The sequence below is a fragment of the Alosa pseudoharengus genome, unplaced genomic scaffold (assembly GCF_046254945.1).
Source record: "Alosa pseudoharengus isolate Yale_2024_CS ecotype anadromous, Long Island Sound unplaced genomic scaffold, YU_APseudo_1.1 YU_APseudo_1.1_scf_12, whole genome shotgun sequence".
In the NCBI taxonomy this organism is placed as follows: Eukaryota; Metazoa; Chordata; class Actinopteri; order Clupeiformes; family Clupeidae; genus Alosa; species Alosa pseudoharengus.
The window spans coordinates 38,318,118-38,462,296 of NW_027468587.1; the positions used below are offsets into that span (position 1 = coordinate 38,318,118).

The 144,179-nt window shown below is 41.3% G+C and overlaps 1 protein-coding gene and 1 long non-coding RNA gene across 3 annotated transcripts; one reads left to right on the forward strand and one right to left on the reverse strand.

The window, feature by feature from the left end:
* The first annotated feature begins 25,616 nt into the window (after nt 1-25,616).
* On the forward strand, nt 25,617-119,452 carry igflr1 (IGF-like family receptor 1). Of its 2 annotated transcripts, XM_076281217.1 has the most exons (7): nt 25,617-25,771; nt 39,759-39,936; nt 45,322-45,361; nt 73,626-73,656; nt 76,955-77,029; nt 85,911-86,000; nt 118,543-119,452. In XM_076281217.1, the coding sequence occupies exons 1-7, from the start codon at nt 25,672-25,674 to the stop codon at nt 118,863-118,865; spliced, it is 837 nt and encodes a 278-aa protein (XP_076137332.1). In that variant the 5' UTR covers nt 25,617-25,671; the 3' UTR covers nt 118,866-119,452. The 2 variants fall into 2 exon arrangements, with proteins under 2 accessions (XP_076137332.1, XP_076137333.1); XM_076281218.1 differs by lacking the exon at nt 85,911-86,000.
* A 5,917-nt stretch (nt 119,453-125,369) lies between these two features.
* LOC143119599 (uncharacterized) lies at nt 125,370-125,854 on the reverse strand. The gene is made up of 2 exons (XR_012986306.1): nt 125,794-125,854; nt 125,370-125,510 (listed from the first exon to the last, which is right to left on the reverse strand). It is a non-coding gene; the product is annotated as an uncharacterized LOC143119599 (long non-coding RNA).
* Nucleotides 125,855-144,179: the final 18,325 nt, after the last annotated feature.

Below are 144,179 nucleotides of genomic sequence, written 5' to 3' on the forward strand. Positions count from 1 at the left end.
TGCATGGAGCATTTGGAACCAGCTCCATGCACGAAAATCTGTGTTGGGCACGAGCTCTCATGCGCGTACATGTTGGTGGGCGGGTACCTATCCGGCGGCTACAGCCAAACGTTATTCAGTGCGTATTTCTTGAGGATCCTATGAGAAGACGTGCATATTATGGTTGTTTATCAATCATATGACAAATAAACAAATAAAGAAAATTGTATTGATCTTGTTTCGTTGTTGTTGTTTGTCCCGAACAAACGTAGCCTAAACATGATTAAAGACAATAAATTACACAACAGTGGCATAAAGACCTTGTCTCGTTACACCATGGGTCTCCAACACGTTGCTCTCAACCTATAGCCGCCCCCTTTGGAGCTTGCCAGAGGCTGAAGCACTAGGCTACTACATTTAAACACAATTATTGCCACGAGGCATTCCAGCCTACGAATTTAATAAAAAGTAAACCATGCATAATTAAAAATAACTCAATTTAGGCTACTTTGCTATGCAATAAGGTTTCCATTAGAGCACAGCGCACGTTCAATGAATGAAAAAGGCCTTGTCTCGCAATAAACAGCTGGAAATTCCAACACTTTTTCAACTACACGAAACTTTACAGTGATCATCAAATACCCTCTAGATTTAAATGCCCATCAGCCTCAACATTTAACTATATAATAAAAGTCAAAAAGTAAATTAAATCCCATACCAAAACCGAAAATCGTCTGCGTTTGATAGCCTGGTATGCCGCTCCAAACAAAACGCATGTCTCACAATAACGTACAATGTAAGAAATAAAGGTCTGCCTCGAATAAGCCTACCTCAAATAAATACCTGTGCTTTGCCTAAGTAAATAGCAGACCCTGGACATAATTTAGGATTTACGGAAATGCAATCATACAATGTTGGACGCCTGGCGATGCTCTGGCCGTCTACTGTGCCTCTGACACCTCTGCCTCATTTGGATGGTAACTCCAGGTGAGCGCGAAGATTGGATGTCGTGGATGCGTAAGTAAACTGTTTTTTGCTGAGTCCGCAGACAACATTCTCTTTAACCGTTACTTTACCATCTGCGGTGTACAACTCAAAGTAAAGACACCACATTTTAGATGAGTTGGGGACGTAATTGTCCGCTCAGGCTAACCGTTCTGTGCGTTATCTTCAATACTATCTTCAATAATATTGAATATCTTCAATATTATTTTCAAAACAGGGTGGCTATTGAGGGCTCTGGCTCCAGTCATTATTGTGGCTACTGGCTATTATTGGCTTGATTTGGTCATGGGCCAACGCTAGAATACGTTTAGAGCACCCGCTATGAGATGGCAAACAATAACATAAAAAACAAACTAATCATAGACTGTAAAAATGCGCTACACTTGGCACTAAAAACCGAATAGTTTATTTATAGTTCGACTACGGATATTTCACGTCATGTTCGAATGCATATTTGCAGCAGGACAGCAGGCAGACCGCTCAGTTAGAGCCGCTGTGTTATCCAATGAAATTAAGTTGCGCTTCAGGGCGACTCCACTCGGACTCCATGCGCGTTCCCGAGCAACTTTTTCTTCTTCTTGTTATGAGGCAAGGACTTTATGTGCATTATCGCCACCCTCTTACTGGAGGACGACTCTCTTTTTACAGAATATCCAATAAAAATCGACGTTGGTCCATGCGTCATTTCCAGCTTTGTAACTTGGCGCATGGTCAGAGTCGACTGGCGCTGGATCCGAACCCCAGTGTTCAAGATGGCGTTGACTATGAATTGGCCGGATTTACTAGCCTAGCCTCCACCATTCATTTGTATGGAGGGCGGGACTTAGTCACTCTCTCCAGTTATATATAATACCTCAATGGTTGACTGCATAGATATATATACTGACTCGATGTCGCCTTGACTACTGCTGTTCATTGGAACGAATGCGTCAATCGAGACGCCATCTTGCCGCGGTGATCCACTCCTCTATAATGCATTAGCGTCAATCTAGGCAAAGATCTAACGAAAATAAAATCACTATAAATCGTCAAAATATCAAGCAACTATCTAGTTTTTTGGGTTGTTCCAACTGACAGGCATGTGTTTATGGTCGAGTCTAGAGAAAACTAAGCTTTTGACGATAATAAAGATACATTTTACCCGTCTAGCCCCATAGACTCCCATTCATTCTGCACTAGCTAGCGGCGGCCCCTAGAGGAACAATGAGTGAACTGCAACCAGGTTCGATACAATGAAAGTATACAGGATCTCCGTAGACAGGCTCTGGTTGAGGCCACATACCTCTCGTCTCGTTGACTCATGTAAGTTGTAATCTCACCAGAAGTTGCTGTAGATCTGTAGAACATTTACTTCCGTGCTTTAACATGGTCTGCTACTACATAGGCCCGTCGTTACTTTTAAAATCATGGGTCAATGCTTTGGGCGAACGAGATGTAGCTTAATTCACAAATGAAAAAGCCATGAGAAAGGTGATTTTCTGACGTTTCAACAATGAAACCGAGTTTGCCATCATTGTGAGAAGTTCCCAAATTTGTCGCTAATCGCTAAAAAGGTTTTCTATCGCTGGGGATGGCCAGGCGTCGCTAAATAGGTAACACTGACAATACGGGAGAACTAGTTTAGAGCTTCAGATCCCCGCTCCAAGATGGCGGCAATGTTGACGCATGCTGAGAAGCAGAAGGCGACATCTAGTCAGTATATATATCTATGGGTTGACTGTATAAAGCTCTCCCCACTTTGTTTTAATTTTGTAACTATAAAATGTTGTTTAAGTTGAAAACTTTGATATACCACCTGTATTATGTTACTTTACATGTATTGTTAAGATTTGGGTGCAATTCTAGCAACTTAGAGAACGTTTATTAATGTTTTCATTATGACCACGAGTTCATACACAGTCTAACGTGACTAGCTGTAAATTCCGCTAGCAACTTTCCATGCATTTAGTGTAGTTTAGCTTAGTGTGCATGGAAAGTGCAATTCAGTCTAGCAGGAAATGAATGTACATTATGTTTATGCATTACCTCCGTATGGTCTACGTCTGTGAGTGTTTAGTGAGTCAGAATATTAATAAACTGTCGTTCTGTGCACCTGAACATTCCATGTCGCATGTCTCCCTTGCTAGTAGGGCTGACAGTGATGGTATAGGAATGATGCATGTAATATAGCCCATTCAACTACTTGTTGTTTTGTTTTAACTTTTCCTAAAGGAATAAATGTGATAAGCCAGTTTTGGTCTCAGTCCCTTCACCGTCTGACTATTTATATATTACTAATATATTAATAAAGCTTAACTAACTTTATTATAAGGGTCCCCCATACTGATTGTTATATTTGACTAATATATGAATTAAGCTTAACCAACTTTATTATAAGGGGCCCCACGCTTATAGCTATATACTATTAATATATTAATTAAGCTAAACCAACTTTATTGCAAGCGGTTCCGGCGCCGACAACAGTGGCAGCATGTCAAGGTAGCTCCGTGTTTTTTTCTTGAATTTCCCTTTGGGGATCAATAAAGTATCTATCTATCTATCTATTGGAAGGGTCCTATGGAGAGCGGTTCATATTGGGATAGGCAGAAGCACAGTTTAATAACAATTAGTTAAATAATAAGTCATTAACTTTAACATATAGTTTGCAAATAAACATTTAACATTTAAATGATGCAAGAAATAACTGTTAATTAGTGCCAAAAAGACATTTAGTTAACTATTAACACATATTAATACAATATTAGTTAATAGATTTGCTTAAACATTAACAAAGATTTTATGCAAACAACTAGTATTTAATTAATGATTAAAAACGATTAACTTTTGCCAAATAGATATGTTAGTAACAATTAACAAATATTAACAAAGGGTTAGGTAATTACTAGTTTGCTATTTATTATGGCACCTTATTATGGAGTGTTACCGTATGGTGAAATTAAATTGGCAAGATTTTGGCAAGGATATGGCAAGATTTTCTTGATTTCCAGTTATGATTGACAATTTTTCTTAGATAGTGATAGTTTTTGTGTTTTGTGGAAAGGGTAGGCCTACTTTTAAAATATCACCAGGGAGGCAGTGGTGGAGACAGTGGGACTCTGCAGCCCAAGATGGTGGAGAGTGTCTCAGTTACTGTAATTCAAAGGCAATGGACTGTATATGTATACTAAACTGTATATTTATTCCAAACACAATCCCAGCTCCAGGATCCTGCTCTACCACATGCTGCTCTACCTGGGTCTACAAATCCCACTCAGCAGGCTAAGATGACCAGGGAGCACTTAACAGAGTGTTTAAACTCTAATAACAGAGATGTTGTGTAATGGAATTGTTTGTGAATGCATTGATAGGCCGTATAATATATAAATAAATTCTTAAATTTACATTCAAGTTTGACTTTGCTGCCTTTTCCTCATATGGATCTCAAGAAATTTCATCCGCTGCAACATCCAGGACTGGCGGGGTGTGATAAAGCCATCACTGCCCGATGGCTTTGCCTTCAGGTAGCGGCTGTACCGAGTCCTCATACTCTCCATCTTTGCTTTCACTGTAGCTTCTGTAAAAAGCAGTAGATTCAGCCTACATTAGTAACAGCTACTAGCCTACGTTCAGATTTTAAGACCACCAACTAGGGTAGGCTAGGCTACTTAAATTAAATTTAAACATAGTCAAGTCAAGTCAAGTTTATTTATATAGCGCATTTCATACACAGAGGTCATTCAATGTGCTTTACATAAACAAAACCAAACAATAATAACAAATAAAAGCATAGAAGGGCAATATAGTCAAATAATAGTTAAAAGGTAAAGATCATAATAAAAAGAAAACATAAAACACAAGGTAAAATCATTTAAAAATAAAGAATAATTAGTAAGCAAAAACAAAGGCAAAAGTAGTAAAAAAAAAGTGATAAAAGACAAGGTAGAATAATTATCAAGGCAGATTCAGAATTTGTAACTCGGCACAGTTAGCAGAAAGCATCTGAGAACAGTTTGGTCTTAAGTCTAGATTTAAAACTGGCTACAGTTGGGGCCTTTTTGATGTCATCCAAAAGTTGGTTCCACAGCTGAGCCGCATAGCAGCTAAAAGCTGCTTCACCATGTTTAGTTCTAACTGTAGGTTTTACTAGCAGGTTTTTCACCTGGGACCTGAGAGGACGAAAAGGTGTGTACTGCTGAAGCATGTCTGACAAGTATTTAGGTCCTGCTCCATTTACTGATTTATAAACAAGCAATAGTGCTTTAAAGTCAATTCTGTGACTTTCTGGAAGGACTTGGAATTGGAGTAATGTGGTCAGTTTTTTTAGTTTTTGTTAGAATCCTAGCTGCTGCATTTTGTATCACCTGAAGCTGTTTAATAGTCTTTTTAGGAAGGCCTGTGAACAGTCCATTGCCGTAATCAACCCTGCTGGAGATAAATGCATGAATGAGTTTTTCTAAGTCATGTTTTGACATCAGCCCTCTGAGTTTGGCAATATTTTTGAGGTGGTAAAAAGCTGATTTAGTTATCGCTTTCATGTGGCTGTTGAAATTTAGATCACTGTCAATTAATACACCAAGATTTTTAACCTTTTTTTCCTTTTTTTGCCTTCAAAAATTTTGAGACATCCAGGTGTTGATTTGTTCTATACACTGACACATAGATTCAAGAGGACCATCGTTTGGTGATAGAGCTAAGTAAATTTGTGTGTCATCTGCATAGCTATGATATGAAATCAAATTATTTTGAATGATTTGTCCAAGTGGGAGCATATAGAGGTTGAATAATAGTGGCCCCAAGATCGACCCCTGGGGAACACCACAGGTCAAGGACGTTGGTGTTGAGGTACAGTTTCCGATGGCAACAAAGAAGCTCCTTTCTTGTAGATATGATTTTAGCCAGCTGATAATTATGCCTGTAAATCCAACCCAGTGTTCTAGTCTGTGTAGTAAAATATTGTGATCAACAGTGTCAAATGCTGCACTAAGGTCCAGTAGCACTAGGACTGATGTTTTACCTGAATCTGTGTTGAGGCGTATGTCATTGGAAACTTTAATGAGAGCTGTTTCAGTGCTGTGATTTGCCCAAAAACCAGTCTGAAAGTAATCAAAATACCCATTTGATGTTAGGAAGGTGGTTAATTGATTAAAGACTACTTTTTCAATAATTTTGCCAATAAAAGGTAGATTGGATATGGGCCTGTAATTGTTTAGCATGGAGGCATCCAGGTTATTCTTCTTGAGAAGTGGCTTTACAACAGCTGTTTTCAGTGACTTAGGAAACGTGCCAGACAGCAGTGATACATTTACAATTTGAAGGACATCCATTCATATGAGGTGAAAAACAGTTTTAAAGAAATTGGTAGGCAGAGTGTCTAAGACACATGTGGAAGAGCTGAGATTCTGTGTTTCGTAGTCTATCAAGCTGAACTCTGACATCAAGTTTAGTTTCCCTCTGTTTGTAGCTGGAAGTTCAGGTTGTTGAATTTGTAATTGAGCAGTTATGTTGAGTCTGATTTTGTCAATTTTACCTTTTAAAAAAGATGAAAACTCATTGCATTTATTAGTTGAGAGAAGTTCAGGCGCTAATTGTGAGGGGGGATTTGTTAACTTATCAACAGTTGAAAATAGAATACGAGTGTTATTTGAACTTCTATTGATAATATTAGAAAAGAAAGACTGTCTTGCTTTGCATATTTCAGAGTTATATGTGCGGAGCATCTCTTTATGGATTTCATAGTGGATCTGAAGTTTGTATTTACGCCATTTTCTTTCAGTCTTCCTACACTCTCTTTTTAGAAGTTTAACTGCTGGATTTTGCCTCCATGGTGCTTTCTTTTTGTCCTTAACTTTCTTGAATTGTAATGGAGCAATGTCATCCATAATGTTTGCCATTTTTGCATTAAAGTGATCAAATAAGTCTTCAGAGTCTGACAGTTGACTTGACTTTAGTGAAAGTGCTTGCTCAAAGAGAGCACTTGTCTGATCATTTATGATTCTCCTTTTTACCATCATAGCTGTGTTTTGAGTGTGTGGGGACATAGACACATCAAAGAACACGCAGAAATGATCAGATAAGGCCATGCAGGTCTTTAACAGCTGTAGAGACATCGAGACCCTTTGTGATAACAAGGTCGAGGGTATGGCCGAGAGAGTGTTGGCCCCTGTACATGCTGTGTTAGGGAGAAAGTATCGATTAGTGCAATGAATTCCTTGGCATAATTGTTTTCAGGATTATCCACATGCAAGTTTAGATCCCCTGATATAATAAGACAGTCAAACTCTATGCAAACAACTGATAGCAGTTCACCTAGCTCTTCAAGAAAAACTTTAGCTGAATGTTTTGGAGGCCTGTAAATTGTCAGTAATAAAGTCTGAGGAGAAGACTTAATGCATGCACACAGATATTCAAATTAAGTAAAGTCACCGAATGACGACTGATTGCACTGAAAAGACGTCTTGAAAATTGTGGCTATCCCCCCACCTCTTTTATTTGCTCTGGTAGCACTCAAAAAACTGAAATTTGGGGGAGCTGATTCGATGAGAGTAGCAGCACTGTTTGCTTGATCTAACCATGTCTCAGTTAAAAGTAAAAAATCAAGGTTGTGTGTGCAAATTAGATCATAAATTAAGAATGATTTGTTTGAAAGAGATCTGATATTTAGGAGTGGTAGTTTTGCTGTAAGTGTTGGGGAAATATGAGCCATGGGGGAAATCTGAGGTTGATGTGGTACGGGTAGGAGATTGGACTGGTTTACCCTATAAGCTCGATGCATTTGTGTTCTATTTCTTGTCAATACAGGAATAGAGAATGTCATGGGCTTACTGGGTCCCGGCATGTTCTCAAAACTACTGTCAGTACCATTTATATTGCAGGGACCCTGAGAATATCATGCAATACAGTCATCATATAATTGTCCCCTGCTGCTGCCATCTGTATTTTCCACTGCACATTCCATGCTATATGCCGGCTGAGAAAATGAACTAAGAGGTTGCTGCTACTTAAGAGATCCTTCTAAACGGGGAGGGGGAGGGCGAGGGGGTGGAGGTGCCCTTCGCTTCTTTGGTGCTAATGATCTTGGGCTAGTAAAACTCTGCATGGCTACTGGTAGCAGTCTCTCCATTCTTGCAGGGAACATTATGTGCTTGGGTGGGGATGGTGATGGGTATTCAGGGGATCCTGTGGAGTTTGAGTGGGTGGTGGGATGATGGGTTGGGGATGGTGATGGGAGATTAGGGGGGTTCGTGTGGCCTGGGGAGTTTAATTGGGTGGGGACGTGATTGGGTGTGGGTGGTGATGGGAAATCAAGGAGGTTGGGGTTGAAAATTGATCCAGTCTCCATCTGCCTGCTGAGGTTCTGGGAAGTTTGTTGCAGAAGCTCCGCTTTCAGCATGTATTCCAGTAGTGTATTCCATGTTGTTGTGTCTTTGTGGTGACAAGGAGTCGACGGAGGTGGGGAGGGGTATTGGTACTGGTGTTACAACATGACCCTTCCTTTCTGATAGCCTCTCAGCAGCTTTGATAGGTGCTATCTCCTCATGCTCATCACATCCATTTGTTTGCTGAGATTCCAGGGAGTTTGACGCCAGTGATTGACTTTGAGTCATTTTAGCAGCACCCATCTTATCTTGTCCAGTGGACATGGCTGGGCATTGTTGAGCTGGTTGTTTATGTTTCTCCAAGGTCTGCATTTCAGTGGAGGCTAGCGGGTGGTTACCAGAGGGCCCCACAGCAGGGGGGGTTGGGCATATCTCTGTTTCAGCCTGTGCAGAGTGTTTTGGTTTAGCTGAGTTGTTGATGTCATCCGCTTGTTCCGTCTGTATGGCCACTGAGTGCTTATCAGAGGCTCGGCTCAAGGTTGGCAGAAAAAATGTTGGGTGCAGGAGAGAGAGGTGATAGTATTCGGTTAAGATATTGGCCCCATTCCAACTCAGCTCTGTGCTATTTGGTCTGAAGTATTCCCTGCGATTCCAAAAAAGGTTAAAATTGTCAATAAAATTCATCCCAACGGAAAAGCATGTTTTTGCGGGCCAGGTGTTTAAACTGAATAGTCTGGAAAATACAAAGCTTCCCTCTGCTGGGAGTGGGCCACTGATGAAAATTTGTATTCCAAGCTCATATAAGGCCGAGAAAAGTTCCTTGAAATCTTCTTTGACATACAGCTGTTCTCTGTAGATGTCATTTGCTCCAACATGCACAATGATGCGCTTGATAGTTGCATGTTTTGACACCAGTTCTGCAAGCTTGTTTTTTGCGTCAGACACTGAAGCATTTGGGAAACAACATACAATCATCCTTTCCCCATTTATATGTCTCACAGCAGAGTCGCCTAGAACGAGGGTTGTGGGATGAATAGGTGTCGAGTGCTGCTTGTTGTCTGTGCCCATCTTTCTATTGTTGTGGTTTGATTGCTGCCTGCTTTGGGTCTGTTTCCTGGGAAATTCCTCTCTCACGTCCCGGAGGCATTCAAATCTGTTCCATAGTGTTAGGGGCTGTGGGCTTCCCTTAGGACCACAAGCCCTGTAGTAGTTTGCTGATCTGTCTGTATTTCTGATACGAGGCCTGAAGTTAACATCTGAATTTACTGGTGTTGAGGTAATTACAGTTCTTGTATTACGTTTTTTGTTTTTTGGTCTGGCACCTTGCCTGTGCCAAGGCTCTGTACTCACATTTCCCTTTGTGAGGTCGATGCATTCATCTGCTCTATTAGCAGTGATATTAGACTGCTGGGTTACATTCTCTGCATTTCCAGTAGTTGCTGTACTCACTTCATGAGATGCCTCTCGTAGTTCATCTGTCGTTGATGGAAGGGCATGCATCTTTGATTCCAAAGTAGAAATCCTCTGTTCTAGCTCAGTACATTTTTGGCATGATCTCCTGGGTCTCTGGCCGGAGGAGCGCATTTTGTTTTAATCCAACTTCAAGGTGAATTGCCGTTCAGTTTTTGTTCATTGACTTGGCTCATTTAAAGTAAAAAAAAACTAACTAAAGTTTCAGATTTAAATGTACTGGTTTCACTGTCTTTGCTAAACTAGCTTGTAAATGAAATAAAAGAATGAAAAAGAGTGGAAATTGCTAAAAGGATAGGTGAAGCAGGAGCAGATTACATCCAGATTACAGTAATATCCAGATTACAGTAAGAGCGTATTGTATCCAAGCCCTTCTGCTCACACTAGCCTACTTCAAGTTAAAATAATTACAGAATCAATTGTGAAGAGGTTATGTGTATTACTATTCATACAGCCAGGGTGCGATTTGTAGGGGGGGATGGTGAGGATTTCCCCCCCTCTGGTTTTCCTATCCCTACCTCTGCTAAATTATTTTTATCCCCGGTGGGGACAACATTTATCCCCCTCTGCCCCTCATATTGATTAATGCTACTTCATATAAGTAAAGCGCTGCAATGTGAGAACAGTCTAGTAGGCTAGCCTACATAATAATCTGACATCAGAAACGCACCGTCACCGTCAGCACTCATGCTGCTGACACAGTGGCTGCGTGATAACTTAATTTGGCCTTGATCGTGCAGGACATTTCAGAATGTCGAGTGTGTAATCCATCATAAATGGCTAGTTTCAATGGAAAAGTTAGCTGGACAAATGAAAGAAAACGAGAAGGATTCAGTGAAGCATAATAATGTTTTAGAACCTTCAAAATTAGATAATAGTCCATGAGCCACAGGCCCAAAAAGGGGCGTGTCACTACCACTTGGGGGGGCAAATTCTCACTATATTTTTCTGAACGCTACATATCTCTGGAGTATAAAATGGTATGATAGCAAGTTGAATCTTGTAGCTTTGTGGCTGTACAGGCCTTCAAAGTTGACCTCTGATTTGAAAAAAGAAAATTCCGCCTATTGGCATTTTTTTGTTAAACCACTCATAAGAGCCCAGAAAATAATCCAAACCTCATTATTACTGATGCATATGTGGTGTTTGATGTTGGCATACATATTTTGAATCATTATGTGATTTTGCCCTTCATTTTGGTTGATAGAATTCAATATTTATGTGTAATAATGAGCAAATCTACATTTTCAGAGACACAACGTGTTGCAGCACTAATTGAAATGCCCACTACCTCATTAATCAATGTATTTATACCTTCCTACCTCCCAGCAGAGACTTGAAATACAAATGATTAGATAGGTCTGCATTGCTATGCAATTTACTATTTGTAAATGTACTATTCGGAAACACCCCAAAATTCAGTAAATTAGTATTTTATTGAAACTACCCATAAGAGATATTCCAAGAGATCAAAACATCATGATTACCAATCACATATTACCTTTACATTGAAGGAATACCATATGAAAATTGTTCACATCACCACATGTACCCAGCTTAACATACATATTACAATTTTATAATGTCCAGGGCACATGAAATACTGTACATACAGTAATTTCCTGTGTATTAGCCTTATTGTGTATTGAAAGTAATTGTGGTGAATAATTACTTAATATTAACTTAGATTGGCAAACTTCAGGAACACTCAGGAATCAGGTTTATTCTGTTACAAGCAGAGAGGGTAAAAATGGTCTATGGTCTGTAGGCCATGGCACCGAGGCCATGGCCTCATGTTGGATCAACCTCTCTCTCTCTTCTTCAGTTCTCCATCGTTCTAATTCTCCTTAGTCTGACAAACATTTCAGTTTAGTTACTTTTGTATGGGTAACAAAGGAAGAATTTGGCACCAAAACAAGCCAACATGGTTGGTTCTCCACTTGGCATCAGACACACCTACTCACACCTACTTCACACCTATCTGAAGAACATGAGGAGAGATATCATATATATCAGAAATATCACTTATAGAATGTTCCATACATTCTCACAATCAAATCATTACAATCCTTGTACTGAGACTATTACAATGATACCAAACATGAATATATTTACATTTCATGACACATGGATTCAGTATAGCCAGGTAACATCCTTTGTCTTTTGGATCTGATAGCCCTTGGAACCAGTACATTAGCATTTCATTGGGGGAGGGGAGGGTGTCTTTGTTTTAATGCCAAGAGGGGCCACATGGCTAAAACTAGTCTTGAAACACAACTAAATGTATTGCTATCAGTATAAGCCACAGGACCGTGTTTTATGCAAGTTAAAAGAAACAAAACCATATACCATATAAACTGCCCCCATGTATTAACCTCATAGCTGAAGAAATTTTGCAAAATCAATGTATAAGCTGCAGCTAATAGTTGGGAAATTATGGTAATTGCATCACAGGTGCTAAAATGATCTACAATATACATTTCAGTTGTACTTTTGACTAGTAAGAATGTGGGAATGAGATGTAGATGAACTGGTTGGTGAAAATATTCATACTTTACACATTATCATTATGTACAATTATTATTATTATTATTATTATTATTATCATACTTAAAATTGTCTTTCATCTGATGTTAAAAAGTGAAAAAGACTTGCACACTGCCTTTGAAAAAAGGACACAACGTTTCGATCTTACGATCTTCTTCAGGCATCTTGAAGATCGTAAGATCGAAACGTTGTGTCCTTTTTTCTATTAAAAGCTGAGTCGTTCAAAGGCAGTGTGCAAGTCTTTTTCACTTTTTCACTTGTATGCCCTTTTGGATTTGGCACCTGCTGAAACATTTTTGGATGTGCGCACTTCACAGTATGTTTCATCTGATGTTAAAATAATTTCCATTGAAAAGAAATAATAACTATTTTCCAAGACTTGATCTACAAGTACATACATTTACAACAGTTTTAAAAATTCTACACAGTTCTGATGAGATGAGACAGAAACTGAAATTGGATCAATCCATTTTCAGAGGAACATGAGTTCATTTGCATATCTACAGCAGGCAAAGCAACACAAGAGGTTAGGGATGATCTGATTCAGGCTCATACTACAGGCAAAGAGCATGACATAGAGGCTGGAGTCAGATACACCTAAGCATAAATTCCATGATACATTGACAAAGCAAAAATTAAAGACATTTACGAGCATGAGTCAAAAAAGAAAACACAGGCACATGGCAAGACCATCATGTTAAAGACTGGACATGAGAGAAGTCTTTTGTCACCCTCTTGGACCTTGGCGACACCTGAGGGGATCCCAAGGAAAACCTCTAAAGCAGCACTTGCAAAGCATTTACAGAAACTTGCATAACTATCAGATAATCTTCCAGATGAACATAATACAGCAACAATCATTGATGGAATGTCTCTGGTCCAGAAGGTCAATAACAATGTCTCAACTTATGCAGACATTGCTGCTGCTATTCATAGCATGATCCATAAAGAGATAATTTTTTTGATTAAATTAGATTAGATTTAGCTTTATTGTCATTGTGCAGAGAACAAGTACAGAGACAACGAAATGCAGTTTGCATCTAACCAGAAGTGCAGAAAAGTGCAATGTGATATACTGTACACAGTATAGGCAGGTGGTGCATAGACAGGACAAGAAATATAGTGCAGTGTAGACAGTAGTATACAGTTGTTTTGCAGAAGGTGGTTTAGAGTAGCATAAATTAAATATAAATATGTGCAGTGTATCAGCAGTTACCTTATAAGAGCAGAATAAATATGGCTATGTACTGTAATATGAACAATGTATGAACAACATGTACAGGTATGTGCAATGTAGTGGCGGTACCATTATAGTAGTAGTAAGAACAATATAGATATATGCAGTGTATTAACAAAATATATTACAGAAAAACTGAATAAATATGGATATTTAGTATGAACCATATAGACAGATATGTACAGTATGTACAACTATGTGCAGTGTGGTAACAGTACCATTGTAGTGCAGAAACAGTAACATTACAATAGTATTAATAATAAGTGTGTGTGCAGGATGAAAAGCAGTGGAATATGGCTATGTACAGTATAAGTGTAATTACAGTATACATTTGTAAATAAATAGATGGATGGGATAGATGGGTGGGATAGGGTAGTGCAGTTGTGGGGGGGGGGCTAGGGGATGTCCGCCTCCTTGTTGTCCCTGTCAAGGTTGCCATGGTCGTGGACACCTCAACAGGCACAGGCAAGGAGGCATCAGGCGGGGGCGGGGCAGGGGGTGATTGGGGCTTAGTTGGTTGGATGTCACGGGGATGCAGAGCTAGAGTTCAGTAGGGTGACAGCCGCAGGAAAGAAGCTTCCTCTGAACCTGCTGGTTCGGATGTGGAGAGACCTGTAACGCCTCCCGGAGGGGAGTGGAGTGAACAGTCTGTGGTTGGGGTGAGAACAGTCTTTGATGATGCGCGCCTTACGCAAGCATCGCTTGCCCTGGATGGCCTCGATGGAGGGGAGTGAGGAACCGGTGTGTGTTGGGCAGTTTTCACCACCCTCTGCAGTGCTTTCCGGTCGTGGGCAGAGCAGTTGCCATACCAAACTGTGACACAGTTGGTGAGGATGCTCTCGATGTTGCAGCGGTAGACGTTCACCAGGGGCCTCATTTATAAAAAGGGTTGCGTAGAAACCATCCTTCATTTGATCTTAGATCATTTCTGAAATGATCGTACGTGTGATTCAGAGAAAACGAACGTACGCACTAAAAAACGTGCGTACGCCACCCTTCCAGATGTGCCCATTATAAATCACAAATGAACGTCAACTTGTGCGCAGCCGGATGGTTTTAGGTCTCCGCCTTGTAAACACCCCCTCATCAATATTAGCATATGTTTTAATGAAATCAATGGCCTAAAATCTGTAGCTTATGTAAAATTATATATTGAAAACATTGTAGGCTATATAGGCCTAGCCTATGCCATCTGATGTTAACTAGCCTATATGCGTCAGTTCGAATAGCTTACCTAATTATGTTTTTTCCAGCAAAGCTTTCTGGAAAGAGATCGTATGCATCCATGTCCATTGTCCTCTGCTCGCTTTCATTCCTTTTGCTTGCAGTAATGTGAATAATCAACATTTCGTATGTTTAGGCCTACTTTGTAGAAGAAAAAAAATGGGTAGGCCTAGCTTATTAAGGAAAGACCTCTAGGCCTATATAATCCTGTACGTTATGGTACAGTAGGCTACTGTACGTTTCCAATATGACCCAGGGTAAAATGCTGATTTAGCCTACAAAACAGAGGACTAGAGATGCGCGGTTCGCGGTTACAGCCGCGGACTCCGCGGTTAAACCGCGGATCTGGCGGATGACGTGAAGAAATATAATATTTTAATGAAATTCGGGCGGGTGGCGGTTGAACCAATCAAATGAAAAAAATATAGCCTATACATTGTTCAATTGTGTTACCTACACACTTTGAAATAGTCAAATTTTCATCAGGCAGTTTGGCCTAGTTGCTTCTGTATCAGAGACGGTGTTGCGGAATTGGTGTATTCCGATGTTTCACTGAGCAACCCCTCACGCACGCACACACACACACACACACACTAAAGGTAACAAAGTTTAAATTAAGTAGGCTGTCGTAGGCTACCGGCATGTTTTCCTCTCCAGTGTGCAATAAGAAAGTAGAATAGGTACAGTGCAAGTTGACCGATGATTCATCTCCCATGTCGCGTCTCGTTGCAGAGCATTGGTAGGCCACTAAGCAAATCTGCAACCTATGAGCCCAGCTGCCAGTATTGGAAGAGGCCTAAACATCTCGTAGATGAGACTGCCTGGGTTATTTTGTTTCGATATTATATATAAAACACATAGTCATTGTAGCCTACCATTCAGGGAATAGGCATTTAAAAGGGAGACAGATTATGGAGTGATATGACTCAGAACTGACATCGGGCAATGGCAGTGCCAGATGTTCAGAACGTAAGAGCTAAAACTTCTACAAGCTCAGTAACATCCACAGCGGAAAAAAGAAGGTAAGAAAAATAGTCGGAAAACTTAGATGTGTAAGGCAAGCAAGCAAGTTGTTACTAAAAATGTGAACATGCACGTTGCACTGCTGTGCGGTGGGTTACAGTGCGTAAAGTAGGCTAGCCTATAATGTGAATGACTTGTTATTTTATTAAGGATTTCTTTCTTTTTGCAAAAAATAAAGTACAATAGGCATTCATTAGTAGGCTAAATAGCAGCATGTTGAAATGATGTGCCAAATTGCGTTTTTTATTACAATGATAAAATTGTAGGCTACAGGCCGATGTGCGTTTTATTTGGAGACTTTTGCGAGACAGAGACTGAGTTTGCTGCTGATATTCATAGCCAATGTAGGACTTTAGCCTTTTAATATATTTGCTGCATTGGATCAGTCTTTCTAGAACAGGCAAGAGCTTTCTAGCCTCACGTCAGCAGTACCTCATCACCCATACATTAAAACAACCAGCGGATGGCGGGCGGGTTCGGTTTTGAAAATTGGTCAAAAAACGTTGGTGCGGATGGATGGCGGATGGATGATAAGTTTTGCTATGCGGTTACGGTTGAAATAATAGCCCATCCGCGCATCTCTACAGAGGACTAAGGGACCGTTCGTTATTTATAAACGGGGTCACCGGAGGGATTTTAAGTGCTTCGATCAAAAGTTGCATGACCCTCCCCTGCCTGCTATATAATTTTCAACGACCCTCGAGCAGCATTTTCAAAAATGACATGACCCTCCCTGGCCAATTGTCGATGTCTTCCGCGCTATGAAAACACATCAACATATGCTACCGCCCTAAATTCAACCTCTGCTTTCTGATCTTACACATCACACTTCACCAAGATGGTGGCCAATTCAGTATTTACTCACTAACATTGTTGTGGAAACACAATGGAAACTAAATGCACACTTCCTGCAACTGCATTAGCCTACTTGAAAAGTTACTCCTCTAGTAATTATTCACATGAAATAAAACAATAAAGCACTGAGACCATTCAACAAAGCACACTGGGTAATAACAAATTCAACACATGAACTTGTTGCTATGGACTCGTCTCTAGGCTTCCTCAGTCATTGTAAAGCTGCCGAAGCTGAACATTACCAAAACTCAATTTCTCAGACGAGCGTCAATTTGGGAGCTTGCTACACTTCTTCCTTCTCAAATGACTTGAAAAGCCGTTTGCACAATTTCACAAATAATCACAGGGACCGAAAAATACCTAACATGCCAACTTTTTCCGGGTTTATCATTTTAACGTTTCCCCGCTGTCTTGCCGTTTTAATATATTTTTCCGCAGAATATCCCATATTAGTGTAATACTCTCATAACATTAGTCCTGCATTCTGGCCTGTCTCTGTGTTGTCCTGTTGTTACCCCTTGCCCTTCCAGAGAAACAGATGTATTCAAATCATCGTTTTGCTTGCTTCAATGCGAACTCAGAGTGATGTTAACCTAGGCCTATTTAAGTTAACGACGTGGTTGTCGTGAGAGCACGAATTATTAGCGCTTGCAGTGTTCGGCCGTAGGCTACGTGCGCACCTGCCAGGCTACTCAGCTAGACAAAGAATTCCCCCTGTATATTCACTCCAAGTTGGCCTACCATAACTTAACAACTACACTGTAGACCATAAACTGGCTATTTATATGACCAAATGTATTTGTTCAACTTTATGAAGCAGAATTACGCACTGCTACTTGGAACGTTTTTGTTGGCAGGAGAGAGAATGACAGCGAATAACAAATTGCACTTGTTGCTGGTTACCAATAAATACTATATATTTTTTTGCAAACAACAAAAACAGAAAGGATGGAGACAGCAAAGCTAGAGATGGGCAGGAACGGTCAATTGGTAGAAATGCTTGTCAAAACGTTAGGAGCTGGATGTGTGGATGAATGAAGCACAAGTATGCTTTAGGCTATTTTAAGCATGCAGACTGTTTAAAGTTAGGCTACACGGTAAACTACAAGTAAACCAAAGTTAAATGTAGCTTTTTTAGGGCTGGATAAAATTGACCAAATGGATATAGGCTGTTAGGCGTGAATAAAGTAGGCTACTTTGTTGCTCCAACCCTTTCAACGTTAATGGGGACGAATGTTGACATTTTCCGTATTTTGCGTGAGAAACCCGGGAAATCTCCCTTATTTTCATTGTTCAATGTTGACAGAGCTATGGAACGGTGACCCCTTTTATAAATAACGAACGGTCCCTAAATTATAAGCGTGATATGTCATGTAGGCTTAACGTTTGTTTTAGGGTAGGCTATGTTTTTGCTGAAAAAGTAGCCTAGTTCGCCGGTCATTTTTCATTCATTCTGCATATCTTTGCTATCATTTTCTTTCAATAATGTCCAATGGCTTAAACATTGTCCTTTATTGTTTGCTTTAGGCTTACCTTTATATTTTATCCTACATTATTCAACTCACGTATTGTCATCTGATCTTGGGCACTGCCAGTCAAAAAAAGCAAACAGGTGCGCGCTCTGCACCTCTTTACGCAACTCCGACGCAACACTAAATATGAAGATGCCCTGCTTTCAGAGGATAACTTCCGTCCCTTGGTTGTGTAGGCTATATATGATATAAAATATCTATAGCCTACATTGTATAGCTTACAGTCAAATATTACCTTTCTGTTACGAAGCTGGGAATAGGCCTATGAGCGCAAATTAGGATGTAGTGGAGGCTAAACGCGAGTAAACGCAGTTTATCCACCTCTGAAATGTCAGAAATAGAGTTTAGGCCTACCCACCTCTTATTAGAGTTTATCCACCTCTCAAAAAAGTTTATTGCCTTTTAACATTTTAACAAACTGTATGATCAAATACTATCCTATATTCCCAATACTGCACAATAACCTCCAACATTATCAAACTGTTCGAATGCCTTTTTGAATGCCTTCCTCTCCTAAACGAGGGCATTTGATGGTCAATATTAGATTGGTGAGAACACTAAATATACTAGATCACCTGTAAGAATGTTTCAATTATTCAGGCACTTTGGATATCTTACGTGATTGTAGCCGTGTCTAAACAACAGAAAAGCTCATCAAAATGCGTCTAAGATGCAAAGGCATATAGGGCAGGACTTGGACCACAAGAAAATGTGCGATGTTTCGATAAATTACAGTTTATTGGCAGCGCAGATCCATATGAGTTGGGTGAGGGAGAGGAAGTACCAAATTCAACCACAAGCGCCCCCCTTCCTCTGATAACTTCTGGCATTATTCTCCTTTCTCCCTGGTTTTTTAATAACTTTTGGAAGTCGATATCTACACCAGATGGTTTTCTCAGTCTGACCTATTGGTACAACCTAAAACACGGCAATAACTAACCATTTTCCTTGACGATGTTAGGGATTTACTTCAGTGCCTAATGCTTTCTAATGAGGGGAGTATCTCCAATATGGCAACGTCCAAATCTGATGACACGCCGTGCAAACCCCTGTAGGTCTTGGTGGTTTTTTTTAGATATTGTAAAATAAGTAAGCTATACGTCTTTTCACTTTTTTAAGTGGGCTATAGTTCTCATTAGCAGTTTTATGCCAAACCATGAAACATTAAGCTGCGTCCAAAAACGTCTTTAAAAATCTTCTGATATTGATCATGCATATGTCAAAGAAAGACATGAGATCGTTGGTCTTGGAATTTTGAAAATGCATCGCACTTGGACCTCAGATTACTTGCAGTACCCAGGCATTACCACAAGGAAATGGTCGTACGTCAAGTTTGAACCTGACGTGGAGATAAGCACTTTTCCACGTCAAAGACGGTTTTTATAAATCTGAGCGTTGGCATGGATTTGAGCGTACGCACGGTCTAAGATCAAATCTATGCGTAAGAATGCTTTATAAATGAGGCCCCAGGATCTGAGGAGACAGATGGACCTCAGAAAGAAGAGACGCTGGTGAGCCTTTTTGATCAGGGTAGAGGTGTTGAGGGTCCAAGAGAGGTCCTCAGAGATGTGGACACCCAGAAACTTGAAGCTGGTGACATGCTCCACCTCAGTCCTGTTGATGAGAATGGGTGTGTGTGTGCTAGCTTTAGACTACCTGAAGTCCACAATGAGCTCTTTGTTCTTCTTGGTGTTGAGAGCCAAGTTGTTATCAGTGCACCACGATGTTAGGTGCTGGACCTCCTCCCTGTAGGCAGTCTCATCGTTATTGCTGATGAGCCCAATCACCATAGTGTCATCTTTAAACTTGACAATGGTGTTAGAGCCATGTACAGGTGTGCAGTAGGTGAAGAGGGAGTAGAGGAGAGGGCTCAGCACACATCCCTGTGGTACACTGGTGTTCGATGGTTGAGGAGGTGCGATTATCTAACCTAACAGACTGAGGTCTGTTGGTTAGGAAGTCCAGAATCCATAAGTTTGGTTTTTCTTTTATCACAGACACATATATTGGTAGATGTTTTTTCTTTACCTTGACATGTTTCGACGTATACCGTCTTCATCAGAAGGTCACACGGTGGAGTAGTGTGACACATTTTTATCAGCTGATGTTGTTACGGAGGTGTGATCCACCTGTCAGTTTTTTGACAGGTGGACCACACCTCCTGCATGCCAGAGTCATTAAGCAGGAGAACAACAGATACCACCGCTGGATAAAGGAGGCGATTGAAATAAGAAAGCGGAGCCCAAAGACAATGAACAGAGATGAGGGAGCATATATGCTCTCCCATACCTGGAGTGCCGTCCTGGGGGGCGGCTGACTGACAGGAGGTGGTCCACCTGTCAAAAAACTGACAGGTGGATCACACCTCCGTAACAACATCAGCTGATAAAAACGCGTCACACTACTCCACCGTGTGACCTTCTGATGAAGATGGAAGTATACGTCGAAACATGTCAAGGTAAAGAAAAAACATCTACCAATATATGTGTATGTGATAAAAGAAAAAAAGTGTAGACACAATGAATGCAATACAAGTAGTCCAGAATCCAGTTACAGAGGGAGGTATTGATGCCCAGTTCACTGAGTTTGGTGATCAGTTTGGAGGGGATGATGGTGTTGAACGCTGAGCTGAAGTCAATGAACAGCATTCTTACATAGGTGTTGCTATTGTCAAGGTGGGACAGGGCAGAGTGAAGTGGCATAGAGATGGCATCCTCTGTGCTCCTGTTCTGACGATGAATTCAATTAATAGATTAAAGATCCTATGTACTCGTTTCAGCTACAATTTAAAAAACATTTGTACTGCAGACCTATGTATGTCATCATTTAGGTCTGCATTCAGGTACTGCCATAACATGTTGCTCTGAAAACTCAAATTAGTTTTTAATTTGCCCCCCCAAGTGGTAGTGACGACCCCCTGTGGCTCATGGACTATAACTGATGCAACTGAGATGGAGGACAACTGCACGTAGAGTAGAACGTAGGCCTATTGTCCGAAGTAACTTACATTAAATAAGGAGATATTTGCTGAATGTCACAAAAAGTGTTACAGAAATTGCTTGGCATCGCTTATTCAATGGCTCTCTACCGAAAACACCTGTAGTTTGCGGAGGACGAACGAGAATAATCGTTTGATAAATCAACCAGTAGGCTAGGCCTAGTAGACAAATAACTTTTAGAAATAATCTGTACTGCAAAAACGAATGTTGGTGGGTATTTAAACTATCTAGCGGGTGTTTTAACAGCTGCAAGAAATAGAAGCTTCATGGCCTTTATGTTCTGGTTCGTAAATTATTTTCATAAAACTTCAAGTTGCCCTATAACTTTACTCTCCAAACTCTTCACTGCTCTGTAGGCAATTAACTGACAGTATGATAGGCTATTTATTTTCTGTAGGCTAGGCTACAATAAACCCATTTATTTTTTCAACTTTTGCAATATTACACACTTGGCTACACACTGTTAGCCAATTCACTAACTTAAGACTTCAGTGCCATCATATACAACGTTTTTTTACACAACAAATACAGAAAGGATGGAGGCAGCAAAAGTAGAGGAGTCATTTCAGATTTCAGGGCAAGAACAAGGTGAATTTGTATGCTTGTCAAAACGTAGTCCTACCCTGCATTAGAGGAGCTGATCATACCAAGCACACTCGCTGTTTAAAGTCATACACCACGGTAAACTAAAACTAAAATGTTACAAAGGTGGCAAAAATAATATAGGGTATTATTAGCCATGACATTACTAGGCCGCTAGCCACTCCCCCTCCAACACACCACTGTACTGTAAGCTACCAGTGAGGACAGAAGCAGGGCTTTGGCAGAGCTGGATCAGTGTAGGTTACACGGGTAAAAACTTAACATGTCTGACCTCAAAAATAGAGTGAACTCCGCGGATTTTGCAACAACACGCCAAGACACACAGGTATGCAGTGGCTCTTCAAAATGATGTAAAAAATGATGTGCAATAATCGCCCAGGCTACTTTGGACTGTCTTTAGACTTTGAATAAGCAAACGACAATTCCAACTGCAAGGTCCTAAATTGAAACGAGCGATAATGGTCCCGAATTAAAGAACGTCTCAGAATGCCACACATGCAAAGCATAACCAGCGACAAGCAAAGAGTGGCAGGCAGAGTGTAATGCTATATGAATAGCCCAGGCTACTTTGGACTGTCTTTAGACTTTGAATAAGCAAACGACAATTCCAACTGCAAGGTGCTAAATTGAAACGAGCGATGATGGTCCCGAATTAAAGAACGTCTCAGAATGCCACACATGCAAAGCATAACCAGCGACAAGCAACGAGTGGCAGACAGAGTGTGATGTCACTTATAGGCCACCAGAGACTGTTTTTGAGTCACACCGTTGCAAATTTCATATGATGCATCATTCCACAAAATGGTTTGTTTTCTCTATCAAGTTATTCAATAGGCTAAGCATATAGCCTTGACTCAAAACAGCTGTTAGATAGTCATAGTCAAGTTTATTTATATAGCACAATTTAAAACAACAAATATAACAATAATATTATTATATTATCTGTAGGCCTATTCATTATTGAATGCTTACCTGGAATTATGTTTTTCCCTATTTTATTTTCAAAGCAGGCCTACCTGCAGACATGTAATTGGGCTCCATGAAATAGCATGTTTGAACAGGCACTGCACTAATATTCCATAGCCCATAAACCTGTGCAGTGTGCAATATACTGTACATATATATTACATATATATTGTATATATATATATATATATAGAATATATAAGAAAAAGAATAAAGAATGTCTATTTATAATTTATACTCGACATATATACTCTATTTATCTCTGTAGACATGTCATCTGGAAAACCTGTATTTATCCAACTATACACTGTATTATTCATCTCTATTGTCTACACAACCATACTTTACCTGCACTTTTAATGCTTCTTTGCACTTCTGGTTGGATGTCAACTGCTTCATTGGCTCTGTACCTGCACTCTGCTAAATGACAATAAAGTTGAATCTAATCTAATCTGAATCTACTATTTCCAAACCGGTAATCAGATTAAAGTCACTTATCCATGTCACTGTGTGTTACTATTTTTGTGTTATTTTCCTTAGTAAAAAGATATATTTTTTGCTTTCTTCTTGTCTCGGGGATTAACATCCATCATGTATAGAGCAGAGCGCATAGCACTCTAGAATCTTTGATGTAGCCTATGCTCACGTTTTTCAGCATGACAACAACTCATGTGTAATACCACGCAGCGACACAAATGTAAATAACAATGGAGGTGAGGAGAGAGATACATGTTTTCTAACTATACAGTCATTATTTTGATTTTGTGTCAGCTAAACATGACAACATTAAGGTACATTGTACACTCTGTGCTGGCGACAAAGTGCTGTCTAGCTAGACATCACAAGTCTAAGTCTAAATGTTAACTATGTTAACCATGCTAACTAGCTACAGTGGGTAGGAGTCATAGTTGATGACAAGTGACAGTTACAATGGCTGAACAGTTAAAAGGTTAAGTAGTTTAAAGGGTTAAATTGTTTAACAGTGAAATATTGTAGTGAGGACTTTTATTTTGAAACAGTTTTTGGCAGAGGAAGCAGAAACAGGATGTGTAGTCTTAATAGAGCCAGTTTGTATGCTTAAAGCCTGAGACTGGCAGTTGCTCCAGGTGGCCTGACCACCTGGCATAGGATTCTAATTGCTTAACGGCTCTATTGTGATGTCATCAGCCCAATGTTAAGTCTATGGGGAAAAATCGTTTTTAATTAATAGTTTAAAAAGTATAAAAGTTCCAAAGATGAAAAATACAAAGCCCACATGTCTTAAGTAAGACCTACGCAACGCAGTTTGAATGAAGTTTCTACGTTAAACGGTTAAAGCTGCATTAACTGCGTTAGAAGAAGAAGAAGCCTAGGAAGAACAGTACAGTGCATTTTTCATACACTGTAATTACAACCCTAAAACAGAAAAAGTTGAGACGTTGTGTAAAATGTGAATAAAAACAGAATGTAATAATCTGCAAATCTCTTAAACTCATATTTACTTGCAAAAAGACACAGACAGCATATCAAATGTTGAAAATGACAAATTTGATTATTTCATGGAAAATATATGTTAATTTTGAATGTTTCACAACTAATTAGGGTAACTGGCAACATGATTGGGTATTAAAAAGAGCATCCCAGAGAGGCAGGGTCTCTTAGAAGTAAAGATGTAGGGGTATTCATCACTCTGTGTAAACCTGTGTACACAAATGATGAAACAATGTCATTTTAATGCTTCTTAAGATGAAATTGTGAAGTATTTGGGGGGTTCATCATCTACAGGACATAATATTATTAAAACATTCAGAGAATCCAGAGAAATCTTTGCGAACAAGGGAAGGAGCTGAAAAACACATTGGATGGTCGTGGTCTTCTGGACCTCAGATGGCACTGCATCAACACCAGACCTGTTTCCACACCTGTCATTGTATGGACTCAGGACAACCTCTGATAACCATTGTCTATGTGCACAGTTTGATACTCAATTCAAAAACTGCAGCCAAAATTTTAACAACCAAAATTGTATTGAGACACGATACAGAAAATACCACCGTCCTATCTGGAGCTTGTTTAAAATGGAGGTAACATGGAAAAAGGTCCTGTGGGTAGACCAGTCAAAATTTGCCATTATTTTTGGAAATCATGGACTTATCTGGGCTAAAGAGGAGAGGGCCTATCAGTGTATCCAACCTATCCAACTTGTTTTTTGTGCTCAGTTCGAAACCCAACATCTATGACTGTGTGAAAGAGCATTAATGCCTACAGCATGGGCATATTGCACATTTGGCAAAGCACAATCAATTCTGAAAGATGTATACAGGTTTTGAGCAACATATATATAACAACTCTAGCAAATAGTCTCCTCAGTTCCTAAACATTTACAGAATTTTGTTAAATGAAGAGGTGAAGCAGTACAGTGGTAAACATGCTCCCGTCCCAACTTTTTTTGAAACATGTTGCTGGCATCAAATTCAAAATGAACATATATTTTCCATGAAATAGTTCAAATTTTCATTTTCAACATTAGATATGTTGTCTGTATCCTTTTTGCTGCTAAATATGGGTTTACGACATCTGTTACTGACATCTGAGGATATCCTAATATGTACATCGTACAAACACATGAATCATGGGACTGTCCCTAATCAGTGTGCCAAAGTTCACAACTTTTTACCAGACGTTTCAATAGACTGCCTGCCATAGATTCCCATGGCAGAATAAAGCATAATAATAATAATAAAAAAGATAGGAACACTTAGGGTGCCATCAAAGCCTCCAATTTACATGAATGGCACAGCTATACACTCTATACAGATGTAGCACAATACAGCCCCTCAGAGTGAAAAAATTCCACTTCACGTCATTCTCATACTGAAACAGGAAGTTAGACAGGTTTCTGTTTAAGTATGACAGAGAATATATGACCATATGAACATCATAGCAACATAGCAACAATGGCTTACTCTGAGAATTGCAAGAACCTGACAACGTACTGGGATACTAACAAGAATAATTGTGTATCTTGCATAAACAGATTTCCTTGGCCAGAAGCAGGTAGGTTTCAGTCAACAAAGTCTGTACATTTTACATGTATAATACTTGTTTTTGTTAGTGAGAATTAAAGTCTAGACAAGAGTCTTTGTCATGTGGTAACATATAAATGTAGGCAAAAGTTATGAGCAGTAGTTATTTACATCTGTAGTGCGCATTAGGACAATTTCGAGCATCGTTGTCTAACCTTCTATGCTGCTCTTGTTTGCATATGGCAGCCTGCTGATCGCAGAGGCTGGCTATCATGGAATAAGCTACTGGCTCATGGCTTATGCAATGTGATCTGCTTAGAAAATGCTGGTCATCTAGAGGAAAGAAACATTTGAAAAATTGAGCTAATTTACTATCAGCTAAGTTTTCAAAACTTTCTTACTTCTCATTCTATATTGCTCCTTATTTCTCCCAAAGGGAGTTTAGGGGAAACAGGTCAGATCTCAGTAAGGGCTGGAAGGAAAGAGAAAATCCAAGGCACTCTTCTTTTACAAAAATATATATTTTAAAAAGCCTTTATTTTAATGGCTATATCATGATTGAATCTTTAAAAACGTGGTATACATGTGAAAGTGAGCTGAGTGACAACCCACACGGAACAGCACAAACAACCTTTTTCAGGATGTAGTCTTCAGCACAATTTCTCCTTTTGTGTAGGGTGGCCTAATGTCAAGTCAAGTCAAGTCACTTTATCTATATAGCACAATTAACAACAACAAGAGTTTACCCAAAGTGCTTCACAAGTAACGTACATGACTGTATATTAGGGGTGTAACGGTACACAGAAGTCACGGTTCGGTTCATACCTCGGTTCGGACATCACGGTTCGGTACGAGTTCGGTACAATGGAGGGAAAAGCAAAACAAAAATGCAGAAAGCATTTTTTTTGTACATGTCTCAGTCTGTACCACCTAGTGTCATACAGTCTCTTCCCTGAGCTATCTGCAACAGCCTGAAGTGTGTAAGATGTAGGCTAAACAGTACAATAAGTGCCCAGACTCAATCTGTAACTTGTAAACAAAATAAGACAATCAGCTATAAAACTGAAAATAGGCCTACAGCATCTCTTATTTCTGAAAGTGCAAATTACATAGAAAATGATTTTTAAAAATCCACTTAAGCAAGACCTTCAACATCTGTGTTTAGTTGTATATGGAAGGGTCTACAATTTGCCTCAATGTTTTTCATTGTGTGTAAAGTAATAATCTAGCCTACTAACTGTGAAAATATCACACTATTTTGCATTTTTTTAAAAAACGAAATTGCTCCTTTCATTTCATAAACAGACTACAACTAGAAGTCACGTGACTTTGCCCTTTGACGTTAACTCACCGTAGCATGGTTTGTTTATTAGCCTGGTTAGCGTTGTCACTTTATTTTACTGTCTGCACTTACACTACCAGCTCCTCATGTGAGAAGTTACAAGTTACCCCAACATAAAGGTAATTACCACGCGATTTACATAGCTTTCTGTCATTACGAAATCATTTAATTTAAGCCATAGGTTTTGGCCCTATTTGTATGTGTATCCAAAGGCTGCTGAAGCGCACGGGAAGTTTCTTTCCCCTCGTTTCAGTGATTGGTAGCCTACATCATCTGGGTGATGGCTTCGAATATGTGTAGCATTTTTTCCACTCACATACCCAATGCTGAACAACGCCGACACACAATTTCATCTTATCCACCACTCTTCCGCCTGTAGCCTACTAACGTTACTGTAACTGAAGTTCTCAAACTTGCGATCTTAAAGACACCAGCGGATCCTCTAACTCTTGTAGGTCTAATCTTAGTGCTGCTAATGACTAGAGTTGGATGTCTCGAGACCGGTCTCGAGACCACTTTTACGTGGTCTCGGTCTTGTCACAGTCTCGACCGTCTTTGGTCTTGGTCTTGTCTTGGTCTCGGATCCCTCGGTCTTGTCTTGGTCTCATTGTCTTGGTCTTGCGGTCTCGGGTCGACATAGTGGTCGGGAGATTTGCAACAAATATGTCCATGATACAAAACATAACATTCGATAATGCAACATTAAATTATTTCGCCTTTCACGCCCTTCAAATGCAACCTTTCAAATGCAACCAATCAATGACATACATGTATTTTGTTGTGATTAAGAAACTGGCGCTCATCCAATCAAAAGACGCAAGTGTAGCCAGCGCGAAACGTTAGGTTTACGTCATAGCTGTCAGCAGGGGCGCCTGCAGGAATTAATGCTATGGTACGCACCAACCCCCCCCCCCCCCCGCAAAAAAAAAATTCACGCGTGGACAATATTTGTCCGTTTCCCGGTTTACATAGCATAGCAACATTCACATGCAATAATACAAAAACAACGTCTTCAATGACCTATTCATTTGGACAACTTGATACAGCTCTATACAGGCTAAAGTTACCTTTAGTTTTGTTCTAGCTTACCGTGACGTCTGGCTGTAAACAGCTGTCTAATGCAGTCTAACGTTCTGACAAACAATTGCCTACCTTGTTCTTGCCCATCTGAAATAACTCCTAGCTTTGCTGCATCCATTCTTTCTGTTTTCGTTGTTTAAACTTGTGATATCCATGATGAGTATTGAGTTAGTGAATTATCTCAACATTGTGTGCTGATAATATAGATAGCCGAGTAAAAGAAAACAAGTAGCCTAGTTGCGTGCCTGCGTGCGTATTCTCTCTCTCCTGCTCAAACAAAATGTGTGCGCGTTAATTTTGATAACGTGTTCACTAACTTCAATAGAAAATTGTAAATTGTAGCCTGATGGCATGCTAATAGGATACTGTCCATAGTTGGGAAGGTATGGTGGGCCAAAACACACACGCACAGGAAATGTTCTCTTGTTGAGTAGCCTGATGGTACGCACAGTGCGTAAGGACGTACACCTGCAGGCGCGCCTGGCTGTCAGTCTCAGTCAGACCTAGTAATAATAATGTCAGCGAATTCCGCCATCCTTAAATTTGCATTCACGGAACATAAAGAAATTTGCAGTCCAGGGGCAAGAAAGAAGCATTCTGCAAAATGCAAGTTTTGCAAAGTCTCTCTCTCTCATCATTGTCATGCAATTGCTATAGCCTACATAGTTTATCTCACCCAGTCTACGAAAACATTTACAGTGAGTGAGCTCACAGTCACACACATTCATGACATGCTCTGTCTCTGCATTGTTCTGTCTGTAGTTGAAATAATACCTTCTTAAATTTAATTTAAACTGGGACTGAACCTCTTACCCCAGCAGGGTTCTCAAGTCTCACGCAATGGGCGTGAGACACACGCAATTCAACAAGTTCACACGCTCACACACCACACCTTGCATTTCTCACGCAGAAATATTACTAGGGATGTCAAGGTATCTGCATAATTATTAGAGGAGGCGCAGGGATACGAGAGGATTTCTCGCAGGGTTCAGAACTAGCGCACCACTCACCAGCAAAATCAAAAAAATAAATAGCCACCGACATCCAATCAAAAAATAGTAGGCTATTCGTTGTATCCGGGTAAAATTCCAAAATAGCACATCCCCTCCCTACAACCACGTTATGCTTGTGTAGGGTTACACGTTTAAGATTTCAAAACTGCACCAACATTCTTTTTATTCAGAAATTCAACTGTCTGTCATTTGGTAAACCAGCCTACTTATGGTACTTTACAGGGTGTGTAAATCAAGCCTTTTCACGAACATTTGGCCTAGCCTACTTTATGGCAAAATTATTTCTTATCTATAAACTAAACTAAACTGTCGGTCATTAAGAAAACCTAATGATTGTGTCGTTATAGCTTTGTGTAAGCCAGACATCAGCAACGTTCATTTTACACGACCAATCACTCTCGTGGCTGCCTGCACTTTCCCTGTCGTCACGGCTGCAACTTTCGCACTCGTTTGTGCTTTTTAGCGCCGTGTTCATCAGGTCCCGGGACACCCATCTGATCCTCCATGGACCATGTCAACAATGAATGAAAATTTGCTTATTATTAACGAGTGTTATCAATTTGAGCGAGTATGCTACACATAGGCCTACATTTTTTTCTAAACATACAGGACTGCTGCAGACAATGACCTGCCAACCACCATCATGTATAATGAACTTGCTGTCCTCGGTTTCGGCATGCACATGCTTAGTCTAATGATTCAGTGACAATTTTTCCTTACTGCACCTGTAAGACATACAAAAATCACACAAAGCAAAGAAACAAAGAGTAAATATAAGATTCAAAGATTCTTTATTACATGACATTATAGTAAAATGCTTGCAGTTTGCACAAATAAATAATATTAAATGTGACTAGTGATGTGGAGTGAGTAGTGAGTGAATGAATGAGAGAGTGGTTATTAAGTAAAGACTGAGTGAAATGCACACACACAAATGCTATTGTAACGTCGGTGCCTTCCGGACTGAGTGCTATCTTCCCAGAATGCAATGTGTTTGAATGCTGGACTGTGTAATGTCGGTTTTAGCAGAGAATGTCTAATAAGGGGAGAACTGCCACTCTCGGAAAACTTCCGGTTTCTGAACTGGTTGCAGTTCCTTCTGTGGTTCCACATGAGGGCGCTCGTCCACGAGTGCAGAATGCATGGAGGTCTATGGAGCTGTACCCCTCAAAATCCACTTTTCTCGGGATATAATTTTTTTGTAAGTAATTTGAATATTGTATTCGAAAGGGGAGGCAAAGAAAATACACTTGGTGGAGTATTATATTTTTTAAAGTGACTTAATTGTTCTAAAAAGTCTTTCAAATGTGTCAATGACGTCACTCATTAGCACAATGCTAGCGTGTTATGGGCAACAACAACCCAAACTGTAAGAAATCAAAAGGACATAAGTACTCGTTCATTCAACTTTTGACCTATAACCCAAGTTGAAGTTATACAAACTACAATCAAATCTGAGATTTGTCAACGACAATCAGGTGAAAGAGACAAATTTAGCCGCCTAGCTCCATTAACTCCCATTCATTCTGCACTCATGGCGATCGCCCCCAGTGGAAATCTGGTGGAACTGCAACCAAAATTCGGTACAATGGGACTTAATACGGAGTGGCAAGGCTCTCCGTAGACGGGCTCTGGTTTTAGTGAATGTAATTGCGTTTACCTTGACATGTATGTGTAAGCATTTTTTTTTGTACATGTCTCAAGCTGTACCACCTAGTGTCATACAGTCTCTTCCCTGAGCTATCTGCAACAGCCTGAAGTGTGTAAGATGTAGGCTAAACAGTACAATAAGTGCCCAGACTCAATCTGTAACTTGTAAACAAAATAAGACAATCAGCTATAAAACTGAAAATAGGCCTACAGCATCTCTTATTTCTGAAAGTGCAAATTACATAGAAAATTATTTTTAAAAATCCACTTAAGCAAGACCTTCAACATCTGTGTTTAGTTGTATATGGAAGGGTCTACAATTTGCCTCAATATTTTTCATTGTGTGTAAAGTAATAATCTAGCCTACTAACTGTGAAAATATCACACTATTTTGCCTTTTTTTAAAAAACGAAATTGCTCCTTTCATTTCATAAACAGACTACAACTAGAAGTCACGTGACTTTGCCCTTTGACGTTAACTCACCGTAGCATGGTTTGTTTATTAGCCTGGTTAGCGTTGTCACTTTATTTTACTGTCTGCACTTACACTACCAGCTCCTCATGTGAGAAGTTACAAGTTACCCCAACATAAAGGTAATTACCACGCGATTTACATAGCTTTCTGTCATTACGAAATCATTTAATTTAAGCCATAGGTTTTGGCCCTATTTGTATGTGTATCCAAAGGCTGCTGAAGCGCACGGGAAGTTTCTTTCCCCTCGTTTCAGTGATTGGTAGCCTACATCATCTGGGTGATGGCTTCGAATATGTGTAGCATTTTTTCCACTCACATACCCAATGCTGAACAACGCCGACACACAATTTCATCTTATCCACCACTCTTCCGCCTGTACTAACGTTACTGTAACTGAAGTTCTCAAACTTGCGATCTTAAAGAGACCAGCGGATCCTCTAACTCTTGTAGGTCTAATCTTAGTGCTGCTAATGACTGACGGACTCGACCGACGACCTGACAAAAAAAAACATAGGCGCCAATCAGAGCTTCAGAGCTAAGGCGAGGCTACAGATTAGCGTTAGGTGTCGCTAAAGAACTCCCGTAACTCTCGCTACTTAACAGTAATTGCGCATGACATTAATTAATCCGCACACGAGTTTTATGTATTTTTATACCGTGTATTCTCTGTGTAAATTCATGCACCGAACCGTGACGCCCGTACCGTTTCGGTTCAATACGAATACATGAACCGTTACACCCCTACTGTATATACATGAATGGAAAAGGAGCCCAGATTTACAAAGGTTGAGGGAGGGAAGACATTAAAAGATTAGTATAGTAAAGTAAAAAGACATAAGACAAAAGGTGAATTCCAGTAAAATAAGGACGAAAACGGAAAATAAATAAACATAATAAAAACAGTAGTAAAAACAGAAACATTGTCAAAATAGGTCAATGGCCAAAAACTGTTGTTTTTCACTTCCTTCTTAAAGGCATGAAACTTGTACAGTTTGGAGCCCTAAACATTTTCAAATCCAAAACCATTATCAACACACTTTATAATAACTACACACAATTCATCATTTATTAAACCTTTGTTACTTATTAGTTAATGGTTTGTTCATCATTATTAATTTATTGCTCATACATAATTCATCACATAATTCATCAGTAAAGCGTTTGTTCACAGTATAAATGGTTTGTTCATAGTAAGGCCTATCCAAAAAACAGGTTTGTAAGTACATGATTTATACTTAATAAATAATGAAATAACCACTTATAAATGACATAATTTTCCCATTATAAATATGATATAAATATTACAATATCTATTACAAAATGCTTTGTTCATCATTTGTAAAGCATTGCTCCTATGTTAATTTTCATAAATAAAGTATGTGTACACACAGTTGTAAATGGTTTGTTCATAGTAAATAAGCGTATATCTAAAATATGTTTATAAATTATTGTTAATACTTAATAAATTATGCAATAATATTGTTTTTGATTGTTTTTTTGCAACATGAATAAGCCAGACATTCACATGGAAGACAGACATAGATCGGACCGTTGGAAATTTGGGTAACACTTTATTTTAAGGTTCACATGTTAGCCACCAATACATACCTAATTAATACCTGTATTAGTGACTTGTAAGGCATGTGTTAGGCAACATTAACCATTTGTTAGGTGTGTATTCACAAATTTCTTGTTCATGACGAATTAGGCCTTTATTCTGTGGTGGTCTTCTTTGAAAAAGAAGATGAGAAAAGAGAGTTTCAAAGAAGGCCACCACAGATGTGTTGAATGACAATTCTTTTGCCCTTTTTATTTGTTTAAAAGACGTGTTTTTATCCTGTCAATTCTAGTTAAAACTAGCTTTTGCTAGTCTTTTTGTGCTTTGTGAGCTCATTGAGAGTACAATGTAACATGTTTACAGAACTTGTTAAATAAACATTGTCAGTGCTGTCACTTTTCTCATCTTCTTTTCTATTGTTAACACCCTCCCAGCCTCTACTTTAGAACAGGGACCATATTTTGAATGAACAATGTATGCACTAGCAATGTATTAAGGGTAAAGAATGTCTGTATTGACCAGGAGTTATAGTCTAGACTGTTCCCATCATATAATTCTTAATAATAATAATGCCTGACTTTAGAATATGGAATGGGTATGGAACAATTCATGACTAATAAGTACATTCTGCAGAAGTATTACTGATGATAATGTGCTTGCTACCAAGGAACCAGTTTCCACTTTAGAATGGGAGCCAATCTCCCAGTTATTAAGTGCTATTTCACACAGCAACCTGGGCAGTGAAATGCAGCAATGAGGTTGAGCCATACACTTGCTTATTCTACAACTGTTATCCTACTATTTGGGATTTATTCAGACAGTATACAAAGTAGGCTATGCATATTCTATTTTGGTACTTACTACTAATTCGTATGTAGAGATCAAGGCTTACAAGGTCATTATTAAGATTATATCAATAATAAAGGCCTAATTCGTCATGAACAAGAAATTTGTGAATACACACCTAACAAATGGTTAATGTTGCCTAACACATGCCTTACAAGTCACTAATACAGGTATTAATTAGGTATGTATTGGTGGCTAACATGTGAACCTTAAAATAAAGTGTTACCGAAATTTGTACTGCATGTTCATTAGTTTTACATAAGGCCCTAGATATGGAAAGTGCAAAACTGGTGATATTGATGGTCTTGTAAACTAATTTTTTGTATCCACATGACATGGCACCACTCATTATTTTGTCTGCAAATACAATACTTTATTAATGTTGAGCCAATATTTGAAGTATCTGCAACAAATGCACATGAATATAGGATAAAACAAAGTCCCTTACAAAAATGAAATGTTTGCGGCAGATTTGCAGCAAAATTGTCGGTGATTTATATATTTTGATTCCATATATATATATATATATTTTAGGGGAGTAAATATATCGGTATCCGTTTTTTAACGTGTGAGATACGGCTACATCGATACGTGAAGCCCCGTATCGGAATACAACTGAAATGAACCGGTCGTTATATCGATTTACTTGTTACGAATCGGTTCACAACCTTTTCTGCTCGCTCAGACTATCATTTACGTTCCAAGCATCGCGTTCATCCCACTTCTGGTTTTGAAACTATACGTGGCACGGAATTTTGGGTAATGCAGTTCGTTTTTGGCTACATTCATTGCCCAAAGTTGTCAAATGACATCTACTGCAACTTAAGCATGTGACAACTCGCACTCGGTCGTTTGTTTTACAGTTTTTACTCTTTTGTTTTTCAAAATCCAGCGCGAAATTAAACACTTATAGCTTTCCTAAACAGCAACGATAGTCTGTGGAGTATAGCCTTACGTTTGATGAAGGGATTTCCTTAATGTTAAATAATAATTTGGCCCTTGCTGCTAAAACGATGCACAAATTATTAGCCATTTATTTTGTTTATATTCACTCAGACTTGTGGCATTATAGGTGTCAGGGCACACAGACTCAGGAAACAAGGTTAGGATCAATCAAGTCGTTTTAATTTATAAAACAGCAACCAAGGCAGGATAATTTAAACAAGGTCTTGAAGTGAAGTTAACGCTCAGAAGATCTTGACTTGACAAACAAGGCAGTCCTACATAAAGGCTCCACTCTTGCAAGAGTAAATCGTCCAACAGAAAGAGTCCAATAGAAAATGTCCAACATAAAAGTTCTACAACCTGGGACGTAGCAGGAAATTCCAGAAACGAGGAGCTGGGCTTGGAAATAAGAAGCAGTCCGTGCGCTGGAGTAAGTGTCTCCGTTGAAGAGGCCAGACAGAGAGAGCAGAGTGACAGGGGTTTATATGGCCAGTAGGAGATTGGCTACAGGTGCTGGGGAGTGGCAAACGGGAGATTGGATGATTGGGTAATCAGTAGACAGGGGAATTAGATTGGGAGATCGTTGGAGCAGAGTGACGAGGAGGAGAGACTGGTGGAGAACCTGGTGGTGTCGTGACAATAGGTTTCTGCATTAGGTCTACCTGGAACAAAATAAGCCCAGAGAGTTCATTGATATGTAGGCCTATTTTATTCTTGTAGGCTATATGAGAAAAGGCCAAGAGTGTCTTAAGCACTGTTTTATTTTATTTCGGTATTGTCTTACCTCAACAAGGCTACAGCTCCATGAAAACAATCAGATATAACTCTATAAAATCTATAAAGTCTATAAAAAATGTTATGTTGTATTTGGCTGCTGTGTTTGACTGAAATGTAGACTATTCTTTTTTCATTTCAATACAGTATATGAAACAAACCTCAGTTTAGATAATCATATTCACACATTTTTTTGCCTAATTGACAACCATGACCATGATAACTGATAATATAAAATTAATGTGCACCTTGAGCAAATGATAAAAAATCTTTCCGAATGCTTTCCATTCTTGAACTGCATCGAATTGTACTGAATCGTTTTTTTATTAACATAACATCTTTTTACAGAACATCTTTTTTCCTTGTATCGAATCGTGCTCATGTATTTAGATGTGAATCGTATCGTCTTTTACATGAGAGATTCACACCCCTACTATATATATATATATATATATGTATATATATATATATATACATACACACACACAGTTAAGAACAAAATTAGTCATTATTTCATTATTAATTATTCATTAAATTATTCAAAATTATTCCCCTGGCAAATATTGATACAATGTTGATTTTCTCTTGACAAATATGTTTGTTCTTACTGAAAATGACACTGCCACATGCCAAAAGGTTGTAAGACAATATGGTAGAAACATGGAATAAAAAAATATTTTTTTTATTATCTTTTTTAACATTTTTATGAAAAATGGCATGTCCAAAATTATTCATACCCTTTTTAAATAATCATCTTAATTTGCCATCAAAGCTCTCAAAATGGTTCTTATAATACATACCAAGCCTCTCCATGTCTCCACAATGATTGTAGACCGCACCTTTTTAGCAGAAATCTGGGTTTTGAGCAGGAACAATTATTTGCCATCACCTTGGCCTTGTGCTCACTTTTTTGACTGATTGAGGTCTGGACTCTGGCTGGGCCAGTGCCAAGGAGTCATTCTAGTGAGACAAAGGACAGGGGCCGGTTCCCCAAAACGTTCTTATCGCTAAGTAGTTCTTAACCTATTCCTTAACCTCTCTCTTAACGTTATGGCACGATTCCCGACACGTTCGTACGCTAAGTATATCTTCTGTAAGTCACACTTTCGTAAGGTTGGTCTGGACCATTCGTAAGCTCTCTCTTAGCGTTGTTTGAGCTCTCAAGACGCTAGTCGCCGCCACTGTGCAGCAGTCTTTAGAAATCAGCGCAGCGCAGTACAAGTCAAACTATGGTACAGTATGTTGACAATGTTGTGGCTCAACGATGATTTTGATGATGTTATGGACATTTTAAGACTAATAATAAAATATGTTCACAATGGATGCAGGCCTATTTATGAAGTTTACTTTATTTGGTATCAGAACTAATATGGTGGTAATTAGCCTAGGCTATTTTGTAATGTCATTAAAGCGTTCAAATTGGCAATCACTTTTGATAATTAAAAGTTGGCAAAGAATTTGCCTCTAAATGGCTAAGATCTATAAATGGGTAAGCATGGCGGTGTCCAGTAAGCGACCAACTAGGCCTATGGCAGCGATCCAACGTGTCCTTGTATTGAATCAAAGATGGCCACGGAGCCGTGTAGTCCATGTCGCTCTATAGCTCTTTTTTGTTGCTGTTGCACAAGTTATTCATTCCGAAAGCTGGAAAACAGTGTCACCTTGTGCAAGCTCACCTCGTCCAGCAAAACTTCAAGTTCCTCTGACAAGAAGCTCAGTGCCCTTTTTTTACGTTGCTTCCCCACCATACTGTATCTAACTCTCTCTCTGTTCATTGTAGATAGGTTGCTTTTTATTGAAAACATTAACCAATGGCAATCAATACCGCATTAATCAGAAGTAACTGCAGCTGCTTGCCAATCAATTCTAATTGTAAGGTACCTTACCATTAATATAAAAGTGTATTACATATGTTTTATGTAATAAGTAATAATAAGTCGTTAAACCCATGCCAAGAAGCGGCACAAGTGGCACAACGGGATAAGGAGGGTGGATGATTAGCGAGGGATAGGCCTACCCGGTTAGTCTACCCGTCATAACATATGGTGTGAACATATTACTGACAATTTGATAATTTAGTTAATAGTTTATATTTTACTGATAACTTAAAATTTTTTTTAAAACAAATGTTACTGGAATAATTTGAGGAATGTTTCATTTGCATAGAACGTGTTGTCTTTCTTAACGCCGTCATGCACCTTCGCGTGAAGTAGAAAATCGATTCCTGAGCAATCGATGCCAACTAATTCAGCACCTTCACTTTGGACAGCGCCTTTGTAACGTCGAACGTAAGAGGCAGCGTGTTAAGAATCTACCATACATCATAACAGAACACTGGAGGGAGCATTACCTACCGCCATTCACCCCCGTGAATGCGTTCGCGCTAGAGCGCCATAGAGGGAAACATCGTGCAAGTGGAGGTGCAAGGCTGGCTTAAATAGTCTCAATCTAACAAGCAATCAGCTCGTCCCTCCCCCTAATCAATGTTGCTTGCTCGACTACGCTACTATGCAGGATTCCTCTACACTTGGAAGGCTGGCTTTGCAGTCTTTGGGCCATACAGAAAACTGGTCTTTGGTTTTTGACAAATTAAGTTATTGCACTAGTCATCTGTGAGATTTGTCAAAACAAATGGGACAGAGTTGTTTTCATTTAGCTGACAAAACAGATCAACATTTTATTAAACCTGATACAGTTAATGCAGAACACTAAGACCAGCTGGAAATTGAATTGGACAAAATGTTAAAAGTAATGAAGACCATGATGACTGAGGAGATGAAAAATCAACAGACATCACACAAAAATCAAGAGACAATGTCAGGATTCATTTGTCACAAGACTGGATCAGGAGAATGAAGAATAATCTCCACAGATACCTTGTCCTACTGAATATGTATGGGGGGGGCGGGGGTTGTCTGTAAGTCTCTTTTCCTTCATTGTCTTGGACGCTGTAACAATGCAAATTTCTCCCTTGTGAAACAATTAAAGGATTATCTTATCTTGGCCACCATACTGACTTCCCATCTTTCAGATATGCTGAAGAAGATGTTACGCAGAGCTTTGTCATATGATAAAGAATCTTAGCGAAAAATAATGGATGTGAACAAAAACAAGTGCATATGATTGTCAGAGTAATGGCAAGGTAATGCATGAATGTGCACTCAACCTAATAAAATCCTATTTTTCGCGGAAGCCTGAACCAAGCTAAACACATACAGGGCTTACAATAAAACAGTCAAGCAAACCCATTGTTCAAGAGACTTTCAAACCACATTACAAAGACAAAGTTCACCCAAGGGTAGGCTACTTACAATTTCAACAGCAACAAAGTCAAGTCGGAGTCCGTTTTGCAGTCTTCAGAGTCTCTCATTTGACACCATTCCTCAAAAGCTCCCCACTCGTGTCTGGTCTCTTTTTTTGTCAAACTCCCTTTTCTTCTTCTGTTCCTCCGACAGTCTCTTCTTGGGTCTCTTATTTATCGATTGATCCATGATGAATGCAACAATTGCCTTGCAACTGGCTGTTTATATCTAGCCGGTCCCATGTTTAAGTATAAGTATATATACTCTTTTGATCCCGTGAGGGAAATTTGGTCTCAGCATTTATCCCAATCCGTGAATTAGTGAAACACACTCAGCACATAGTGAACACACAGTGAGGTGAAGCACACACTAATCCCGAGCTGCCTGCAACAACAGCGGCGCTCAGGGAGCAGTGAGGGGTTAGGTGCCTTGCTCAAGGGCACTTCAGCCGTGCCTACTGGTCGGGGTTCGAACCGGCAACCCTCCGGTTACAAGTCCGAAGCGCTAACCAGTAGGCCACGTCTGCCCCTGTTTGGGGGTGTGTCTGCCGTAAAGCATTTTCAAATCTACAATCTGACTACATTTTCAAGGAGCGATTGGATACTTCCGCTGAGTCACATCCGGATTTAGCCGGACCAGGTCCAGAAAGTTGCATATTCGTTTTTTCCGCGGAGAAGCGATAGGGGGAGACGAAACACCCACCAAATGACCCAGAAAGTGTTGTAGAACCATCAGAATGACTCTCAACCTGCATAATTTATTAAATTAATAAAATTGTTGCATAGTGCTTCTTTAACTCCCTGATCTTCCGGTATACCAATAATACATTTCAACATTCTAATGTAGAGTGGCATGTTAACCATGGACATAACCACTTCTGCAAGAAATCTTGGCATATGCACACAGTATCTAGGATAATTAACTGAAATTTTTTTTTTTCACTTTCACAGATTGGGCAAGTACATTTTCCTATAATTTGTAAGCCCAAAAATGTCGTTTAGTAAGTTCTACTAAACTTTGTATTTTTTAAAAGGTAAAGGATTTACAGCAAATTGTGGTCTCAGCGATGATGAAGGACGGCATGTGAACGAGTATGAAAATTGCAGTAGTGGAACCTACAACAATGGCAGTTTCCTGAGCTGTCAAAAGTGTTCACCATGTTCCTCAGTCGTGGTTCGCTGTACTCCAATTGCAGACACTCAATGCTATGTGTAAGTGGAAAGAATTCTCATGTTTTTTATTCATCCATTCTCTGATTCTCTGATGTGCATGAAACTATTTACATCTTAATTGTAGCCTAAGATCAGCATATTATTTCACTGAATGCTACCATTTACTTTCTTCTTTGCGCCTACCTTGTAGAGCAGTGGTCACCAACCTTTTTGATCCCAAGATCCCTAACCTCGCCCTGAACAAAGGCAAGATCTACCTTGAAGCGTCAAAAGAAAATCAAAGCTAAAATACTTCCAATTTAAGGCCTTTTATTTAGGCAAATGTATCAGGTCAAAAATATCACATCCTCCACCCCCTTATAGGCTACAGGCGTCAATGAGATAACAACACTTTAACATAGTCTTTACTTACATGATTTTGGTTTTGATTTTCTAATTGGAGTAAGTGATTGTGACAATACGTCATGATAAATTTGATGTTTGATCGCTGTTTTGGTATGAAGCATCTTTCACGTAATTAATGAGTACTCTAGAAAGTGAAAGTAACCTAAGCCTAGGCCTACAATGCACTCCGTGTCTGTGCACGTCCGCAATCGATTACATTCTTCAAATGGAGAACAAATTCCTGATCGCTAAACTTTTGTTTTTTATTTTCTGTCAGTTAGCAGTTGATATAGAAGCACCTAACATAATTTGACTTCAGCGGTGACAAGTCCTGTTGCGAGAGAGAGAGAGAGAGAGAGAGAGAGAGCGCACCTGCAAAGTGGTGCTGTGCGCGTGTGTGTCAGAAGTTGGTTCGTCCGGTCCCGCATTCACGCTGCTCCATTATTAGATTAACGTTATCAGACAGCACTGTAAATGTATGCTGGAATTTCTCGCATTATGATGGCTAGGTCTTGAATAAATCATGCGCTATCCTATCCTACGCTGAAATGTAGGCTACGCCCTGTAAACGTTGGCGAACATGTGGGAATTTGGTGACTGTTTTTAATTGTCCTGTTATTCTCGGGATCTACTGGGCAAGTCCTAAAGATCTACTGGTAGATCGCGATCGACGGGTTGGCGACCACTGTTGTAGAGTGACAAGATCCGTGAAATTGGAAAGCCATGTTTTGTTAACTTACAAATGTTAAACTGTTCGACAAACTAAACTTACAATTTGTAGCCCATTTTTGACTATCGAAAACTATCCTAAGTAAAAGCAAACAGTGGCGCCTGCAGGTTTAGGGTATGACCATATGCACTGTGCGTACCATTAGGCTACTCCGCTACCAGGAGAGAGAGAGAGACAATAGACTATATTTTTCTGTAAAATAAGCAAATTTATTTGTTCAACTTTATGCAGCAGAACTAGCCTGTGCACTATGTGGAACAGAAGGCACACATGGTGTTTGTGCAGGAGAGAGAATGAGAGCACACGCACAATGCCGGCGCTTACAGAATTTATACTTGTTGCTGGTTACCAGCAAACAATGTTTAGCTAATTCAAGACTTCAAAGCAATCATGGATATAAAATGTTTTTTTTTGTAAACAACAAAAACAGAAAGGATTGAGGCTACAAAGCTAGAGGAGTTATTCACACTTCCGGAAAAAAAACCCTGCAATCAAATGGTAATGTTCTCTGAAGGTTGCCCAGAGGTTTTTTATTTACATGTTTAGTGGAAGTTACTGCAACCAAATGGGAACGTTCTCTAAAGGTTGGCCCATAGGAATGTTATGCAAACCAAAACACATATCCAAAATCTAACATATTATTTCCGTCAGAAAAACTTTAATGGCAAACCATATGTAATGGAATGGCACGGGTGTTTATGTAAACTCTCAAACCATACCATTTCAGTTACATAAAAAGAAAGAACAAGCAGACCAGAGGCGGAAATGATTCATTCTACCATTTATTAATTTTGGAATTATATAGTCTGGAAGCAGATGTGGGAATAAATAGTTGGATATAATAATTTATTATTAAAGGGAAACTTGGCAGGATTAGCTATATTTCCCCCTCTGCTGGAGAAATTGTGCATTATGCTATTTCAAACTGGGAAAAGGTAACGATAAAGCACATGGATTTGTTTGCATAAGTTCGGAGGAACAAAGTGGATGTTACAAGGTAAGAAACATGATTTAAAACGAGTTTCTTGTTTCTCACTTCACTTTCCGAGACGGTAGTCTCAAAGTTGCAAGGTTGGTTTTCCACCTGGGGATGCTAGGGGCAGCAGGGAAAGTCACCATTTTCACCGGAACAGGTCATTTAACCATCCAAATGATTTTTAAACAGGTTTATTACGTTGAAATAGTTGTCAAGGTCCCCTTTAAAACAGATTAGCCTAACAGACAGAAAATCGCTAAAGCTACAACACCATTCCCGCCGTCTTCCAGCAAGGGATTTAGGCTCCAGCAGATTCCAAAAATAATACTGGAAGCAACTGGAATCCATGCATTTCCACCAAATTATTTTTGGAATCTGATCACTTATCATACCTGTTCGTACTCGTCGCTTGACTTATCGTGACTAAATTCAAGATGGTGGCGAACAGTAAACTTCTTGAAGGTACTGTCTGTATAAATCGTCTTGTAAATAAACTACCAGTGCTTTTTCAAAGTTCTCAATGTCTTGTTTTAAATGTCAAGGCCCTCAGAAGTCTACCAATGAAGTATGGAGCTACTTTGAGCCTCGTAAATGGTGTAAAACAGTGATTTATTTGCATGGCTAGGCCGATGCCCGAGGCACCCCCATCGAAAAACTGTTGGTAGCATCGGCTAACTAGCGCCAGATTTCTGAGTGCAGGGGACAAGCTGAGATGAGCTATGAGACATAAGTTCACACTCGTTATCATGTTTCAACACACTTTAGGTCAATGTCACACCGGAATTCTCCTTTAAGACCTCAAGGAAACATTCTGGGGATGTTCCTTAATGGATAAAAAATGTATCCTTAATATAATCGTCAGGGAACATTCCCTAAAAGTTTGCTAATGGTAAGATGACATTCTGGGAACATTCACTGAAGGCTACACAAAACAATACCTTTAGAGGACGTCCTTGGAACGTGTTCTAAAGGTTTATTTTGTGTGACCTTCAGTGAACCTTTAGGGAACGTTCCCGGAATGTTGAGCCAATTTTCCGTCAAGGATTCCCGGGACACTGAAAGACCGGGGTGCACAAAACTCGGTGGGCATGTAGCCCCACAAGGATAGCATGGAACCATTGTTTTTTTGTATGTTGATCTTAAGGGGCCATGTCAACCCATTCCATAACCACTCATTTCATGTATAGCGCCACCTAGTTAAAAACGAAAAAGTAAAAATGAGGTGTTGGAAATTGGAAGTGTAGGATCATTATGACACCCTCTGAATGCATGCCAAGTTTTGTGGAATTCCGTTCATGGGGGGCCATACAATAAATTAATTTATGTTACTGTACACCAACTGGCCTGTAGGTGGCCGGACACAGTTTTCTGTGAATATCTCGAGAACCGTAGGGCCTAGGTGGACCACCTTTTTGTTTGTATGTTAGTCTTAAGGGGCCATGTCAACCCATGCCATTACCACTCATTTCATGTATAGCGTAGCCTGGAAAATCCAGACCCTGATAATCTAGAAAGATTAAGGGTCCGGCTAAGAACAATGTAATGGCCCAACTCGAGGGGCGGCAACAAGCATGCATTTAAAAATCTCACTGCACGCAATTGGATAACACTAGACCATGTTTACTCTGAATGATTTCGGACTTCGACGCAATCGGATAACACTACGACCAACGTTGCTGTCTTCATCAGTTTAGCTGGTTCCCCGGAATGTTGGGGTAAAAGTAACATGCATCATTGCTGTATGCCAGAGTGTCTCGCAGAGACGATTCCATTGCGCTCTCGCGAGAACTCTGGATTTCCAGGGTATGTATAGAGCCACCTAGTTAAAAATTAAAAAGCAAAAAATTAGGTGTTGTAATCACAATATCTCTGGATGACATGGTCAAAACTGCACGAAATTTGAAGTGTAGGATCATTATGACACCCTCTGAATACATGCCAAGTTCTGTGGACTTTCATTCATGGGGGGCCATACAATAAATGAATCTATGTGTACATTTAGTGACCGTACACCAGAGTTTTCTGTGAATATCTTGAGAACCGTAGGGCCTAGGATGACCATTTTTTTGCGTCAGTTTGTGTGTGTGAATTCACACACACACACATTCACAGTAATCATACGTATGACACATACACACACAGTAGACATATGTACGCATGCATGCACATGCACACACACAGGCACACCCACAAGCACACACACACACACACACACACAAACAAACATAAACACGTACATGCACTCATGCAAACAATTCAAGAATTTTTCAGAATTATGATCAGGCACGATGGGGGTGGGGTTGTATAAAATGAATTTTACATGTGAAATCTATGAACTAACTTGTTGTCTAGCAGATACCAGTGAGAATTGAGTGTGCATAATGCAATTCAGTGAGACAGTTAGAATAATGCCTTTCACCTTTTGTTTTTAGCCAGCAGCCAGACCAGCAGATACCCTGACTTTGCTGAATTACTGAAGCTAAGCAGGCTTAGTTAGTACTTGGATAAGAAACCTCATTGGAAGAGTAGGTTCCTGCTGGAAGTGGTGGTGGCTGGTCAGTAGGTGGCACTCTTCCCTGTGGCCAAAAGCCACCAAATAAATATCAATCCCAATGCCCTATTGCAGTGACACTGTACTGCAGGAGATGTTTTCCTTTGCATGAATGTTAAATTGAGGTCCTGACTCACCATGGTTGTTAAAGATCCCATGGCACTTATTGTGAAGAGTTGGTGGTTCCCTGATTTGCTTTATTTATGTACACATACATAAAGACACACACACATGCACACACACAAACACATGTAACGGATGCCAGCTAGCTTAGCTGTGCTTGTGGAACGTTGGTAAACCTCACTCCCCGACGCCTCAAGAGTGCTGCTGGCATGTGAGCCAGTAGCCTGGGCTATTGGCTCAATTGTTAGCGCACTCGCCTCCCGATCCGAGGTGCTGCTGTTCGCGGGTTCAAGTCCGGGTGTGTGCAGGGCTGAATCGCGCAGGTTCAACACAACGCAGGTTACATTGGTGCCGTGACCCGGATCAGGAGTGAGGTTTAGGGGGGTGAGTGTAATGGATGCCAGCTAGCTTAGCTGTGCTTGTGGAACGTTGGTAAACCTCACTCCCCGACGCCTCAAGAGTGCTGCTGGCATGCGAGCCAGTAGCCTGGGCTATTGAAATGAACACAATTTGACAAGTGTGAATTATTTTTGACTGGGCGGCAGTCATATTTTGTACCGCTCTGCGGTACATCTAGTTTAATATGCAACAAGCATCCACAAGGTCAATAAGTAGATTTTAGAGTAACATATCAATTATAACTTTAGATTCTTTTTTTAGGAAGCATACCACTGCAACATACAAGGATGACTCCACACCTGTGAGTATCATTAATACTGTACATAATATATCAGTTCAAACAGCTTGGACAGCATGTTTATTTTTTGTCTATCAACAATCATATACAGTACCCTCCAGAATTATTGGCAACTTTGGTAAAGTTAACTAAAATAGGTATAAATAATTATCTTTTGCCAATTTATTGTAATCTCACAATGAAAACAATGAGGAAAGATCCAACCTTGAAGCTAAGCAAATTTATTCTGAGAAAAAGGAAAATCTCATGAAGAAATAAATATTTTTTAACAAAAACACATTAGCAACAATTATTGGTGCCACTAGAAAATCTTATACACAATGTAACAGAAGCATTTTCCTATCTAATTTCAACTTCGTTAGGTTCATCAGAGTGTCTGTGAACTTTCAGAAGTAGTTCATGACTTTCTTTTTCACTATGAAAATAAAGTGACACAGAGGCGAAATCCTTGAGTAATCTTTCAACATTGGAAAGACAACAGAATAGGCCTACACTAAATTTAAATTTAAAAAGTGTTGACATTTGTAACTCAGGGAATGGCTATAAAAACTAGGTTGAAAACTACTTGAAAATTTAAAATGCCTTTATTTTCAGTTACAGTGCCTATAAAAAGTCTTCAGCCCCATGCTAAAGTTGACTAAAAAGAGGAATTTAACAAATCATCTTTTGGAAATGCATCTTTATGCCTTAATTAAACAAATGAGGAAAAATCCAACCTTTAAGGACACCAATTTTATTTGTGAATGAATAATGTATCATAAATAAATAAATGTGACTTCATTAAAATACAGAGTGCATGGCACATTGAGACACAGCTTGCATGAAACTAGTAGCTTCTTTTCACTAGTTCGCCCGTCGGCATGATTGCTATACTGAGTGTATAAGCTAAGCGCGTGTTTGGCATGGTAGCTGGCCGTGGTCATGGAATGCCTGAAGCGGAGATCGCGATAGAGCGATGGCCGCTTGCACCCCCCAGTGTAAGGAGGATGCATAACTGGGCTATCAGTGAAATGGAGGAGTAAGGGCAGGAGGAGGGATAATTTTGCTAGCACCGCAGCGTGTGACGTATGGATAAGGAGGCCGGCTTAAATACCCTGGCGGCGGAAGACTGGCGAGTTAATTGCTGTCAATCATCCCTAAGGGCTCCTCCCGAACTTTGTTTAGAAAACATCATTTCACTAGTTCGCCCGTCGGCATGATTGCTATACTGAGTGTATTGCTAAGCGCGTGTTTGGCCTGGTAGCTGGCCGTGGTCATGGAATGCCTGAAGCGGAGATCGCGATAGAGCGATGGCCGCTTGCACCCCAAAAGAGCAGAAAGGAAGGCCAATACCGAAATTACATTAGCGCTTGCTTAGCAAGTCATAGATCCACTAGATGGAGTGGATGTACAGTAGGACTGATAGGCATCTGTGGACCAACGGCTCAGTATTTGATTGCTGCTCTGATAGGCCAATGCATGCAGCTGTAGTAGCAGCTCCCATCCTGAATGCACAGAGTAGCGGTCTGCGGGAACCAGATTTGACAAGGATATATATTAGAGTCTGGAACCTGTCACGAGTGATGGGTACCCTTCATCTGAGATGAAGAGCGGGCTAGTAGGCGATGCTTGAGCTGACCGATATGAGATGTAGTGTGATGGGTATGAAGCTGAGGATCTGAGGCAGAGTTGGATATGAATATGGAGTGCCCTCTTCGGAACTGATTGGTTTAGTCTGATTGGTAGTAAACGTAATTGTGTCCTGGTCTAACTCTCAAGATCTGCCATTGGGAATGAAATGAGACGAGGGGCATGTAGACTCACTACATCTCAGCAGCCCAAAGGAGGCCGGTAAATATGATGGAGGGTGAATCAGAGTGCTGTGACATGAACCCCTTGCGAAGTATAGCGAGGCAAGCGGCAAGTACGCAAGAGTGGATCTTCGTTGCGCTTGCTCAGCGGCGGATATTTGTGTATTGCATAACCGTGAGAACGATGGGTGTGCCGACATTGCACAGATCTTGGGCCTCGGTGTAGCTGCTGCTGTATGGGTCGTGGAGCTCGGTGTATTTGCTGCATGGTTCTGGGGCTCTGCGAAGCCATCGTTTCATGGGTCTTGGCAGCTTGGCATAGCTGCTGTTGCATGGTTCTCGGGGCTTGGTGGAGCCGACGTTGCATGGGTCCTGGAGCTCGGCGTAGTTGTTGTTGCATGGCTCTTGGGGCTGAGCAAAGCAGTCGTTGCATGGGTCTTGGGGCTCAGCGTAGCTGCTGTTGCATGGGTCCTGGAGCTCAACGTAGTTGTTGCTGCGTGCTTCTTGGGGCTTCAACAAAGCAGTCGTTGCATGGGTCTTGGGGCTCAGAGTAGTTGTTGCTGCATGGTTCTTGAGGCTCAGCGAAGCTGTCGTTGCGTGGGTCCTGGAGCTCGATGTAGCTTTTGCTGCATGGGTCTTGGGGCTCAGCGGAGCCGTTGTAGCAGGGTTGCAGGAGCTCAGCAGAGCAGTTGCTGCGTGGTTCTTGGAGCTCAGCGAAGCCGTCGTTGCATGGGTCTTGGGGCTCAGAGTAGTTGTTGCTGCATGGTTCTTGAGGCTCAGCGAAGCTGTCGTTGCATGGGTCCTGTAGCTCTGTGTAGCTTTTGCTGCATTGGTCTTGGGGCTCAGCGGAGCCGTTGTAGCAGGGTTGCAGGAGCTCAGCGGAGCAGTTGCTGCATGGGTCTCCCTGAAGCTGTTGTTGCATTGGGTCCAAGCTCATTCCGTACTAACTGTGGCAGCCTTAAATAATTCAACCTGGGCTGAAAGAAAACTTTTAGAATACCATTACCTGATAAAACATGACATATTCAGCATGATACAACATACAACACATAATACATGATAGGCAGATAAGGCATGAATAGCAAGAATGATGAGTATCCAGATGAAATGGCTGTGGCTAATGAATAGCTGGGTAGACGGAACGGTATGTTAAAGCTCGAACGTGCAGCGTGAGGAGGTGGTTGAAGGGCCTTTGCTGTGGCTAGTGAATAGCTGGGGAGCCGGAATGGGACGTGATCCGAAGCACTCGCGGAGTGCTGATAACACGCTGCGGCGGGCTGGTCTAAGCGCGGAGTCGGGGAAGGGATGGGTAGGGGGGAGTAGCGACACGGTCCCTACCGGAGCCGGCTGAGACCAGATGCTCGCTAACTCATAAAGAAAACAGGGAGCTAGCGAGTTGAATTTGAACGGACGCCTCTTCATGATTCGTGGTGTGCTGTACAGACGTGGCTCCGGGAATGGAAAGGGGAGGGGGAAAAGGGGGAAGGGAAGGAGCAGTCGTCAAAACGACTGGAAGAGGGGCAGCCCTGGACCGGGTCCTGGCTGGGGGAAGTGCCAAGCCCCGCCCCCCATTGTTACCGTGTGAAAACTCGGACAAACAAACCAGACTTGATTAGAAATACATTGTGGACAATGACAGCTGACAGTATATGAAAGCAGGCTTTGAGGACGTTTTGGTCGAAAAATTATTTACTTTCCTCCAGAAGCTATCAAAAGGGACTTAATTATGCTATGGAGGGGTGTATTCAAAACTTTAGAATACATACAAGGTGACCAAGCAGTTGTGCAAAAAACACTGACGTTAATGCTAGCTAGCTAGCTAGTGGAAGATTGATACCAGGGCTCCAGAGTGCGACCAATTTGGTCGCATATGCGACCTAATTCTTCAAAAGTGTGACTAAAAAAAATCGGAGGTCGCACCGGTGCAACCAGCTATTCGAGAGAGGAATAGAGCTGCACAGTCCCGCCCACAGACAAAACGCGGTTAGGTGCCGGATGTAAGCTTCCCATTCATTTGTCCCATTGACGTTTGGAAAAATCCGTATCTAAAGAGTTTTACAGCATGTCTTAGGCTAACCAGCTACGGCATAACTCATAAGCATACAACATATCATTTCGAGTGAAAAAACGAAGAGAAAATCCAAAAAAAGTCAAAGGTACAAGACTGTGTACATATTTTCATTTCCAAGCGAAGGAACTACTCATCCCATAAACCACCGGGCCTCACTGAAAAATATATAAGCAGCACGAACCAGCGTGAAATATTTCATTTCCAACCGGCGACAGCAGCAAACCCTTTCCTCCAAACAGTGATTTTTATATAGTGAATGTGCAGTTAATAGCAGTTATTTCAGGAGTAATCGTGTAAATAATAGTGTTTTGATATTGAATTTTATATTTATCATTGTGTATTTTATATCGTGTGTGTGAAAGCGGTTAACGTTAACGGCAGTGCTTCATAACGTTACCTGACTCATCCTATGCTGTCATCACTGCTCAGTCGGGCTGATGCATGGTCTGCTCTTGGACCACCATATTCAGTTTATTAATTTGCCGTGAATTATTACTCAAAATGTTCATTAAATGCACGAAGTATTCCTAGGCTAATGATTAATATGAATCATACAGTATGAAGGCTACAGTAGCCTAGCTAATGTTAACTAGCACTGCTAGCAGCATTAACATTACAACCTCCCTGCTTAGCTAACTCACCACAACTTTGTAGGTCTTGTCCCTCATGCTGCTGACCCTTACAAAACCCACAAACTGACTCTCGGACACACAACAGTCAATAATGTGACCCGATTTAAAGTGGCTTTCACCCCTTTGGACACTCACTAAAACATAATATTCATACCTGTGTTGCAGCATGTAGGCTAATGTTAGCTGCATTATGTAATGACATACAATGTCGGAAATGCTAAAGGTTAGCCTGTCGGCTAGTGCTAGCCTACATGAAAAGTGTGAGTGTTTAAACTAACATTTACAGTGGTCTATTTGATAGTGTATTGGCCCTGACTAAGTTCGTGTGATGTATAAACCCCAATCCTTGTTGATACAAGTACCAATATTCGTCAAGAAAGTCACATTAAGATTTTCGCCATAGGCAGTAAAAAACTCCTCCATCTTTGTCAATATTTTTCCGCTGAGAAAGTTTCAAACTATGACCATAACGGCCTTTCCACCAATCAGAGGCATCACTGTGGGATTGTCGGATTGTTCAGGATTGTGGGTAATGAAGTACTTATCCAAGAGATCGCGAATAAAAGGCATTTATCTCAAAACAAGGTTAGTGCCCCACAAACTCTTGGTGTCTATAGGAGCATATACAATCGCTTAGTACAACCGTAGCTGGTTTTAAGTCTACCACGTGCAGTTAAGTTTTTATGGCTTACACCGCAATTGTCAATGGAGAAATTGCATTGACTTTTTACATCCGGCATCGGCTGTGGGCGGGACTGTGCAGCTCTATATGTGTCCGCATTGAAACTCTACCTTTGGTTCAATAACAGACACATATTTAAACAAATCACAGATAGTGAAGGGCGGGACCTCCCCTCTGATTGGCCGTGGCCCAGTGCCTGTGTGTACATTTGAAAATGCGTGTGCTGCAGAGAGAGAGAGAGAGGGAGGTCAGAGACCCGTCAGATAAACAGAGGATGTAGTTGCATTACAGTGTGGTCACATAGGCCGAGAGAAATGTCCCCTCTCCCCACTGCCTTTCAGCAGCTGGCAGCAGCAAACCGATCAGACGAGCCCGAGATGATGATCAAGTTTATCGTTGCCTACGATAGGCCTAGTGAAACTTCCCTTCACCAAGTTCAGTCCGAAATCATTATTCACCAGAAATATAGTTTGAACGTAAACCCGACGTACATGAATGCCACTTGCGCCAAATTTATAGGAGTCGTTGCAGATGAAAAGACGTCTTAAAATTGCGAACAATGCATACAAGGCCTTCGCGAACGACAGAGATACAGATATCGTCGAAAAGGAGTGCGTCATTGACCGCAGTTACATGCAGGGAGTAACCCGGTTTTCAACAGCAATATTCGTTTTGCGCGAGAGTTGTGTAAACTCATTCTGATGGCATCAATCAATTTAATCCGGTATTTGGCGCAAACCGAACATCGCTGCTACATTTAAAGCCCGAATATTCCATGCATGTATACAGTGGTCATTGTGTACGGTGAATTGAATGGACACATTTAGATCGAGCATGACAAGTCATTGCAATAGCCTATAATAATAGGCCTACCATTTTGTTACTGCATTAACCATATTCTTATTGAAAATTTAAAAATACTAAAATTAAAAAGTAAATTGCATTGTGGGGCTGTCAAATGATTATTGCAATCATCATTGCAAAATCACATAAAAATCCCCCAGGCTACTTGGAACATCTCAAATTGTGCTCAAATACATTTCTATGGAAGATGCTAGCATGGCGAGCTGGTTTAGCCAAGGCCTAAAGATTATGAAGGATAGTATGTAAAACATTGAGCCATGAGATGTGCAGTTTGAAGCCCTTAAAGACATGCACTGTTAATTTACTCACTGTTATTTTTATTTAATACATCTTGAGATGTTTTAAGTTTAAATTTTAGCTCAGTGAAGCACTTAAAGCACCAACACTTCATTAAGTTACTTTTCTTGTAGAATTGTAAATCATAAGTCATAGGACAACCTATATAGGACAGTAATTAAGGAAAAAAAGTGAACCTGCTGCGGTGTTAAATGTGATGTGGTTGAAAATTTGGGTGCACCTAACTTTTGTGCTGGTGCACCTAAGAAAAAAAGTTAGGCGCACCAGTGCAACCAGTGCAAAAAGTTAGTCTGGAGCCCTGGATACTAAGATATGTTAGGTTACATTAATATTTGATGTAGTAAGAATATAGTAGTTGGTTAATGAGCATTTTCATCTTGGGATTTAACAGGGAACCTGTGCCCACGTTGTTGGCTTAGTAGCCTACATTATGTCAAGCTGTTGCAAACGCAAGAGACGTCCTGTAGGCTACTGTTGATGAAAATATACCCCGTTTTCTAGCCTCTCGGGGTACCGGCTATCAGTATTACACGTCCCCCTGCAAAACGTTTGACCATGGTTATCCGTCGGGGTTTTTTGAGTTAATAAACTCCATAAATAACCATTAATTTGTCATTTTATGCCTCCTCCCTGTTGTTTCCTATGGAGTTGTCCGAGCTGATGTCCGAGTCCCGTTGAGGCTGGACTGTCATTGGCTCATCAGCGTTCTAAGGGTGGCGCTTAGCGACAGGTCAAGTGGGTGGGGGAGGGGAATAGGGAACGAAGGGAGTAGCGACGCGGTCGCTACCGGGGCCGTCTGAGGCGGAGGTGCTGCGGGAAGGAAGTCGGTGGTTAAGAACCTGGGCCGCTGGCGTGGCTGTGGCAGCGGAGTGATACGTTCTGGAGCGTGTGGTGCAGGAAAGCGCTGTCAAGAGCGGTGGTAGTGTAGTGGTTAAGGAGCTGGGCTAGCGTGCAGTAGCCTGAAAGTTGTCGGTTCAATTCCCGGCTTCCACCGTTGTGCCCTTGAGCAAGGCACTTCACCCCAAGTTGCTCCGGGGACAATGTGATCCCTTGTAATATAGCTGACATATGTAAGTCACTTTGGCAAAGAAGTGTCTGCTAAATGTAGTGTAATGTAAAAGAGCAGCCTGCTTCCTGGTCAGGAGAAGAGAACGAATAGAGGGAGCGGGAAGGAGAAAAGATTGGTTTATAGGACTGAGATAAAAGACGGAGGAGGATGGAATTTCCTATCCGACCTACGGAACAAGATGCAGCGGAAATGGAGAGTGCTGCGGATGTGTGCCGCTGTCCAATGATTTTTTTTTTTTTTTTAAATGTTGATTTTAAATCAAGATTTAGCTAATATCCAAAGTGCCGCTTCTGATTGGTGAGCACGTCAGTGCAGTGTTGGCATGAATGAAACAATAAACCGGTGTTCAAGGAGTGTCATTAATATATTTTGGCTGTAGACTGGGGTTTGAGGGCCTGCTGAGAGCGAACTTAGCGCAACTGCCCACAAAGCACTGCTTGCTGGCGAAGTGCTAATTTTACAACATACGGATAACCAGTCATTGTAACCAAATATGACTTGAGTTTATTTGCAAAGCTTATATCAGTGAACTAGCTTGTTGCTATACCCCGCAGTAGCTACTCGAAACGCTGGCCATCGACACAGGACGAGTTGACCAATCACGGTCCTTGCTGTCTGTGTCGCCTGACGCGAATTACAAATGTGTACTGCCGCTTTAATAATTGCTGACGTCTGCGACGCAGCGCCATCATTTACACAGCCTGCGGAACAAACCAGCGGAAATACTGGGCACTTAAGGTTGAGGCTTATTAGTTCGTTATAAGTAGCTTAAATATCCAACAACGCTACTATCAGTTTATGAGAAGTCACTGGGCAACTATAGGAAGTGAATGAACAAAACCTGTTCGTTTCCGATGCCAACACGGATTATGGATTGAGTGATCTTCGGAAGACTGGCCTCCGCTGGATAGTGGATACAAACTTCAGACGCTTGGCGTGGCGAGCCATGTTGGAATTTAAAGTGCCCATATTATGACTAGTGCCCATATTTGCTGGAAATAGCTTGTAGGAAAAGATTCTTACCTACCTCTATTGCACTCTTTTTCAGTCCCTGTCAAAGTGTGCTGTTTCTGCTGCTCATTACATATTAATGAGCTGCTGCTCCCTTACCCACGCCCCACTCCATTAACTGTTACCAGGGTCATTCGTGCCAAATCAACAAATGCCTCCAGCCTAGCCTGACCATCTTGGCTTTGCTTCATACTTTATGTCAATAATGCTAAATATTACCCAACAACTACTGTGTAAAGGTATCTGACATTATTTTCTGAGATATGTAGGCTTAAAAAAACAGTTGAACTCGTAGGCTTGGTGTGGAGAGGTGGGGTGTTGATTATGCAACGTCTGAAACACGCCAATTCAAAATCCCCTAACATCTACTACACCTATACCATACCTTACCTACCATAATCTCTATGTAAAACGGTTAGCTTGCTAGCTAGCTATCTAACAGTGGAACTTCAGTAGCCTACAACATAAGCTTAGCTATCTCACCTAGTTGTAGGAAATATGTAAGTGATGGAAATAGAATGAATCCAATGAACAAACAGATAACTCTTACACCAACCTTATTTTGTGCCTTTTATTCACGTTTGTTCAACGATTTATTAAGTATAAATCCTTTTCCCTGCCCACTTCGATGCAGCTCCATAGGTTTCCATTATATCCACGTAACGTAATTGCCCTAAAAGGAGGTGGTGGGTGGGAATATTGAAATGTTTCGGCTTGTGACGTCACAAGCCTTGCCGATTTTGACCAGCTCACCCTGGAGGCTGAAGGCAGGATACATCCAGAAACCCCTCACTCAAAACCAAGTTCCCAAGTTTGTATGCGTGTGGAAGCACCCGAGACACACAATAACACATCAAATCCCAGAAAAAGTGATTTTTTCATAATATGGGCACTTTAAAGCATTTCGAGTTACCTGGATCATCTTGCGACGTGAAAATGCGGCTTGGAGCAGCCTGATGTTAGAGCCTTGAAGTAGGCTGGGGTGTGTAGGCTATAGCATAATCGATAGTTGTAGCTTACCCTTGCTCTGTGCAGTGACCTGAAAACGCTGATGAACCAGGTGGTTGTAGCCCATGGACTGGATGTAGCTTTTGGATGGTTAGTAGTGAAAAGTCCCAGCTTCATTACGTCTGCCTACCGAGGCTTTGCGACTTCAATAATTTTGCGAGCGCCGCAGCGTGTGACGTATGGATAAGGAGGCCGGCTTAAATATCCTGGCGGCGGAAGACAGGTGAGTTAATTGCTGTCAATCATCCCTAAGGGCTCCTCCCGAACTTTGTTTAGAAAACATAATTTAATAAGCAAAACAGCAAAACAGGCATAACCAATCAGCATAGGATCTCATTGTACAGGCATTACTAATCGCCACTGCAAAAAAGTGTTATTAATCTTATAATAAGATAAAAAAAAATCTATTTGGTATTGTTTTTAGTAAGAAAAGACTTACTCTCTCGAAAAATAATTTTGACTTAATTTAAGAAGACTGACTTATTTTAAGGAGTCTTATCAAGACAAATTTACTTAACGCACTGGCAGAAATGCTTTGCTTGTTTTCAGGATAAGATGTCTTAAAATAAGTCAAACTTTTCTTTCAAATGATTTCACGAGAAAGCGCTAAGTCTCTATATACTGAAAACAATACAAACTAGTTTTTTTTTTTATCTTGATATAAGATTAATAATCTTGGTTAGATTTTATTAGATAAGCTGTTTTTGCAGTGCAACTTTTGAACTCACTACTATAACGACACCAGTGGGTTACTCAAAACACTACAATGTATACAGTATTTTCCGGACTATAAGTCACACTTTTTTTCATAGTTTGGCTGGTCCTGTAACTTATAGTCAGGTGTGACTTATATAATAATATATATATAATTGAACATGTTTTTAAATGTTAATTCACATTAACTGACATGAATCCTACATAAAACATTACCGCCTACAGCCCCGAGAGAGCTGGTAGCGCTCTCAAATGCACAAGTTCTGTGCACTTTTAGTCAGAGATTAGTGCTTGCACTATGCCTGAAACACATGTGCATACCTAAATCCTCAAATTATGGCCGGATTCTATTTATAGCCGGGCCTCAGATTTGGACAAATAAAGGCTAGTAACAATTGCCTACATTATTTGGATTTAACTCATAAAAGAGCTCTTCTTAATTTTTTATATTGTTGGTTGGTTTAATATTGTTTCCTACACCATGAGTCTCCAACACGCCGCTCTTAAGCTACCTGTCGCTTGCCGCCCCCTTCTGAGCTTGCCAGAGGCTGAAGCAGTAACCTACATTTAAACACAATTGTGGCTGCAAATAGGTGGATAGGTAGAAGGATGGCATCATTCAAGGTGTAGACCGTGGTGATGGTCTGAGGGAGGTCGAAATAGATATTTAGGCTTCATAGACCTCTTTGGCTATATGGAATAAGGTTTCCATTACAGCACAGCACACGTTCCATGAATGCAAGAAGCGGATGGAAATCCTGACAGTTTTTCAACTACATGAAACTTAAAGGACAATTCCGGCGCAAAATGAACCTAGGGGTTAATAACACATTTGTACCGAGTTCGACCGTTCACTGGGATGTATTTTCATGCTAGTCGAATGTGACCAGTTTTATTGCAAACCGCTTATTAGCGTTTAACGCTAGCCTTCGGGGCACACGTACAGTAGAAAGAAATCGCTATTTCTATACCACTAACAAGGCTCAAAATAGCACCACACTTACACAGTAGCATAATGAGGGTCTCTACATGTAAACCGAAGCATTGAGAACTTTGTAAGTGTACAGGCAGTTTATTAAAAAGAAACACATTACCGTTCACGTCTGGTTCACATATTCAGGCAGGCGATGTGAACTAAAATCAAACGTAATTTGCTCAATATAGGCCCATCAGAAATAATAGCTCCGATGTAACATAACTTGTACTATAATGTACTTACTTAGTGGATGTCCATCTGGTCCCTCTGGTATGGATCGCCGCGGCCTGTGTGGCATTGACTACAGGTAGCTTTTAGCTCTCTCTCATAGCCCTTTCACGGAGCTCCCGCAGCTCTTCGTTGGTATATTCCGACTCGAAAAGATAAGGACGTCCAATAAGGGTTCATCCTCGATGTCTTCAAATTCGTTCAAATAACCTGCCATCTCTTATGTCTCCTGTTGCGTTCAGTGCTTCTCTTTTGCACAGTCCTTCTGCAACAACGTTTCACCCGAGATTCACTTCCCAGAGTGCTGTTTAACCAAGGCGCCTGCCTGTATGTGAACCAGACGTGAACGGTAATGTGTTTCTTTTTAATAAACTGCCTGTACACTTACAAAGTTCTCAATGCTTCGGTTTACATGTAGAGACCCTCATTATGCTACTGTGTAAGTGTGGTGCTATTTTGAGCCTTGTTAGTGGTATAGAAATAGCGATTTATTTCTACTGTACGTGTGCCCCGAAGGCTAGCGTTAAACGCTAATAAGCGGTTTGCAATAAAACTGGTCACATTCGACTAGCATGAAAATACATCCCAGCGAACGGTTGAACTCGGTACACATGTGTTATTAACCCCTAGGTTCATTTTGCGCCGGAATTGTCCTTTAATAGTGAACCATCAATAAATACCCCACAGATTTCAGTGGTCATCAGTCCTGATATTGGGGGGGCGTAGTAAACACTAATTAATTACCATATGTCTGTACAGAAATACATTTATAATTTTCTACATAAAAAATAAAAAATATATTATTTAGGCTATACGGCCTGATGAAAGTGGACAGCTAAGAGAGACATACTGACCAGGCTACGGAAGTTGTGTGGAAGATCTGCTCCAAGAAAATCGTCGTGAAAGACGGATATACAATCAATCTGAACACTTGCGTGTGCACCAACCAGCGGAATATTACACATTGCCAGCCTTCGCTGGACCTAGCAAAAAAGCTACTTAAGTCACTCATTTAAAATCTTAAGTAGTACTATGCAGCATCCCACGTTATCAGGCTACCGTCTATGCTGACTATGAGGGCGGCGGGAAGTGAAAGTAAAGGGCTGCGATCGCACAGTCCAGGCTATAGGAGGGCGAAGTAAAAAAACGTTTACAAATAACGAATCCCGATTACCACTCCGCTGCTGTCTGGGACTTTTGCTAAATTTATGAAATACAAGCCTTAAAGACGGATAGGCTACCTTCTGATCCTATAATTAACGAAAGAAATGGTTTATTTTAACACAGAAGAGAAGGACGCATTTGGCGCTCGCTGTAGCCTCGCACAAATATTTGAGCGCTAGAATGTCCTAGTCGTAGCCTAACAATAATAATTCAATAGGACTATTTTCTGCTAAAACATTAGGCTACATATTTTACGTCCAATGTAGGCTACAAAAAGACAATTAGGCTGCACATTCACGTTCCAGTCAGGAATTATTTGAATAAGACGGTAGACTAATAAATCTTTTATTTTACAAGACGGTAGACTAATACGTGATAACTGTTTGGCTGACAGCCTTTAAAGTAGTCTCAATTTCATTTTGTTTTTTTCATTAGGTTTTTTTTATGTTTTAGCCTGTTACAACAGGAATCAGTGACTGGCATGTGGGGGCGTGGCATCATGATGGTTGCTTCCCATCGTGATGTCTGTCAACCATCACGATCGGCACAACCCTACGCCACACATTAATGTTCTATGTTGTACTATTTAAATTAAATATAAGATAAAATCCTTTAATTGAGCTGCACTTTATGCATGCAGCCTTTCCTTGCCCCGCTCTCTCTCGTAATGAGCCCACTGCCCCTCATCTGCATGTGCATTTAACAAAACATTCAAGATTGTTGAAGGATTGTTGTTGCCACATAGAAGCATTGCATAGAAGACATCGGGCTAAATTGCTATTAAATCCGCTTAGCATCGTGACCATGCTGTGCAAATTTGTTCAAAACTGCTGCAATAAAGTTAACTCTGCTAATGTCTTATCACAACATAGTACATTGAGGAGACTAAACTAAGTCAAGTTATGCAATCAAGCAGTATCTCAAAGCTAACGTTAGAATACTGTTTTGGATGTTGAGTTGAGCTTACTTAAAGTTGCTTGTCAATTTCGTTACTCATGCAGGGCTCATTTTATTGCCTCTGACACTGAATGAAAATCCTGATGTAAATGGAGAAGTGTTTTCCAAGACTTAAAAGTGCTTGTCCCAAGGAGAAGTACGAACCTTTATTTTAACTAAGTACATAGAAAACGTTATGAATTACATCCACACATCAGCAGCCTTTTAACTGTTACAATTGCAAGGGTTCCCTCATGAACGTATAGGGCACTAAATTATACCTATACACTACCAAGACAATCTTAACCCCCCACACCCATTGTCCAAGTCAGCTACCGCCACAAATCGAATCCAATCCTGTGGGAAACACTGTGCTTGATTGCATTGCATTCTTCACATTTTTAGCTACATTTTCATGTACCACATCAGCATTTTTGTGCAGTGATTTTTTTGTAAATTGCTTTACAATTAGCGTCGGGCCCTCGTTGGCAGCCTTCGGGCTTGCCTCAGCTTGCCACTATTTACTTCGTCTTCATTAACATTCCCAGTAGAATTCTCAATATTTTTGGCCTCTGTGTGTCCAGTTACATAATCTGTCTCTTCCTGGTCTTGGATTTTGTGAAATAAATTTCTAAATATCACCTGCTTGCTGCAGCTTCAGTCTGCACGTCATTTTAAAACCGCATCTTTTTCTCTCTCATGAGCATTTAATCTGCTGCCAGCTTGTCTCTCCACATCGCCCATAATGCTTGATTGCATTGCATTCTCCACATTTTTAGCTAAATTGTCATCTACCCCAGCATTTTTGCTCAGTGAATCTTTTGTAAATTGCTTTACAATTACAGTTGGGCACTAGGCCTACTCTTATCGCCTGGCTTGCATCAGCTTCCGTCATGTCCTTTTAAAACCGCATCTTTTTCTCTCTCTTGTGAGCATTTAATCTGCTGCCGGCTTGTGACTCTACATCACATTGTATTGCATTATATTCTCCACATTTTAGCTAAATTTTGATGTACCACATCAGCATTTTTTTCAGTGAATCTTTTGTAGCCTAAATTGCTTTACAATTACTTTCTGGCCCTCCTCTTGGCTGCCTTCACTCCTTCATCTTCATTAACATTAATCTTTTTGGCCTTGATGTGTTCAGTTACATAGTCTCTGTTTTTGGTTTTGGATTTTGTGAAATACATTTCTAAATGCGACTTATAGTCCGGTGCGACTTATATATGTATATATATATATTTTCCTGTTCATGACACATTTTTTGACTGATGCGAGTTATACTCAGGAGCGACTTATAGTCCGGAAAATACGGTAATACTGAAAGAAATGTAGGCATGTTCGAGTTACTGTTATGCTGCTTACATAATGTAGCCTATAATGCTTTTTTAATATTTGATGACAGAATAGAGACTAAAGGAAAATTATGTCGACTGACAATATCATTTTCAAGTCCTAATGATCAGCCTACATGTCCTGCAGCTGACTTGGAACATTAATAACCAGTTTGAGAACATTATTTTAGGGTTGAACTGTAAACAGGAAACGGTAAAATACTGTTTCAGTTCGGAACGAACCAATTGGGAAAAAATTCTGGTCAAAGCCCTGCTGCTAATAGATTATTTAGAGAGCATGCCAGGTAAAAGCCGCTCTAGTCATTTAAGTACAAATGTAAATGGCAGAGTTACTGAATGGTACAGTGACTTTGTCTGGAGGTGTGGTCTATTCTCAGATTAAATAAAAATTGTACTCTATGGCAAGAAACACTTTAAGTGGGTTAAGTGTACATAAAAGTTTTTATTCCCAAAGGCCTTAGGAACCTTATTTAAGGTGAACCCCAAGAAAAACCTTAACATTTTCAAAGGAACGTTGTCAATCTCTGCCAAGACACTAAAAGTGGGCCATGATTGGATTGGATCATTCATCAGGTCAATGAACCAAAACAAATCTCCAGATAAAAAAAAAGAAAATGATTTACTGAACACAAAATCAAGCTTCGGCTATTGCCAGCTCAAAATAAATTTGCTTCCCTTCAAGGTTGGAGTTTTGCTCATTGTTCTCATTGTGAGATTACAATAAATCACCAACAGATTATTATTTTTTATACCTGTTTTTAGTCAACTTTAGCAGAGGTGCCAATTATTCTCGAGGGCATTGTAATTCAGTGAGATATCTCATTTAATTCTTGAGATATGCCTTTTAAATCATGAGGAGATATAAAATGATGGGCAAAATACGTATTTCATATATATATAGACATACGTCAACATTTCTTTCAGTAAGTATACTTCCAGTGAGGCTATTCACATGAAATTCACTGGGCATTAGTATTAACTTAAGTAATCCACACATATATAAAAATCCAAACATTAATATCTAAAAGTAGAGTTATGAGTAAAAAAGTAGAATGGCACAGAGAAAAAGTATTGAACACGCTAAGAAAAAGCAGTACACAAAGGCAAGGAACAAACTGGAATCTATAAGTAGTTTGAGAAATTATCCCTCCTATCTGTGCAAATTGATATAAGCTGGGTTAGTACATACTGGTGGGCTATAAAAAGTTACCAAGGTCAGGGATGGATTACTGCACGGGCCTACCGGGCCCAAGGGGTCAGGGGGCCCTGAAGCCCAAGCCTTTGCATGGAATCATTGCCTCAATATCAACAAATCAGGATGTACTGTAGGCTATGAATCTGATTGAATTTAGTATTGGCCATCCCCAAAATGCACCAGAATACAGGAAATCACATCAAACAAATTAAACATTTTCTGGGGGAGGACACCCCAAACCCCCCTCCCACATATACGGCAATTAGTGGGGGGCCCTTAATACATCTGGGCCCAGGGACCCGAAAGTTCATAATCCGCCCATGACCAAGGTGTCACACAAGAAACATTTCATGATGGGTAAAAGCAAAGAGGTCTCCCAAGGCCTTTGCAACCTTATTCTTGCAAAACATATCAATGGAACTGGTTACAGATGCACTTCAAAACTTCAGAATCATCCAGCAAGCAGAATTGGAGCCATTATCTGCAAGTGGAAGGAACATCACTGCATCATCAACTGGCCATGCACAGGATCTACTTGCAAGATTTCTGACGAGGAAGTCAGAAGGATAGTCAGAAGAGTAGCCCAAGAACCGAGGACCACTCGGAGAAAGCTCCAGAAAGACTTGGAGGCAGCAGGTACAATTGTTACAGAGAAAATCATAGGTAATGCACTCCACTGCCATGGCCTCTATGCACGCTCATCCCGCATGACTCTATTGCTGAAAAAAAAAAAAAAAACATGTCAAAGCTCGTTGAAAGTTTGCTTTCTGGCAGACTTCATACAGTTGAAGGAATGATGAATGGAGTCATTTTGTTCTGGGAGAATCTTTACATCCACCAGCGTGATGAGGATGAGACATGGCTAGACCTTCCAGCAGGACAATGATCCAAACCATTCAGCAAAGGAAACTCTCAATTGGTTTCAGAGAAAGGAAATCATAACCTGACTCTCGCCAGATTAATTTTGTTCCGACTAGCTCCGCCTAGCTCCACTCACATCCATCTGGGATCGGTTCCATTGAGAGTGATTTCAGCACGAGATTGTATGGTAGAGCCAATCAGGATGCAGGGCGGGAGTTTCATAGATGCGTAGAAGTGACTGTGAGACTGTTCTCAGCGTCACGGGTTGGCTTCGATGTGAGTGGTTGAAGTAGCACGTCAATAGATGACAGACAAAGGGCTTATCCAATCTTATGCAAGGATTTGCAAGGCCCGTATGGAGAGAGATAGCTGTCAAAATATTCGTGTCCATAGATTTGATACACGTGCGTATTTGTCTGTAGTTGTGCATAAAATAAATATTTGTGAATTCTCGAATGAGTCCAGTCGTGCATAAAATATATTGTGTGTATTTTATCCATCAGAATACGGATGAAAAAAACATTTATTCAAAAATTACAAGCTTTACAGTTGGCTTTCTTTGGTATGAGTACGACTTCGCACAAGTGACTCAACTGTCAAAATACGTCATTCACAGGCATTACTTGTTGAGAAAAGAAACATAGATCAAGATTAAGACTGCGCATGCGCTGAGACGAATCCGGCGGGGGCAGTGCCATTACTGCGGGTTGGCACCGTAGCTCGTACTAGTTGACAAGTCGGTGCTAACGTTTGTAAGCTACCTGTGGAGTTGAACAAATTGTCTTTTTTTCCCTTCGTTTTTTGGCTTACGATGTCGGGAAGAACCTGTTGTGTGTTCGGCTGTTACAACAGCAGTGGAAAAATACATATATATGGAACAAAAATATATAAGTTCACCTGCCGTTATTACACAGACTGTCCCTGTGTAACACCATACATAAGCACTACACAGATTCCCAGGGCGAGCCGAAGACCAAGCTGTTCGTCAGAAGTGGATTGTGAACATCAACCGAAAGGATTTTGTTCCAAACATATCACGGTAAGTTTTGTTTAACAGTATTAATCTTAAATCTTGCCAGTTGCCACAATGACTAGCATGCTGTTGTCTAGTCTTGCATGGCGAAACATCAGCTAACTTTAACGCTATCTATGTTGGTGTGTTAAGACATGGCACCAAATATTTGACGTTGAAGCAAAACTGTAAAGTAAGTGTGTGCTAGGAACTTCGGTAGTCGCCAGAATAATTATCTCCATCAACTAAATGGCACTATTGAAAAACAAATCAACTAAATGGCACTATTGGCACTATTGACTTAGCTAACCTAGCTAATCATTTTTAGTAGTTATGCTAACTAGCATGTTAACTATGTTAACCATGTGACTTAGCTAACTTAGCTAATCATTTTTAGTAGTTATGCTAACTATACTAACTAGCATGCTAACTATGCTAACCATGTTACTTAGCTAATCATTTTTAGCAGTTTTTCTTAAAAATGCTAACAATGTTACTTAGCTATTCATTTTTAGCAGTTTTGCTAAAAATGCTAACAATGTTAGCAATGCTAACATGCTAACATGCTAACCATGCTAACTAGCTACAGTGGGTAGGAGTCATAGTTGATGACAAGTAACAGTTACAATGGCTGAACAGTTAAAAAGTTCAGTAGTTTAAAGGGTTAAATTGTTTAACAGTGAAATATTGTAGTGAGGACTTTTACTTTGAAACAGTTTTTGGCAGAGGAAGCAGTTGAACAGGGTGTGTAGTCTTAATAGAGCCAGTTTGTATGCTTAAAGCCTGAGACTGGCAGTTGATCCAGGTGGCCGGAACACCTGGCATAGGATTCTAATTGCTTAACGGCTCTATTGTGATGTCATCAGCCCATGTTAAGTCTATGGGGAAATTTTGAGTAGTTTTTAATTAATAGTTTAAAAAATATAAAAGTTACAAAGCTGAAAAATACATAGCCCACATGTCATAAGTAAGACCTACGTAACATAGTTTGAATGAAGTTTCTACGTTAAACGGTTGAAGTTGCATTAACTGTGTTAGAAGAAGAAGCCTAGGAAGAACAGTACAGTGCATTTTCATGCACTGTAAAAAGCATTGGAAGAACAGTACAGTGCATTTTCATGCACTGTAATAAGAAGCCTAGGAAGAACAGTACAGTGTCATGAGTCCTCTCACTCCACCGGGTTACCCCTGGAACCCCTGGAGCCTTCATTCACTCCCTACTTCCCTTTTCCCTTAAGTTTAATAAACTTTCTGGTGTGACGCAATTGTGGTCCTCTGGTCGTCTGTCTGAACCGTGACAGTACGATCTGACACTCATGGACTCAGCACACACTTCCCCCGACACGGAAGCCGATGAACCTGAGCAACCCACCGCCATGCAATGCCTGGAACACACTGAGAGAGGGTTAGCCCGCATGAGCGGCGACATTGCCTCCCTGCTTCAGGTCGGCCACCAACAGCATCAGCAGTTCCAGCAGCAACAGCAGCAGTTCCAGCAGCAGCAACAACAACTCGGCATGATCATCCAACTCCTCACCAACCTTACCCCAGCCACTCCGCCCACCGGCCCAGTTCCAGTCAGTCTGCCCACCAGCTCAGCCCCCGAGTTACCTGCCCCGGTCATTGCAGCCGCTGCTCCGGAACCCAAGATCGGAAACCCAGAGCGGTTCAACGTCGATTCAACCCAGGTCCGGCCATTCCTGACTAGCTGCCGACTTCAGTTCTCCTTGCAGCCAAGGACCTTCGCCACTGAAGGGGCTAAAGTTTTGGTATGCCATCACTCACCTGACGGGCCGAGCTCGACTCTGGGGAACAGCAGAGTTCGAACGTCAAACCCCTGCATGTGCAACCTTCGACCTGTTTGCTGAGGAGATGCTGAAGGTGTTTGACCTGGATTCACCAACCGCAGAGGCGTCTCGTGAACTGTTCAGTATTCGGCAAGCAGACGTACAGTCGCAGACCATTCCATCGACTTCCGAACTCTGGCAAGACGAAGTTCTTGGAACACACCATCGTTGGTGGACGCATTCTTCCATAGCTTGGCCGACTATATCAAGGACGAGTTGGTCTCCCATGAACTGCCTTCCACCCTTGATGAAGCCATTGCACTGGCTGTCCGGATCGACAGAAGGATACAGACCCGTCGTCGTGAGAGGGGGCGCCAAAATCCACCAACTACCGGCATTCGGAGAAATCCGACTGGGCTCCTGTCGTCTACTGCCACTCAACCAAGCCAGCTTGACCAGTCTGAGCCCATGGAAATTGGGCGAGCCTCTCACTCCTGCAGAGCGCCAGCGCCGCTTCACCTCAAACCTCTGCCTCTATTGTGGAGGTGATGGACATCGTGTTGTAACCTGCCCTTTAAAAGCCGAAGCTCACCGGGCATAGGGGGAGTCCGGTTGAGCTCTATGACCGTCCAGTCCTCCGACCGCAAACCCCTGCTGCAAGTTCACCTCCGTCTCTTTGACTCAACTCACACCCTGGCTGCTCTGGTGGATTCTGGCGCCGAAGCCAACATAATGGACATCAAGCTGGCACGCCAACTGGGACTGGAGAACCACCGATTGACACCTCCTATTCCTGCCCAGGCACTGGACGGACACTTACTCGGATCGGTCACTCATGTCACAGCCCCGGTCTCTATGGGTCTGTCCGGAAACCATCAAGAAACTATCCAGTTTCACCTGCTCCCCTCTCCAGGCCAACCCATCATCCTGGGTTACCCATGGCTCCGCCGGCACAACCCTCAGCTCGACTGGGTGACCGGGGTGATCAGGGAGTGGGGAGAGGACTGCCATCGAACCTGCCTGCTTGCTGCCGCACTACCTCCTCGGCCAGTAGCCACCAACTCCGCTCCTGACCTCTCCAATGTCCCAGAATGCTACCATGGTCTCAGAGAAGTGTTTAACAAAGCAAGAGCCACATCTCTGCCCCCTCACCGACCGTACGACTGTGCCATCGACCTTCTCCCTGGAACAGCCCCTCCAAAGGGCCGTCTCTATTCGTTGTCTGCTCCTGAAAGAAAGTCCATGGAGGACTACATCAACGACTCTCTGTCCGCAGGATTAATCCGCCCGTCTTCATCTCCTGCTGGTGCTGGCTTCTTCTTTGTGGGGAAGAAAGATGGATCTCTTTGCCCCTGCATTGACTACAGGGGACTCAACGACATCACGGTGAAAAACCGTTACCCTCTGCCTCTGCTCATCTCTGCCTTTGAGTTGCTCCAGGGAGCCACTGTTTTTACCAAGTTGGATCTCAGAAACACTTACCACCTAGTGCGGATCCGGGAGGGAGATGAATGGAAAACCGCATTCAATACACCAACAGGCCACTATGAGAATCTGGTTATGCCTTTTGGCCTCACCAATGCTCCTGCTGTGTTCCAGGCTCTAGTGAATGACGTGCTGCGGGACATGTTAAACAAGTTTGTCATCGTTTACCTGGATGACATCTTAATCTACTCCAGAAACCTGTCTGAACACATCCGCCATGTCCAGCAAGTCCTTCATCGTCTCCTGGAGAATTCCCTCTACGCCAAGGCGGAGAAATGTGAGTTTCACATCAAGACAGTGGCCTTCCTGGGGTACATCGTGGCAGAGGGAAGTATCCAAATGGATCCTGCCAAGATATCAGCAGTCACTTCATGGCCAGTTCCGGAGAACAGAAAGAAGCTGCAACAGTTTCTGGGGTTTGCTAACTTCTATAGAAAGTTTATCCGGAACTACAGTACCATTGCTGCTCCTCTCACTGCGCTAACCAGCACCAAGCAACCCTTCACCTGGACCCCAGCAGCTGAGAAAGCCTTCAGTACCCTCAAGGCAAGGTTCACCTCTGCTCCCATCCTCCAGATGCCTGATGTGGACCGGCAATTCATTGTGGAGGTGGACGCCTCGGATGTGGGAGTCGGGGCTGTGATTTCTCAGTGGGCTGCGGAGGATAGGAAGCTCCATCCCTGTGCCTTTTTCTCACGTCGGTTGTCCCCTTCTGAGTGCAATTACGACATAGGGAACCGAGAGCTGCTGGCTGTGAAGCTTGCCCTGGAGGAGTGGCGTCACTGGCTGGAGGGGTCCACCGTTCCATTCCTCGTTTGGACCGATCATTAGAACTTGGAGTACATCCGCACGGCCAAACAGTTGAACTCCAGGCAGTCCCGCTGGGCCCTGTTCTTCACCAGGTTTAACTTCACTCTGTCATACCGGCCTGGATCACGCAACACCAAGCCAGACGCCCTCTCCCGTCAATTCCAGAAGGATGACACCCCCTCCAAGGACCCTGTGTCGATTCTGCCAAGTCCCTGCATCGTAGCAGCTCTGACCTGGGACGTTGAGGAACAGGTGCTGGAAGCTCTCCGTAACCAGCCAGGTCCCAGCACTTGCCCAGCTGACCGCCTTTTTGTCCCCGAAAACCTGAGGTCCAAGGTCATTCAGTGGGGACATGACTCCCGCCTAGCTTGTCACCCCGGCTCCACCCGCACTTACAACCTGCTCGCCCAGAGGTTCTGGTGGCCCTCTCTGAGAAGGGATGTACGGGAATTCGTCCAAGCCTGCCCCATCTGCAACCAACACAAGTCGTCCTGCCAGCCCCCAGCCAGATTGCTGCAGCCCCTGCCTGTGCCCACACGTCCCTGGTCTCACATCGCCCTTGACTTTGTCACGGGGCTGCACCCTTCAAGTGGCATGACCGTCATTCTCACCATAGTTGACCGATTCAGCAAGATGGCACACTTCGTTCCCCTCCCCAAGCTCCCAACCGCCAAGGAGACCGCCCAGGTGGTCCTGGAACACGTCTTCCGGATCCACGGACTGCCAAAGGATGTAGTTTCTGACCGTGGCCCACAATTCTCCTCCGCCTTTTGGAAGGAGTTCTGTCACCTGCTGGGAGCCACAGTCAGTCTGACTTCCAGATTCCATCCCCAATCCAATGGGTAGTCAGAGCGGGCAAATCAGGAGCTCGAGAAGGCACTGCGATGCATGACCTCCCGCAACCCCCACTCCTGGTCGCAGCAATTGACATGGGTGGAGTACGCACACAATTCTCTGACCTGCTCTGCCATCGGTATGTCCCCCTTCCAATGTGTCTATGGATACCAGCCTCCTCTATTCGCCAGCCAGGAGGGGGAGGTTACTTGCCCATCTGCACTTGCTTTTGCCCGTCGATGTCGCCGCACCTGGTCACAAGCCCGAGCCACACTCCTCAGATCCGTTGCCAGCTACACTACCGGGGCCAACCGTCGGAGAACTCCTGCTCCCACCTACCATGTTGGTCAAAGGGTATGGTTGTCATCGAAGGACCTGCCACTCAGGGTGGAGTCGCAAAAGCTGGCACCTCGGTTCCTTGGCCCATTCCCTATCGTAAGAGTGATTAGTTCAACTGCCTAATTCCATGAGGGTGCACCCCACTTTCCATGTGTCTAAGATTAAGCCCATTCATGAGAGTCCACTGGTCCCTGCTGCGCCTTCTCCTCCTCCTCCACGGCTCGTCGATGGTGGTCTGGTTTACACCGTCCGCCGCCTGCTTCGGTCCAGACGGAGGGGTAGGGGTCTCCAGTACCTCGTTGACTGGGAGGGCTATGGACCTGAGGAAAGGACCTGGGTGCCGGCTAGTCGGATTGTGGATCGGACTCTCATCACCGCCTTCCACCAACGGCATCCTGATCAACCTGCAATCCGTAGGGGCCGCCCCAGAGGGGTCCCTAACCATCCTGCCCGCCCGGCTTCCCGTCCTGTGCCTGACCCTGTCTCGGGACCTGTCCCGTCTCCCGACCACGACCCTCCGGCTTCCTCCGAGGATGAGGACGTTCACTCAGACCGCTCGGAGGAGTTCTAGCCCTCCGCCGGCTCCCCTCCTCCCGCCCGGCGTGGTGTTGCTCTTGGGACTTCTGGGGCCGTGCCTTGGGGGGGGGGTTCTGTCATGAGTCCTCTCACTCCACCGGGTTACCACCTTAATTGGTTTCCATTATCTTCCACTCTGCTCACCACTCTCTCTACTCAGCCTAACTAGCTCCACCTGTCCCTGCTCTGATCTGCTCTGCTCTAATTACTCTGCCAGCTGCGCTGCATTACCCACTAACCTCTCCCAGTATTTAAAGCCCTGTCTTTCAGCTCTCCTTTGTCAGATCGTCTGCAAAGCTCACACCCGGAACCTGTTTGCTCGCGCTTCTGGCTGACTCTTGTTTTGTGACCACGGACCTGCCAGAATCTTGGCTACTCTTCTGCCCCTGAAAACCAGACCTGCTTTCTGCTGTAACGACTCCTGACTACTCTTCAATCTCGGTAACTCTGACCAGCCTTCTGCCTTGCTACTACGATTTTTGGATTTCCCTTGATCTGTACTTCTGCCTCGTTTCATCCGCCCTGTTGTATCTGTGTTCCCCCCCCCCAGGACTTCCGGACCACCCACCACCGGCGTCATAGGACGCATCGCTGCCACTGGGGGGGACACAGACACAGCACGTTCCCGGTTACCCCTGGAACCCCTGGAGCCTTCATTCACTCCCTACTTCCCTTTTCCCTTAAGTTTAATAAACTTTCTGGTGTGACGCAATTGTGGTCCTCTGGTCGTCTGTCTGAACCGTGACATACAGTGCATTTTCATGAACTGTAATAAGAAGAAGCCTTGGAAGAACAGTACAGTGCATTTTCATGCACTGTAAAAAGCCTTGGAAGAACAGTACAGTGCATTTTCATGCACTCTAATAATCAGAAAAAGCCTTGGAAGAACAGTACAGTGCATTTTCATGCACTGTAATAAGAAGACTTGGAAGAACAGTATAGTGCATTTTCATGCACTATAATAAGAAGAATAAGAAGCCTAGGAAGAACAGTACAGTGCATTTTCATGCACTGTAATGAATAAATCCCTGTGTGGAAATATGGGTAAAAAGATACACTAAACAGTAGTAATTCAAAAGTTAAGTATAAATTTATCAACAAATCCCTGTGTGGAAGTATGGATGGAGCCTCATTAGAACAAGCAACAGTTGTTCAGGGACAGCTAACTTGATGGTCCTTAGTTGTGAGTGAAAAGCCATAATGGCGTACAAAAATTGCCAAAAACTGTCCATGCCCAAGCCTGTGTACATTTTGAGTCTTTGTCATCCAAATCATAGGCCTACACTGATCAGTTTGTGTCACAGTCTTTTGTTGACTTAAAACTGTAGTTGTCGTCTGCAGTATCTGGACACTGGATGCCAACGTCACACTTCTGCAGATGCATATTTTCCAAATTGCTGACATTCACCTCTATATCAGATTCAGTAACTTCAGGTTCAGCACATGATGTGTCCTCTTGTAAGGGCTGAAGACATCTTCTTTTGGGAGGTGCTCTTCCAGATGACATTGACCCCTGATAAAATACAAATATAGAGACTATGTAGACTATAACTCAGCACAACAACAAATTTAACCCAAAAACAATCATGAACATTTTGCACAACATCTACATCAAATATCCAAGTGAGTTTTAAATGTGAGTGCTACCCAAAAACTGTTTATTACAATACTGAATCGGAGGAAAACGCACTAAGATCTTTCCAAATGACTGATGTTTTCATGGTTAAATGCTAGTTGCAAGATTGCTTAAAGAAGGAAAGCAATCTTGCAACTAGCATAGTGTTGCCTGTCCCCGAACTCCATCATGCGTTTTCTGTTTGTAATGCCAAATCATGTTGATTTGATGGCCACCATGGCTGCCCTAACATTAGTAGTTACATTTTTCAATAGTGCCATTTAGTTGATGGAGATAATTATTCTGGCGACTACCGAAGTTCCTAGCACACACTTTACTTTACAGTTTTGCTTCTACGTCAAATATTTGGTGCCATGTCTTAACACACCAACATAGATAGCGTTAAAGTTAGCTGATGTTTCGCCATGCAAGACTAGACAACAGCATGCTAGTCATTGTGGCAACTGGCAAGATTTAAGATTAATACTGTTAAACAAAACTTACCGTGATATGTTTGTTCGGAACAAAATCCTTTCGGTTGATGTTCACAATCCACTTCTGGGGCCGTATTCACAAAGAATTTTAAGGCTAAAAGTAGCTCCTAAGTGGCGAATTTAGGAGCAACTCCTAAAAATAATGGCCGTGTCACTCCTAACTTTAGAACTCCTAATTTTTTTCACTAAAAGTAATTCACGAAGCATTTTAGACCTAAAAGTAGCACCTAAGTCTGGGACAGCTTAAAAGAAGTCAAGAGGACTCCTAACTCACTAAGACCTATTCACAAACAGCTTTTTGCGGCATTTCACGTCGCGATGTTTTGAAATGCGTAGCCTATGCGGCAACAGGAGCTTCCAATCGCGAGGGATCAATTTTGCATTGTAGGCATAAAAGGGATGCAATAACGCCACCAACAACAACCAAAACGACTCATTGTCAACATGTAAATTAAATGTAACGTTTCATTGTGAATCAAATTAAAATGTTCTCCTCTTTGCAAACATAGGCATATGGTGACAGATTAATTTAATAATGTTGCAAAGATACTGCATCAATCCGTAGGCCTATGTTTCATTAGGCTACTAGGCTATTTGTTTTGTCTTACTCTTTATTCATTTAGGCTAGGCCTTTTTATTCAGTTATTCATCATCTTCCGTCCTTCGCACTACTTGTGTAGCGCACGCATTCTCAGACCTGTCACCTGTCACTCATCATCGTAAGGGAGGTGTTTGGAATCATTCCCGCGTTACAATCATCAGCCAATCAAGGTGGTCACTTCAGTCAAGCTCGTGCATGAGTAATGACGTCATCCATAGCAACGAAGACTCACTCTTAGTTTAGGAGTTGTCATTTTTCCTTACTAAGAGTAGGTCTGAAAGGCTTTGTGAATAACTTTTAAGAGAAAACTCCTAGCTAAAATCTTTTAGTGCGATTTAGGAGTACTCCTAGTGGTAAGATAAAAGGCTTTGTGAATACGGCCCCTGATGAACAGCTTGGTCTTCGGCTCGCCCTGGGAATCTGTGTAGTGCTTATGTATGGTGTTACGGCTCCCACACACAGCTGCGTTCTGTCAACGCATGCCAGTGGGTGTTCCCGACGGTAGCTATGCAAATGACTTGAAGTAAAACCGTTATGTGATTGGTTGGTGCCGTCCGTAGATTGGCTTGATTGGCCGGTGCCGTATGTCGGCGCAGCAACAGCTGAACTCCTCAACGCGAACGGCGGGAGAAATGCGACGCAACGGACCTACAATTCAGTACGAGCTACGGTGCCAACCCGCAGTAATGGCACTGCCCCCGCCGGATTCGTCTCAGCACATGCGCAGTCTTGATCTTGATCTATGTTTCTTTTCTCAACAAGTAATGCCTGTGAATGCGGCGATGACGTATTTTGACAGTTGAGTCACTTGTGCGAAGTCGTACTCATACCAAAGAAAGCCAACTGTAAAGTTTGATTTCGTACTTGTAATTTTTTAATTCATATTTTTTTTCATCCGTATTCTGATGGATAAAATACACACACTATATTTTATGCACAACTGGACTCATTCGAGAATTCACAAATATTTATTTTATGCACAACTACAGACAAATATGCACGTGTATCAAATCTATGGACACAAATATTTTGACAGCTATCTCTCTCCATAGGCCCAGCCTTCTGAAGCACCACTCCAATGGATCGATCCCAGATAGATGAGGGTAGCTTGGCGGCACGAAATTCATCTGGCGAGAGTCAGGTTAAGGAAATGAAGGCCCTGACTTCAATCCAATTGAACAGTTTTGGAAGTTAACTATATATCAGGATTAACAAAAGGGACCCCTGGAATGTTCAATGTTAAAGGACTATCTGTTTAAAAGAATGGGCCAAAATCACACCAGAATCCTGTGATTGATTAGTTTCGTCATACAAGAAATGCCTTGAAGCTGTCTTTACGAATAAAGGCTTTTCCACAAAGTATTTAAGAAATTTCAGCAGGGGTGTTCAATACTTTTTCCCTGTGCCATTCCACTTTTTACTCATAACTCTACTTTTAGACATTAATGTTTGGATTTTTATGTATCTGTGGATTACCTATGTTAATACTAATATCCGGTGAACATTTCATGCAAATAGCCTCATTGGAAGTATACTTACTGAAAAAAATGTTGACGCATTGAATACTTATTTTCCCCGCTGTATATATATATATTATTTTTTGCTGGAAATGGGTGCATAGGTTCATCTGTAGATATCTAATATCTCACTGAAATTTTACCCACTACTGATGGTCATTTGATTGAGTGATTGCAATATAATGCAATGCGTTCAAGACATCTCAAATCCTACACATAGGCCTTTTAAGGTTTGTGAAAATGAAACTAACTTTAAAACTGACATTCAACATAAAATTGAGCTCATATTTCTATATTAAGTTGCATGACTTCAAAAAGCTACTGTGTGCTTTATTGTTTTTTAGATGCAGGTGATGACACGCGACTTCGGCAAATGTAAGGGTGCAATTTAACAAATATACATTACATTACATTTGGCTGACACATTTTTAACCAAAGCGACTAACAACATGGTAAACATTTTTACAAGTTTTAAAGCAATTCTCTCAACAATTTTAGGACAAGAGTACAGTAAGAATAAGTGCATCAGTGAGTGCTGTTTGTAAACAGTTTAGTGACAGTTCAAGACAGGTGGTAAGTGCTAGGATCAGCAAGACTTGTTGTAAGTAGTGCTATGAGAGGAGATGTTCTCTAAAGAGCTGGGTCTTCAGGAATTTTTTGAAAATGGAGAGGGATGTCCCTGCCCTTGTAGGAACTGGCAGTGTGTTCCACCAATGAGGAACAACAGATGAGAAAAGTTTGGATTGGCCTGAGCGTACCGGTGGTAGAGCTAGACGTCATTCGTCTGAGGAGCTCAACGGTCTGGAGGTAGCGTATGTCTGTATGAGGGCATTCAAGTAGGTGGGAGCAGAACCAGAGACTACTTTGTAGGCAAGCGTTAGAGCCTTGAATTTGATGCGGGCTGCCATTTGTAGCCAGTGTAGCTGGATGAGCAGCGGGGTAACATGCGCCCTTTTGGGTTGGTTGTAGACAAGGTGCACCGCTGCGTTCTGGATCATCTGAAGGGGTTTTACTGTGCAGGCTGGGAGACCTGTCAGGAGGGCGTTGCAGTAGTCAAGTCGTGAGATGACTATTGCCTGAACCAGGAGTTGGGTAGCATCTTGTGTCAAGTAAGTCCTGATTATCCGTATGTTGTAGAGTGCAAAACGACACGACACGGGCGACTGAGGCAACATGATCTGAGAGGGTTAGTTGGTTGTCGAGAACAACTCCTAGATTTCTTGCAGTCCTGGTAGGTGAAACAGACAGGGAGTCAAATTTGATGTTGATGTTGTTTTCGTGGTGTATGGTAGCTGGGAGGACCAGCAGGTTCAGCTGGAGGTGCTGTGCCTTCATCCATGTAGCTATGTCTGAGAGGCGATCCGTGCTGAAACCAAGGGGTCATCAGGTGGAAAGGACAGATAGAGCTGTGTGTCGTCTGCATAGCAGTGGTATGAGAAGCCATGCAAACGTATAATCTGTCCCAAGGAGGTGGTGTAGATAGCAAAGAGAAGGGGGCCCAGCACTGAACCTGGGGGACCCCTGTGGTGAGATGGTGAGGTGCAGATAGCTGTCCAAGCCATGATACGTTAAACGAGCGTCCTCTGAGGTAGAATTCAAACCAGGAGAGAGCAGAACCGGAGATTCCCATGTTAGAGAGTATAGAGAGAAGGATGCGGTGATTAACTGTGTCAAAGGCAGCCGACTCTTACACTATGTAACATTCTTGTTATTTAGTTCTTTAAAAGTTTGATGGCGGGTCTCTTTCATGGGGGATAAGGGGTTAATCCGTGACAGTCTCAGTATTTAATTGTTTGCCATCACTGAGCATAATACTAAGTTATTTCCACTATTTTCATGCTTTATCATCACTAAATTCTCCCTGATCTACATTCCAGACTTCTGGAAACAATGTCCAAAATGGTGCATTATGAAGAATAAAATTCACATTATGGAGCTTCATAGTCAAAAATGTTATTTCATTAAAAGAAAGAACAAATATGTATCTCAAAAGAGTCACATCTGCCGGAGAGGGTTTTTGGACCCCCATAAAACCCCCACTAGTGGTACCATACCCTTTAAATTCATTTTGGCAAGAGCAAGGTTCCCACATATAACAAATAATCCTGTTTAGAATAAATATAATCATTAATTGTGGTGCTAAGGCCACCCAAAAAGTGAAAAATCACACATGCCGTCAACATTTTTTAGGACTTTGGTGACCCACCTCTGACCCAAACAATAAGGAATGTTGATTCTGCCTCCAGAATTGTGTAGTACAGGCTACAATGAACTACCACACCAGTTTCCAGCCTTCTACGACTATTAGAACATACGTTATGGGCTTCCAAAAATGGCATAAGATGAAATGTGAAATTCCAATGTGTCAATTAGGACCGTGGCACCCGAAATTCAAATGGACGCCACGGACAAACCGTTTGAGATATTGACCTGAAACTTCAGATTCCCTCGTTTGGTAACATAAGGCATATTTTCGCCGCTTTTCAGCAAAATATGAGAGGTGTCATGTACATGGGTGGCTGAGTTGGCGTGGAATGACCCAGAAGTTTTCTTAAGTAACGGTGTTACCCGGGCCATTTTGAACGCTGTTGGAAATGTGCCAGAGGTTAGCGAGGCATTGATCACATGTGTGATAGCTGGTGCGATGGTCGGGCTGATGGACTGAAGTAGGCTCGTAGGTATAGGGTCCAATGAGCATGTGCTAGGACGGCTACATGTCAGGAGTCTAGATACTGCACTCTCGGAGAGGCGCGAATGCTGAAAAAAATTTTCCAGCAGCCCCTAGAGGTTGTAGGAGTGCGGTATCTGAGTCTGATGGATTTTGTGGGCATGTAGAGAATTGACTGCTGATTGCCGCCACTTTGTTTGTAAAAAATGAGGCAAGAGTATCCGCAGTAAAGCTGGATGGAGGAGGAGGCAGCTGAGGGTTGAGTAGCGATTTTAAGGTTGAGAAAAGTTTTCGAGTGTCTGTAGCGCTGTTGTTTTTGTCATTGTAGAAAGCCGTCTTAGCAGCAGTGATGCTGGCTGAGAAGGAGGTTAGGAGTGTCTGGTAGTTTTTGAGGTCATCAGTTAGTTTGGATTTGTGCCATTTCCTCTCCGCGGCTCTGAGTTTGGTTTGGCTGCGATCGGAGGGTATCATTTAGGCTACAACATATAGGCTACAAATAGGCAATTTTCTAAGCATATACAAACTTGGAACTATGTTCTCATTCAGGAAAAGCATTGCTATACTTATGCAGAGTGATTTGTACGCAGCACCTGAAAAGCTGTAGTAGTGCTTTGCCTGAATGAGAATGTAGTTCCAAACATGCTTAGAAAATTGCTGTGTTGCATTTTACATTGAAATTTGTACACATTTTAATTATACTAGTGACAACATGTAAATAGAACAATGTTTGAGTTCTTTGGTCACTTTTGGGAGATAGGCTAGTTGGATGCTTCAGACTGAGTTACTACAGGCAGAACACGAGAGGGGTGTGTGTCATCTTATCTAACTCTGGGGCAGATGGTGAATAACCTAATTTCCCAAAATGTTAGCATGTTCTTTTAAGCAAATCGTGTTTGCTTTGTTTCAGATCCATGACAACCATGTTATCCTGACTTATAAATAAATGAGATGACGATCAGGGATTTATGTTGTTTCTCTTCATGAAAACATTATTTGCTTTTCCAGGGATCATCATCCCCATAATTCTGGTCGCTTTGTTTCTGTTTTACATTATAAGGCGGCGGATCATCACAAACAGAGGTTAGTAGATTATAACATTGGTATTGTAGTTTGTCACACTGAACATGTGGTTGTATATTTGACATGAGTGCACTGAACAGGCTCCACATTAGTAGATTATGGCCTGGACAATTATTGATAGAATTTCCTATTTTCTACCTACATAATTTAAAGAAAAGATCTTGGCTCTAGGGTACTATGCCACCTGGGCCTGGGGACTGACACTTCAAGCAAAATTTGTTTGCATGCTGTGGCTGTAGTATTTAACAGTAATGGCAAGGTATCCTAGGACAGGAAAAGGCTCACCAGGAGTTTCAAGGAATGCTGGGAATTGCAGAATTCCAAGAAAATAGTACAGGAAACAAAACCCCAAAAAGGCCTACGTTTTTGAGGTAGCTTCACCCGAGGTAGAACAAAACACAACCATGTTTTTTATATCTTTGATATGTCTATGAAATGGATTGTTGTATAAAAATATTTTACTGCACAACTAGTTTTTTTAGATGGTGAAAATTGTGAAAATGTTTTCCTTGGTAGGATAGAGTTGTGTATGATGATGGTTCATTTCTAATCTTAGGGAAGGATTTAATGTGCACACTGGGCTATTCTATAGAATTACACAGTTATCATTTATGCGTTGTCACTAGTACTCAGTTAGTATTCATTTTGGAATTGTAAGAACAAAACAATTTTAGTAAACTACCTCTTCAGCAACGACTTAAATCTGACAGCAGACCAATGCCTACATTGCCTTGACATTGTGGGCCCTATTATCATGATCTAAAAGCTTGTTTAAATTTAGTGGGATATCCAGTCCACATCTAACCTGACTCTCGCCAGATGAATTTCGTTCCACTCACATCCATCTGGGATCGGTTCCGTTGAAAGTGATTTCGGCACCAGATTATATGGTAGAGCAAATCAGGACGCAGGGTGGGAGTTTCATAGATGTGACGTAGCGTAGAAGCGACTGTGAGACTGTTCTCAGCGTCATGGGTTGGCTTTGATGTGAGTGGTTGAAGTAGCACGTCAATAGATGACGGACAAGTGGCTTATCCAATCATATGCCTTTAATAAGGCCCAGCCTTCTGAAGCACCACTCCAATGGATCGATCCCAGATGGATGAGTGGAGCTAGGCGGAACGAAATTCATCTGGCTAGAGTCAGGTTAGTCCACATCGGGAGTGTTTTCGTAATCAAATGTCGGGCAGATGGTGCAACAAGACGTTCCTATGATTCTTAATCAGTCACGGGTGTGTTTTGAGCGTAACATCAATTAAACCAATGAGAATGACATCTGTCATTCCCTTTAACAGCGCGCAGTACAACTTCAAAAGCACATCGGTATTTTGATAGTCAGCAGTGCATTTGAAGGAATCTGTAATGTAAATCCCCAGTAGGAGTTAAGTAATTAAGAGATGAGACCGGGCGAGACAGACGAGTCCAGGAAGTGAAGTCAAACCGGAAGTAGGTACATAATATAAACTTACTTTATTGTTTATGGATAATACAGCGGGGAAAACCTGTTTTTTTTGACAGTCTATGGAAAAAAATAGTCGCATTAGGTAGAACCCTTTCATTATTATTCGTAATTAACATTTATTTATTAAATAATCGATTGCACCTGACTGTCCACGTGATCTACCAGAGTCAGCTGGGAGGAGCTGGAAAAGACGGCCCTGGACCAGAGGCGATTCTAGAGTCTGTGGGGGCCCCAAGCAAAAATCCAAGGGGGCCCTAGGTTATTAGGTTATTATCTTAAATAATAAAAATACAAAAAGTGTATTATAAAAATTATTATATTTTGACATGTATCTCACAAAATATCATTATGAGTGCCTAGGTGTATGCACTCATAATGATTCTCTACAACAACTTTTTACTGCTTTGCCATTAACAAAGTAGAGGCAAAAAAGGGGTTTCTTTGTTGAACAAATTGGGATGCAATGTGAGCCTTGAATTGGATGCCATGCAGGAATTTGCTAGGATCTCAAAACCGGATTATGAACATGCTTTGCCATAGAGAAACACACGATAGCTTTGGATTATAAACATGCTTTGCCACAAAAACAGACAAAAATGTGGGGTAAGTCCAGCTATATGAAGTAATTATTTTGCTTTCACTACGTCTGTTTTATAACCCAGAAGGATGTACTTGGTATCAAATGATAGCTCTGTGTCTCCTCTTTCATCTGATATGCTTGCCATATCTATGCGATCACGGGTTCGCAAGTAATTCAAACGAGAGTAATGGGTGCGCAGGGAACGCAGAGACTGTAAATATGATGCAATTTGATATAATTTCATGATTTTTTTTTATTTTCATACTTGATCGTACAGACAAGTGCGTAGTCTTGTTGGAAAGCCCCACTTCTGCTCTGTCACGCAATAAAGGTTTCAATGAACAGTTCTGGAGCAATGTAACAAAGAAGAAAGGGTGTGTTTTTTGACGCACTTTGCGTCAAATCGGGTTCTAAAAAATTAGCGCGTATGCTTGGTCCTTACTGCATCGCTATTAACATGTTATGGCTGACAGCCCTATTACAAACATAACGTTAACCATCTCCTTGCTTAACTAGTTGTTTACTGTCGTATAGATGTAGCAAACCATGTTCAATCTTTCTGCCAATTAACATTAGCCTAATATAACTTCATTGAGTAGGCTAGGCTAAATGCCAAACTCCGATGTTGATCCGTCATCACTGCACCCTCGATTGACGTTTACCGCAGTAGCCAAAAATATGTGCGGATTCTTTTAACTCTTTTGAACACAGATAGATTTATAAGGCCATACCATAGGGCCTACATATGTACAGATGTACTGTTTGTACAACAGGGCGGGAGCACACAAAATACATCATTCAATCTCTATGGACGAAATTCTCGCTTGACCCACCGGCAAACACGCTGAGACCAGGTCGGGGGCCCCCTAGCAGTCGGGGCTCCAAGCAGTTGCCTGCCTCGCCTGTTGAGAAGATGCACTTCTGCCCTGGACACACCACCTGTGATATGATTCACGGCAGATATAGCGGCTATGGTTTAAATTCCCTTCCTATTCATTAAAATGAACATAATGACTGACAAAATAAATTACTATGATGTTTAATAAACAATTGTAGAAATACGGTTTGACGTCACTTCCTGGACTCGTCTGTCTCGCCCAGGGGGTCAAGAGCGTGCAGACTAGCTTCGGCATGTTAGCATACGCCATTTTCAAGTATGGCGCCGCATGGAGCATTTGGAACCAGCTCCATGCACGAAAATCCGTGTTGGGCACGAGCTCTCATGCGCGTACATGTTGGTGGGCGGGTACCTATCCGGCGGCTACAGCCAAACATTATTCAGTGCGTATTTCTTGAGGAGCCTATGAGAAGACGTGTATATTATGGTTATTTATGCATCATATGACAAATAAATAAAGTGTATTGATCTTGTTTCGTTGTTGTTTGTCCCGAACCAAAATAGCCTAAACATGATTAAATACAATAAATTAAACAACAGCGGCATAAAGCCCTTGTCTCGTTACACCTGGTCACACGTTGCTGTCAACCCATAGCCACCCCCTTTTGAGCTTGCCAGAGGCTGAATCAGTAGGCTACTACATTGAAACACAATTATTGCCGCGAGGCATTCCAGCCTACAAATTTAATAAAAGTTAACCATGCATAATTAAAAAATAGCTCAATTTAGGCTACTTCGCTACGCAATAAGGTTTCCATTAGAGCACAGCGCACGTTCAATGAATGAGTGAAAGGGACTGCCTTGTCTCACAATAAACAGCTGGAAATTCCAACACTTTTTCAACTACACGAAACTTTACAGTGATCATCAAATACCCCGTAGATTTAAGTGCCCATCAGTCTCAACATTTAACTATATATTAAAAGTCCAAAAGTAAATTAAATCCCATACCAAAACCGAAAATTGTCAGCTTTTGATAGCCTAGTATGCCGCACCAAACAAAACGCATGTCTCACAATAAAACGCACAATGTAAGAAATAAAGTTCTGCCTCGAATAAGCCTACCCCAAATAAATACCTGTGCTTTGCGAAGCCTAAGTAAATAGCAGACCCCGGACATAATGTAGGATTTACGGAAAGTATGCAATCATACGATGTTGGACGCCTGGCGATGCTGGCCGTCTACTGTGCCTCTAACTCCGCTGCCTCATTTGGATGGTAGCCTAACTCGACAGGTGAGCGCGAAGATTGGATATCGTATATGCAGACTACATTCTCTTTAACGTTACTTTACCATCTGCGGTGTACAACCCAAAGTATTTCCAGACACCACATTTTAGATGAGTTGGGGACGTAATTGTCCGCTCATGCTGGCAAACAATAAAATAAAAAACAAACTAATCATAGACTGTAAAAATGCGCTACACATGGCACTAAAAACCGAATAGTTTATTTATAGTTCGACAACGGATATTTCACGTCATGTTCGAATGCATATTTGCAGCAGCAGGATGTCAGACAGACCGCTCTTAGTTAGAGCCGCTGTTATCCAATAAAATTAAGTTGCGCTTCAGGGCGACTCCACTGGACTCCACGCGCGTTCCCGAGCAACTTTTTCTTCTTCTTGTTACGTGGCAAGCAAAGTATGTGCATTATCGCCACCCTCTTACTGGAGGACGACTCTCTTTTTACAGAATATCCAATAAAAATCGACGTTGGTTCATGCGTCATTTCCAGCTTTAGAACTTGGCGCATGGTCAGAGCCGACTGGCGCTGGATCCGAGCCCCAGTGTTCAATATGGCGTTGACTATGAATTGGCCGGATTTACTAGCCTAGCCTCTGCCATTCATTTGTATGGAGGCATATTTTGACTTAGTCACTCTCTCCAGTTATATATAATACCTCCATGGTCTCGCCCGGTCTCGTCTCTAAATTACTTAACTCCTACCAAAGATTCTATAGTTAACTAAGATGAATCATAAGACGATTCACCAATGGAACGAAATGGCACTAGTTCCGGACTCCTAAATAGGCGTGTCAAAACATAAACTTTTCTCTGAATAAGCAATAATAACATATACGTATAATTTTGTATACTATTTTACAGTCATTGTTTGTGTGTGATGCCAATGAAACACTCTTTCGGACACGGAATGAATAATTTCATTTTGCCCCGTTAACCGAGCTAGCTAGCTAACGTTAGCACAGGAAACGGAAATTGAATGGGAATGTTCGCTAGCTAGCTAGCAGCTAAGAACTTTGGTTAAACTTATATATTGTTGCAAACAAACCTGAAATAACATATGTTCAGCAACTTTGTGGTAGTCTACTAGTTCTAACAAAAAATATGTTAGGTTAGTTTATCAACAATCTCTGAGTCTAGAGCCTCTGAGAACAGGTGGCTGTGCACCAGAGCTTTGAGGAGACAGTGACAGATCACGAACAAAGCTATTTTTGTCTTTATTTGTTTCGTTGGAAAATACAATTTCAATGTCGGAATGTTAGGGAGACATGTGGCTTCTAGAAAATGGGTTCAAAACTTACATCGCTGAATGTAGGGCTAAGGGATTGGTCATATTCCGTGAACATGTTAATTTCTCCCATAGGAATACATAGACACTGGACCTCCCGCTAGACTCCTAAATGGGCGTGACAGCTTCGAACCCCACGTCACAACGTGCCAGAATTTACCCTCTTATGAATCGTCTCGCTTTATCAACCGTCTCTGCTCCTACTGTGCGTTGCTCCAGTGCAACGTGACTATCAGTGCAACGAATTGTCACGTGACTGTTTTCCCAAGATGGCGCCAGCCTGTGTGAATGGTACGGTTTCTAAACTATCTTTTTAATAAACTGTCTGTACACTTACAAAGTTCTCAATGCTTCGGTTTACATGTAGGGCCCTTCATTATGCTACCGTGGAAGTGTGGTGCTATTTTGAGCCTTGTTAGTGGTATAGAAATAGCGATTTCTTTTTACTCTGCGTGTGCCCCGAAGACTAGCGTTAAACGCTTATTAGCGGTTTGTGGTAAAACTGGTCATGTTCGATTAGCATGAAAACATATCCCAGAGAACGGACAAACTCGGTACACATGTGTTATTAACTCCTATGATCATTTTGTGCCAGAATTGTCCTTTAAGAGCAAAATCTCAGATTAACAGAGTTGACACTCATTAAATGCTATTGAAAACAGAGTTGACAGCACATCATTGTCAACTCTGTTATCATTAATCTATGCAGAATTAACACAGAATTAAGTTGACGATAACAGAGTTGACATTTCCCATCATTTTGTGGCTTAGCTCCACATCTTAACCTCAAACTAGTTACTGCATGATATGTATAAAACCAGAATTTCATGGTTTTTAATCATATTTTTGTTTTTTAAAAATTGAGTGAGAGTTTCACTCCACTAAGACAATAACAGAGTTGACGAATAATTAATCTACTGTTGGTGTGAGATACCATATCTCACGGCCTTTCTAAAGTTTCCTGTCAGAGGAATTGACACCTCTCTGTGTAGGCGTCATGCTTCATATTCAAAGTCTGCGTGGATTTTAAGCGGTTTTTGACAAGAACTTTGAGACAGACCAAAATTATATTTTTTTAAACTTAAATTGTGCATAATACAGAACATAGAGATTGTATATAACTGATGTTATAACAGTTAGTAAATTAATCTCCAAAAATAGATCTTAAGACTTGATAACATCATGTTTAGTCAAGTTGAATGCATTAATCTGTAGTCGGAGACAGTTAATAATATGGGGTGTAGAATTTTTTTAGATAAATTGGGTCTAAAATAAATATAAAGCATTGTTATTGGTGAAAGGGTGTTTTATTAGCATAATTGATATTTGATAATATTTAACTAAATCTTTATCATGGAGACTGGAAATGTACCCTGAATTATAGAATGACCCATATATCTATGTAATAGCCTTCAGCCTCTAATCCCCTCATCATCCCACCCAGCGCTCCTGCGCACACACACACACACACACACACTTACTACCACCCTCTTCTTGTAAAGTGACCTTGAGTTTCTAGAAAGCCACTATAAAACTAATTTATTATTTATCATTATTATTATTATTACTATTATTTCTTTGCCCATTAAATGCCATTACTACGGAAGCGTATTAGGGCCACATGAAGAGAAAATCATTTTGAAAATGTTGAGATAAAAGTAAAAAGTTTTGAGAATAAAAGTCAACATTTTCAAGAAACAAAGTCAGAAATAATTTCTGAGATTAAAATCAGAATTTCTGACTTTAAAGTCCAAATTTCTGGCTTTAATCTCAGGAATTATTTCTGACGTTGTTTCTCGAAAATTTTTACTTTTATCTCAGAAATTTTGACTGTTTTTCTTAGAAATTCTGACTTTAATCTCAGAAATTATTTCTGACTTTCTTTCTCAAAAATTTTCTAAAATATTTTCTCTTCATGTGGTCCTAATACGCTTCCGTACATTACAAATCCCCTCGGGTATACAGTGCCAGCGCTCCGCACACGCACTGCGCGTAGGGCACCAAGTGCCTGGGGGGGCACCAAAAAATCTGGGTCGAGAAAAATCACCACAATAGGCTACTAGTATAAATAACAAATAAAATATGTCTAAAGCATGTTAATATGCAAAAGCAATACAAAAGTAATATAGGCCTAGACCAAATTAGTCAAGAAAAAGGTGAATCTCCTGTGCAGCCCTCTCTCCAGTCTCCCTCTGGTGCCCCCCTCCCCCACCTCCCAGTGGTCTGTTCGATTATGCCTTAATCACAAATTTGGCAGACACCTGGCCTCGAAAAGGCACTAAGAGTAGCGGGCGGAAAAAAAGGAAAAAGAAGAGATAGCGGGATGATGCTCGCGCATCACTTGCAGTTAAGACAATGTTTAAAAAAAAAAAGTTTTGTAGCCCTTGCGTGTATTCATGTCTACTGTTTGCTTATGCCACGCAATACTACCGTCAATAAACTTTGTAACGTAAGCTCCTACTAGCCATGTTCATGTTCAAGTGTTACCTTGCAAATGATTGATGCTGGCTAGCTAGTTATTTTACGTTGTGGATATGGATATGGATTATGGGTTATTGAATGCAATTTAGCAATCGGTGCATAAGACTAGCAACCCTTCCTCAGGTTGCTAGCTAGCAATGGTATTTCTGATTATGCTTAAACTGGGCTTGCTATTTCTTTTAGCCATCAGAGATATAGTCAGGTAACGTTAGCCTATTAGCCTAGTTTGCTTTGCATTTCAGCACGTTTTTTTGCCGTTTGTTATCAATTATGATCAGTGAAAAACTAACACTACGCTGACACTTTCACAACGTAATGAAATGATGAGTGGAAAACGGCTCTTAGTAAGGTGAACTTTGGAAAAACCCTGCAACTGAACGTGATATGGTTTTGCCAAATTAGACAGCTTTAGATAAGTTTATCTATCTATGTGGTCATTTTCAAGAGGTTCATAGGCCAAGGGCGACATCGGTTGGTGAAACTGCAATTAGAAAAAAACACCAAGCATTTGTGCTTAGTGCACCCAAATGGCTAGCGCCGGCCCTGCGGGTATCTCCCATAGTACAGAAGGAGATGAGCGCAGATAGTCACAGAACACAGGATCATTCAGAAGCTGGCGGTCAGGTCTCCACAATGGCTTTGTTGAGGAAAAGTCAGTTAGTTGTAGAATGAATGTAACTGGGCTGTTACAGTATCTGAAATTAAAATGTTATGGTAAGTGGAACTGAAGAAGGGGCATCATTTTCCAAACATTAAATGTTGAATGCAGTTTAATTATCCAAAGAAAAAAACTAAATCCTTAAGGGAAAATAGTTTGAGTGCCAGTTTGAATTGATTTATTTGTATAGTACATTTAACAATGAGCCCATCAGCACTTTATTGTACAATTATATGTACTAACTGATAGAATGTTTTCATTAATAAATAGAGATGAAAAACCACAGCAAGTCCCAATGTAGCTTCACAACAGCAACAGACACTCAACCTGGCACCCTGGCAAGTGTTGATAACATCATTGGTAAGTTAAGCTGTCGTTTATTTGCAGGCATCTTTTATTGTAAAGTCTGGGGCTACAGCCCGAGACACATTTTATGTTAATCCTGGAAATAATGAGAAAGTTAGTAGTAATAAACTTTTAAAAACACAAAAAAAACTATCACATGTAAAATATTCTGCTAGCCTGGAAATCCAGACCCAAATCTGAAAGATTATGGGTCTGGCTACAATGAAAACGGCCCAACTCGAGGGGCGGCACCAACAGTGGCGTAACTATAGTAGGTGCAGCAAGTGCAGTCGCACCAGGGCCCGTGACCTCCCGGGGACCCGTCACTACCCCCGCCCTGCTGGCTAAAAAACGGCTAAATCAAATTACCATCTTTCTTTGTCGTCATACTGTTTCGCCAGAGTATCTTTCTTTCCACTGAGATGCAGCAAGGATTTCTGGGTAGGCTAAGTGATTTGTTACGATTTTTTGAATGGATGGTGGCTGTACATTTCAGTCATCGTTCCGACCAAAATGCCCTTCAAACACAAGAGCGGCTGCAAGAAGCGGCAGGAGCGTATAGAGCAAGGGGAAAGGGTGGCAAAACTCCCGAAATTAGACCAATTTGGATTTTTAACCAAGAGTGACCGTGAGGACAGGACACCTAGCAGCAGCAGCAGTAGTAACTGTAAACAGTCATGCAACAGGTAGGCTAATCTCAGGAGGAGGCTAACGTTACAGCCTAACATCAAACATACAACATGTTGGATATGTCCTAGTAATCAAGTAGACAATAAATGGATGAGATTAGTCATTAGTAGAGATTAGGCTTGTAGGAAGATTTGAAACGTTAGCATTTCTAACCTGATGATGGTAGTAAAAAGGCTAGTTGTTATTTCAATATGGTGCTAGTTTCTATTGTTTGTGTTGCAGTCATGAAGTCGGTAGCGCAAGTGGCCCAACTGTAGACGACACTGTTAGTAGTCCAGACCACTGTGGGGTATACTACGAAGCACGTTCGACATATCTAGGCTATGTAGACATATCGAGGCTTCACAAAGCCTTGACTCAGGGGTATACGTTAAATGATACTATGATAGCAGTTATGTGATATATTTGTCAAACTAGGCTTTCAGCTCAGATATGTGCGCGTTCTCGGTGTTGGGATGATGTTGGCCAATCGTAAAATGTGGAGACGCACTAGAGCGCCTCTATTTAAAAACAATTACTTCCGCATTCATGAGCGATAGCTTAATCTACACTGCGGTCATTTTTTGTGTCTAACCTATAACATCAAATAAATCAGTTGTCATCAGTTGTTGTATGGTATGCACGTCCATAGTGGGATATTTGCACGCACAGCACTATTAAAGCACATTCGAGATCCAAAATGGTAGAGGCGGAGTTCCACCTTTAAGATATATGACAGAATCCTACACGTGAGAACTTCGTTTTTAAGACAATTGATTGGTCAGTGGGCGGTAGATTACACAATTTGAGCTATAAATTAGCACATAACCTCCTCCCGACCAGGTTTGGTTGACAGCATAAGATACCATGGTGATATAGCGACACTAAAACAGATCCACTTTCGTGTCACAGCATACCCTGGCTTTGAGCACAACATACCTCGCTAACCCACTAATCGAGATTCGTAATATACCCCACAGGCCGAAGCGATAGTCAGTGGCAGTGCAGAACAGGAGCAGGACAGGACAGGAGCAGGGGAGGAACGTTATCCCACAGACAGGGGACATTTTGAAAATGTCTTGGACGCTTCCATTAAACGTTACATCTTAACTATGGGTTCTTGTAAACCGAGCGGTTCCTTCCCTAAAAATCAGCATAATCGCTGTTTTTCTGATGTGTTTTATCATAAGACCACAAAGGCCGGTATCAAATTGCCGCGGAATTGGCTTTGCTATTCACCAAAATGGGATTGTACATAATGTGAACCATGCTGGCTGTTGGGGATCGCAGTTCACCCCATTATAACAATGCATGGGTGAATGGAGTTCGTGATTGGGGGCATTTATCCCAAAAAGTTGAATTCCACGAATCCTCCCAGGTACACATCGGAGCCTGTGTTGTATTTGAGCAATGGAAACTCAATGGGACCATTGATAATAATTTAGAGAGGGACGTGCTTAATGCCGCACTTTTTTGGAGGGGAGTGCTGGAGCGCATAGTAAATGTGACACTAACTCTGGCTTCTTGTAACCTAGCATTCAGGGGTCATCGGGAGGTATTAAGCAGTGGTGGAGGAAGTACTGAATCTCAGTACTTAAGTAAAAGTACAAATACACAGAGAAATATTTACTTTAGTAAAAGTAAAAGTACCACAATGACAACCCTACTTAAGTAAAAGTAAAAAGTACCTGCTTTTAAATGTACTTTAAGTATTAAAAGTAAAAGTATTTGCATAATGATTTATTCTCTTAATATCTATATTCTAAAAGAAAAAATAGTATGGGCTGTGGCATTTTAATTAGGCCTAAGCTAGTTTAAGGTTAGGCTATATTCGACTAGATAGTTTTAAGCTAATGCAATTGTGCTTACCATCTGTGGCCCAGTTTACATTCTTACCTACAATTCTAGAGACTGTAATTCTGGTTATCTACTAGGGTGATCTGCTGAGTATATCATTCAGCAAAACACGAGAGCCTGAAGTTTAACGGGGTAGACCAGGGAAACGTCGGGTGGGTCGTAATGCCAATTCTGCTGATTGAACAGAAAAGTTGCTGAGAAAGGTGTCTTTATGATTAGGTTCAGTTTCACTTGCGCAGACGCACATAGACATTGAATGAGCGCTCACATTTCTACCCCCCCAATTGTAGGCTATGCCTCTTTATTTGATCACACACAATTAAGAAATATTTCCTAATCTGGAAAATGCTATGTTTTTTTCTGCCAGCGGTTCTATAATAGTCTGCCATTCATTTGTGGCGCAAATGATCAGACGTGTGACAGAAGCATGGGCATAGCCTGTAACTTCGCTGATCCGCGGATAGCAATCTCATCGGAGAGGAGGCCCTAACGCTGCAGATAACAGACAGAGAAAGGCACAGAACACAGTTGCATGTCCAGTGTAGCCATGGGTCTGGTGAATATAGCCTACCAAATGCAGATGGCTACAAGCTCACGCTTTGCCTGGTCTAGACTATAAGCTTATGTTTCAAAGATTTAGAAGCTGGGCACGTAGCGCTCCAGAATCTGTGGTAGCAACCCCGCCCCCTGGTAAAACAAACGTGTTTGTCAGAGAGAAAAAAAATCTGATCATAAAATGTATCCTAAAAAGGAACGATGGTGTTGTAGAAATGTAGCGGAGTAAAAGTACAGATAATTGCTGTAAAATGTAACGAAGTAAAAGTCAAAAGTATGCACTATAAATTCTACTTAAGTAAAGTACAAATACGTGGAATATTTACTTAAGTACAGTAACGAAGTATTTGTACTTCGTTACATTCCACCACTGGTATTAAGACAGCCAAATAGTGGAAATTTTCTTGCGATAATTGAGCTGCTCGCGTGTTATGATCCTGTGCTGAAAGAGTTGATAAGCCGCCCACAGTGTTCAATTAAATACCTCAGTCCGGCTATCCAGAACAAGCTCATTCACATATTGTCCTTGCGTGTTCAGCAGAACATTACAGCCGACATTAATGAAGCTCCGTTTTTTTCCATCATAATGGACACTACGCAGGATCTGTCCAAGCATGACCAACTTAGCCAGGTGTATAGATATGTCACAATAGTGCGAAATGCAATGGATAAAGCTGTCAATATAGAAGTGACTCAATATAGAGTGTTTTTCGGGATTTATGGAGACAGTAGATACATCCGCAAGTGAGTTGGCAGTTAATGTTAGACTAGCCTAGAAATCTAGACGCACCCTAGCTAGTCTAGCAACTCTCCGTTGGCTTGTGAGCTCGAAAAATTAAACTTCTATCAGGCCAATCAAATCGTGTATAGAGTTGTTAGGCGGGCTTAACATAATGATTGATGGCAGAGTTGCAACGGTTTGGCTTGAAATCCCTGCTACTTGAAAACAAGTAAGATAATGTTACTGTTGGCGAACAGTGTGACACGAGTTAAGCTTTTATTAAGTTGGCAAAAGTTTGAACTAGCCATGGGACTCATAGCGCTGTCCTATTGCGTGCAGAGGAAATTTGAAAGACAACCGATTATCCCGCCCCTCAAACTGAGCACTGCGAACAGTGAGTGCCCAGACCCTACATTTTAATGAAATGCGAAATTTAATGTGAAATAACCTTGACATGTCGAAATGTCGTGGACAGGGCTACGACGGAGCAGCAAACATGAGTGGCATTTACTCGGGGGTAGCTACAGGCCAGAATTAGGGAGAAGGAGCCGCTTGCGACCTACGTTCACAGTGCAAAAACATCTCAGAGATGGAGCGGTTTTATGAAACCATAGAGCATTCTTTGGGAACAGCATTAAAAGGTAGAGCATGCTCGTTGGTATAGTTACAGGCCCAGATCACCCAGATGTGACTCTTAAGCGATTATGCCCCACTCGCTGGTCCTCCAGATTTGAATCCCTTAGTGCCATACGGTACAGGTATGTGGATGTAATGAAAGCACTGACAAAAATAGCGCTTACGAGTGACAAAGGGGATGAGCGCAATGAAGCTGCTGGGCTGATGAAGTCAATGGAAAAATTTTGTTTTATTTTTTTGGTGGTTGTGCAGTAGGGGTGGGCGATAAATATCGTCTGCGATAATATCGTGATTGTTGTTTTAACGATGTGCAAATTGACATTATCGAGTATTTAAATTACTTATGGGGAAAAAAACACTCGAAATCACGCACTGAAGACTCATACATTCCCAGGAGGTAGGCTATGCAGCAGAGCAGCAGAGCAAGTGTCACGTGATCACTAGTGGGTCACAACATTGTCCCACGCAGCCTAATGTTTATTTTGTGCAGCAAGGGTAGCCTACTTGGGATTTTATGCGGCTACTTCTGTTCAAGTAGCATTGATGAGACAGTCACGTTTTTTCCTACACGGTATTATATGTAGAGAAAACATTAGCCTTTGAGTATTGTAATAGTCAGATGTAAACAAATAACTATTCTCATGTAACTCTTTTGTAAATGGACTGAAGTTCGCTCTAAATATCTACGTTTACCGATTATGCTAACCGTTAGCATCTCTATGGGATTTCTCATTTACATTAGCCATAAGCTAACGCATTAGTTTCTATTCTGTAACTTGGAATGCTAGCCTACGCGATTGCTCTAAAACAAAACATAGAAGGAAATAACTGAGATGTAGGCTACTCTGTTGGTCTGCTCTTAGTTTTACATTGAATCCTATGTAAAGGTTTGAAAGGAACTTCAGCTTCAGACTTTCTCTTGGGAAACTGTTAGGCCTATGCATCTTCTCTAATGTAGCTGGCTAGACCATGTCATTGCCACACACAAGTGGGGGCAGAATTGGAAATGTGTCAGAGTGACAATGCATTGGTTGATTTGGTTAAAAAGTCACAGGTTAGGTTATTGGTTATTATTGTAATGATGCTATTCATAAATAATGAGCTGTAAAGTAACTCAGACTTTAACAAAAAATTTTTTTAAAGGATATCGACGAATTATCGTTGTCGTCAAAATCACAAAAAATATCGAGATATTTTTTTTTGTCCATATCGCCCACCCCTATTGTGCAGACTAAAGTGTTGGAGACAGTAAATGCTGTGTCTAAAACACTCCAAAAGACAGACACAGATTTACAGACGGCAATGCAATTGCTGGAAAATAATATACATGTCCTTTCTGACTACCGGCGTGCCTTTGACCAGGCCAAGGCTACAGCGCAGACGCTCGCAAATAAATGGGGGTTCAGAGTACATTTGAAAATGTTAGAGCACGGAGAGAGAAGCGTCACTTTGACGAACTATCGGAAGATGAGTGCTTAACCGATGCAGAGAGATACTTCAAAGTGCAGGTATTTAATGCAACTCTGGACATCATAATCAGTCAGCTCTCCCAAAGATTTGCAAGTATGCGGGAAACTTGTCATGTGTTTGAGTCTTTACGTCCTATGACCCTTCAACTCGCAGGTGATGATGAACTGCTTGAAAAGGCAAGACGTTAGACCATTATAGCAGGGACATTGCACCGACATTCCCAACACAACTTCTCTCATTCAGGTCTTGCTTTAAAGCAGAGATTTCACAGAAGTCATCTATTTTTCAACTTGCCAAAATGCTGGTGGTAGATTATGACAGTGTAACATCCACATTCGGGGAAGTGTGTAGTGCTCTCATGTTGTTTCTGACATTGCCTGTGGCAACAGCTGAGCAATCTTTTTCCAAACTCAAACTTATTAAGACCTACCTAAGGAGCAGCATGGGGCAGGAGAGGCTCAGTGGGTTAGCTATCTTGTCCATTGAAAATACGAGAGCCAGAGCATTAAATATTGGGAACATTGTTGGCGATTTTGCACAACGAAAGGCTCGTAAGATGGCCTTCTTCTAATGGCCTAACTCACACATATTGGGGATTGTATGCATAGTAATGATTTTATTTGGTTTCTGCACGGTTAAATAAGTTAGGCTACATTAAGTTTTGTTTCTGCGCAGTGCGAGTTTATAAGCAAGCAATCTACGCTTGCAGTTTCAGCAGAGGGTTGAAGAGGCGCATTGAGCGCATTGAGTGTTCCCATAATTCCATGCGAGTTGATGTTAATAAAGTAATATTAGATTACCCTGCCCTGCAGGCTGTTAATAAAATTATTTTTAATGTTTTCCCATGTAATGGATCCTATGTAGTCATGTGTTTTTTATTTGAAATTGAAATCTGTAACTACTAAACTACTTCGGTGCCTCAGGCCCTTTGCTTAAACAATTTAAGTCACCCTTAATGTGTTTTGCATGTATCAGAGCTAATTCATCCTGGGCCAAAGTATGTCGGTATGGGGCCCTCTCGCACCTGGGCCCACCATTGGTCTGTTACGCCACTGGGCACCAAGCATGCATTAGAAAATATCACTGCACGCAATTGGATAACACTACGACCAATGTTTACCGACTGATTCCGGACTTCAACACAATTGGATAACACTACAACCAGTGTTTACTGCCTTATTCCGGATTTCAACATTGCAGCGCTATCTTCATCTGTTTAGCTCGCCCCTGGCCCGCCTATATCAGATACACTGATGTGATTGGTGCAGCTCGGCTCCATGGGCATAGGTAATGAGCATCATTACTCATCGCCAGAGTAACTCATCGCCTGAGCAAATTCAAATTATGCTATCGCGAGAACTGCATTGTATGTGGTTTGCTTTTGTCTGTTCCTCTTTTGGCCTGCAGGTGGAGTTCTTGAGTCCTGCCTAATGTGCTAATTAGATGAAATAATTGGAGGGTGAATAAAACCAGTGCTCTCCAGCTTGCTGTTTGTTGCTTGCTCTGCTCTTGCTCAGGCACGCTCGGCAGCGCCAGAGCCATAGAAAGAGGGAGTTGCAACACTCTTTGATGTCGCCATCACACGATAAATAGTTCCAAAAACTTGTGCTGAATGCTGTATCGCAGAAGGGTGGGATGGATTTCCGGATCCTGGAGGGCGTAATCTAGTAACTCATTGACTACTGACCAAATGATTGGCCGTTTTCAGTTCTAAAACTGTCTTATGGGAGTGTCGCCACTCTGTTTTCTCTACTGCTCTGGCCAGTACTGGCTGCAGCCCTGCGTCATTTACCTTTTTGTACCATATGTCCACATGTTGACTTACATGACCATTTTGCTCTGCCTTACACATACTGACTAATAAATATTTAATTTAATGAATCCATCTTGCATTTAAAATATACTTTGGTGTGGTCTCCCCTTCATGTCGCTTCCACCATGAGCCAAGTGATTATTCATTTGTACAAAGCATTAGGGCGTATTGATAAGGTGTATAAGATTGACATGACACTATTATAACCATGACATGACACTGGTCATGAACATTAAGGAGTGTTTATGACTGTTGTCATTAAAGGAAAACTCTGGACATCGGTACTACCTAACTCAAGTTGTGCTACTGTACTAGTGGCTAGAGCAGCTATATGCTATGGGGTCATGACTTAAACTCTGTCTTTGTGCCTCTTAACACTTTGAGTGTCAATAACGCAATGTTGTGCTTTTTGTTCCCATGCGTTGAGTGCGCAATATTGCGTTTTTATCTTTTTATTTTTAATTACGAAAATAGACACTCTAACACACCTTATGTGCGAATTGGGAACTATATGATGAATAGAACTGAAATAGATGACGATCGAAAACTCATGAAAACACACAATCTGGACATTTTATCTGAGCATTTTGTCATAACTCGGCTTTTGATGGTTGCTGCTTAGGGTTGAATCAGTGACACATGCACATCAGGTCTAAACCAGGCCATTTATTTTCGTGGGTTTATCACCAGGTGGCAGTCTTGCCAGGTCTCGCTAGGTCACTTCCCGGAAACTTAACTTTACAGGCAACACTTCTCAGATGCTGAAGGGGAAGAAAAAGATATTGCAGCAGGTGCGTCAGACAACGCTGGAGTCCACCTTTCTACTAAGACAAGATGACTCGGACCCCGACAATCAAGGGAGACCAGGATCACCACACAATCAGCGGAGAGCACACGGCAGGTCAAAAACATTAGAAAGAGTGACTGACCACCATGCTGAGGAGCGAGTTTCATTTCCACCACGGGCCAAGCGGAGTTGGTGATAGTGTTTCCCCTAGATTTTTTTCCAGCAGCGGTGCTGTTGATCGTAGGAAGCCCCCCCCCCCCCCCCCCCCCAAGAAAAGAGAACATTTTGAAAAAATTACTCCTTAAATGGTGACTTCTGGTGGATTTTGTGAAAGAAATTGACAGATTGAGTTACAAATTATGACATAACCATCAACACAAGCATTTACAAAGCATGATTATTGCAGTACTTGAACAGGATTATTCATGTTTTTCTTTCACCTTTTTCATTTACATTATTAGTATTAGCCACTTTACAACTGTACTAGGGATCGGCCGATATATCGGGCCGATATTTCGGTTTTTTACATGTATCGGCATCGGCCGATAAGCGCCTGCGTTCGCCGATAGTTTTTTTCCCCGCATTATTTACATACAGGCGTCCACAGGCAGCTCTGTGTTGCTGGAGACTCTGCAATTCACGTGCAGACTGCCCCTCCCCCACGAACAGAGCTGAAAGCCTGCTCTTCAAGACAACAGTAAACTTTAAACTTTCAAAGCATCTTTTAACTGTTTGACTTAGCTTAAATATTGCCATACACTTTGAAGGTGGAAGCAAGTTTGTGGGTCCAAGTGGAAAATGCGAATGATATAGGTAGCCTACTTTATTTAATGCTAATGCCTCGTTTATAAAACTGCTTGCCATTGTATTTAGGTAGCTGCAAATAGCTAAGTTGTAGGCTAGGCTATCCATGTGCATGCGGTAGCTAGCTGTTACAAACACTGATCATATGATTAATGCCAACGTTGTTCCGTGGTATTTGTGGGAGTTTTATTCAGCGACCACCTGGCTGAGTGTTGGACGCGTGTGGTGTGTGTGTGTCTCCCTCCCTGAATGCCCCTCTTCTATAAGACTGCTTGCCATTGTATTTAGGGAGCTGCACTAAGTTGTAGGCTATCCATTTGCATGGGGTAGCGGTAGCTGTTATGAACACTGGTCAATCATATGATTAAGTAATGCCGACGTTGTTCCGTGGTATTTGTGGGAGTTTTATTCAGCGACCACCTGGCTGAGTTTTGGACGCGTGTGGTGTGTGCGTCTCCCTCCCCCTCTCCCTTCGAGCGGGCAGAGTTGCCATCGAAGTGATATCAGAGCTTTAATAATGAGAGACGTGTTATATGTGTTAACGTTTATCATGTACCAGACATACCGTTTATCATGTACCAGACATACCGTGTATGCCTTACTTGTTTAGAGCCGTTTGCTAACGTTATCATTATCAATCCAGTTCAATGGTGGTTCGTCAGCTACCAAACAGAAGTTTGTGTGTGCGTCTGTCTGTCTCACTCAGTGGGACACACGCATCACAGCGATATGAGAGTGCTGCGCTACCTGAAGGAGAGATTTTAAAACTGAGAGATATGTTTATATAGGCTACCTATTGACGTTGATGCCGTTTAGAACAGAAACATTTGACACCACGTTATTTTCCTCTGCTGATTTATGTTCTGTGGTTGACATCTGGCAGCTTTTTTTTTAGAAAAATATAGACATAGAAAAATTGAAACCATGCAGTCTTAAATTACAAATCAAGCACTTTATTTCAATAGCTAATTTTCAGGCTTATTGTTTTCTTAAATTATTTAAATGTGTTGACAAAGGACATTTTGTGATGACCTGAATTATGTCTTATAGTATGTCAGCAAGCAATGCGTCATCAAGGCTGTGTTGTAAGATGTTGATGAAAGCATTTTGCACAGTTAACCATATTCAGTGCACCCATCCATAAGTTCAATGTTCCTTTTTTAAATCGAGTCTTATAACATTTGTTATCATTTGTGTAATTATGTGTCATTTGTATGATGTAAATTGAGGGAGCAAAATAAAAGCAGTATCGGCTCCAAATATCGGCTCAAGAAAATCGGCAGCCTGTATCGGTCATCGGCTTAGGCTGATGGAAAAAAATCGGTATCGGTATCGGCACTAAAAAATCCATATCGGTCGATCCCTAAACTGTACATTGTAGGCCACTGTAGGCTACAAACTATTACTATTTAGAATATACAGTGCTGTGCATAAGTTAAGACATTTATATATAATACATTTTTTTTAATTAAGGCATTAAGACAAAAGGCAAAACATTTTTTTTGTTCCTCCCTTTAGTCAATTTCAGGATGGGTGTCTTAACTTTTGCACAGCACTGTATAAACTATATAAACTTCTCTTTCATGTCATTACACTGTATTGGTGCTGTGCAAGTCGAATTGAGTGCCTGTCACTTTAATGCCGTGACGGCCCATGACGCTTGCTTGATTCTCACGGTTTTAAGATAACTTAGTAGCGTTGTTGTGCATGGTGCATAAGAATATGTGGATGAAATGAATTATGTTTCCCATGTCATTTGGTAAAATAAATGGTCAAAAACTCGAAGAAAATCTATCTTGGATTATAGCAGATAAGTGTCTTGTATCTAATCTATAATTTTGGTGAGCTCTACAGGAATTACAAACTATCTCAGATGTAAATGGTTGCGTATCCTATTACTCAAATTCAATTAAACCCACCAATAGGCTATAGCTAGACCTTAGTTTCACAGCCTAGGTATGTTAGCAACACAGGGCTTGAAAGCATTGCCTGTATCACAAACAAAAACGAAACAATGCATGGAATTTATCTGGGAATAGGCTACTGAGGCCATCCTTAAAAATATTTTCGTTTGCCGTAACCCGACTGACCCTGTCAATTTAGATCCGACCCAAATATTTATTTTTTTTCCCTAGGGTTAGCGACCGACTTGCCGGTTGTAAACTTGCGTTAAGACCGACCGATATTTTTTTAACTCAACCAAACAACCAATACAAATAAAATACTATTTATTTTAGTAGGCCTAAGTATTGTTTGTGAATATAAATTGCCTACATACAAACGTAGGCTCTCTTAATAAAACCCTGTGGCGTCATCTCTACACCATTGGTTTACGCATGTCACACTATGGCCTATACGCTTCGTTTCATTCACACAAACATCTCGACAGCGCTTTTACTTGGCACGAAGTTCTGGAAAAACTGTGCCCAGATCTTTTCCCACCCCTTCTCCCCTCTAGTGTAAACGTTGTGGTCTATTCAGCATTTCTCAAAATATGGGTACGCAACGTGGAGACTGCAGGTCCCCGGAGTCGTGGATTGAAATTAGGCTGCACAGTTGATCAACATAACGCGGACCGACAAAAAAAGAAAACAAACGTTTCTGCTATCGATGTCATTAAACATGGAGCCATACTGTACAATAAAGTGGTGGTATGAGCGTTCATTCAATGCAGGCGTCTGCGCGAGAGAAACTGAAACTAATCTATAACGTTGGTATCAAAGCTCCGCTTCAACCTGTTGAATGCTATTTAATTTTTTAACGACACTTAATAGAACAACGTTGATTTTTGGAACTTCCATAGAAACAGAGCAGAGACTGTATAATACACTGTAGCACTGAGTATTGTATAGTCAAATTTGAATATAACGTGGCCAAAAGCTATTGTAGCAGTTCTTTCTATCTGTTAAAGATCAACAGATCAATGATTTACGCCTATCTGCTCGCCAAAAAAGCTGCTATTGTGTTTCCTGAATCCTTACATTCAGGCATTCAAATTAAACTTCATTAAAAAAAACAGTTATTTTTGTTCTCCATTTCCTACCAGTGTGATGCTTGCATGAGGGAAACATCCCAAAACAATAGCACTCATAAAATTGTTGCTGTTTTGAGAAGTATTTATTTTCTTATGTAAGCATCATGCAACCATGCAAAAGCAATGAAACTAATTATACCTTACATTAGTAAAGCAGTCCTCTGATGTGCATGTCACAAAACATTTAAGTGAAAGTGCATGTATAACAATATAGGCATAATAATGATTGTGATAATTATGATGACAATTTGATTGGGGGGGAGTGGGTTGGGTACGTGTAGATGAGCCCTATGACCCCAAAGTCTGCCATGACTGGGCCTCAGGTCAAAGAAGTTAGAGAAAGGCTGATCTATATAACCTGCATCAGATTGGGTTTGCAATGATGCGCTTGAAGGCATGGGTTGAGGACCCAGTCAGTTACGTCACAATATGCACATTTGTTTAAATTCATACCTACGTAATCACCATGACCAAAATTGTATCTTTGAATCTTGAAAACATTTTTTTTTTTTGGCTGTTACTGCAAACAAGAATATTTTTAAGGATGGCCTGAAGGTAGGGGCGAGCTATCTCGCTGGCGTGTTTAATTTGGTTCCTTGGTTAACATACTGTAGCCTACTTTTTTTTGGCACAAAATTGCGTCTGCTAATAAACTTAAACATAAACACAAACTAGCGTGATCTCCTGTGGAATCCCCGACTGCGCCTTCAACTAGGGCTGGGATAAACGATTATTTTTTAAACGATTAATCTAGCGATTATTTTTTCGATGCATCGATTAATCTAACGATTCATTTTTTCAGTTCGATTCGATTTCGATTCGATTCGATTATCGATTATCTCCCCATTAATTCACTATAATAGCAACTTATACATGTTTATTTACATATCTGAATGAAAAAACATGAATTTTTTAACATTGCAATATTTGTTTATTGCTCTTAAGATTCCAAAATAAGACTACGCCTATTCAAGTGCAAAGTAATGCATTCTTAGTCAAAGGTAGCATTCAATAAAGTTCAGTAGTGTATGTCAATTAATTGAGTGCCTGTCATTTTAAGACGTTCGTGTGGGAATCCTTGCAATTAACATTAACACAGTTAAAAGGCTGCTGATGTGTGGATGCAATTCATAACGTAGTCAGTTCAAATAACGGTTCGTAGGGCCTACTTCTCATTTGGACAAGCACTTTTGAGTCTTGGAAAACACTTTTCCATTTACAACGGGATTTTGCAAACATTCCGAGTCAATAAAATGAGCCCTGCATGATATAAGCAGCTGCAAGTAAGCATGCTAAACTTGACATCCAAACAGTATTCTAACGTTAGCTTTGAGATACTGCTTGATTGAATACTGTAACTTAACTTAGTTTAGTCTCCTCAATGTACTATGTTGTGATAAGACCTTAGCAGAGTTTAGAGTTTACTTTAACTTTTAATGCAGCAGTTTTGAACAAATTTGCACAGCATGGTCACGATGCTAAGCGGATTTAATAGCTATTTAGCCCACTGTTCTATGCAGTGCTTCTATGTGGCAACAACAATCGTGAATATTTTGTTAAATTATGCAGAGGAGCAGCGGGCTCGTTACGAGAGAGAGCGGGCGGGGCGAGGAAAAGCTGTGTGAGTAAAAAGTGCAGCTCAATAAAACTAGATAGATAGATAGATAGATACTTTATTATTCAGGGAAAATTCAATTAATTTATCTTATCTTTAAAATAGTAGGCCTACAACATAGAACAATGTGTTCTATCAATGTGTGGTGGCCGGTTTTGATTTCGTGGTGCCCAGCCACAGATTAGTCAACGTATGGAAAACACTGAAGGTGTAAAATTAAAAATATTTAGCAGCACAGCACACGTTATGCCTGACGAATCGACGCTCATATTTTGCGTCGACGTATTTTTTGCGTCGACGTCATCGATTACGTCGACGCGTTGTCCCAGCCCTACCTTCAACGTTAGCCATGAAACCTGAACGAACGGCAGCTGTTCCTGAAGTTCACTTGCGTCTATTTTTTTTTTTTAATTAGGCAACTTTTTTTGCAGTGGCGCTGGAATTCCAGGAGCGGCGCTGCGCCGCTGATGAATACATTGTAGGGGAAACACTGTGATAGCCCGAGTCGCGCTTGGAAGAGGGCACATCCTTGCCAGAGTGCCGAATATGTCGATGATAGCGACACAGAAGTTACCAACCAAGAGGAGGAGGAATTATGGAGCCTGACAGCAGTAGAAAGGTGGTTTTGTGAACAGAAAAACTATATTTATCTTGCACAAGTCCTTTGACCCAGAAATGTAAGTGTCAGAAGAGTGACAGGCTCAAACAGCGCATATTTCATAAAAGACGCTATGTCTCCATTTCTAGAAAAAAAAACAGGGATTTTGATGAAAACTAGCCACTGTTTAGCTTGGGATTTCTCGGGAACAGAGGCATGTAGAAATAAACGGTTTGTACCCACTGAGAGCTTAAAGTCTCACCTTTCAAACGAGCCATAGTATGTGTCCATAGCTACAACATAGAATACACTGTGGCTCAATGTCAACAATGATCTAGGTTGCTGGCACTCTGGGTCAAAGCTTCTGAAAACAGTGCGCCATTCAAAGTGTTAACAGACTCAAAATGTCATTACAATTGACAACATGAATTTATTAGGGCCCTAATGTGATACCACTACAGGGCTCCAGAGTGCGACCAATTTGGTCGCATATGCGACCTAATTCTTCAAAAGTGCACTGGTGCAACCAGCTATTCGAGAGAGGAATAAGTGTCCGCATTGAAACTCTACCTTTGGTTCAATAACAGACACATATTTGGCCAATATCGTGATTTAAACAAATCACAGATAGTGAAGGGCGGGACCTCCCCTCTGATTGGCCGTGGCCCAGTGCCTGTGTGTAAATTTGAAAATGCGTGTGCTGCAGAGAGAGAGAGAGAGGGAGGTCAGAGACCCGTCAGATAAACAGAGGATGTAGTTGCATTAGTGTGGTCACATAGGCCGAGATAAATGTCCCCTCTCCCCACTGCCTTTCAGCAGCTGGCAGCAGCAAACCGATCAGACGATGATCAGACGAGATGATTAAGTTTATCGTTGCCTACGATAGGCCTAGTGAAACTTCCCTTCACCAAGTTCAGTCCGAAATCATTATTCACCAGAAATATAGTTTGAACGTAAACCCGACGTACATGAATGCCACTTGCGCCAAATTTATAGGAGTCGTTGCAGTTGAAAAGACGTCTTAAAATTGCGAACAATGCATACAAGGCCTTCGCGAACGACAGAGATACAGATATCGCCGAAAAGGAGTGTGTCATTGACCGCAGTTACATGCAGGGAGTAACCCGGTTTTCAACAGCAATATTCATTTTGCGCGAGAGTTGTGTAAACTCATTCTGATGGCATCAATCAATTTAATCCGGTATTTGGCGCAAACCGAACATCGCTGCTACATTTAAAGCCCGAATATTCCATGCATGTATACAGTGGTCATTGTGTACGGTGAATTGAATGGACACATTTAGATCGAGCATGACAAGTCATTGCAATAGCCTATAATAATAGGCCTACCATTTCGTTACTGCATTAACCATATTCTTATTGAAAATTTAAAAATACTAAAATTAAATTAATTTGCATTGTGGGGCTGTCAAATGATCATTGCAATCATCATTGCAAAATCACATAAAAATCCCCCAGGCTACTTGGAACATCTCTTTAAATTGTGCTCAAATACATTTCTATGGAAGATGCTAGCATGGCGAGCTGGTTTAGCCAAGGCCTAAAGATTATGAAGGATAGTATGTAAAACATTGAGCCATGAGATGTGCAGTTTGAAGCCCTTAAAGACATGCACTGTTCATTTACTCACTGTTATTTTTATTTAATACATCTTGAGATGTTTTAAGTTTAAATTTTAGCTCAGTGAAGCACTTAAAGCACCAACACTTCATTAAGTTACTTTTCTTGTAGAATTGTAAATCATAAGTCATAGGACAACCTATATAGGACAGTAATTAAGGAAAAAAAGTGAACCTGCTGCGGTGTTAAATGTGATGTGGTTGAAAATTTGGGTGCACCTAACTTTTGTGCTGGTGCACCTAAGAAAAAAAGTTAGGCGCACCAGTGCAACCAGTGCAAAAAGTTAGTCTGGAGCCCTGCACTACGTGTGTTCAACTCAGTTTTTGTGAAGAAACGATTTCCCTCGTTAAACATAACATTAACATTGATATATTTAAGGCACACTATGCGGGTTTTTTAGCTTAATATGCAAGTTTTTTCGGTTAATTTACCTTTTATTTAACAGCTTCAGAGTCATTGGAATGGTTATATGACTTTTTTCGGGTTGAATGGTGGCCGTTTCGCTTACCCCTAGCGCCTGTGAGTGGAAAAACCACCCTTGCAACTGTCGGCTGGCGGGCCGATGGCCTCAGTGTCAGGAAATATAACAAGTGTAACGAATTGCTTTACTGCTTTCAAATACACGTACACGCCAGCCACCGGCTAGAAAAAGGTAGCGATGGAGTTTCTCAGACATTCGTCATGACAAAGCCAGCGAAAAAGAAGCAAAAACCGAGAAAACAGTAAGGAAATTGCCAATACTGCATAGTTTACCTTTAACCAAGAAAGCATAAACTAGTGAGAAAGCATGCTGATGTTTTTGTCCAAAGCATAACATTCTAGTTAAAGTGTAATAAGAGATCTTACAATAACCAAGACAACATAACCAAACAAAATAACGTCCCGTCAACGCCCCCTACAGGTCCCCGCCAAACGTCCCCTCCTCAAGAATGTGTAGGGTTCCCGATACGTCCCGCGAACATTATTCGGGACGTCTAAACCACGTCCCCGGGACATTGCAGAGACTTTGAGGGAACATCTAGTTGTCACCGCGATGTTATTGAGGGACGTTCAAAGGACATACCAGTGACGTGACTAACGTCATGGGAAGACTTTTTAGATACAGAAATGCTTACCTTTAGTGTTAAAGGATAATTCCGGTATTTAGCACTTTGAATCCCTTTTCTGGTTTGTTTTGGATGAACTAGAGTGGTGGACACCGAAATTTTACAATGTGTCCTGTCTCGACTTTCTGACTCGTTTTGAATCGCCTTTGACGGTTTCAGAATGGCTGGCTATGGGCATGCACAAACATGTCCTTAAAACAACCCTTAACGTTTGTTTTTAAAACTGTGAAACTCACCGAGTGGTTAGTGATGTTCATTGATGTTCCAAAACAAGTAGCATAGCAAAATACAGTTTCTGTCATGTTTTATTTGGCATTTTGTAAAATCCTATTGATTTCTGTTGGAAGACTCATTACTCGTTGATATTACTGCGCTACAGTTGTAGTCTTTCCGCCAGACCTTCTTTTACTGTCTATGCTTAAAACTCAAATATTGAGCGGAAGTTTATACACTGTTTTGAGGTATCTGAAAAAATAGTTCCACAATAGCAAATAACATAGATTGAAATCATTGCGCCGATATATTTGTTTTGAAATCATTGCGTCGATATATTTGTTTTTAATAATCAACGAACACCACCTGCGTTCACCTAACATAGCTATATAGCATATAGACGTACCGAGAAAACCAGCCATGCAACTTCCAAGAGTGGCGAGTCCAGACAGAACTTCTGTTGTGGGTGGGGCTGTTCGGCTGGTATTCAGGCCAAGTTATATCCACTCTCCAAAGGTGCTTTATTGAACCCATGGTCAAACCAGAGACGAAAAGCTAAAAATAGGCCTAGCCTATCCTGGGAACTTTCAGATAAAAAAATATAGTTTTCTCTAGGCTATAAATCTCATTTTTATAGATGGTCCCCATGGTCGAAAACTCATGAAATTTGGCACACACAAAAACGTCAGATATGTGCGTACACTGTGTTCCAAATTATTATGCAAATGACATTTGTCTCAGATTTTCCTAAATAGTTAATGCAAATGACAGTCAAATAAATTACAAATAACAGTAATTTTTTCAAAAATAAAAAACTCAAAATGCACTGCTTGGATGTGAACTGCCTCCCACCCTCATAGATATTTTTGCTTTGCTTGATGATGCTCCAAAGGTTCTCAATAGGGTTGAGGTCAGGGAAAGATGGGGGCCACACCATGAGTTTCTCTCCTTTTATGCCCATAGCAGCCAATGACCCAGAGGTATTCATTGCAGCGTGTGATGGTGCATTGTCATGCATGAAGACGATTTTGCTATGGAAGGCACGGTTCTTCTTTTTGTACCACGGAAGAAAGTGGTCAGTCATAAACTCTACATACTTTGCCGAGGTCATTTTCACACCGTCAGGGACCCTAAAGGGGCCTACTAGCTCTCTCCCTATGATTCTGACCCAAAACATGCCACCTCCTTGCTGACGTCTCAGCCTTGTTGGGACATGGTGGCCATTCACCAACCATCCATTACTCCATCCATCTGGACCATAGCTCGCCAGCGTTGCTTGCTCGCGTGGCCTCTGTACACAAGGACGTCCTTGGGATGTTTTTGCAATGACCCAATGCGGACGACACCGAGGGACTGATGACCGATGTCCCCAAAAGGTCCGACACCGGACATCACACAAAGACCAAAGGCGACCTTGCTCCGGACGTCAATAACGCCAAGAACACAATGTTAGGGTCCAATCAGGAACGTTGTGAATGTCCAGTTAAAGTCCGGGGACGTTCCCTGTTTGTCGGGAACCTACTATACCATCAAATATTAAGCTAATTTGCCTGCACAAACTATGCATTCTACAACAGTCTCCCATTATGATTGTTTGAAATTATATTTGCCAACATTAAGGGTTTTAATTTAATTTAATTAAGGGTTTAGTGGAGGTTGAGCAGTATTATCATTTTGGAGGATAGTTTGTGATTCTGTTAAATCATATTGAATTTTATGATTTATGATGGTTGTAAAGGACTGTAGTTTGAATTTGCGCACCAAGGCTGTGATTGGTCCACTGTAGATCAAAAGCAGAAAACCTCAGTGACATTGACTGCTTACTTTACACATGATATGTCTTGTAAAACAGCAGACATCATATGGACACATCACCCCTGTGTTGGCTGAACTGCACTGGCTCCCTGTTTCCTATAAAATTGATTTTAAGGTTATGTTAATTACTTACAAAGCTCTAAATGGCATAGCACCTTCATATATCTCTGAGCTTTTAATATCTTATCAACCACAAAGGAAACTTAGATCATCCAATTCTAATATTTTAATTGTACCCAAAGTGCTCCACAAGCAAAGTGGAGAAGCTGTTTTTATCCATTATGCCCCAAAACTATGGAACACCCTGCCTCTATACATCAAGCAGGTGAGTTAAGTAAATATTTTTAAAAAAGATCTGAAAACATACCTGTATAGGAAAGCCTTTAGTTAACTCATCTTATCCTGTAGACTACTTTTTCAGATTATTCTACATCTGCTGCCATTGGGAAGGCACAGCCAGCCAGAAGCAGAGGCTCCCCCTATTAAGCCAGGTTCTGCTCAAGGTTTCTTCCTGGAATATGGGAGTTTTTCCTTGCCACAGTTGCCATATGGCGTGCTTGTGGGGGGTAAAGGGTTAAGGCTGCCAGTCTTGAATGTCTGTGTATAAAGTCAAATAATTGCGACATATGCTAAGAACAAGCTAAGGCTGGCTGCTTGGAGTCCGCATCAACGGGGCCTAAGCATTTGTTAGCCTAGGCATTTGTCAGCAAAGCCTTTATATATCCATAGTAGTATAATAGTATTTCTGATATGTTGCTGATTGGATCATAAACGGCCACAGCAACAAAGGGGAATGAATGACTCTTCTCTAATAACTGTGTTACATGTTATTTTGGTAACACTCCATAATAAGGTGCCATAATAAATAGCAAACTAGTAATTACCTAACCATTTGTTAATATTTGTTAATTTTTACTAACATATCTATTTGGCACAAGTTAATAGTTTTTATTTATTATTATTTAACTAATTGTTATTAAAGGGGTGGTTCAGGATTTTGGATATAAGACCTCATTTCCAAGTAAGCAAGTGTGATATTTATCAGTGGAGACCGTTTCCAACACGTTTCATCCAGTCCTTCTAATTGCAGAGTTCGCAGGTGCTAGGCTAGCGCAAGTCAACGGTATGTGCTAGCCTGCCACTAAAAACAGTCTTACCCACTCCACAGTACACCCGAGGCAAATAAATTATAACGCCAGACTATCGATGTCTGTAAATAAATGTCTATTGATACTGTTATTTCTAACGTTATTCTATCCTTGCATTTCAACGATCGCATTACATTTTGAGGGACTAGTTTCTTACCACGACGGAATTATACTTGCTCCGGTTAGTAGTACTGCGCCGAAAAGTAAACAGTAAAGCGCACTCCAATGGGGATACTTAGTAGTAGCCTTGGTAATATCAGTCCGCTGCTGAGATGCAAAATGACTACTACCAACTTCAGGGACCAAAGTATAACTATTGCAACGCGATGCGAGGGTAGTTGTATTTCTTACACTATTCTATCAACACAGACATTTACATCGATTGTCTGGAATTTGCCTCGGGTGTACTTTGGAGTGGGTAAGACTGTCTTTAGTGGCAGGCTAGCACATACCGTTGACTTGCGCTAGCCTAGCACCTGCGAACTCTGCAATTACAAGGACTGGATGAAACGTGTTGAAAACGGTCTCCACTGATGAATATCACACTTGCTTACTTGGAAATGAGGTCTTATGTCCAAAATTCTGAACCACCCCTTTAAACTGTGCTTCTGCCTATCCCAATATGAACCGCTCTCCATAGGACCCTTACAATAGATAGATAGATAGATACTTTATTGATCCCCAAGGGGAAATTCAAGAAAAAAACACGGAGCTACCTTGACATGCTGCCACTGTTGTCGGCGCCGGAACCGCTTGCAATAAAGTTGGTTAAGCTTAATTAATATATTAGTAGTATATAGCTATAAGCGTGGGGCCCCTTATAATAAAGTTGGTTAAGCTTAATTAATATATTAGTAATATATAACTATCAGTATGGGGGACCCTTATAATAAAGTTGGTTAAGCTTAATTAATATATTAGTAGTATATAGCTATCAGTGTGGAGCCCCTTATAATAAAGTTGGTTAAGCTTAATTAATATATTAGTAATATATAACTATCAGTATGGGGGACCCTTATAATAAAGTTGGTTAAGCTTTATTAATATTAGTAATATATAACTAGTCAGACGGTGAAGGGACTGAGACCAAAACTGGCTTATCAAAGTTAAAACAAAACAAGTAGTTGAATGGGCTATATTACATGCATCATTCCTATACCATCACTGTCAGCCCTACTAGCAAGGGAGACATGCGACATGGAATGTTCAGGTGCACAGAACGACAGTCTATTAATATTCTGAGACTCACTAAACACTCACAGACGTAGACCATACGGAGGTAATGCATAAACATAATGCTAAACTAAATGTACATTCATTTCCTGCTAGACTGAATTGCACTTTCCATGCACACTAAGCTAAACTACACTGAATGCATGGAAAGTTGCTAGCGGAGTTTACAGCTAGTCACGTTAGACTCAGTGTGTATGAACTTGTGGTCATAATGAAAACATTAATAAACGTTCTCTAAGTTGCTAGAATTGCACCAAAATATTAACATTACATGTAAAGTAACATAATACAGGTGGTATATCAAAGTTTTCAACTTAAACAACATTTTACAGTTACAAAATTAAAACAAAGTGGGGAGAGCTTTATACAGTCAACCTACGCAATGCAAAAAGCATACCGCTTCTGATCGGCTATGGCAACAATACAAGGACAAAACGCAGCAGAGCTGCAGTATAGCGTTTCTCAAAGGGGGCTCCAAAACACCAATCTCAATAAAGCTGCTTAATTACGGCGAAAATCACATACAAACACTAAACTGCATTTCTAACTCTGTTACACCCCCCTCCCCTGAATTTCACAAAATTCAAGCAGCAACCAAATAGTACTTCCAAAGGCAAAGAGTACACTACTTTCAAACACTAGACAGAGAGTCACCAATTATAGGACAGCCAACCACAGAGGTATCCAATAAGGATGAAGTGGAAGAAGAGGAGCGCAAACTCTCACACAACCAACCACTGGCAGTAGGGTGCCTTATACACCCCACAAGACCATAAAGCCACAAACCATAAATTCCATAAATTATCCACAAAGCTAATCAGAAAAGCTAGATAAATAATAAAATGTCATTAACTTTTATATTAGCATATAGTTTGTAAATAAACATGTAACATTTAAATGATGTAAGAAATAACTGTTAATTAGTGCCAAAAATATATTTAGTTAACTATTAACATATATTAATACAATATTAGTCAATAGATTTGTTAAAACATTAACATACAGATTTTATGCAAACAACTAATATTTAATTAATGATAAAAAAACTATTAACTTGTGCCAAATAGATATTTTAGTAACAATTAACAAATATAGCTGCAAGCAGCAATGTGGGGGCCAAGCAGTCAGTTCAGCAGTCCAGATTTGCCATGCAACTCAATGCCGTGGCATCAGGCATATAGCATTAAGCAGTCACAACAAGTTCCATGTCAAACAACCCAAGATTGGCTGAGTTACAAGGTCAAGTTTCACATCAAAACATAACTGATTTTGTGTGGCTGAACCAGGGCTGAGTGTCGCCGCCCCCTCACCCAGCCAACCCACCGCCGCAATCGCCCCTGCCCGTCCCACCCCGCCCCACCCTTGCACGCACGCATTAGAATTAACTGGATGGAACTCGCTGTCAACAGTTTCACATCAAAATTAAAAGATCGATTGAGATATGATCATGCTTGCTGTGATTTCAATGCCCCAATAGAGGTCAAAGGTCACCAAATTATTTGTGCATCATCAGGATGAACCAGACGGTTCTATGGGCTGCCATTGACCTCCATTGCAGAATAATGCAGCAACTACAGGCCAAAATACATTTTTGCAAATTACAGAGCCCCCTAGAGGTCAAAGGTCACCAAATTTCTTGAGCGTCCTCCTGGTGGGTCATGAGGACCATGTACTAAGTTTGGTTTTGATACATGAAAGCGTTGCTGAGATATGAGCTCACTTCCTGTTTGGCGGCTTCGCCGCAAATTTCGATTGGCTGTTAAAGGCGAACGCTTCTGTCAATTGTTCCAGAAAAAACTACACTGATAAGGCATGGTCTGAAGATGGTCTCTGCCAATTTTGGTGAGGATCAGCTGAAATTTGTGACTTGCGAACACTTATTCATGTTTTTGATTAAATCCAATATGGCGGCCGAATCAATTACGATGACATCACAAGTTGGCTTGGGTCGGCCTATTGACCTCCAACAGTATTACCAGACACCACTAGTGCGTTTTAATTCTAAGCACAACAGCAGCTACAGGCCTATAGGCATATTTCTTAATTACAGTGCCCCCTAGAGGTCAAAGGTCACCAGATTTCTTGAGTGTCCTCCTGATTGGGTCCTGAGTCCATGTACTAAGTTTGGTTATGATAGATGAATGGGTTGCTGAGATATGAGCTCACTTCCTGTTTGGCGGCTTTGCCGCAAATTTCGATTGGCTGTTACGCGCGAACGGTTTTAGTTCTGAAGACAAAAAGCAATTAATGACGCATGGTCTGTAGATGGTATCTGTGAAGTTTGGTGTCGATCGGACAAAATGTGTGACCTCTGATACGTTTTAAGTGATTTTGATGAAATCCAAAATGGCGGAAAATCCATCATGGCGGAAAATGACGTCATAGGGTCCGTCGAACTCGGCTTGGTCCAAGGATTCCAATGATACCCCATTTTTGACAATCGGGTATACAGGTCAGAAGTTACGTGCGTGAACGCAAGTCCAACATTGGACTGTTGGTGGCACTAGAGCGCTTGAGGTGCCGGCATGAAACTTGGTGAGATTAATTATTGGACTGTCCCCAATCAGTGTGGCAAATTTCACAACTTTTCACCAGACGGTTCTATGGGCTGCCATAGACTTCCATGGCGGAATAATAATAAATATAGCTGCAAGCAGCAATGTGGGGGCCAAGCAGTTGAGCAGGAGTTGTCATGGCAACCCAATGTTGTTACATTATACACACACCCAATTAACCCCCCCGTCCCACACACACACACATATACACAGATAAACTTCCTCCACCACACACCCCAATGGCTCCCCACAGATACGCACACTTCAAACATCACCAAATGTATCGTGCGTCCTCAGGTTGTAGTCACGAGTCCACATATCAAGTTTGGTGTCAATACAAGAAAGTTTTGCTAATTATAGCGCCCCTAGTGATCAAAGGTCACTAAATATATTGTGCATCTTCAGGATGTGTTCCCGAGTCCATGTACCAAGTTTGGTGTCGATACGAGAAAGTTTTGCTAATTATAGTGCCCCTAGTGGTCAAAATTCACTAAATGTATTTTCCTTATTCAGGATGTTGTCCCGAGTCCAGGTACCAAGTTTGGTGTCGATACGAGAAAGTGTTGCAAATTATAGCACCCCTAGTGGTCAAAGGTCGCTTAAATTATTGTATGTCCTCAGGATGTGCTCCCGAGTCAATGAGCCAAGTTTGGTTTCGATACGTGAAAGCATTGCAGAAATATGAGCCCACTTCCTGTGATTATAGCGCCACATAGTGGTCAAAATTTACCACATTTCTTGAGTGTCCTCCTGATTGGGTCCTGAGCCCATATACCTAGTTTGGTTTTGATATGTGAAAACATTGCTGAGATATCACTTCACTTCCTGTTTGGCGGCTTCGCCGCCAAACTTGATTGGTTGTCACGGGCGACAGGTTTCATATATGGCTCCGAAGAGCAATATATTTATGAGTCATGGTCTGACGATCATCTACGTCAAGTTTCATGAAAATCGGATAAACTTTGTGACCTGTGAAAACTTTTAGGTGTTTTTGATTAAATCCAATATGGCAGTCAGATCAATTATGTTGACGCCACAAATTCACATCTGTCGGACTTAGGACCTTCCACAGTATTAACAGAAACCACTGGTAAGTTTTAATTCCAAACACATCACCCGTTACAGGCTAAAACCTAATTTTGCTAATTATAGCGCCACCTATAGGTCAAAAGTCAAAAAATGTATTGAGCCTCCTCCTTATTGGGTCCTGAGACAATGTACTGAGTTTGGTGTTGATACGCGAAAGTGTTGCTGAGATCACTTCACTTCCTGTTTGGTAGCTCTGCCGCCAAACTTGATTGGTCACCACGGGCGACAGGTTTTCAATATGGCTCCAAAAAGCAATGCATTCATGAGTTATGGTCTGAAGATCATCTGCGTCAAGTTTCGTGAAAATCGGATAAACTTTGTGACCTTTGAAAACTTGTAGGTGTTTTTGATTAAATCCAATATGGCAGCCTGATCAATTACATTAACATCATAAATTCACATCTGCGTTGAGTTCGGTCTCATCCAAGGATTCCAAATATACCTTAATGTTCAAAATGTGATGTACGGTAAATGCATAGATGCAATTCAACATTTGAAACGTTGGTGGCGCTAGAGCACTCCAGGTGCAGACTTGAAACTTTGATAGATTAAACATATGACTGTACTGAATCAATGTGCCAAATTTCCCAACTTTTTACTGTATGGTTCAATGGCAAATGAGCGTTTCGTTATAATAATAATAAGAACACATAGAATCACTATGGGTTGCCTCGCAGCTTCGCTGCTTGGCCCCCAATAAGAAAACTAACAAACACAATGGTTGCCTCGCAGCTTCGCTGCTTGGCCCCCAAATATTAACAAAGGGCTATTTATTATGGCACCTTATTTTGGAGTGTTACCGTTATTTTCTATATTTCTGATATGTTGCTGATTGGATCATAAACGGCCAAAGTGATTGATAATGACTAACTGACTATTATTGTGTTACATGCTCCAAATGTAAAGCACTTTGAGCTGCATTCTGTGTATGAAAGGTGCTATACAAATAAAGCATATTATTATTATTATTATTATTATTATTATTATTATCTTCTGTCCTTGTGTAGCGCACGGATTCTCAGACCTGTCACTCATCATGAGGTGTTTGAAATCATTCCGGCGTTACAATCATCAGCCAATCAAGGTGGTCACTTTAGTCAAGCCCGTGCATGAGTAATGGCGTCATCCATATCAACGAAGACGCTCTTAGTTTAGGAGTTGTAATTTTTCCTTACTAAGAGTAGGTCTGAAAGGCTTTGTGAATAACTTTTAAGAAAAAACGCCTAGCTAAAATCTTTTAGTGCGATTTAGGAGTACTAGTGGTAAGATAAAAGGCTTTGTGAATACGGCCCCAGGCTCCTATTCAAATAAATGGGGAGGCATATGTAACTTCAAATAGGTAGGTCATATTGACATAAAAGCACATCAGGCGAAATCTGTGTTTATATCTGAATTGAACGGTATAAATATCCCCTAATTTGCTAAAATAAGGCTAATGAAGACATTTAACTTGACGTTGAACTTGAAGATTATTCTTGACGTTAACTTACTCATTGCCCATGCATCAACATTTGCAGTATGGCTATTACCATGATGACGGGGAAGTAAACAGAAGGCAAAAAGTCAGTCATGCTTTTTCCAACAATGCAATTGGTTGTTTACATTACAGGGCAGGGTTTCCTATTTGACCCACAATTAGGGAAGGGGCGGGATACTGCCATCTTGGCATTAGAAACTGTCCCCATATATTTCTATCAGTGTTGGGAGTAACGGCGTTTAAGTATAACGGCGTTACTAACGGCGTTAATTTGTCAATAACGGAGTAATCTAATTAATTACTTTTTACAACGTTACAACGCCGTTAACGTTACTGGACGTTAAATACGGTGCGTTTCTTACTTTCCATTGATTGAATAAACTGTGTAATCCGAACGCACCCCTGGCTCACAGCTAGTGAGGAGGTGGGTTAATAACGACGTAAGCGATTAGGATTGGCTAAGGCAGAGTCATGTTTCATGATAGCCAATCAGAGCCAGTGTTTTTACACACTTGCCAGCACACGCGCCACACACGCAACAGCTAAAGTAGAGATTCGATGAAACAGCAGAGGTCAGGAGCAATCCGATGAAAAGTTGGCATTTTCAAGGTGGAGATATAAGTAGTGATGGGTAAATGAAGCCTCGAGCGCTACTCGGCACATTTCCCTAATGTGCCGAGTAATGTGTCGAAGCTTCGAAACAAGGAAGATAAGGAAAACACAGCGACATCTGGTGGTTTGCATAAAGCCCCCCAGTCACGGACTAGTGAAAAATTGTTTGTCTCAATTCAATACAATAAAATACGATTAGGCAACATAATCCCGTCACTCGTTATCACGTGAAGATTGGTGTTTCCGTGGAGGCGTGAAATCATGTTATACCAGTCAATGATCCAATCGGTCTCCCATCCACTTAACGACCGCAGTAGACACTGAAGTATTATCAACCTCAACACGCTATGGACGAGAGTGAAAAGGAAACGACCAGGCGCCTAATTAAACCAAACCCTACATGGCCTGACATAGTTTGACGTTTCATGAATCAAACTTTCAATAAAAGGAAAATATTATGTCAGCCATTATTGTTAGGCCTACATAGAAATTATTAGCCTGTATTGCTTTTAAATGACATGATTGAAGTTGAGACTGCAACGCAGACATGTTTTAATGTCATTGTTCTAAATGGCAAAGCTTTAGGCTAGGCCTAGGCTATTTCTTCTTTATTTCTGCATGATATTATGGATTATGGACATTTTCCGGAAAGAAAAGAACGTAAATTCACAAACAGAGAAAGCATCCTATATAAATCAGGGCTACCCACAAATTTCGCCTGGCTCTTGCAATACAACACAACTCATTCCGACACTAGAGCGGGTGCCCTGGTTCGCGCAATTCAAAGCCTTTGAATCAGATTCCGAAGCAGTCACGTGGGTGTGTGTCCCAAACGAAGCTTCAGACGTCACACTCACAAACCGAGGCCTCGTTTGTCATCAGTCACGTGATTTTTATGGAAACGACACAAGCCTCGAACCGGGGCTTCATCTGGCACGCCCCTTTCTGCTCGACACAAGCTCCGAAGCCTCGCTTCATTGGGCACATCACTAGATATAAGCACTACTTCAAATTCATTGTGGTCAAAGGCAAGAACGTGCATGTAATGTGTACATTATGTCCAGGAGCGAAGACTTTGTCGACATCCGTTGTAGTGGGGGGCCTTAAGCACATAAATAGGTCGTTTCGCGCAATTTCTTCTAAAAGCGCCAAATTTGGCACAGATGTAGCTCAAGTTATACTGAAATGATTTAGCTAGGGCGCCGGAGCCACAGACCCTCGGAGCCAAGATGGCAGCCAATCCAATATGGCCGCTGCCCGAAAAGGGTTTCGACTAGCTTTTATCCACGAGCTACAAATACAAACTTGATGTCTTTTTCAACTTAATTGATCATGGGAAACACATAGGAATGTTTATATTTATGACCCAGTATATCTGGACAGCTTAATCCTCCAATTCCAATATGGCCCCTGTCCAAAAAAGCAGTTTTGACTGTAGTTATACCCCATTGTTTGCGCCAATTTATCTACAAGCACCAAATTTGGCACAGATGTAGCTCAGGTCATACTGAAATTATTTAGCTAGGGTTCCGCAGCCAGCGACCTTTGGGGCCAAGATGGCAGCCAAATCCAATATGGCCGCTGCCCGAAAAGGGTTCCGACTATAACTTTTGAACCACATGAGCTGCAAATACAAACTTGATGTCTTTTTCAGCTTAATTGCTCATGGGAAACACATATAAATGTTTATATTTATGACCCAGTATATCTGGACCCCTTAATCCTCCAATTCCAATATGGCCTTACACCCCATTGTTTTCGGCAATTTATCTACAAGCACAAAATTTGGCATGGATGCAGCTGAGGGCATACTGAAATGATTTAGGGAGGATGCCGGAGCCAGTGGCCCCTGGGACCAAGATGGCTGCCAAATCCAATATGGCCGCCACCTGAAAAGGGATTACTGTAGGCTGCATATTTTGAACCAGATGAGATACAAATGTAAAATTAATAAATATTTCACCTTTTCTGGCTATGGGAAACACAAAATATATATTTATGATTGGGTATATCTGGACTCTCAAAGTCCCCAAATTCAATCAGGGTTTTGACTACAACTTTTGAACCGAATAAGCTACATATGAAAACTAATTTTTTTTACCATGACCACACATTAAATTACCTAAGCTTTCTCAAAAAATAGAGTCTGCTCTGACCCTTCTTTGGGGCAGCCGTGGCCTACTGGTTAGCGCTTCAGACTTGTAACCGGAGGGTTGCCGGTTCAAACACCAACCAGTAGGAACAACTGAAGTGCCCTTGAGCAAGGCACCTAACCCCTCACTGCTCCCCGAGCGCTGCTGTAGCAGGCAGCTCACTGCGTTGGGACACCTGCGCTTCTGTGCTTCACCTCACTGTGTGTTCACTTTGTGCTGAGTGTGTTTCACTAATTCACGGATTGGGTTAAATGCAGAGTCAAATTTCCCTCACAGGATCAAAAGAGTATATATATACCTCCAATCCAGTTTATTGTCTATAAGAACCCGCACATATTTGTAGTTCTCAACAACTTCCTCACCCAGTATTGAAATGGTATTTAGCTCAGGCCTGGCCCACCACCATTTCCCTTGTCTTAGCCACATTCAAGACAAGGTGGTTGTTTCTGCACCATGTCACAAAGTGGTCCACCAGTTGCCTGTATTCCGTCTCCTCACCATCACTGACACACCCCACAACTGCAGTCTGTGAACTGTCTGAGAACTTCTGCAGGTGACATGACTCAGAGTTGTACTGGAAGTCTGAGGTGTACAGTGTGAAAAGAAAAGGAGACAACACAGTTCCTTGTGGTGCTCCTATGCGACTGACTACCTGTTCAGACACACACCCTTTCATTCTCACAACCTGTGGTCTGTCAGTCAGGTAATCAGTAATCCATGAAGTTGTGGAGGTGTCTACTTGCATCCTTCAAAGCTTGTCACATAGCAGCATAGGCTGTATGGTGTTAAAAGCACTTGAGAAATCAAAGAACATGATCCTCACAATACTGCCAGCCCCTGTCAAGGTGAGAGTGTGTTCTATGAAGCAGGTAGATTAAGGCATCCTCCACAACCACCTCTGGACGGTATGCAAATTGTAATGGGTCCATGTAGTGGTCACCTGTGGTCTCAGAAGATGACCAACAACAGTGTTTAGCCAACTACTTCCTTTCCTACCAACTTCCTTCCTAACCAGGTGTACTTTTTTCTATAAGTGTTTTGTTCTCATGACTACAATTGTGAGGGAGACCATGAGAATGAGAATTCATGAGAGAGCAAACAGTTATTGTGTGCACATCCCACCTTCTGGCAGGTGCAGGACAAATTAAAACTTACTCAATTGAAAAAATATAATGTCCGCAACACTGCTTTTGACTCCCATATATTTAATGCACATCAGGCAACGTTTCGACCCTGCTGGGTCTTCTTCAGGCAAAAATTTATGAGAGAGACCATGAGAATTCACTGTTGTTATTTTTATGTTATTGCTGTTTTTTGATATGCTAAGCAAACCTTTGAAGAGTTTTGGACAAATTGACTATATTATTCTTTTAACAATTTGACATACTATAAATATTGCCTTGCAATAATAATTATGTCTTATTCTTTCTTATATGATTACATTTCGAAATGTATTCACCTGTGGTACACTGAAAGCATTCCACTTTTATAAGGAAATTAATCCACCTTGAGAATAACCTTCAAAGTTGTGGTAAAAAAAGATTTTCAAACAAAGTCTTGAAAAGAATACAGGTTCCAGACTTACACAAGCATATATATAAATATGCCAATGGACTTCCTGTGGTCAATAAACTAAAAATAGACACAACATCCTCATTTGTAGCACATTTGGTTCAAAATTTGAAGCCAAAACCCTTTTTCGGACAGCAGCCATATTGAATTTAGGGAATTTGGGGGGTCCTGATATACCCAATCATAAATGTAAGTATTCCTATGGGTTTCCCATCATCAAAAAAGGTCAAATAGACATCAAGTTTGTATTTGTATCTCATCAGGCTCCAAAGCTATAGCCGAATCCCTTTCAGGCGACAACCATTTTGGATTTGGCTGCCATGTTGGTCTCAGGGACCATTGGCTCGGGCGGCCTGGCTAAATCATTTCATTATGTCCTCAGCTGCATCCGTGCCAAATTTAGTGCTTGTAGATTAATTTGCACAAACAATGGGGTGTAAGGCCCCATACTACAGCCAAAACTGCTTTTTTGGACAGCGGCCATATTAGAATTGGAGGAATAAGGGGTCCAGATGCACCGGGTCATAAATATTAACATTCCTATGTATTCCCCATGATCAATTAAGCTGAAAAAGATATCAAGTTTGTATTTGTAACTCATGTAGTTCAAAAGTTATAGCCGGAACCCTTTTCGCACAGCGGCCATATTGGATTTGGCCGCCATCTTGGCCCCAAGGGCCGCTGACTCCGGCGCCCTAGCTAAATCCTTTCAGTATGACCTAAGCTACATCTGTGCCAAATTTGGCACTTTTAGATGAATTTGCGCGAAAATGTGCTTAAGGCCCCCCACTTTTGTAAGCAACTCTAATTTAATGAGGCATCTCACACACGCTAGTGGCCAAAAACACCGATAGCCCCCCTCCACCAGAGATGATAGCTCGCCATCCACTAGCAAAGAAGGACTCGGAGCAATGTCCTCCAAGCAGCAAAAGCTAGATCTTTCTGCCTCACAACAAAAACCTATGACACAGGCTGAAGTCAACCGTAGGTCTGTCGATGTACAATTTCCCCTTGGGGATCAATAAAGTATCTATCTATCTATCTATCTATCTATCTATCTAATAAATATCGAAAGTTATGTAGCCTACAAACACCTGTCTGTTCTACTAATTTCAACTGGCTTTTCAAAACTGCTCAAAAAATCCAAATTCTTTGACATATAGCAACTTTTTTTTTAACAGTAACGCAAATAGTTACTTTCCCTGGTAACGAGTTACTCTTATCATAGAGTAATTCAGTTACTAACTCAGTTACTTTTTGGAACAAGTAGTGAGTAACTATAACTAATTACTTTTTTAAAGTAACGTTCCCAACACTGATTTCTATGGAGGATTCTAGAGGAATAAAGATTCATTGATATGTCTTTGTGGTCTTTTGCCCTTAGCACCTGAACTGCAGATGGTGCCATTACAACTTCTGCTGGATAACATGGATGTGCTGGAGGACCTGCTAATCTTGCTGGATCCAGACTGCAGTGGATTGAAGAACACTCGTCACCTGGCTGCCCGCTGCCATTTCTCATCTACCTGGATTAATTATGCTTATTCCAAGAGAGACAGCAAGAGCCCTCTAGTTGCTGTGCTGGAGGCAATTGCTGCCCGGTCTCCCGAGTGGACTGTGGGTCAACTGGCATGGCTTCTTCACGATATTGACCGTCATGATGCTGTCAATGTACTGAAGAAATTCAGTCAACCCCAGAAAGTTTAAGTACATAAGAAACATACTTGTAAAATTCATTAACATTTATTAATTTAGCAGACGCTTTTATCCAAATCAGCTTATGTCAATTATATTACAAGGGTCCCTGGAGCAACTCGGAGTTAAGAACCTTGCTCAAGGCCCAATGGTGGAAGGCGGGAATACTTCAGAAATACTGCTGTAAAATGGTTCACTTCATATCTCACTGGAAGAACTCAAGTTTGTGATGTTGAGGGCACCATATCAGATCCTCAGAATAATACATGTGGGGTGCTAAGGTTCCATCCAGGGCCCCCTTCTATTTTTTTTTTATGTTAATGACATGCCTGCTGCTGTAAAATGTAAAGTAAGCTTCTTTTATATGCTGATGACTGCATTACTGGTCTCTGGGAGCGATATCAGTTAGATTGAGAAGACTATTGGTAATTAACTAGATGGATTTAGCAAGTGGCTTCTAAACAAGCTCTCAATATGTAAGGGATAATGTATAGAACACGTCATTATTGGAAAAACTAGATGTACCGTATAGCGGTACAAAATATGACCGCCGCTCAGTCCTGTACATCCATTCCGCGAAAATAAATCATATTAATGAATTTGTCTCCATCTTCTACTCCATCCCCCACTCATGAAACTTTTGTGTATGCTTGTTTGGAATGTGTGTTTGCGGGCCGCACACAAAGTAGCCTACTGGCGCTGCAAAGGTGAATAGATTTGTAGCACTTGCCAAACATTTTTTAGCATTGTTATAAAACCTTTAAAATCTCTAAACAATCACAAGTAGGGCAGTTCATCACAGTCCATCCATTGCAACTGGACTGATGAAAGGTACACCTGTAGGCTACATTGTATTTGGGAAAAGCAGAAGGTAGCAGCATAATGTATTTATTTATTTATTATTAAACAAAACAATCCCTGTCAGTTCCATGCAGTTTTCAACAGCTATCAAGAAGAGAGGTCATGTCATGGATTTTTGTGAATGTTTCTTCTTCTACATATGCATAAGTTTAGTCATCTAGTTCATATGATATTCAGCTTTATTGTCAATGCACAAATTAAATACCAGTAGTCTAAAACAAAATGCCGTTTTACCCAGTGGTGCAAATAACTGACATGTCCAAAAGGGCCTTCATGAAATGCGTTGCTAGACTGTTCATACCCATTTTAACGGGCCAAGTTGAAGAGCTACTGTCCGTTATTGTTTGTGCAAATAATATGCTGATTCATGTTCCCTTGCATTTTGCAACTATGAGCAGGGGCGTAGCACCAAATTATGGGCCCTATGCACAAGTGGTGGCCATGGGCCCCCCCCCCCCCCCCCAACCAACCAACCACTGGCTGTAAGCATGAAGCATGAGGTTCACAACTAACTACTATCTAATAACACATTGAATTAATCTAACAACTCTTATATGTACTGTATAAAAGAAAATAATCTTATTACCCAAGACTTCACTGAATTTCTGTTTTATTTGAAGAATGTTTAAAAGCTAGAACATGAAATGAATGAAAACACTTTTGGCTGAGAGAACAGCTATCTATACAAATTGAACACTTTTGGCTGAGAGAACAGCTATCTATAGCTTACTGAGTGTGATGCGTTTCACAAGTTAGCTTTGCTACTAATTTGACAGCCTTTCCTCATGAACCTATATAACATTGAGCCTACTAAGTTAAGCTCATAATAATTTTCGAATTAGTAGGCTATTGAAATGTTGTGGTAGGCTATAAATCAGGCATCATGTTATTTCTAATTTTGTGTTAATGCTGTTTTAACACTGATAATCGCGGATTCGCAGTGGTATTGAAGTGTTTTGTAACCTTCAGGAGTTCATTTCATTTGTAGACTATTGCTTTCACATTGGGCTCACCTTTCTTGGGAAAGAAGGCTGTTAACACTTGTTTTCCCTCTTTTCTTTTTTTTTCTCCCTTTCTTGCCTCTCTTTTCTTTTCTGGGAACCGGATTTAGCTTTCTTAGACTTAGACATCTTCACACCGTGACCGTCTGCATTGCCGCTTCGGCAGAATGAACGTTACTTCAAAAATGCGCCTAGCAGGGGAAGGCGGACTGAACCATTTCGTGCAAGGGAGAGGGTGCCTGCCCTCAAACAATGTTGGCTTGGACACAATTTAATACATCAATCAACTGATGCATTTACCCGAAATATTTGCATCTATATTACTTAATAACATTTATTAACATCTTTAAATTAAGGAAATTATTTATTATTAAGGAAAATAAAATTCAACTCCTTAGGGGCCCTCCCCCCCACTTGGGGCCCGGGTAATTTATTCCCACTTGTCCCCCCACTACGACGCCCTTGACTATGAGTGTAACGATCCTGTGTTCCCTGTCCCTCCTTTGTTTACCTCCTGTCCCCATGTGCTTTGTGTTTACCTGCCTGTCACCTGTCTTTGTCTCCACCCCATCTCCTTATTTGGTCTGTGCTTCCTGTCTTGTTAGTTTTCCCTCCGTTTCTGTTTCCACACCTGTTCCCCGTTATTGTCTTGTTTTACCTTGATCATTGTCCACCTGTGCCCTGTTACCTATTGTGTATGTAAACCCTCTGTCTCCTCTCAGTCCTTGTCGGTTAGTAGTCTATGTGGTTGTGTTCCAGAATAAAGATTCCTGTATGTCAAAGATTCCTTTGCCTTGTGATACTTTGCCCGTGCAGCCGTGACAGATTAACCGACCGACAAACATGGAAGAAGGCAAGTTTTTCGATTTTAATTCTGACTTGCCACTGCACCTAATGCCCTGGGAGTTGTTCTGGGAGGATGAAGAGGAGGGGGAAACCTCTGAGGATGACTGGTCCTCTGAGGAGGAGGGACCAGGCCCCTCTCCAGTCCCAACTCCCCAACGCCCTGGGCCTGCAGTTCTTCCGGTAGCTCCCTCTCCAGCCCCGATTCAGACTCCTGCGCCGGCTCCCGCTCCAGCCCCGATTCCGGTGCCAGCCCCGCGCTCTCAGGCGCCTCCGAGTTCCAGTCCCGAGTCCCTGCGCTCTGAAGCGCCTCCGAGTTCCAGTCCCGATTCCCCGCGCTCTGAAGCGCCTCCGAGTTCCAGTCCCGATTCCCCGCGCTCTGAAGCGCCTCCGAGTTCCAGTCCCGATTCCCCGCGCTCTGAAGCGCCTCCGAGTTCCAGTCCCGATTCCCCGCGCTCTGAAGCGCCTCCGAGTTCCAGTCCCGATTCCCCGCGCTCTGAAGCGCCTCCGGCTCCAGCCCCGATTCCGGCTCCAGCCCCGATTCCGGCTCCAGCCCCGATTCCGGCTCCAGTCCCGATTCCGGCTCCAGTCCCAATTCTGGCTCCAGTCCCGATTCTGGCTCCATCCCCAGTCCCGATTCCGGTTCCAGCTCCCTCTCCAGCCCCGAGTCAGACTTCTACACCGGCTCAGGCTCCAGTCCCGACTCCGGCTCCAGTCGCGGTTTCGACTCCGGCTCCAGTCGCGGTTTCGACTCCGGCTCCAGCTCCCGCTCCTGATCCAGCTCCCGCTCCCGATCCAGCTCCGATTCGGGCTCCCGATCCAGCCCCGATTCAGACTCCTGCGCCGGCTCCCGCTCCAGCCCCGATTCCGGCTCCAGCCCTGATTCCAGCTCCAGCCCTGATTCCAGCTCCAGCCCCGATTCCGGCTCCAGCCCCGATTCCGGCTCCAGTCCCAATTCTGGCTCCAGTCCCGATTCTGGCTCCATCCCCAGTCCCGATTCCGGTTCCAGCTCCCTCTCCAGCCCCGAGTCAGACTTCTACACCGGCTCAGGCTCCAGTCCCGACTCCGGCTCCAGTCGCGGTTTCGACTCCGGCTCCAGTCGCGGTTTCGACTCCGGCTCCAGCTCCCGCTCCTGATCCAGCTCCCGCTCCCGATCCAGCCCCGATTCAGACTCCTGCGCCGGCTCCCGCTCCAGCCCCGATTCCGGCTCCAGCCCTGATTCCAGCTCCAGCCCTGATTCCAGCTCCAGTCCCGATTCCGGCTCCAGCTCCAGTCCCGATTCTGGCTCCAGCTCAAGCCCTGATTCCAGCTCCAGTCCCGACTCGGGCTCCAGTCCCGACTCCTCGGGCTCCAGTCCCGACTACGGTTCCAGCTCCCTCTCCATCCCTGAGTCAAGCTCCTGTGCCAGCTCGTGCTCCAGTTCTGACTCCGGCTCCCATGACTTCAGTCCCCGCTCCTGCTCCGCCGAGTCCGGCTCCTGCTCCGGCTCCGCCGAGTCCGGCTCCTGCTCCGGCTCCGCCGAGTCCGGCTCCTGCTCCGGCTCCGCCGAGTCCGGCTCCTGCTCTGGCTCAGGCTCCAGCTCCTGCTCCAGCCCCGATTCTGGCTCTGGCTCCAGCCCCGATTCTGGCTCTGGCTCCAGTCCCGATTCTGGCTCCGGCTCCAGTCCCGATTCCGGCTCCGGCTCCAGTCCCGATTCCGGCTCCGGCTCCAGTCCCGATTCCGGCTCCAGCGCCCTCTCCAGCCCCAAGTCAGACTCCTGCGCCGGCTGAAGCACCAGTACCGACTCTGGCTCCAGTTCCAGCTCTGGCTCCTGATCCGGCTCCGTCTCCGGCACCTGATCCTGCTCCCGATCCTGCTCCAGTACCGACTCCGGCTCCAGTCGCGAGCTCGACTCCGGCTCCAGCTCCCGCTCCGGATCAGGCTCCAGCTCCTGCTACCGATCCAGCTCCGACACGGGCTCCCAATCCTGCTCCAGTACCGATTCAGGCTCCAGCTCCTGCTTCAGCCCCGATTCTGGCTCTGGCTCCAGCCCCGATTCTGGCTCTGGCTCCAGCCCCGATTCTGGCTCTGGCTCCAGCCCCGATTCTGGCTCTGGCTCCAGCCCCGATTCCGGCTCCGGCTCCAGTCCCGATTCCGGCGCCAGTTCCCTCTCCAGCCCCGAGTGAGACTCCTGCACTGGCTCAAGCTCTAGTACCGACTCCGGCTCCAGCTCCTGCTCCTGCTTCGAGTCCTGCTCCGGCTCCAGTCCCCGCTCTGGCTCCAGCACCCGCTCCTGTCCTGAGGTTGGCTCTGGCTCCGGCTCCAGCTCCCGTACCCCCTCCGGCTCCAGGCCCGGCTCTGGCTCCAGTCCCTACTCCGGTGCCTGCAGCCCAGTCGCTGGACCCGCCGTCTCTGACCGGCCGTCCGCCTGAACCGCCGTCCCTGACCGGCAGTCCATCGGGCCGCCCGCCTGAACTGCCTTCCCTGACCGGCCATCCACCCGGCCGCCCGCCTGAACCACTGTCCCTGACCAGCCATCCACCCGGCCGCCCGCCTGACCCTCATGCCTTTGGCCCCCTCCACCCACCCTGCTTGGACTTCTCCTTTTTTTCTGTTGGGTCGTCTGGAATCCGGCCCTTAAAGGGGGGGGTACTGTAACGATCCTGTGTTCCCTGTCCCTCCTTTGTTTACCTCCTGTCCCCATGTGCTTTGTGTTTACCTGCCTGTCACCTGTCTTTGTCTCCACCCCATCTCCTTATTTGGTCTGTGCTTCCTGTCTTGTTAGTTTTCCCTCCGTTTCTGTTTCCACACCTGTTCCCCGTTATTGTCTTGTTTTACCTTGATCATTGTCCACCTGTGCCCTGTTACCTATTGTGTATGTAAACCCTCTGTCTCCTCTCAGTCCTTGTCGGTTAGTAGTCTATGTGGTTGTGTTCCAGAATAAAGATTCCTGTATGTCAAAGATTCCTTTGCCTTGTGATACTTTGCCCGTGCAGCCGTGACAATGAGGTCCATGGTTGGTCTTTCGCCAGACCAAGCTCAATCTTTTAAGAAATCGAAAAGGAATCGCCGGCAGATCAGGCTGAGTTCACCCAGCCTAGTCCATGGTAGGCGCCCGATAGAAATATTGTTTAATTTTGTGATTGAGATATCCACGCACTGGCGCCCCCCCTGCGACGTGTTCGCCCCCAGTTTCAGAGCTATTCTAAATGCAAAAATGCATAGAGGGAGTTATGACAAAAACTAGAGCCCGACCGATCTATCGGCGGGCCGATATTATGGGCTGATATTAGGCATTTTCCAAACTATCGGTATCGGCATTTATAATGGCCGATAAATGAATATTTTAAAAATAAAATAAAAACGGACGAAACACCCTTCAACCATGTCATGATTGTTGGCGTTGTATAGTTTGTCCTCCAGAGGGCACCTCCCACATAACAATTTTAGGTTCGCTGAAGGTTCAGGGAACGTTCGCTACAGGTTCGCGGAAGGTTCTCTCCGAAGGTTCGCTCACGGTAGCGCAGGAAAGTTTTCTGAACGTTCGCCGAACCTTCCATAAAAGTTCCGCGAACGTTCAGCAAACCGTCAGTGCAGGGGTGCAGTTCCTTCAGCGAACCTTCCCGGAACCTTTAGCGAACCAAATATTGGCCACTACTACTAGTAGTAATAATAATAATAATAATAATAATAGGCGATGATGATAATAATAATAATAGTAATACTTAACTTCCAGATGTAATATTGGCGACTTATTCTAGCCACCTTATAAGACAGGCTATATGTTCACAACACTAGATTTATAATGGTCAATGAATGAACAGACGGCATGTAAAACATTGAATTTTTTATTAAATATTCGCTGGAATTGCAGACGAGAATGACGCACAATTTATTCGGGCAACACTTGTTTCAATCCGAGATAATCCGGGAGTCCTTCTGCCTTTGGATGATGGGTCTTTCAATGCAGCTCCTGCGAACGAGAGAAGACATGACACTAAATCTACGTGTTGTTTTCAAATGCACATATTTGGGTTACCTGTTTTCCTTGGATCAAAATCACACTGGATTACTGGACGAGAGATTGGCAGGTATGTTAATTGTCCAATGCTTTTGAAAACATGTTGGCTACATCGTTATGCAGGCATACTGTTTTAAGCACGTGTGTGTGAAACAGTGCATTTTCCAAGGCATGGTTTTGGCCTAGTATTTGATTCATTGTTTACAATGTAACGTTACGTGTGCAGTAGCAGTACCTGAGCTGATATGGTCTCTAGAATCCAGCGACACGTCTGGCCTCCACTCCATGTGTTGGTCTAAAAGACACAAAAAAGCCAGTTGTCAAACAATTCGTGATATGCATAGCTATACACAGGTAGTATAACTGTAACTTTTTCAGTAGTAGTGCGTACACAACTTACATTAGAGGTTGAACGTGCAGGGATCCATGAAGGTCTTGAACACTGAAACAAATAATGATAGTTTTAATTTTCCACACAGGAAATCAGATATTTATAAGTACGTTCTCAATGAATTTGACCCATCATGAGTTGGCAATACTTATCAGCCTGGAGCAGAGTTGATTGGTACTTCTATCCCGACATAGATTATTGTGTTATACGGCTTTGTGGAAGATTGAGTGAAGCGTGCATGACGTTATTAACTTGGCCTATACCATCATTAATGTAGCCAATGTCTTTGTAGGTTGTAGCTAGACCTGTCGTCAGATTAACTAAAGCCTGCACCTTTCGTGGTCATCAGTTGTCATTATATAACTCTTATCTTGTTGAAATTTAGTTTGATGTGTTGGTTAGCACTAATAGAGGATTGCCCTTGAATATCGATAGCAGATAACCTAGCAGCTGCTTGGTTAAATGCTAACGTTAACGTTAGTAACGTTATCGTAAAACCACCAATTACCAACCCTTTCGTTCGAAAATTCTAAAACAGCGATGTTTTCTAATACTTCAAAATAACATTTGATAAATGAACCTTATATTTTTCAGTAGCCATAGGTGTGTAGATTTGAACAAAATCTAGTTTGGTTCTTGGTTTGTGTAGAAATTAATATTAAGTGACACATAACGTTAGCAGCTAACGTTAGCACTTTCTAGGCTAAGAAAGAGGTTTGGAAATACCTTAGTTAGCTCTCAGCGCAAAACGTAACGTAACTTACCAGTGGTGGTGACAGTGGTCTTTAGCGGTGATTTGAATAATTATTTTCTCTGAGATAAAGATCTAAAAATAGCAGTGTCTATATGTAGATGAAAGCAGTGCAGACTGTAGTCAGCAGAGAAGTCTTACTTCAGTGGCAGTTAGTGAAGTAGCTGCTAATGTTATTGTCGCGAGCTTCTAGAATTTAGAATGCTTTTCTAAATCAGGCTTGTTGACCTGTGTGATAGGCTAGTTCAAGTTGGTAATCAGAATTTTATTTAGGCCAGTCAGCAAAAGAATGTCTGCAAGACGTCTTGGAGATGTGTTCTAAAGGTCTGCTGGACAGCTGTAAGACATATTCTAGAGAGCGTTTGCTCATCTGGCAGACGTATCTGAGACGTCTTGTTAAGATCTTCAAACAGCGTTTAGCAGCCGTATTCCAGATGCTCATGAATACGTCATAATAGGACATCCATCTCCCTAACGTCTTACAAAGATCTTATAACGGTATTAAATATGCCGTTTTTACGTCTTGCAGACATCATTTTTATTCCTTTACCCGCTGTATATAAGATGTTATACTAATTTCGTCTTGCATAATCTTTGGCGACATTCAGCCGCCTTATTTAGCCTAGCCTAATTATCTTTAAGGCTACTATAAAGAAATACGACAAATGGGAGCTATTTAACATATAAAATATTTATTAAATATTAGAGGGATTTGCGCCCAGGCGCCAATCTCAAAAAATCCTGCAGGTGCTTCTCTGCCTCCGCATCCGTTGATTGGAGCATCGGATTTCTCACAGCTGCGCCTGGACAAGAGAGAGAAACAGAATCGGTGTGAGAACAAACAATTTCGTCATTTCCACAACTGGACAAAGTTAAGGAGCAACCTTTTACAATCTATGGGAGCAACACAGCAACAGTGTCTGGTGGACGAGAGCTTGGGTAAGTTAAGTTAAAATAGGCTACTCTTATTTTAGGGTAAGTGTAAGCTACTGTTACTTGCCTTTGGATCAAATTGTGTGATGAGTGTAAATGTACAGGTGCATGTGCATTTATGTATTTAATAATTATTTGAAAGACAGCTGCCGTTTAGGCTACAATCGCCCACGTGGCCGTGTAGCCTACTTCTATATTGCCTGCATGTGCACTAGTTTACTGTATGTTTAACTCAGCGATTTACTGTAAACTGATTATTTTGTGTGTTAGACCAACTGCAATGCTTGATTAATTGATATTCCCACTTGTTTCTTAATACTTGTTTAATGTTTTGTAAATTGGTTTGGCGTGTTTCCTAACCCAGTCAGCAAAAGAATGTCTGCAAGACGTCTTGGAGATGTGTTCTAAAGGTCTGCTGGACAGCTGTAAGACGTATTCTAGAGAGCGTTTGCTCATCTGGCAGACGTATCTGAGACGTCTTGTTAAGATCTTCAAACAGCGTTTAGCAGCCGTATTCCAGATGCTCATGAATACGTCATAATAGGACATCCATCTCCCTAACGTCTTACAAAGATCTTATAACGGTATTAAATATGCCGTTTTTACGTCTTGCAGACATCATTTTTATTCCTTTACCCGCTGTATATAAGATGTTATACTAATTTCGTCTTGCATAATCTTTGGCGACATTCAGCCGCCTTATTTAGCCTAGCCTAATTATCTTTAAGGCTACTATAAAGAAATACGACAAATGGGAGCTATTTAACATATAAAATATTTATTAAATATTAGAGGGATTTGCGCCCAGGCGCCAATCTCAAAAAATCCTGCAGGTGCTTCTCTGCCTCCGCATCCGTTGATTGGAGCATCGGATTTCTCACAGCTGCGCCTGGACAAGAGAGAGAAACAGAATCGGTGTGAGAACAAACAATTTCGTCATTTCCACAACTGGACAAAGTTAGCTAAGGAGCAACCTTTTACAATCTATGGGAGCAACACAGCAACAGTGTCTGGTGGACGAGAGCTTGGGTAAGTTAAGTTAAAATAGGCTACTCTTATTTTAGGGTAAGTGTAAGCTAGTGTTACTTGCCTTTGGATCAAATTGTGTGATGAGTGTAAATGTACAGGTGCATGTGCATTTATGTATTTAATAATTATTTGAAAGACAGCTGCCGTTTAGGCTACAATCGCCCACGTGGCCGTGTAGCCTACTTCTATATTGCCTGCATGTGCACTAGTTTACTGTATGTTTAACTCAGCGATTTACTGTAAACTGATTATTTTGTGTGTTAGACCAACTGCAATGCTTGATTAATTGATATTCCCACTTGTTTCTTAATACTTGCTTATTGTTTTGTAAATTGGTTTGGCGTGTTTCCTAAATAACATAATCTTAAATTAGCATAGCCTACATTTCGCAACTAGGCCTACCTAGCACAATGTGAATTGGGGGCCAAGCAGCGAAGCTGCGAGGCAACCATTGTGTTTGTTAGTTTTCTTATTGGGGGCCAAGCAGCGAAGCTGCGAGGCAACCCATAGTGATTCTACCTATTCCTATTATTATGCAACTTTCTTCCGCAATGAGAGTCTATGGCAGCCCATAGAACCGTACAGTAAAAAGTTGTAAAATTTGGCACATTGATTCAGGACAGTATAATAATTAATTTGACCAAGTTTTATGCCTGAACCACAGACAGTCTAGCGCCACCAATGGGTCAAAGTTGACATTGCATCCATGCAATTAACTTTTGAACCGTATGCCCGATTTTGAATATCGCAACATATTTGGAAGCCTTGGATGAGGCTGAACTCAACGCACCCAATTACGTCAATTTCCGCCATGTTGGATCTTCCGCCATATTGGATTTCACCAAAAACATTTAAAAGGCATCAAAGGTCACAAAGTTTCTCCGATTTTCATGAAACTTGACGCAGATGATCGTCAGACCATGACTCATACACGCATTGCTTTTTGGAGACATATTCAAAACCGGTTGCCTGTGACGACCAATCAAGTTTGGCGGCGAAGCCGCCAAACAGGAAGTGAAGTGATATCTCAGCAAGGCTTTCGCGTATCAACACCAAACTCAGTACAGGGTCTCAGTACCCAATTAGGAGGAGGCTCAATAAATTTGATGACTTTTGACCTATAGGTGGCGCTATAATTAGCAAAATTATGTTTTAGCCTGTAACGGGTCATGTGTTTGGAATTAAAGCATATTAGTGATATCTGTTAATACCTTGAGAGGTCCTTAGGCCGAAACATGCCAACATGTGACGTCAACATAATTCATTCGACCGCCATATTGGATGTCATCAAAAACACTTAAAAGGCATCAAAGGTCAGAAAGTTTCTCCGATTTTCACGAAACTTGACGCAGATGATCGTCAGACCATGACTCATAAACGCATTGCTTTTTGGAGACATATTCAAAACCGGTTGCCTGTGACGACCAATCAAGTTTGGCGGCGAAGCCGCCAAACAGGAAGCGAAGTAATATCTCAGTAAAGCTTTAACGTATCAAAACCAAACTCAGTACATGGGGTCAGGACCCAATAAGGAGAAGGCTCAATAAATTTGATGACTTTTGACCTATAGGTGGCGCTATAATAAGCAAAATTACATTTTGGCCTGTAACGGGTGATGTGTTTGGAATTAAAACTTACTATTGGTGTCTGTTAATGTTAATGTTAATATACTAGTGATGTCTCTGGGAGGTCCTAAGGCTGACAGATGTGATTTTGTGATGTCAACATAATTGATCTGGCCGCCATATTGGATTTAATCAAAATCACTTAAAAGGCATCAAAGGTCACAAAGTTCATCCGATTTTCATGAAACTTGGTTCAGATGATCTTCAGACCATGACTCACAAACGCATTGCTTTTTGGACCCATATTCAAAACCCATCGCCCGTCTTGACCAATCAAGTTTGGCGGCGAAGCCGCCAAACAGGAAGTGAAGTGATCTCAGCAAGGCTTTTGCGTATCAACACCAAACTCAGTGCAGGGTCTCAGGACCCAATTAGGAGGAGGCTCAATAAATTTGATGACTTTTGACCTATAGGTGGCGCTATAATCACAAGAAGTGGGCTCATATTTCAGCAATGCTTTCACATATTGAAACAAAACTTAGTATATGGACTTGGGACCTCATCCTGAGGACAGACAATAATTTTAGCAACCTTTGACCACTAGGGGTGCTATAATTTGCAACACTTTCTCGCATCAACACCAAACTTGGTATATGGACTCGTGACTACAACCTGACTATGCACAATACATTTAGTGATGTTTGAGGTATGCATATGTGTGGGGGGTTATTGGGGTGTGTGGGAGAGGAAGTTTATCTGTGTATATGTGTGTGTGGGACGGGTGGTTAATTGGGTGTGTGTATAATGTAGCAACATTGGGTTGCCATGACAACTCCTGCTCAACTGCTTGGCCCCCACATTGCTGCTTGCAGCTATATTTGGGGGCCAAGCAGCGAAGCTGCGAAGGCACCCATTGTGTTTCTATTTGTTCTTATTATTGGGGGCCAAGCAGCGAAGCTGCGCGGCAACCCATAGTGATTCTACCTTTTCTTATTATTAGGGGTCCGAGCAGCGTAGACAGGAACCCTATTGTTTCTGTACCGTTCATTTTTTGGCCAAAATTCTGTAAAAGTCATACTGCAGCCTAAACCGTAACTCCAAAACTCTTGAAATTTTCAGGTATGGTTACCAGTACCCCCCTCTACCCATAACCCAAAATTTGGGGTACTGCACCCAAAGGTGGCGCTATTGAAAAAATAAGTTAATTATGCTTATTTCTCCTTACCAGATTCACCTAGACTCAAAATTCTTTCAGAATATTAATCTCTAAACTCAGATGCATCTTTTTGGCCCTGGTCTTATGGTCTACAAATGTTTACTTTTTCCACAATTTCATGGAAAAGCCAAACATTATAAAAAGTTTCACACTCTTCAAAAATAATCGAATCTTCACCAAAATTCTCACAGACAATGTTTAGACCAAGCCTCACAAAAGTTATCGCTCAGAATTTTGATATTTTGTTCCATTTCAGAGATATAGGCCAATAAAGTTAGACCACTTAGGCCTTTTTTCCTAGATCACCTATATTCCTATAAACCGTAAGTCCTAGAAACTTGACATTTTCAAGTATTGTTACCAGTACCCCCCACTACCCATAACCCAAATTTGGGGTACTGCACCCAAAGGTGGCGCTCTTGTCAAAAACGCTTATTTCTCCTTACCAGATTCACCTAGACTCAAAATTCTTTCATCATATTAATCTCTACATTCAGATGCATCTTTTTCACCCTGGTCTTATGCTCTAAAAATGTTTACTTTTGCCACAATTTCAGAGAAAAGCCAAACATCATAAAAAGTTTCACAGGCTTCAAAAATTATCAAATCTTCACCAAAATTCTCACAGACAATGTTTAGACTAAGCCTCACAAAAGTTATCAAAAGAATTTGGATACGTTGTTCCATTTCAGAGATATAGGCCAATAAAGTTCGACCACTCAGCCCATTTCTCCTATATCACCTATATTCCTATATGAGTAATTTTTTTTTTCTTGGATAACAACCATACAACCATCATTAGGTGGATACCATTAACAGTGCACATTTTCAGATATGTACTCTTTTTTATAAAGCCCTTAATTCTATTGTCAAATGTATGCTAGGAATTTTCTTGATGTTGTGTGTTTGCCAACACACATTTTCACCATTTGACTGTGTGACTGCTCAATGTGTATGATTGTCAGTGGCTGAGTGGGATAATGCCTAGTGCTGGTGTTTGTTAGGTTGAGAGTTCGAATCCTGCTAGAGCTTTAGGCTCAAGATGCACATGCTATTGGTTATTGAAGATTCACACTATTGAACAGCACCTGAATGACATCAGACAATTAACATTCACACTCATTAGTTGCCAAGAATCAGAATGCCGACACACTCTATGACATATAGGGGAACTTCTTTGTTTACTATTTTTCCTTCATCATTAAGTCTATCATATTTATATTTCATCCATTACTGTTCTTCTCTATAAATGTCTAATTGCCCCAGAATATCCAAAAGTTTTCAGGTGTACTCTTTCAGGAAAGCCCTTCATTTTATTGTCAAATGTATACTTGGAGTTTTTCTTGTGTGTTTACCAACACACATTTTCACCATTTGAATGTGACTGCTGAATATGTATGATTGTCAGTGGCAGAGTGGGATAATGCCTAGTGCTGGTGTTTGTTAGGTTGAGAGTTCGAATCCTGCTAGAGCTTTAGGCTCAAGATGCACATGCTATTGGTTATTGAAGATTCACACTATTGAACAGCACCTGAATGACATCAGACAATTAACATTCACACTCATTAGTTGCCAAGAATCAGAATGCCGACACACTCTATGACATATAGGGGAACTTCTTTGTTTACTATTTTTCCTTCATCATTAAGTCTATCATATTTATATTTCATCCATTACTGTTCTTCTCTATAAATGTCTAATTGCCCCAGAATATCCAAAAGTTTTCAGGTGTACTCTTTCAGGAAAGCCCTTCATTTTATTGTCAAATGTATACTTGGAGTTTTTCTTGTGTGTTTACCAACACACATTTTCACCATTTGAATGTGACTGCTGAATATGTATGATTGTCAGTGGCAGAGTGGGATAATGCCTAGTGCTGGTGTTTGTTAGGTTGAGAGTTCGAATCCTGCTAGAGCTTTAGGCTCAAGATGCACATGCTATTGGTTATTGAAGATTCACACTATTGAACAGCACCTGAATGACATCAGACAATTAACATTCACACTCATTAGTTGCCAAGAATCAGAATGCCGACACACTCTATGACATATAGGGGAACTTCTTTGTTCACTATTTTTCCTTCATCATTAAGTCTATCATATTTATATTTCATCCATTACTGTTCTTCTCTATAAATGTCTAATTGCCCCAGAATATCCAAAAGTTTTCAGGTGTACTCTTTCAGGAAAGCCCTTCATTTTATTGTCAAATGTATACTTGGAGTTTTTCTTGTGTGTTTACCAACACACATTTTCACCATTTGAATGAGACTGCTGAACGTGTATGATTGTCAGTGGCAGAGTGGGATAATGTCTAGTGCTGGTGTTTGTTAGGTTGAGAGTTCGAATCCTGCTAGAGCTTTAGGCTCAAGATGCACATGCTATTGGTTATTGAAGATTCACACTATTGAACAGCACCTGAATGGCATCAGACAATTAACATTCACACTCATTAGTTGCCAAGAATCAGAATGCCGACACACTCTATGACATATAGGGGAACTTCTTTGTTTACTATTTTTTCTTCATCATTAAGTCTATCATATTTATATTTCATCCATTACTGTTCTTCTCTATAAATGTCTAATTGCCCCAGAATATCCAAAAGTTTTCAGGTGTATTTTTTCAGGAAACCCCTTCATTTTATTGTCAAATATATACTTGGAGTTTTTCTTGTGTGTTTACCAACACACATTTTCACCATGTGAATGTGACTACCCAATATGTAGGATTGTCAGTGGCTCAGTGGGATAATGCCTAGTGCTGATGTTTGTTAGGTTGAAGGTTCGAATCCCCGGTAGTGCTTTAGGCTCTAGCTCGAATACTATTGGTTATTGAAGATTCACACCATTGAACAGCACCTGAATGACATCAGGCATTCAACATTCACACTCATCAGTTGCCAAGAATCAGAATGCCGAGACACTCTATGACATTCAGGGGAACTTCTTTGTTTACTATTTTTCCTTCATCATTAAGTCTATCATATTTATATTTAATCTATTAGTGTTCATCTCTACAAATGTCTAATCGCCCCTCCATGCTTGGAGTTTTTCTTGTGTGTTTACCAATACACATTTTCACCATGTGAATGTGACTGGCCAACATGTAGGATTGACAGTGGCTCAGTGGGATAATGCCTTGTACTGGTGATCCTTAGGTTGAGAGTTCAAATCCCACTTGAAGCATTAGTGGGTTGTGGATGTTAGCATACTACAATAGAATGCTGTTGGGTTGTGGAGGATAACACACTATAACATTACAGCTACTTGTCAATATGGACTTGTAGTGCAAGGCAAGTATTACTGTATAATTATAAGCTGTAGCCTAAAATTATTTGTTATTCTTATAATATTTGTCATTTCTTATACATATTTAGTCGGCTCTTCCACTTGACAGAACAACTCTATATCGGTTAAGGATATCACCCATGAAACAATGCTGCAGAAACATGAAAATACGACTTTGAGTTTAGTAGGCTATAATTTTCAGTTCCTGTTTATCTATTGCACAATGGGTAATAATTTAAAGGAATCATGTTGCAGTCTTGTAAATAGTGACCCTGCAAGATCCCTAGTCATTGCAAAATCATAGTCTGTGACTTAAAACTCTACTACTTGTCTTTAGATGTGAGAGGGTCTGAGACTGTAGTCTTTCAAAAATCTTTTCCAAATCTTTGCAAATCTTTCCAAAGTTTACCCGCTGGGAAACCCTGTAGCTCCGGAGCAGGGGCTCAGACCAGGATAAATTGTTTGCTCGCCCTCAGTTCGCTCTTTTGTTCATCTCAACCCAGCACTCCAGTGTGTCCTGCTCTGTGTGCGTCTTTGAGTTAACGTAAGTCATCACTTTAATCACCCTCACTATGACTTTTGTGATGTTTATCAGTTTGTAGAGTAGCTCTGCCATCATGTGTAAAGTTAAGGTCTTTGTTTGTTGGTTTGGTGTGTTGGAGTCCCATGTGAGAGATGATTAGGTGATGTTGGTTGACTTGGGATGTCAAGTATTGTTTAGTTGTACCTTATATAGCCATATGATTTCAGTTTATTGTTCAAATGTCAATTGGTTTGTTTGTGAGTTGGGATCTGTACTGATTTACCCCATTTCACTGATTACTCCATTTTCTGTTTGTTTCCTCTTTGATGCAGCACACATACAAGTAAAGAACAAAAGAACAGATGAATTGAAACTCAAATAAAGTTAACTTGTGTTGCACCGAAACCTGCCATCTCCGTGTCATCACTCCATACAATTGAGCCTTCTGAGTCACACCATTGAACAGCACCTGAATGACATCAGGCAATTAACATTCACACTCATTACACACTGCTGGTGTTTGTTCGAATCCTGCTAGAGCTTGAAGCTCAAGATGCACATGCTATTGGTTATTGAAGATTGACACCATTGAACAGCACCTGAATGACATCAGGCAATTAACATTCACACTCATTAGTTGCCAAGAATCAGAATGCCGACACTCTATGACATATAGGGGAACTTCTTTGTTTACTATTTTTCCTTCATCATTAAGTCTATCATATTTATATTTCATCCATTACTGTTCTTCTCTATAAATTTCTAATTGCCCCAGAATATCCAAAAGTTTTCAGGTGTACTCTTTCAGGAAAGCCCTTCATTTTATTGTCAAATGTATACTTGGAGTTTTTCTTGTGTGTTTACCAACACACATTTTCACCATGTGAATGTGACTGCCTAATATGTCGGATTGTTAGTGGCTCAGAGGGATAATGCCTAGTGCTGGTGTTTGTTAGGTTGAGAGTTCGAATCCTGCTAGAGCTTTAGGCTCAAGATGCACATGCTATTGGTTATTGAAGAGTCACACCATTGAACAGCACCTGAATGACATCAGGCAATCAACATTCACACTCATTAGTTGCCAAGAATCAGAATGCCGACACACTCGAAGACATATAGGGGAACTTCTTTGTTTACTATTTTTCCTTCATCATTAAGTCTATCATATTTATATTTCATCCATTACTGTTCTTCTCTACAAATGTCTAATTGACCGATCCCAAGCCACGCCCCCTTTTAATATGTCACAATGAGGACTTCGGAGGACCTCGGTCAACCTCGGTCAATTTTGAATTTTCTAGTGCCCATTCTGTATGACAATACGCCGGTTATGCGAATGCTATAATGCTTCTTTTGCGAGTAGCCTAAGTAACTAAATAACTAAAGAGCTCAAAAAGGTTCAAAGATAAGCCTGGGATACTTGTAGAAGTGACATCTGATATCCTGACCGTGTGAAACGTTAACACACATAGCATAGGCCTAACTTTGCATAACTTTGGATAGCTACTTTTCAGTAAAGAAATCTTGAGTGTGTACGAAAATGTTGCCTTTATTTGTGTTCATAACTACACACAAAAACATAACTAAATCTGGTTTCCACTGATGAAACGACAACATAAGCCTACGCAAAAAATTATACCTACCTTGCAGGAACTGAACTCGCATCATACGAAAGACGCGCAAAAGGCTACAGTACACCTTCAATCACGTATCGCCTTACACACAACAAGAATAAGCCTACTTTCAGCTTTGCTACCTTGCCATGTTTAACTTGGGATAGAAGACTGTTCACAGAAATAAGCTAATGATCATTTTTTCAACAAACGCAATAATAGCCTACTGCATGGCTGAACGAGAGATAGCCAATGTCTTCTAAAGATCGAATCGTGCAAATTCAAAACTATGCCTTGCTATATAGGCTATGCAGTCTCGAAATCGCCAATATTAGACCTAGGCTACTACATTGCCTATGTTTAAATTAATTATAGCATAAGCGGGCACTGATGAAGTCTAGTGCAAGACAAATCACGTCTGCAAACATATGTCATGCGTGATATGGGTTTGAACTCGGAGTGGTTTCTTTTCAATACACTTGTATCATGTTTATTTGAACTCTTCCTTCTAAAGCAGCCATAAGTAGGCTATCGGCCTACCGAAGAGAAGCTATCTCTCCACCCCAACATGAGCTGCTTAACAGGCTAGTCACTCTCCTAAATTGCGTGGGAACTTGGATCGATCTGCAGCACTTGGTCCCGTCTTATTAATCCTCGAAATATGGTTAGATTTTGTTATGGACACGTCGACACCATATTTTTGCACAGACCTGTTTATTGAATCAGAGTCACATCTGCAGCAAATACGGTAAACTACCTGCTCGTGATAACGTGCTAATTGTTTATCCCCAGTTAACATGCATCCCATAAGATCCACGACACCGGATTGGTTTGTCCTCAATTTGTGGTGTTCGACCACGTTGATAACAGCGGACATTGTGAATGTGTCCATCTGCATACTGAAGGCTTTTCTGACCTCTGTTTTTTGAATATATCAATATTACTTGACGCCCAGAAATCCAGCATACTGTTGCACTGGGCTAAATGGGGGTGCTGCGTCCCCATGTTGAACACTCGTTCTCCCACACTTTCCTGCAAACTTGTCCGACTTAGCTACAGTAACTATGGGACTGACAATGGGAGAAGGGGCTTGGGATCGGTCAATTGTCCCAGAATTTCCAAACGTTTTCAGGTGTTCTCTTTCAGGAAAGCCCTTCATTTTATTGTCAAATGTATACTTGGAGTTTTTCTTGTGTGTTTACCAATACACATTTTCACCATGTGAATGTGACTGGCAAAGATGTAGGATTGACAGTGGCTTAGTGGGATAATGCCTTGTACTGGTCATCCTTATGTTGAGTGTTCAAATCCCACCTGAAGCATTAGTGTTAAAATACTGTTGGGTTGTGGAGGTTAGCATACTAGAATAGAATGCTGTTGGGTTGTGGAGGTTAGCACACTATAACATTACAGCATTACAGCTACTTGTCAATATGGACTTGTAGTGCAAGGCAAGTATAACTGTATAATTATACGCTGTTTATCTTATTGACTCCGACACAGAACCCACCACCACAAATACAATTCAATTCTGTGGGAAACACTGCCTTCCATTATCAAACCCTTCATCTTATCCACAACAAATAAATAGTCCTGTAGAATCAAGTATTGTTAGAATACTGTTGGGTTGTGGAGGTTAGCACACTATAATGTTACAGCACAGGGTAATCCTAATTTTATGCATCAAATTTATTCCAATCCAACTCAAAAGTTTTGAACGACACAAAGTGAAGGTTTTATCCAGATCAAAACCAAGAATAGATTATGTGATCTAATCCAATTTCAGTATCCTTGTTTCCCTTTGAACAACCCATTTTCAAGATTTGATCCAATCCGATATCTGAAATCCGGTAACTGAAATCCGATAACCGAAATCCGATCACGTTTCTTTTGAACAATTGTGCCCAAACAATCAAAGCATATGTAAAACTAAAAAGCTATGCTATCATGTTCGTTTTGCTCGGACCCCGTAAATCACCGCTTGCGGTTATATTTATTAGGGGTCCGAGCAGCGTAGCTGCAGGAACCCTATTGTTTCTGTACCGTTCATTTTTTGGCCAAAATTCTGTAAAAGTCATACTGCAGCCTAAACCGTAACTCCAAAACTCTTGAAATTTTCAGGTATGGTTACCAGTACCCCCCTCTACCCATAACCCAAAATTTGGGGTACTGCACCCAAAGGTGGCGCTATTGAAAAAAAAAGTTAATTATGCTTATTTCTCCTTACCAGATTCACCTAGACTCAAAATTCTTTCAGAATATTAATCTCTAAACTCAGATGCATCTTTTTGGCCCTGGTCTTATGGTCTACAAATGTTTACTTTTTCCACAATTTCATGGAAAAGCCAAACATTATAAAAAGTTTCACACTCTTCAAAAATAATCGAATCTTCACCAAAATTCTCACAGACAATGTTTAGACCAAGCCTCACAAAAGTTATCGCTCAGAATTTTGATATTTTGTTCCATTTCAGAGATATAGGCCAATAAAGTTAGACCACTTAGGCCTTTTTTCCTAGATCACCTATATTCCTATAAACCGTAAGTCCTAGAAACTTGACATTTTCAAGTATTGTTACCAGTACCCCCCACTACCCATAACCCAAATTTGGGGTACTGCACCCAAAGGTGGCGCTCTTGTCAAAAACGCTTATTTCTCCTTACCAGATTCACCTAGACTCAAAATTCTTTCATCATATTAATCTCTACATTCAGATGCATCTTTTTCACCCTGGTCTTATGCTCTAAAAATGTTTACTTTTGCCACAATTTCAGAGAAAAGCCAAACATCATAAAAAGTTTCACAGGCTTCAAAAATTATCAAATCTTCACCAAAATTCTCACAGACAATGTTTAGACAAAGCCTCACAAAAGTTATCAAAAGAATTTGGATACGTTGTTCCATTTCAGAGATATAGGCCAATAAAGTTCGACCACTCAGCCCATTTCTCCTATATCACCTATATTCCTATATGAGTAATTTTTTTTTTCTTGGATAACAACCATACAACCATCATTAGGTGGATACCATTAACAGTGCACATTTTCAGATATGTACTCTTTTTTATAAAGCCCTTAATTCTATTGTCAAATGTATGCTAGGAATTTTCTTGATGTTGTGTGTTTGCCAACACACATTTTCACCATTTGAATGTGACTGCTCAATGTGTATGATTGTCAGTGGCTGAGTGGGATAATGCCTAGTGCTGGTGTTTGTTAGGTTGAGAGTTTGAATCCTGCTAGAGCTTTAGGCTCAAGATGCACATGCTATTGGTTATTGAAGATTCACACTATTGAACAGCACCTGAATGACATCAGACAATTAACATTCACACTCATTAGTTGCCAAGAATCAGAATGCCGACACACTCTATGACATATAGGGGAACTTCTTTGTTTACTATTTTTCCTTCATCATTAAGTCTATCATATTTATATTTCATCCATTACTGTTCTTCTCTATAAATGTCTAATTGCCCCAGAATATCCAAAAGTTTTCAGGTGTACTCTTTCAGGAAAGCCCTTCATTTTATTGTCAAATGTATACTTGGAGTTTTTCTTGTGTGTTTACCAACACATATTTTCACAATTTGAATGTGACTGCTGAATGTGTATGATTGTCAGTGGCAGAGTGGGATAATGCCTAGTGCTGGTGTTTGTTAGGTTGAGAGTTCGAATCCTGCTAGAGCTTTAGGCTCAAGATGCACATGCTATTGGTTATTGAAGATTCACACTATTGAACAGCACCTGAATGACATCAGACAATTAACATTCACACTTATTAGTTGCCAAGAATCAGAATGCCGACACACTCTATGACATATAGGGGAACTTCTTTGTTTACTATTTTTCCTTCATCATTAAGTCTATCATATTTATATTTCATCCATTACTGTTCTTCTCTATAAATGTCTAATTGCCCCAGAATATCCAAAAGTTTTCAGGTGTACTCTTTCAGGAAAGCCCTTCATTTTATTGTCAAATGTATACTTGGAGTTTTTCTTGTGTGTTTACCAACACATATTTTCACAATTTGAATGTGACTGCTGAATGTGTATGATTGTCAGTGGCAGAGTGGGATAATGCCTAGTGCTGGTGTTTGTTAGGTTGAGAGTTCGAATCCTGCTAGAGCTTTAGGCTCAAGATGCACATGCTATTGGTTATTGAAGATTCACACTATTGAACAGCACCTGAATGACATCAGACAATTAACATTCACACTTATTAGTTGCCAAGAATCAGAATGCCGACACACTCTATGACATATAGGGGAACTTCTTTGTTTACTATTTTTCCTTCATCATTAAGTCTATCATATTTATATTTCATCCATTACTGTTCTTCTCTATAAATGTCTAATTGCCCCAGAATATCCAAAAGTTTTCAGGTGTATTTTTTCAGGAAAGCCCTTCATTTTATTGTCAAATATATACTTGGAGTTTTTCTTGTGTATTTACCAACACACATTTTCACCATGTGAATGTGACTACCCAATATGTAGGATTGTCAGTGGCTCAGTGGGATAATGTCTAGTGCTGGTGTTTGTTAGGTTGAGGGTTCGAATCCCCGGTAGTGCTTTAGGCTCTAGCTCGAATACTATTGGTTATTGAAGATTCACACCATTGAACAGCACCTGAATGACATCAGGCAATCAACATTCACACTCATCAGTTGCCAAGAATCAGAATGCCGAGACACTCTATGACATTCAGGGGAACTTCTTTGTTTACTATTTTTCCTTCATCATTAAGTCTATCATATTTATATTTAATCTATTAGTGTTCATCTCTACAAATGTCTAATCGCCCCTCCATGCTTGGAGTTTTTCTTGTGTGTTTACCAATACACATTTTCACCATGTGAAAATCCAGAAACATGTAGGATTGACAGTGGCTCAGTGGGATAATGCCTTGTACTGGTGATCCTTAGGTTGAGAGTTCAAATCCCACTTGAAGCATTAGTGAGTTGTGGATGTTAGCATACTACAATAGAATGCTGTTGGGTTGTGGAGGATAACACACTATAACATTACAGCTACTTGTCAATATGGACTTGTAGTGCAAGGCAAGTATTACTGTATAATTATAAGCTGTAGCCTATAATTATTTGTTATTCTTATAATATTTGTCATTTCTTATACATATTTAGTCGGCTCTTCCACTTGACAGAACAACTCTATATCGGTTAAGGATGTCACGCATGAAACAATGCTGCAGAAACATGAAAATACGACTTTGAGTTTAGTAGGCTATAATTTTCAGTTCCTGTTTATCTATTGCACAATGGGTAATAATTTAAAGGAATCATGTTGCAGTCTTGTAAATAGTGACCCTGCAAGATCCCTAGTCATTGCAAAATCATAGTCTGTGACTTAAAACTCTACTACTTGTCTTTAGATGTGAGAGGGTCTGAGACTGTAGTCTTTCAAAAATCTTTTCCAAATCTTTGCAAATCTTTCCAAAGTTTACCCGCTGGGAAACCCTGTAGCTCCGGAGCAGGGGCTCAGACCAGGATAAATTGTTTGCTCGCCCTCAGTTCGCTCTTTTGTTCATCTCAACCCAGCACTCCAGTGTGTCCTGCTCTGTGTGCGTCTTTGAGTTAACGTAAGTCATCACTTTAATCACCCTCACTATGACTTTTGTGATGTTTATCAGTTTGTAGAGTAGCTCTGCCATCATGTGTAAAGTTAAGGTCTTTGTTTGTTGGTTTGGTGTGTTGGAGTCCCATGTGAGAGATGATTAGGTGATGTTGGTTGACTTGGGATGTCAAGTATTGTTTAGTTGTACCTTATATAGCCATATGATTTCAGTTTATTGTTCAAATGTCAATTGGTTTGTTTGTGAGTTGGGATCTGTACTGATTTACCCCATTTCACTGATTACTCCATTTTCTGTTTGTTTCCTCTTTGATGCAGCACACATACAAGTAAAGAACAAAAGAACAGATGAATTGAAACTCAAATAAAGTTAACTTGTGTTGCACCGAAACCTGCCATCTCCGTGTCATCACTCCATACCATTGAGCCTTCTGAGTCACACCATTGAACAGCACCTGAATGACATCAGGCAATTAACATTCACACTCATTACACACTGCTGGTGTTTGTTAGGTTGAGAGTTCGAATCCTGCTAGAGCTTGAAGCTCAAGATGCACATGCTATTGGTTATTGAAGATTGACACCATTGAACAGCACCTGAATGACATCAGGCAATTAACATTCACACTCATTAGTTGCCAAGAATCAGAATGCCGACACACTCTATGACATATAGGGGAACTTCTTTGTTTACTATTTTTCCTTCATCATTAAGTCTATCATATTTATATTTCATCCATTACTGTTCTTCTCTATAAATGTCTAATTGCCCCAGAATATCCAAAAGTTTTCAGGTGTACTCTTTCAGGAAAGCCCTTCATTTTATTGTCAAATGTATACTTGGAGTTTTTCTTGTGTGTTTACCAACACACATTTTCACCATGTGAATGTGACTGCCTAATATGTCGGATTGTTAGTGGCTCAGAGGGATAATGCCTAGTGCTGGTGTTTGTTAGGTTGAGAGTTCGAATCCTGCTAGAGCTTTAGGCTCAAGATGCACATGCTATTGGTTATTGAAGAGTCACACCATTGAACAGCACCTGAATGACATCAGGCAATCAACATTTACACTCATTAGTTGCCAAGAATCAGAATGCCGACACACTCGAAGACAGATAGGGGAACTTCTTTGTTTACTATTTTTCCTTCATCATTAAGTCTATCATATTTATATTTCATCCATTACTGTTCTTCTCTACAAATGTCTAATTGTCCCAGAATTTCCAAACGTTTTCAGGTGTTCTCTTTCAGGAAAGCCCTTCATTTTATTGTCAAATGTATACTTGGAGTTTTTCTTGTGTGTTTACCAATACACATTTTCACCATGTGAATGTGACTGGCAAAGATGTAGGATTGACAGTGGCTTAGTGGGATAATGCCTTGTACTGGTCATCCTTATGTTGAGTGTTCAAATCCCACCTGAAGCATTAGTGTTAAAATACTGTTGGGTTGTGGAGGTTAGCATACTAGAATAGAATGCTGTTGGGTTGTGGAGGTTAGCACACTATAACATTACAGCATTACAGCTACTTGTCAATATGGACTTGTAGTGCAAGGCAAGTATAACTGTATAATTATACGCTGTTTATCTTATTGACTCCGACACAGAACCCACCACCACAAATACAATTCAATTCTGTGGGAAACACTGCCTTCCATTATCAAACCCTTCATCTTATCCACAACAAATAAATAGTCCTGTAGAATCAAGTATT

Coding starts and splice junctions, on each gene's coding strand:
- igflr1 (XM_076281217.1), top strand. CDS start 25,672: ATGGCTTACTCTGAGAATTGCAAGAACCTGACAACGTACTGGGATACT. Junction 39,937..45,321: donor GCAGACACTCAATGCTATGT/GTAAGTGGAAAG, acceptor TTCTTTTTTTAG/GAAGCATACCACTGCAACAT. Junction 77,030..85,910: donor GCGGATCATCACAAACAGAG/GTTAGTAGATTA, acceptor ATTAATAAATAG/AGATGAAAAACCACAGCAAG.